The following is a 144,179-nucleotide window of genomic DNA, read 5'->3' as shown; positions in this document are numbered from 1 at the left end:
ATAAGGGAGTGAACAGGAGACACTCCCAAGGCCTTGACACAGCTGAGGGCCAAACTGTTGTTGTTGGAGAAAAGATATTATGTTCCTGCTATATCGGCTGTACGTTCTGTTTGTACAGACATTCGAAACAACTAAACCAAAACAACGAAACAACAATGTGACGCACATACATTCTAAGTTCAAGATTAAATACTAGGAAGGGAAAGGTTATTATTAAATCATTTGTGTGAATTTATCTGGCCCAAACTGTTCATGTCCCAACCTATCTTTATTTGTTAAGAGTTCAGTCAGACATATAGAGAAACTTACATTTGAAATCCTGACATTATTTAGATGATAAAGCTGAACCAAAAAGAACACATGCATGTGACTGGGGTGTAATGTTTCTAAGTGTCTTCTTAATTGGTTGGGTCTCATATAGGGCTGCTTGATTATGGAAAAAATCATAATCACAATTATTTTGAACAATATCGAAATGACAATTATTCAAACGATTATTAATATGTGCCCTTACTCTGAAGTCTATGCTTTATTCTTTAAATGACTAACCGGAAGTACCAGTCACTTCCGGTTCCGTTCAACACCAATGACGGCTGCGTGTCTTATTCCTCTGTGAAACCAGGATATCGGTGCCCAGTTATTCAAACCCTTAATGATGGCAACCCTAACACTCTCCAAAAAAACACTTTGTAACTGAGAACTTTGAAATTTCCTCTGATTTTGAAATGTCACCATCTGCCCGCTTCCCCACTACAAGCACACAAGCAGACAGACAGAGAGAGTGTTGTGCAATAATGGTTAGGAATGATACCATAAGCTGGTGTGCCTTTAGGCGTTCAATAAATTTGGTTATCAAAATAAAAAATAAAACATTAATATTTAAAATATTAATATTAAATCATAACTTTAGTTTGACTAAGTTCTCGCGGGGCACCGCGAGAGACGCGAGGGTCTCTCTGGTAGTTAAACAAAGAGTCACACCTTCCTGTGATCTTTTAAGATGGTCTCCAAGATAGCAGGCCCCCTTCTTCTGCAGAAGTGGTTTTACGACATGCAGTTGGGGTCTGAGCTAATGAGGTGAGGAGATATGCGTCTCTGTGTGGATGTTAAACAGATATCTGAAAGGCTCAGAGAAATCCTGTTAGGAGCTTATCTACAATTAAACTTTCATTTTACTTGTAACCACAATAACACCACATATATCAAACTTATAAACACCACACAAAATCAAATAAACAGTCTTGCTTCTAGTCTAGTCTCATTATTAAGCCCAGTGTTACCCGTCCTCAGAAAGGAAGAAAGTTGCTGTGCAGTTCGCCTTTCGCCATGGCTTTGTGTGAAGTCTCTGGTTCGTGTGGTCTCTGCTTCCGCGGTTCTGTTGAGCTGTGCAGTTCAGTTGCTTATTGAATCTTTAGTTCTTACCTGCAGGATATCGAATCGCTGCAAGGAGGATGGTAGAGCTTGAAGGGCGAGGAGATTTCCTTGAAAAGATGAGTTGGCAGCTCGACCTTTGACCTCCGGTTGTTGGAAAGAGAAGATTTGAGCTGGAGGAATCCGGTTTCTCCACTCGCCGATGCAGGAGGAAAGGCCGGCAGCCTGCTGTCCTCAGTGGTGATCAGTGGAGGAAGAGAGTGAAACAGCCTGGACCCCCTTCCTTTGGAGTTGCAGGAGAGGCGGCTGGCCGCCTGCTGTCTTCGGTGGGGATGAGGAAAGAGAGCTGTTGGAGCAGCCTTCGGCCCTCCGAGGGATTGGAGAAAGAGAAAGACTCTGGAGGAGGCCTGCTCTTAAATAGGCCCAGTGGCCTCCAGGTCATGTGGCCAGATTGACCAATTGGCAGCTGATCCTGGTAGAAGTTCGCACCTATGTGTGAAGATGCTGAAACGAAGGGGACATGTAGCCTCCTGGGAGTTTGAGTTATTTGACCTTCTCAGGACAAAGAGAACACGTTGCACTCTGGGAGATTGAGTTTGCTCCAGTCCATGCGGCGTGTGGCTTTTTCAAGACACAGACCATGTGCTTTCAGATTTTTGACTACACATATAGGCTTGAAAGAGAGGCCTGCTTTTTGCACAAAAACCATGTCCCAACAAGAGAGAGTTTTTTGTCCCTGACCGGCTGCTTCACGTGAACAAGCTCTGATCTCATGTGTGTGTCTCTGAGCGAGTGAGTGAGGAGGGGGGGGGAGCCCCTGGGTCTGAGTGTGTGCGCTGTCCATTCGCGAAAAATATGCGCGACATGCACAACACTACAGGGAGCCACTGCAGAGGGGCTGAAGCCACGGTCTGGCGAGCCCTGGCTACGGCGAAAGAGTGATTTGTTTACTGCTCCACTGTTAAAGAGATGCAGACGTCAAAACATTAGTTTGGCTATAATATTAGTTCCGCCACACCTTTCCTCCTCCCGGGCACGCGCCCCCCCCCCCGTTATGCCTCCGCACCACACAGTTTTTTAGAACTACGGTCCTAGTGGAACCGCTCAAAGGCTATCATCACATCAGCTCGAGCAACGGAGTTAGTACGCCTCTTCCTGTCTCTTTCTGCTGCACCCGGCTGCTACACCTCTAACCTGAATAAGGAGGAAGATTTGATGCTGTTGTGAACAAGTCTGTGCAGAAAACCTGCTGCTGTGCTGCTCAAGTCTGAAACAGAAAGTCTGGATTAATTTCTCTGAGTTTTACCCACAAGTCTTGTCTGAAAGCAGCTTAACCAACTAAGCTGCTCACCCTGTTCTTCTATGTTAGTAACCTAATTGGTTTATTTGGCCTCAAAATTATTGGTTGGTGTTAAGAGCTGCGTAAACGACCTCAACATCTCTACCTCCTAAATGTGATCGTTCAAAAATCACAACAGTCGACATTAAACGACACAACACATGTTTTTCAAAACACCTCAGGAAACTCTGAAATGATAAACGTGTGTATTTGTGTTTCAGTGTGTCCTGCAGACATCCAGCAACTGATGGTGAATAAAGAAGAGGTTCCCCCTGAGGAGCAGCAGTGGAGCCCCCTTGTGGACCAGGATGACCCAGAGCCCCCCCACATTAAAGAGGAACAGGAGGAACCATGGACCAATCAGGATGGACAGCAGCTTCAAGGACTGGAGGATCCTGATATCAAGTTCACATTGACTCCTGTCGCTGTGAAGAGTGAAGAAGAGGAAGAGAAACTTAAATTGTCAAAGCTTCATCCGAGTGAAACGAAGGAGGACAGAGCGGAATGTGGAGGACCAGAACCAGCCAGGAACTCAGGACCTGATGGACGTTTACAACCGGGTCCCGAGGACAAGACTGAAGACTCTTCTGAGACTGAAGATTCTTCTGAGACTGAAGATTCTTCTGAGACTGAAGATTCTTCTGAGACTGAAGTATCTTCTGAGACCGAAGACAGTGAGGAGGATTGGATGGAGACCATGGAACCTCAGACTGGTTTCAATACAAGAAATAACAAACAGCCTCTAAGTGATATGGGATGTAAGACAGAAAAAAAATCGTTTAGTTGCTCTGAGTGTGGTACAAGATTTAACCAAAAGAGCGATCTAAATAAACATATGAGGATTCACACAGGAGAGAAACCGTTTAGTTGCTCTGAGTGTAATAAAAGATTTAACCGTAGGGACAGTCTAAATATACATATGAGGATTCATACAGGAGAGAAACCGTTTAGTTGCTCTGAGTGTAATAAAAGATTTAATGAAAGGGGCGATCTAAATACACATATGATGAGTCATACAGGAGAGAAACCGTTTGTTTGCTCTGAGTGTGGTAAAAGATTTAACCAAAGGGGAAATCTAAATAAACATATGAGGAGTCACACAGGGGAGAAACCGATGAGTTGATCTGTGTGTGGTAAAAGATTAAAGATTCAGTCCTATTGTACGAGACGTTAAGATTCATGAAGGAGAGAAGTGATTCAGTTGCAACGTTTGCAACAAAAGATTTATTAGGATTTATCAGCAGATATTCCTATTATACATATTCAAAGTTCACTGTTTTAAATAGACTATTAAAAGTTTTTATATCCCTAGAAAATATAACTCGTTGAATAACAATAATAGATTTGTGTTTATATATCTTGTTTCTACTCATTTCTACATAATTTATCTAATTTCATAATGTCCTTCATGTCATTTTAAGGTAAAAGTGTGTTCCTTGCACAGTATGAATGTGTGTTTATAACTAGTGCATATGATTAAATATGTTTGTTTTAACCCTTGTGTTGTCCTTGCTTCCCCCGGCATATTAGGACGCACACGTAGGGCAATAGACACGTGAGCAGCCTTTGCAGATGTATTACTCGCCCTGAGCAGGGCTGCTGCTAGGGCCGTGGAAGAGGCCTGACGCTTGGGTTGAGCGTCTAATATGTGGACTATAGCTCTCTGTGCGGCTGCTGCTTTTACGGCGTTCACAAACAAATCAAAAATATATTTTATTTTATTTTATATGCAAAGTTGCGTGAATGTGTGTGTGAATAAACTTCACTCACAAGCATTATAGTCTTGTTTTGGAGTAATTTGATTCTTGTGTGTTTCTGCCTGTGTGCTCACTGTGTGAAACGCTTTTCGCTTGCCGTACATCTCTGCTGTGGGCACAACGGGCAAGGGTCAGACCTGTGCCATGGGAGCACCAATCAGCGTGAACCACACAGACCTCAGTAAACATTGGGCCCAACCGGGAGAGTTGGGATTTTTCAGATGGGCCCTACGAGTCTCCGAAGCTACTCGACTCCAGCGTCCAGGTTCACTCACATCGGATGAATAATACGTTTTGAAGTTCTGTTTGTTCTCCTGACAGAGAGGCTAAAGACGTGTGAGCTGCCGTTTCTGAGGTTATTCAAGTTTAGTATTGTATTTATCTGTAAGTAGTGATTCAAAGGGACGTGTACCTGGTGGTTAGCTTAGCCCGGCGGCTAGCCCGCAGTCATGCTACATGATCCGGTCCACCCAGCAGAGAGAAGCGTTAGTTTATGAGGATGAGTGTGTTTGGAGAATAAGCTTTGCAATACTAATAATGTGGAAGAACTCCACACAGAACTTGCATCCTTCTTTTGGCTCTCTTCAAAGGCGGTCGCATTTTTCTCTCCCTCTCCTCCCCCTGACCTTCCCTGCTTGGCTCCTTCGTCTTGTCTTGTCTTTTCCTATAATTGAGAGACTCTCCGCATCGCTCTACGAACTAAAAATTATGGATTTGATCAGTTGGTCTCTTAACGCAATTGACACCATCTTCTCGACGAGAAACTCGGGTTCGGGGGAACCTCTCTGTCCTGCCGGGACGTTCGCAGCTGGTTACTCGAGGGACGCGTGTGAGAAGTGGCGTGTCGTGTGCCTAGCTGCCCTTTCCGTGGAGGACGTTGAAGAGATCTACCTATTCGGAACCATGATTACAGGCTTTCTGCTGATTGGATTAGGCGCTGCCATGGTTTATTGAAAAATAAATGAAACGGTGACAGCTGTCAAAAGCCCCCTAAAGCTGCCCATGATGATTGATGCGCTGGGCAGAGCTGTTGTCACTCAGACTGCGGCTTTTAACCGCCAGATGGATAACAACATGGAGAAGCTCACGGCTCTGCAAAGGAAATTGGATCGATTCGGAGACCTGTTGGAAAAATTGGAGAAAGTGGAGAAAGAGTAGACTCGCAAATTGGAATGCGGCTACTTGCAAGTCCAAACACTCCCAATCTTATCTGCTTTCGGCCCCCCCAGCCAGCACGGGCCTGGCCAAGGCTGTTGCTGGAACAAACAACTCCCCTGAAGAGCGCTGCAGTAAGACTCTCTTACATTCCCTTCCCCCTTCCCACAGACACCTGTGGATTGTTGTCCCTGTCTAGGACCTTATCAAGGCTGTCTCCATGGCAACGACAATCTTGCGAACTGAGAATCTGTCTGATGTGGCCTAGGGGAAGGCGACAACCCAGGCCTACTTATACACAAACTTTACATACATAAACATGTACATACTACACACAGATATGCATCCCCCACCACCCCCATCCCACGCCTTCGTCTGCTTCGTACCCCCAGTGTGACAGGGGGGTCAGTGACCAGCGCCTGTGGCTGCAGGACCGGATGGCTGCTTGTCTGGCTGGCTTAACTCCATCCCCCAACTGGCTGGGTTCAGAACACCCAGTCACTGGCTTACCTCCATCCCCCTCCCCCCTCCCCGTTGCAAGTCATGTTTAAAATGTATGTGCTGTGCTGTATGTGCTCATGTGCTGAGGTGTTTTTTTCCTGTTTCCACACTGTACTCCTCTAGGAGCATAGTCTGGGGTTGTTGTTTTTTTCTCTCCTCTCTCCCCTCATACTTACTTTGACTTTGGCATTGTCTTGGTAGTGCACAGTTTAATCCAAAACCATATTCAAAATCAGTAGTTGAATACCCACAGAAAATAAAGATACAAACTTTGTGTAACACTTCCTCTACAATAATGCCATATTTTATGTTTCCTATCATTTTATTAGGTACGGACGAGCCTGAAGGACACAGCTGTGCTGACCGTGTTCTGTCTCTTATGGCAAAGAAGAAAAATAAAACACTGGGTTTCTTATCTAAAGTGTATCAAATCAGGAAGCAAAAGATAAACATTGTTCTAATAAGTGTTCATTTGAATATATAATATATAATGAATATAGAAATTAACTCTTTTATCCATGACCCTTAGCAATGACTTCCAACTGTAAACAGTTGCAGGCCTTCTTTAGTTAGGGAGGAAAACACAAAGTGTTGTGCAGACGAAGCTGGTGCATGTCGCCTCATGTTGATAATAATAAATTATGCAAGTTATTTGAGCTATGTGTCTGTCTAATCTTTACTTTAATGCTCGATTATAGGCAACATCTTTGTGTCGAACTGAGCGCTAACGCTTGTGAAATGTATTTGAAATAGGATTTCTGCTCCCTGCTGGCACTCAAAATGCAGCCCATGGTATATCTCACTGGTCTATATAGGCCTACTGCTTATAATAATCAGGTACCTCTATTTTTGTGACGGTGACATGACGTCATACAAAATTGCCCCACCAGAAATTTCAGGCTAAAATTGCCACTGGATAAAAGTATACATGAAAAGTAACTTTTTTTGTATTACAAGTTTCTTTTGAAATGAATTTGAATATGTACATGAGCTCCACACGTATTGAATATGTTCTAATTTGCATAGGCAGAAACACCATTCATATGTCTGACAAATAAATCGAAAATACAATTTTTTACGTTTCATAGTTACTTTACACTTTCATTGTGTAAAGTTTCATTTTGATAGGAGTTAAGGAAAAAATAGCCCCTTTGGGGTGTATTGTTGCCTGGCCTTATTGGCACACATTGATGAGAATTAAACATATTTCCTCAACTAGGATTTCTTAGGACTTTTAGTATGTTGTTCTGGACCCCTTATAGAAATAATCTATGATGAAAATTTTTTGTTTACAATTACTTCTATTTTTGGCTTCAAAATGGGCTACTTTGCCTGGACTAAGGGGCCAGCGCGCGATCATCCTCCTGCAGCTGTATGTTCCGATCCGAGAAGTGATTGGCACTACAGCTCTGCTTCCTGGTCCCAACTCTGGTTATTAAGGAGCTGTGGGGTTACCAAGGTAACGGGTGCACTGGGGGTGGTTAAAAGCGGATGTTTTGGTGGCGCCCGGAAGTCTCTGTGGTTGATTTGTTTGTAAAAATAAACGCAAGTTGGATCCTTTGGGCAGAAAAGGTACCACTTGAATTTGCTTGTATTTGCTCACATATGAACACTCCTCAAAACATGATTAGGCATTGTGTGGATACTTGATATTTAAATTTCATACTTCAAGTTTGACATAAAATTATACAGATAATGACCTGTTTCTTATGGCTGATACAGATAATGTCACATTTCTTTGCCTCCATGCTAGTTACATACTTGATTCTTTATACACTGTGTATACAGAACGTTATACACCATTGTATATATTATTGCAGACAGTCAGTAGAAGAAGTCTTTTGTGTTTATTATTCTGACCTTTCACTGACATTGGCCTCTGTCCTGTGAAACACTTTAGTTGTGGCGCATAGCGTCTATAAAAATGAATCACATGAGACCATATTGAGAGGAAAATCCCTTCTTGATTGCTGCAAACTATCATCTACATATGACGCAAGGTCAAAAGAGATAGAGCAACAAAATTAATGGTGACATATTACGAAAATTCCACTTTTGTAGTGCTTCTACACATTAATTTGTTAATCTGGCATGTCTACCGTCCCAAAAACTCTGGAAAAAAACAACTCCCGCGATTTTGTTGTGCTTCCTCTATGTCAGAAACGATACTCTAGATTGCGTCGAATGGGATTACGAGCCGTAAATACGTCATAGTCACAATATACCCATGTACGGAGTCTCGCTACATGGCCTTGGACCACCATCGCCATCATCACCACCATCGTCAGCGTTAGCTCGAGAGCTAACGCTGGCACCGGGAACTCCCCGGTGAGATGCTGGTGATCATGGCGAGCTCCGTCATCGCCGGTCAGCTACCTACAGAAGGTATAATTTGTGCTTTAGACTGTAAAAAACATGGCAGCCTCAATAGAGAGGACCCGCTCACAATGTAAATATAGAGTATCCAAAAATAAAAAATCACCAATTCGTTTAATTAAGATGATTAAACACTGGGATTATTTTATATTCAGTATCGGCCTATAGATCCTATCACCAAAATCTTACACACTTGACCTTTTAAGAGGTCAAAAGCAACAAAGCTTGAACAATTGAAACGTATCTTCATAATAAACTTAAGAGATTTAAACAGACTACAAATCTGTTAAGGTTTGTAAAGGTTTTCAGTTGGTATTATAGACAGAGGTGCAGATAAAGAGACAGCAGTTATCCACTAGAGGGCAGCCTCACCATGTCCTGGTGCTGCACCTTGATCATGGCAGACATTTTTTTAGAGATGACATCTAAGCCAGATGAAACATGTCTAACTTTCAGAGTTAAGTGCCTTATAACACAGTGAAGCGATCCCTGGCCTGCACTGCTCCGCCCCCATCATCGCTCACTTTGCAGCCGACCTGTCAGATTATCATCCTGCCCCCTCTGCTGCATGCGGGAGGTGCCGGCCTCCTCCTGCCGCCCCATCTGCACCCCAATGCTCTCTAACCAGACAATCAGCTATCCCCGCACCAGCAGGCCTGCCCCCGACCGGTCACATGGCCCCTGCCCCACACAAACAAACCATACCAACATCTGATTCAATTAGAGCGTGACCATGGCACAGGAGAAGAGGGAGAGCGCAGCAGAGAGTGTGTCACAACATGACTTTTACAGATCAAAAAAGTATCTTTCAAGAGCAGCTGTTATACACTACTGTCAACATTATTTTACATAAGTTACACATTCATAGTGCAGAGACCAGTATCGACTTTTTCGAAAAGATAAAAGTTTCCTCCGAGCTTGTGTCGCTGTAACATGAGGAGGAAATTATGCATAGCTGATTGCAACATGATCCCTGTCTGTGTTCAAAAAGACCTGAGCGTCTGGCCTCTTCAGTTTCAGCAGGAAAGTGCAGTTTTTATTCATATTCAATGTTCCCGACCTCAACACTTTCACAAGAAGTCCCCATGAGCTTTGACCTTGAATGACCTTTGACCTCCTACAGCTCGCGGTTGCTACTCTCAGCTCTCCCGGAACAATCTTTGCAGTGCAAAGTCATGTGTGTCTCTTCTGTTTGCTCTGTACATTGTTGACCGAACCGATATCGACAGCAGGATGTGACAGCTGTGTCCAAACTTTTGAAATTTGAGGCACAAAGAAATAGCACTGACTTCTCTCTGCTGTCACTCTATGGACATAAATAACTGTTGCATCGTGCTATGCTGCTCGTATTGATTCAGGCTATGACGCTCAGCTTTTTCCATCCGTTGAAATGTTGATTAATCCCTTTAGCTGTCGGTCAGCTGAGGTCCTGCTGGGCTGCATTAGGGAGCGAACATGTGGACACAAGGATGCAGGAATGATCTGAAGGTTTTTATTTACCGGAGAGAATTCGAAAATTCAAAGCAAATGTGAATATTAACTAAACTGGACTTTTTAAACCGTTTAAAAAAAGAGTTTATCAACACAAAATACTAGAAAACTAAGCAACATTCTCAAATAAATAAAGAATAAAAATAATAAACAAGTACGCAGTCTTATAACAGCAGATAAAAAACTGCACTGACAGTTTGCTAAGAGCAATGAGATTAACTCTTAACCACACCTGTGAAATGAGTGGCAGGGCAGTGGTACAGTCCAGGGTCACGCTGTAGCTTCATATGAAATCTTGGAATTTTGAACTTTAAACTCTTACCTGCTGGTGGCGCTAGAGGAAAAGTCAGGGCGTCACCAGAATAAGGGGAATTCAGGTCAACTCCTATAATTGCTAAAAATTACAGACTTATCATGATTCATGACTTTAAAACTAAAAGTATGCTCTAGTCTAAATAAATAATGTCCTTCTCAAATGCTTTTCAAAGGTTTGTGAAGGTCTGTTCAATTATAGGGCAGGAAATGAAAGTATGATTGGACATTATATTATTAATATTCTCAGTCTGCCGGCTGCAGCCATCCGGTCTGGACAACCTTTAACAACGGTACCGAGTCATCATGGCTCAAACAATTTTACAAAATGTTTGATTAAAGTTCTTAGAGATTGTATTAGAATCATATAATAATTATATATATTTACATTGTTTTTTATTAAAATGCTTAAAGTGAGTTTACAAAAAAACACAATCATCTTAGAGAGTCAAAATGAAGCTGTTATTAATATTTATTAATCATTTATCAATTGTTATAACTAAATATGTTCATGGACTGAATAGATTTGGTGCTTTACAGATAAATACATCTTAATCTACTGCCGTTTTAAATTCAAGTGTGAGGTATATTCTCTATTAAACCCAGAAGAATTAATATAAGAAGGAAGTGCTTCACTTTGGACTTGACCATGAAGAATGTAAATCCTCTCTTGACTCCAAAGAATCCTGATCCTGCCGCAGAGTGAAAAGAAGCTTGACCCTGCCTCCTCCATCTGTTGTGCAGCGTCCTGTCACTGTGTGATTCATGGTTCTGGAGGGTAAAAGCTGCGGTGTAGTGCGGGTTTCCATCTGGACAGTAGGGCTGCGTGGGGGGTGTTTGTAGACTGAAGGGGAAAGCAGGTCCTTGATGAGGTAGATCTGACAAAACACTGGGCAACATTCAACCGCAGCAATACCACACAGTGTGTTACAATACAGTAACAATATAAAGTGTCTTGACAGAGAATAGTGCAGAAAACATGTTGTTTATAACTTCTGGCACATTTGTTTATCTGAAATAAAAACCTTTCAAATGTCTCTGATGCGTGTAGTAGATGGATGATGAGACAACCTACAGCATGACATATTTAGAAGAGCTGCTCCATCAGCAGAGCAGCTTCCTCTGGGTCCCACTGCTTCATTGTGTCCAGGAGCTGAAGGGTTAAAGTGGGAGGAGAGCTCAGAGAGATGGAGACACACAACAGCACCGGAAATAGTACAACGTTCACATTAAAAGTACACAACATGTTGTACTACTACTACTCATCTGTACTGCAACCATTACTAATAATAATAGTAATTAGATAGATTGATATATATTTAATTTATGTTATTAAAAACCCCGTGGTGCTGACACAAGAGAGGGACTGTTAATAATATCAGTAACAGGAAGTATAAAAACAAAGTGGAAAGAATAATGAAGTAACCTGTCCCCATAATCCTAAATTAATCCTAATAATTATTTTGTTTTAAATTCAGGATACATTTAAAATATGCCAGACCTGTATGCTACATGTAACTATATTTCACCTGTTGCTTATCGATAACATATCGTATATAAATGTAACCTTGGTGAGATAACTGTGGCAAATGTTGATCCAATTCTACCCTTAACTTTCTGTGGATAGTGGGTCAACTCTTATTTTGAAGCTCCCCCCGCAGTAGCACTTCCTGTGACGGTGTCCAGCTTGACAGTGGCTCAGCCAGTCTCAGTATCGGGCTTCAGCAGAATTTCACCGCGGCCGCTGCAGCAGATCCTCCGGGGAGCGGACGGTACGACCCGGCGGAGCTACGGTCCTCCCGCCGCCACACGAAGCTCACCTCCGGGTGTGTGGTTCTGTCTGGACGGAAGCTCCGGGTGCAGGAGGGATCAGTGACCGTGGAGGAGGAGACACGCTCGGTCCCAGCCTGGCGCAGTCGGTGCGCTGACCGCTGTCAGAGGAGCAGAATGCCGCAGTCACATTCCTGATCCCGACGCTCCAGCGGCTCCACATCTGTGTCTGGGTGAGATCCAGCCCGGGGGACCACGGCAGTGAAAGCCCGCTCGTCGAGCCGGAGCGCCGGGAGAATGCAGCAGAGCGGCTGCCTGGCTGCAGGTGGATGGTCCCAGCTGCTGCTGCAGGTCCGGCTCCAGCTCTGAGCTCCGGCTGAAACCCACCGCACCGGCGGAACCACACGAGTAAAGCCGAGCCATGCTGCCCGGGGTCGGCGTGTTCGGCACCAGCCTGACCGCCAGAGTGATCATCCCGCTGCTGAAGAACGAGGGCTTCGCCGTCAAGGCGCTGTGGGGCCGGACGCAGGAGGAGGCGGAGGAGCTGGCCAAGGAGATGAACGTGCCCTTCTACACCAACCGGATCGACGACGTGCTGCTGCACCAGGACGTGGACCTGGTGTGCATCAACCTGCCGCCGCCGCTGACCCGACAGATCGCGGTGAAAACCCTGGGTGAGTTGCTCCTCTGCTGCTGCTGCAGGAGGAGGGATGCTGCGGCCCTGTGGAGTGGGGGAGGATGCTCGCAGGAGGCAGCACACTGACACCGCCACAGGTCAACCCTGTGGGGTTATCGTCCTGTAGGGCAGCAGCGATGATGGCTTACTTATGTAATGGCATCGTCTAGCTTTCCCTTCAGCATCCTAGTTTAAGTGATGCAGCTTCCATCTTGTTCTTTATGTGAGTCGGTTTCTGGCCCCAAGGTGAAGTCAGGTCCTCTTGTGCATTAGGAACTTACAGGTGTAGGGTTGTGTCTGAGTGGTGAAGAAGGTGAATAGTTCAATTTGTTAGGACAGAATTCAAAGTTCGACCTTTTGACCTTCATTGATAGGATGCATACGTCATGTGCGGTTAACTCATAATATATAAACTCATATGAAGTCGTGTTTCAGCTCAGTTTGAATCCCTGCAAATGTCCGACCTGTACGATGGTGGAAGTGATGCACCGTCATACTGGGTTGAACGAGCAGTTGTGGGGACTCCCCTCAGACAAAGTGTGACCTTAACCTGTGTGAGTGCGAGTGGCCGACACAGAGGAGACACACACAAAGAGAGATGGTTCCAGTTTAAATCTGGAGCAACGCAGCTTGGAGAACACACTTGGGAGAAAGAACAGTGGCAAGAGCCGCTGAGCTCCACTCCACACTGGCTTCATTCACACCACAGGGCTTGGCTGGAAGTGAGCTCTAACAGGTCGAACCAAACGTCCTGGGAGGAAAGAGGTGTTATCATGGGATTGTGCATTTCATCTCTGCCACAAAGTATTTGGCTGCGTTAGTAACGTGGAAGAAATAAGTGACCATGCAGTGTTGGAAAACAGCTCCAATTTCAAAGTTACATCTTCAGAGTGTTTGTGTTGTTTCTTAGGCCAAAACCTGAAGGTATTCAATTTTTCAATGATCTGAAAAATAAAAGAAGCGACAAAACCTCAAATGTGAGAAGCTGTGACAATAATCAGCATTTATTGTAATATATTATATTCTATTAATAAAATTTAACAGAATGGGCTAATCATTTCAGCACAGGAATACAGAACCATTTCTACTGCTCTATACTACTATAGAACTATTAGATTTGCATGGCACCTGCTGCCTCTGCAGGACCTATAGTGAAGCTTCCATAGTTGATCCTTTTACTGAGATTAATCTTCAAATTGTAAAAAACACAAGAATTCCAAATATATACTGAATTCTAAAAATCTCTCAACAGTGTCCATAACGAGTAGCATTCATGTATTACACTTTATTTTCAATTGTAGGGAGTGTAGAGAACAGAAACGAGAGAATAACATGAAATGTTCCTGTGTGGACTTGAACCTGAGATGCTGCAATGCATCATGGTCAGTGACGTAACCGACGTGGCCACAAGGGCAATCGAATAAATCTCTTAAAGTGTTTAAGCTACGGTTGTAATCCTGGGAAAGCTCGCAAGAGAAGGCTAGACTTTGGAAATGTGCAACCGAGACATCCCAGCCCCTCCCATCAGCCCTCTGGTCATAGCTTCACCCCCAAATCACATGATCGCACCATGTCCGACATCTAGAAGTCAACTTATCTGCGACTCCCTCGGTAACCTCTGTCTATCGTCTCTGCTCCAGCGGTGCACGTGTCTCCAGCTGTGGACTCTGGTCATGAGCAGTGAGAGCACGCCGACCAATTATCTCATTCAGACCCGGATGAAATGATTTGTCGTGTTCAGGGCCACAGACATCTGACTTTTTCCATCTTTGTCAGACGACTGTATTCATTGATGTCAGGATTTGAACAAATAAAATAAAAAGGAAAACAAATCCAACCTTTAGATGTCTGGGGGACTCTCCAGCTGTCTGTCAGACTGACAGGAGACAGGAAGAGAGGTGACCTGTCTTCATAACCTCCAGCACATCCAGCTGCTTCCATAGAGCTATAATAACATGACCAGGCATAAAATACTAAAACATTAACCTCTAGAATAGTTGAATGATCTGTCTGACATCTAATTTAAGTAGATCTATTATCGCTTTTGGGTTCAGCAACACCCGTGGTATATAGAAGAACCTACACGACCTGATAACAGCCACAAGCTGAAAGGTACTGGTGTGAGGAAAGTGAGTGACTGTCACCAGGAATTCTTCAAATGTGCACCTGGGGTTTTGACCCTCCTCTAGTCCGTGCATTTTGGAAAGTGGGTCAGGTTGTCCTGGAAACCCCTTCTCTGCTTCTTATCGCCTTAAGTAAAACCATTTCTTGATGTTAAACCCTGATTTGGTAGATGTTCCCAAGCTCTGGACCATGGAGCTTGAGATGATTGATTCCTCATTGGCTGTTATCGCCAGAGAGTGCGACCTGAACGAGTGAAAGGATAAATGACTGTGTGGCTTGAATGACAGTGTTTGTTTATAGAAGAGCTGTGTGAGGGTGAAGTGAAGAGGGATGGACATTATATGGACAACATGAATTTCAGGTTGACTATCTCTGGACATGTGACTGTTTGATACGGAGCATGTGATGCTTTTGAAAGGTCTTGGATCCACAAAATCAGCACGTTAAGTTTGAATTGAAATGGTCACAAGCGTCCGCTGCTGACTATAACCTGGCTGAAAATGGGTGTGTTGGTTTTGAAGCGTGCGTAAAGCAAAGAGAGATGAAGCCACTGTGGCTCGATTCATTCTCCCGGTGCTGAGGTGTTTGCTTTCTGGAGGTGGAGTGAAGTACAGTCGACTTTGTTTATAATGTCAATAAAAAGGCTTAATCACATGCTACCATGTGCACATGCAAACAAACACGGAATCCCTTAACTGGTGGTTAGGATGTAAACTCCTCATCCTGTCCACGTCGATGCATATAACAATGTGTGGTGCTGAGTTTCAGTGACTTTGGTTCTGCACAACGGTCGCTGCAGACTTCTCTTCCTTTCTTTTCCTCTCGGGCTCATTTCCTCAACGCCTCATTGTGTGAGTGCCGCCCGTTCCTTCCCACCCACTCTCTTCCTCCGCCAGGTCCGCGTCCAGTCCTCTTTGCATTCTGTTGGGTGACGGACAGAAAATACTGTTTGCAAATACAGTTGAGCTTGGGCTGATACATTAGCTGTCAATCATTTAGACGTATTGTTGTTGGTGCTTATGTCAATATTATAATGATGTACAACTTTAAAATGTCAGAAAAATGTGATATAATGTCTGTCACAAATTTTCCAGAGCCCAAGATGATGTCTTTAAAAAGATTTCCTTATCTGAACAACAGCCAAAAACTCAAAGAGCCAAGAGAGAAAACAGAGAGCCTTGAACAGCAGGGAATATTTGTCTTTTCATTGGATAATTAAAGAATGAAATGAAAAATCAACTAACTCAACTTTATAGGGATTCACTTGTTGACATGAAACTGTAGAGCAGCCTGAGGCAAAAAAATGAAAAGTGTAGCTCGAGTAGGTCAATTAAAAAAAAAAAGAATATATCCACATATGAGAGTGGATGCACTAAATAAATGCAGAAAATTGGTGCCATTCTGAGTTTTGGTGCACGCACTGTCAAAGTATCTAAGTAAGGTAAATACCTCCAGAAAGACCCTACAGTCCCATTTTATTCAATAAAGCCACATCAAATTACACACTTATAGAAATCAGTCCTATGTTTTTTCAATCTTGACCTTTGACCTATCAGTTAAGTCATTTGAAATTACACTCCTTATTTATGCTCCCACCAATTCTTCTAGTAACAGTGAAATAGAGCCCAAACTCAAATTCATAGTAGACACATAACTGTTTTGCTATGACATAAAAATACATCTGCAAAAAACCATTGAAATGCTCCCCATTACTCGTCAACCATATTTCAGCTTCTTGCATCAGTGTAATGGACGGAGAGTGTTACACACTCTGTAACTAGTCACTGACAGGAGCAGCCAGCCAGTGTGAGGCTGTGAAGCTTTAACTTCCTCTTGTGTCAGGGTGTGGGATCTGATAGCAATGTGGCCGACTCACTGCTTAACTCCTGAACCCAGCTGATAAGTGTGGTCAAACCTCCTCAGTGTAACTGCAGCGATGTGAACTTTCCGGAGACGTTGTTGCTTCTGTCTTCTGACTTCATTTGTCTTTTCGCCCATATTCATTCCACATATAGCTCCCGACAGGGCAAGACTTTATATATTGATTGAATTAGAGTTGCAAGAAAACAACTCAGCTAATGGATGAGATGCTAAGATTTATAATGTTTGGGTGGAGAAATCGAATGAATCAATCCAGTAGTTCTCTAGTTTCTTTGTGACTGTAATATCAATATGTTCCTACCAACATCTCCGACTTCAAGCACAGTCCTCGACACAGGTTGAACGTCCTCATCATTCAAACATTATATCGTCAGAGTCAATGACTTCAGGGTCAACTCAGGTTCTGGAGAGACCAGTAAGGTTTCCAAATCTTATTCTTCCTCTATAGTAATGCAGTCTCAACTTCCTGCAATAGTTCTAGTCCGAACTAATCCAAAAAGTGTTTTCACTCTGCAAACGATGAAAACCATGGTTCAGTTTGATCCAGACCAAGACCACCTCTTTTAGTCGGACTAAACTTTGGGCCATTGATGCACCTTTTACACCTGTTATTTTGGTTCCAACTAAGTGTTTCCGTTTAATGGTTTTTGCTTTGGCTTCAGAGCCTTTTGCATGTTTTCGCCTGGGGGACTATCTCATAATCTCTCCATGACTGTATTTGAAGTTACAGAAAGCCGTTTATTTAAAGGCTATTACAAATCTATTAAACAAATGAGAGTCTGCACAGTTTCCAAAATGTAGGATAGGGGTAGTATTGCTAAGATTTATTTTACAAATAAGCCTCCATACTAGGTCCAATAAACCTAAACCTGCCCCTGGTGGGATGACTGTAGATCAAGAACTACGAGGAAAACGGAAAACCACTGGTACAAGTCAGCAAAACTCTGCACGTGTTGTTCAGGTTTTACTCGAGTAACCTTGTTCCCTCAGTCCATCCCACTTGGTCCCATTACAAGCAAACCAGTCGGTCTTGTTGAGCAGCCTCTCTCCTTCCAGAAGGATGTCATTCACTCTTATTTCCTCCTTTCTCTTCCTTACTACCGTGACATTCCTCGGGCGTCTGATGTCACTCAGGCTTTCTCAGGGTGTAATAAGGCTGTGGCAGCCGAGGCCACTTCCCACAGAAAAACAACACAACTCACACCGTTCTGCTGTCAGAGAGCAACCAGCGTGAGCCTGAGCCGTTTCTTGGCCGTCAGCCTGTGAAAGTGTGGTTTATAAACTCCAGCAGGCTGTAGCTTCTTTTTGTCTTTTTATCTGATGCATTTAAATACATTTGCATTTTCCAATACAGTGCAGCCTGAGGAATCCAGACTGGTTGCTGTGTGTGTCCCATAGTTGAGTTTGGCATAAGATACAGTACATTACAGTTTATTAGATGTCAGTTTATTCTTAGTAAGTAAAGGCCTGTGAAAATATTCACCAAAAAAAGGCTGAATCTGAACAATAAGAAGGCAGGTGACCTAGTTTGTTTTATCCTATAGGTTTACTGTATTGTTCCAGTTTTGGGGAGTCATTCAAACGACTGTGGATAGGTGTCTCATGTGTCAGCAGATAAAGACGAAGAAGAAACTGTATTCAGGTTCAGCGAGTCTTTGGACTTAAAGTAAAGGGGGGATGTTTATTTGTGACTCTGAACAGTAGCTTTATAAATTAAATTAAATGAAAATAAATTAAGAAAAGAAAATACCAGTATTTCTCCAGAGCTTTAAATCAAACCTGGTCTTCCTCAGTAGATAGTTTGCTGTGTTGTCAAGGTGGTAGGAATTGTTTTTCGGGTATTGGTCTTAATTGTCATGGAGATAGTTAATCTGTTTCAATTTCATATGCTGAGGAAGAACAAGAGATGTGTCTCAATGTCCTGAAAAAGATGTTCGAAAATTAGGATGGATGTCAACCCCTTACAGTTCTAAGTTATGTAGTTATGTAGTAATGCAGTAAATCTTCACACTTTTTAAGATTGCGCTCTGACTTTGGTGAGTCCTCTTGTTACTGGGGCAGCAGGTTGTGTGTATGTGTGTAACACGAGAGATTCAGGTGCACGTTGTGTTCCTTTTGTGCAGTTGTGTGTGTGTGAGACAGTGTGAGGAGGAGGTGGTGGGAGAGGAGCCTTGTGTGACCTGCCGAGCTCTGGCGTGAGCAACAAGCGTGGAAGTGGAATCTTTTTTTACAGAACTTGAAAAGACTCAGTGACGTTTGTGTAAAATCCCCGTCGACACTTTGTTTCATAACTCATGAAACTAAGAAATTACACAAATTCACAGGGGAGTTGAAAAGGTCGAGCAGCGCAACACGGTGACTGATGGTGACTGATCCCAAATGACCACTGAAGAGGAAACTGATACATTTAATGTGTTTCCTGCATCAACATTGATACTCGTGATGAGCTAATGTGATAACTAAACACAGAGAAATCAACAGAGTGTCCTCAAACCTTTTCAAAGTAAATCTGACAGGAATCTGATATGTCTCTGCTGTCAGTGATAGAGGATCAGCTCTCACAGCCTGACTCTGCCTCTGACTCTGCCTCTGCCTGTCTAATAATAGCTACTCATGCTTAGTTTGGGTAATTACCCATCTTCCATTGCTCCACAAGTTTACAACAACAAAAATGATACAAACAGATAATGCATACGTGTATATTTATGTTTTAATTTGGTCAGTGTCCATTTTTGCACTCCACCAAGGAGGTTGTGTGATTGTTTGCCAGATTACTCAAAAACCACCAATCTGATTTCAATGAAAGTTTGTGCCGGGTTGGAGCAGCACCCAAGAAAGAACCCAATAAGTTATTAGTGGATCTAGATAAACAGGCAGATCCAGGATTTATTTTCATTTTCTTTAACATTGCGAGATATGGCGTCAGCCTTCGCAGAGGGATACTCTCCGACTGCCCTTCTAGTTTGTTCTCTTTGATTCTCACCAGCTTCTTTGGAGTTAGTTTCTCTTCAAGTCGTACTGAATAGAGTGTTCTTTCATTTTGACCGCATTATTTCTCCATTTCACTTTCAGGCTTTGTAATGTTTTTTCTTCAAACCTGCTCCTGCTCAAAACTGTTTGTCTGCACTCAATTGACTTTTCTTTTCTTTTTTGAAGTACGTAAAATATTCCCTAAGATCAGTAAACCCATTCCTCCTTAATTTAAGATAGTTACAGTCTCATAAGTTTTATTCTTTGGCTTTTTGTCATTTCAAATTAATCTAGATATCATCTTATCCCTAACAATGTATTTGATTTATTGAACATTATATCGAAATATATGTAGCAGCGTAGGATATTCGTTCGTAGCCCCTGTATAAAGGGAGGTTTGACCAACTTTCTACATTTTTACAAGTTGAAGTTTTTAATATTGATAGTGGATCATGACTGTATAATGTACAACATGCTCCTTTGCTCCTTGCAGAGAAGAACCCACAGAAAATGGTGTCTCAACTCTACAGTGCGCTTAGCATTTTAGCATCTTTCCGCGCATTGTTTTGGTCTCCAGCTATGTTTCCAGCCACTTTCAGACAGGAGGCTCTGATAAACCATCTGGACAATCTGTCTGGCAGCAAAGAGACAGTTTGTCAAAGATAGTAGCTGGTGAGAATAGCGGAGCTATAAAAGCTTAGTATCTGCAGAATATGTAAATAAGCAAATATTTGCCGACACTGTCACTTTAACCACTTTAAGAGATGTTCTGATAGCGATGCCATTATTGGAGATGCCACAAGTGATGCCGGAAATGCCAGCTCTGGGATTGGCAAGAACGAAAATCTCCTTACCGAAAACTTTCTGGGAAAAAATTTTTCCCCAGAAATCACTTCTTCGCTGCTAATGACTAAAAAAGAAACCAGGTTTAAAGCTACACTACCTGATTTTGTTACAGTGGCTTAAAATCTGTTGTTCTGCTTATTATTGGAGTTTAAACTGTTCTTATTCACTTTGCCTGCTGACTGTAGCCGATCTCCCATGCACCTCTCCTTGTTATTAACTTATTCTTTTCACGCCAAAGACAACGGAGCATGAAATGAAAAATAGTGGCAGAATTAATTAGACAAGGCAGAGGAAATGGATTAAGATGTCAAAACGCTGTGGGGTTGATTAATGGCTGGCTTCCTGTTTGAGTTTATCATCACAGCTCAGCCATCATGGAAACGTTAAATTAGGTCATGAGAGCCTGTCAGTTCCTCCACCCTAATGAAAACCTCCCATGATGAACTGTCACATGTTCTCGTGGGGTGGAGCATCTCTGGGCAAACAGATCAGACACTGAGCAACTGCTGAGTAGTTAAGCAAATTCTGCTCCAGTTTAGGTTTATTTAGATTAATTTACATGTTCAAACTGCCCTTACTGTAAAAAGTAATGTTTGTATATGCATGGAGGAAGGACACACCAAGCCGACTGTTATACTAGGCAGCAGCATGATTTAGTAACTCCGGAGATAGGGGTGTATATCAAGTATAAGTCATTTATTAAGGGTTCTCCTCCTCCACCTAGCGCTTATCACAGGGAGAGTAAACAGCACATGACGTCAGATTTTATTATTATTGACATATTTGATTCTGGCAGTGGTTTGCAAGCACTCGGATCAGACACCTGCTCTGGAGGGCCGGCCCAAAGGCAAAGGGCTATTTATAACCTGCCTGCAAAGGGCAAGCAGGCTTCATCATAGATACATGCTCCCACCACTGATGGTGTTATGCAACAATAGTTCTACCCAGTACACAAGGTTCAAACCTGAAGCGCTGCCCCGGGAGGAAGCAAGCTGGTTTCCTTTTCTTCCTCATTGCCTTTTTCTGCGATGTGGTTGTATTTCCCCCAGCATGGACACCTTTCATTTAGAAGAAGACAGCATCTTGTCACTGTGCCTCCGGGGAAAGTATGAAAGGGAGAGGCGTCCTTTTGACATGTGCAATGACAAGTCCGTCAAGTATAACCACAGCCTTTTGCCCCTGGGGGGTTATTTCCTCGTTAGCAACAGATGGCCACAAACCTAAAGATGAGATGTTTTTTCTTTCCGGTTTTGCGATGAACAGATAAGTGTACATTACTCAGTGATTTGAATCACATGGGGGAGGAACAGGAGGTGCAGATTAGTTTAGGGGGTTCTCAAATCATCAGCCCCTGAGCTGTTTAACTTCCGGTGCGACCATTTGAATTTAAATAATAATTCAAACCTTTTGTAGTGCCTGCCCACACGGAAATGGCAACAAGGACTGAACCAAATGTGATTGATGAGATTCTTGGGGAAACTCCATCCATCCATCCATTATCTATCCTTTGAGGGTCAAGTTGGGTGGGGTGGGGTCTGCAGTAAATTCCAGCCGACACTGGGGGGGAGGTGGGGTACACCCTGGACAGAAAAATCTTTATATTTTTTTAACTATTTAAACTTTTTAGTCCACTTCAACTTCATAAAATCTTTAAAGTTTCTAAAATCAAGTGGACTCTTTCCTCAGTTATATTTTCTGAATGCCTTAAATATCATTAAAATGCATATTATTAACACAACTTAATATAACCAGGCTTGAATAACTTTGGAAGAATGGTCACATCAACATTGTTTGTGTACCTCTGTCTGATGGATTAGAGCCTTTGGGTCCAGCTGTGTGTCAGAGTGGGTTTGAAAACAGATCAGCATCCTTCAGATGGAGTCGGCCAGGAGAGTGCCCTTAGAGGTGTGCTGCCATTCCCAGGCCTTCCCTCTCACAGTGCCTGCTTGTTTTCTCACCGGTTCACGTTCATGTTCTCCTGGACGTCCATTAATATGCTAATGAGCGTGTGTGTGAATGAGCGTGCGGGAGACTGGAACCGACGGAGAGATGGCGAAGAGTGTTGAGGAAGAATAGCAGGGAGAAAGCTTGTCTTCCTGTGAAATTGCCTTTGTGTGTGATGAATGGCGGGACGGGCCCGGCTCTCTCAGCCCGCCGCCGTGCTGCGCTGACAAGTGAGCATTCCTTCGGAAAAGGAGTAAGAAGTCCTCCTCGTCTCCGCCCCCATTAAAGTCCTCTTTCTTCTGCAGGGAGCCATGGGGAACTGCTGTATGGGGGAGAAGGCTTTGGATGAGGAATCACATTGTGGTGTTAAATCCAGGGGCAGGAGCGAAGGCCAGCTTTTGATATGGAATTATTTCCAATCAATTTGAAGGATGGGATTGGAGGCAGGATTTCAATAATGAATAATTCTACATTTTTAGGCTAGAGCAATTTTTAACCCATGAATACACTGTGTTTTTGTGTGTGTGTATAAACACATGAACATATGATTGAAATAGTCAACACCTCTAATTCAACAAAGTAATACATTTGATAAAAATAAATTTGGAAAATCATGAAATATATCATCTCAAAGAGAGCGAGGTTGAGACCTGACAATATTATTAGGAGAGAAACCCAATCGTCCCCACTTTGAGCAAACACTTAATAGGAAGAAACCTGGCGGTGTGTGTCCATAATAACAACAACAGCAAAGACTGCAGCACCTAATATTATTTGGATTATTATTAGCGTTAATAATGGCAATAATAATAGTGGAGAGACAATCACATAAAACTAGCATGTCAGATTTCTTCAGCTTGTTTTGCATGTTAATTCTACAACATATTCTGTGATGTTTTTCTTTTTAGCCTTAGGGTCAGAGGTACCAAATTAATTAAGGGAATTTTATCTTTTTATACTAATGTATTCAGGTTTCCCCTTTAATTTCTCAGCCCTGCTCTGGTTATAAATCACATGAAAAAATCTCACAGGAAATATTCAAATGAGATTAATCTTTTTGTATGTGTGAAGCAGACATGTATAATCAAATGAGTTGTATAACGAGAGCACATGATCAAACAAAAAACTATGTAGTGTTTTATGAGCGACTTATTTATAATGATTTCAAACAAACATTTCAGGTTAATGTTTTGTTGCAGTCGTAGTCTTCACTTTGTTCAGACTCAGCCCAGCTGCTGTTTCTCATCACTTTAGTTTATATAACATGTAATGACACGTTATCATATGAAGTTATTATTGCTATTCCACCTTAAAATACCTGACTGATGACACTTTTAAAATTTGTGTGTGTGTGTGTGTGTAGCTGACTGTTGTAACTGAGGCAAGCCATAACAAAGTTACCTGTGTAATCAGTATTGGGAAATCACTTGTGAAATGTTTTCATCTTGCACAAACACATTAAGTCGAGCCCACAGACACGTGCTGTGTTTTCCTCTGGATCTATGATGTGTTGCTGCCTGTCGCACTGTGACATGAACTTTATCTCTTTACTTTGTGTTCCCAGTTCATTCTGTATATTCCCCAGGTGAAGCAGTTCCATTATAGCTTCGCTCAGATTTCCTTTCTGTGTCAGTGTCAGGAATAGGCCCGTCTGTGTTTCTTAATTGGTCATCAGGGACTGAGGACAAGAGGCTGCTGCAGATATTTAGCCCTGAGGCGGTGCTACCGTCGGTCGGGGCCTCTGATGGAGTGATCCTGCTCCTCTGGGACCGACACTCTTACTACAGCGGGTTTTTCAGACTTGACTTTAAGATGTTAGTGCTTTTTCAGGTTAGATCCTAAAAATGGAGCGTTCGCTGCAAATGCTCAAACTGCAGAGTAAAGCTGCAACAGGAAGTGATATTTTGGTGTACCGCAGTGAAGCGTCTCTCGTTTCCTGTTCGTGGGGTGAGTAGACACAGTGTGTGACATTGACGACTCGTGTCACGTATAATCTGTCACCATCACCTTCCCTCTGAGCTTCTCTAGAAACTCTATACCATGTCCCATCAAGTATGGAAATATGATGAATGCTGAGCAAGTTTTGTTTCCAGAGAAATAGAAACCCACAGAATAGAAAATACAGCATGTCAGTTGGTAATCTTTAGTAGTGCTTTTAGGTGGACTTTTCAAAAGTAGATTCAGCTGTTTCTCGCCTTAATGCTGAGCAGGGCTACATCCTCACTACTACGTTTTAGTCTGAAAGCACTTTCTTGACACAGGAACGTTTTAGCTCCATCACTTTGAATCCTAACACACCTGAAAACGCAAGTAACGGCTCACATACACTGGGCATGTGCGTGCCTTTGTAAACAGGAAGCATTTGGTTGTTACTTGCAGAATTGTCGCAGGTTGCTCGAATGATAGCTTGTCTTTGGAGCAGTTGTATTATCATAGCCTGGTAGACGACATCATCATTTCCAAACATCTCTGTTTCTGCCAGTGTAGAGTCTCGCAGCCCCTGAGTTTTCAAATTAGCAGCGTTTCCCAACTCCGGAGCAATGTGGACACCAGGCGTATCCCTAGAAGATTTGATGCATTTTCAAATGAAGACAGGAAACCGGTGTCAGTCTTCTCCTCACACTCGCAGGACTGATGGGGGATATTTTTTAACAATTTTGCATAAACAGTGAACAGCCTGCCATCACATTTCTGATTGATGCATACAGTAGAAGACGGCGTTTACTGTCTCTGCTCAGTTGTCAGTATCCACACAGGCCATGGTGGATGTTTTCTTCATGCTTCATTTCATAATGAAGCAGGTCAGACTCTCCCTTGCGGTCTCATATGTATCATTATTTCTACCAACTGTATAATGTGACAGTTCTCTGCTGGGGAAACACAGACAGTGACATTACTGTCGACCCAGAGCTCAGGTTGCTTTTTCGGCTGCATGTGGTTGTTTCCTGGTTGCAGCCATTGCAGAAGTACTCTGCATTTTACACCTTGTATATCTAACACCTCAGAAGAGCCTCCTATAAATGAATCATTGTGTCGGTGCCCTGTCTGCTGGTGCCAAGACCAAGCAGCAAGGAAGCAGCTGTGTCAGAAACAAACAGTACAAAGGAAAGTTGTATGGAAGGCCGTATTTCAACCTGTCTCAAAGTACAGGAATGTGTCAGTGGTTGGTGGAGGTCGTCTCAGTTTATTTATGCCACATCATTGTTGATCTTGGTCACATGTTAGTGATGGAGATCATCAGACTGCTGGCCCCTCAGTCTGTCATGTGTCATATCTCAGCAGTCACAGGGTAAGTGAGCGGCGTTTTCCCAAGATTGTTTATAGAGGCAGGAAACACCATTTCCTTTTAGCTAAAATATCTGCGACCCCAAAGAACAAATCTGACATTTTATGTGATATTCACGTCGGAATGATATGTGTTTACTCCAGTCAGTAAACAATGTCAGAAGTGTAAAATGGGTTGCACCACAAAAATCTATTAGGTATAGATTAGCTGTTAATAAATATTTAACTGTTACATATTTAACTAAACCAACGTTGTGCTAATATATGACTAATGAATATATGAAACATTCTCAAAATATTTGACCTGACGTTTTATCCAAATTTGTAATAGTGATGAAAAGTTTTAACTGCAATTCATAGACAAAAAATCCCTCCTATATATAAACAGTATCGCATTATAATGCTATGCTAACAAATGACAAGCAAAGTAGCATCATCTGATTTGTATAACTGGATATTCCCAGCTCCCTCCATGCTATAAATACTATGGATTTTTGAATACAGTAAATTGTGTGTGTATGAAGATATAAAACAAAGCAACCTAGTAACCCTGCAATAAAAAACATATTTGCAAAACAAAAGTCTTTATTAAGAAGACAGTTCTTACGTAGAAATGAATGGATCGTCCGAACTGCATTGTGGTTCCATTGTTCCGCTTTGCTTGCATTGTGCGGTAGAAGTTATCACAGTGAGAAGGAGGCTGCAGGAGAAAGAGGCAGCTGGTGAATCCTGGTGTGAGTTCCTCTGGTTGTGGAGTTCATTTCCTGTGAACATTAAGGGAAATCATCCTGTGAAGAACAGTCTCGTGTTTGACTCCTGGCTCTGTTAACTGCTGCGTTTTGAAATATGTTAAATAAAAAATACAGCTAAGAAAGGACTCAGGTACGCAAGCCTGATGGGCATGATCTCGTGCATTGGTTCAGGGGTAGTAAATTCATCTGTTGCCGTCTCTACCCAGTGGGGCCCTGACAATGAGGCGGATGTAATCTCAAAGCGTCACTGGCACACAGCTGTTCAGGAGGAGCATCCCCACCCTGTGGCGAATTCGATTCAGTGTAAAATGTCTCCATCTATTAGCCTGTGCCTGAAGTCACTCGGCTGCCCGTGAGCCTCAGGACATTAATGGTTATTAATGAGCGTGTCTGCTTGTGGTACAAGTGTCTTCTCTCCCCCTGTCACTGTTGGTTCTTGTGGATCTTCTCAACATTAATTAATATAAACCAATTTCATGGTTTAATGCTGTTACACTTCCTATTAAAACTAATAAATTAGATTCAGCAATAGGACTCAGTTGTTATTTTTCTCAACGCGCTCTGTGCCAGCACATAGTATGGAAGTAATAAGCTTAGGAGTCCAGTGAATTATGATCACACGCTGTGAGTCATGTGCTCCTTACAATAGCAGTGTGTGGATGTGTATTTGTGCACATGGCTGTATAGATGGAAAAAGTGTTTTTGGTCTCAGTGACCAGTAACTGTTGACTCTATGTTGCCCATTAACATTCGGAGCCTCCTCCATTCACTCCTCAGTAGCCTCGTCCAACACAAAGATGCCCTTCATGGCACCGACAGAAGCAGTCAGAAGATCCACCTCGCGTTTGTCCAATCCAGACTTTCCCCAAAAGAGATTAAACACAAACAGTTGTCCATTTTTGCTTCTCATCCAGAGGAGAATTTGGACACAATGGAATATAAATGTGCAAGTGGAATGCAGTCTCTGTGGACTTTCTCAGCCGGACCTCCTAGTACAATATTCATAGAAATGCGTTGAGAGTTTGTGGTGATAAGAGCCGACACCAGTGTCTCTGCACTGTCAAGAAAAATCGTGTGGCGTTAATATGTCACTTCCTGTCTCTGTCTGCTGCACCCGGCTGCTCCTCCTCTTGTGTCAGTGCAGAGAACCTCCCACTGCGTTGTGCATGTGTGAAAAGTAAACTCTGGGTAAACTCTGTAGCCGATTCTCCGGATTTTACCCGCAGGTCATGTCTGAAAACAGCAATAAAGTTGCCAGGCTTAGCGTTTCCACCTTGCTGGGTGCCACTGCTCTCTCCATAGGAAAACAATGGCAGAATCAGCTCAGAGCAGTTTTACCGGTGACCATACGGGCGGCCTTAGTCCTAACCTCATACATTTCAGATGGGCACATAAAGAGAACATACCCTAGGTTTCCTAGTCCAGCTTAATTTTGTTAAGACTCCAACTTCTATTGCTTTCTTTCTCTTGTGTATTCCTTGTTGTGAAAACATCTGTCAGGTCAGTTTTGGGGCTTTAAACACGCAAAACTTCCCACAATGCAGCTGAAAACTTTCCTTTAAATTTACTGACACAAAAACTGATGCTCTGCGCTCATATAATATTCTATCTCTGTATTATTCACCAGCCTCTGCCACTGCTACTTTTAATACAGCATACTCTCTCTAAACTCTGTCACCACAACATAAGGAGCAGTCACGTCAACCATTCCATTCAGGCGTATATAATTGATGACAACTGACAGGAGGTGTTGTTCACGGCGGGTCTTCTCAGACAGGAGCAGTCTTGTGGTGAATTGCTCAGTCCCAGCATGTCTCTATTAATATTCTCCCTCTCTAAAGCAGCTTATAATGGTCTGACATTCATCCTCGTGCTACTCTCGTTAATGAACTGAGACACACACACAGGAGGGAGCCTGGGTAATTTTAGTTTTTGCAAAGCAATATGGGCCCGCCCCAACCGTCTATTAGTATGTAAACGAGCTGAGCTGCTGTTTCAATCACTTTAATTTGGTAATTACAGGAACAAAAAAACGCGAAATGGTCTGGACAGTTTATTCTGCTTGACCTATACGTGACAAAGGCAAACGGAGGCTCTTCTGGCTGTAAAATGCAAATTGCACAGAGAGAGGACTGAGATGATCCTTTGTGAGAACACGGACAGCTCTGTCCCTGGCAGCCATGTTTCATTTGTCTCTGTTGTGTTTGTTATCGTACGGGCTGTGAGGGGAAGTGGGCTGATTAGGATGCTGCGTGTGTGTGTGTGTGTGAGTGATTAGAGAGTAGGGGTAGTGACTCAACCCAGCAGTAAATTAGACCCTGGAAGACCACGGGGGGTGCAGGTGGAGGCCTCATCACACACACAGGCGTACATGCATGTGCACATTTGCCTTTATGAGGTGTAGAAGCACATCCAATTTTGCATTCAAAAGGAAAACCGTTGTACTAGTTTCCCATTTCCAGATGTTGTGTGTTAAATGCTAATAAATGATCATCAGTACAGTCACTGGTAATCCCCCTGCATGCGTAAATAGTCAGTTCATCCAACATTTTACAAACACACTTTATTACCGCCATTTCTGACCATACAGATTTAATGTCTTAAAAGACTAAGAGATTACATTTGGCAGTTTTGAGAAGTATTGACCTTTTTGTTCTGTGAAAGCCATGTTCACACTACACCTACACTACTTGCAGTCATTGGATCAGGAGTCTTGCAGTCGTGAGTTCATTATACACGACTGACTGGTGCCTAAGGGGGGGCAGGCACATAGTACACAATCTTTCATCAGGAGAAACCCCAGAGTAGTATGAAACCACGTTTGATCATGAAAACACACGGTAGAAGAGACATGGGGCATCAAACCCGAGCTCGACCCAAACCTGACAGGCATTCTGCTTTTTCTGTCTGAACCCAACCTGAGTCTAATGCAGTTCATATGAGCTGCACTGATTATTTTACCCTCTCCATTATATGCATATGCATGGTTATTGGTAGTGGCATCACCTTCACTTTTTCCTGTGCTCTGATTGGCTAGAGCTGGTGCAGACACTGACCAGATTTCCAACAGGTTGTAAATGTGAGAAGAGTCTAAGAGCCTCTTTCATCGAGTCTTGGAAGAGTAAACACATAACGACTGGCAAATGCAGATCAAGGGCTTTTGTCAGCAACTTGCAAAATTGTCTGCAATTGAGAAATTGGGCTGAAAAATCATGTTGTGGGATCGAGTCCATTTCTCTGTGCTGTATGCAGCTGACTGTAATTTGCGTAGCAGCCTGGTAAGTGCATGGCCACCATTAACATGTGCTTTTAGCGCATGCATTAGGAACCTCGTGGCCAGAAGCCACTCCTTTGGTTACTGTTACATCGATAGTGGCTAGCGAGCCATTCTGTTTCAGGGGTTAATGGCAGCACTTAAACACATTTAGGAATGCTAAATTCCTTGCAACTCGAGGGCATTAGCTGAAGGGCAAAGCCGGCTGAGAGAGACTAATGCTCGTCATCATTCATACTTCTGCTGTGTACTAATGGAGCAGCTCCAAGCTCTGATACAGATAATACACACACCCCAAAAAGCACCCTGCTGCTGATTTATCAGTCTTATCAATGTGTTAGATGTAGTCCAGCTGGTCGATTTGTGTTGCCAGACACTGAAGACTGATTTGGATCATTAATGCTGTTTCTGAACAGGAGGAAACACAATTAGCAAAAGCCTCCTTTTGTCTCTATGTCGCTCTTAGGTAGATTATTTCTTTAAAATGTGTGGTTTGCATTAAATTTCATTAGTTCAAAGCATAAACACAAATTTATGAGTTCACAGAGTTGCTGCTGAAGAAAAACTGTAGAAATTATGTTATGATGTATTTGTGTACCTGTACCTTTATTTTGGTAACAGCTATAATTTTTCACATATAGACTGTCACCTCACGGCAATAAGGTTCTCACTTCCATCTGGCATTTCTTCCACTGGTGACTCGAAATTCGTAAGTGTGAATGTGTGTGTGAACGGTTATGATATGATAGGCCTGTGACAGACTGGATGGCGACCTGTCCAGGAGACATAAAGATAAAGTGTGTGTGTATGCTGATATGTTGACGTGATTTATATATAAAGATGGACAATGGACATTCTGGACACTATCCAGTCTCCCTGATCCAAACTCTGGCTTCTTGCTCCGAGGACAAAATGGAATTTGCAGCCAGTGTCGGCGCAGTGGGTCCTCTTGAGACATGTGCTTGACTAACCGTGAGTCGGTCTCTATTAATGATAGTGTTCTCATAGAATTTACATGAATTAGGCTAATTACAGCTGAGTCATTTCTTATTGACAGTCGATAGCTTACCTTACCTTGCCTGAGATACAGTTGATTATGATTTAAAACAATCAGTATCTCTACCAATACTTGTATTTGACTAAATATTTCATTTTAAGGTGTCAGTACCGATTTATGTCACAGGCAGTTGGTCTAAAAAAAGATGTGAGTAAATTATTGATACCCTGCTCACGGCCTCTGGACTGTCACCAGCTTGTCTTTCGGTCAGTGTCTGACAAAACTCACTGCCTTCATAACTCCACTCTTACACAATGACCGTGTGTGTTCCTGCGTAACAGAAGGGGGCTGTGCCGCTGCTTTTGCATCAGCTGCCCGGGAAAAGCAAACATTACTGCGCCCATACATCACTGTTATCAAGGTGCCTATTTACATGCTAATTTCAGAGTGGGGAGCACGCTCCTGTCACACAATGAGTCAGCAGGAAGCTTGTTTTCTCTGATTTACACACGGCAAGAGAGCTGTGCACCGTTTGTGTGTGGTTGTCCCTGTCTCCTCTCCACACTGCTTTGTAATTGCTTTAAGCCAAATTTAATTTGGGATACTCAGCAGAAAGACGAGACTGGCCAGTCTCTGAGGGTCTACTCTCTTCAGCCAGTGCACACATAGCTTCATTTTAGCTTGTTGAAACCCATGTTATCTACTGTAATTAATATGTACACTACATCGTCAATTTGATTCGGAAAAATAATCACTTGAGGCTCTACTAGAGACTACACAAAGGAGTCCCATCCTGTCAGTAGGGGTCTCTCTTTGGCCCCCTGTCCGGTTCTGCCTTTGACTGGCAGTGATGAGAGCATGACAACCAGGTGAGAGTGCAAATTTGGCAAGACAGCGAGAGAGCGCGTTGGTTTTCGTGACGTCGAACAGTCCTCTATTGGCAACGGGAAAGGAGTCAATCATCTTTTTGCAGCAGGTTTACCCACGGTTAAAAAAACTGCATATACTCGCTTTTTGGTGTAAAAGAGGTAGTTGTTTATTGTTGATGACACATTACCGTGTGTGTGTGTGTGTGTGTGTTACAAGCTTTTCCAAAGACTCCATAGGCTTCACAGACAAAGCTAATTACTTTAGTGCTTCAGTGATGGATCTTTATCATCTTTCAGATCCACTCACTTGGCTTTGTCTTGTCACAACACTGCCACACACCGATATGATACACTGTAATCAGGTCAAACGGTTTAGCACTTAATTTGCATAAAGTGGGATGTCCCGAACACTGTGAGGCTGTATGATACTTCATGCACAGATGTGGTACAGTTTTACATTTGTCTACAGTGGTTCAGTGACCTGATGAAACACAAGCAAATCAGGTAAATCAGGAAAAGTTAGAATTATCACTTTGTGGCTATATGCCTCTGCTATCCAGTTAAATAACACAAAATATGGCCGCGATCTCCTCCTCTGTTCATTTTTTTGCATCTTGTTGTGACATTGCAGTGAAATTGACCTTTGACCTTGAATATGGATAATGTCGTCCCTAATCGATACAGCGAATCATAAATGATGTGTCTCTCGTCATAATGGCAACATGATTCTAAAGGTGCAATTATTCATTTTCATCAGTGTGTAGGAATCTTAAAGCTTCTCGGCCTTGTCTCCTCCTCCTGACCTCCGCCCTGCAGGAGCTCGTGCACGGTGCAGCGTGGCAGATGGCTATCACGCTGCCTGGTTTCCCACTCTTTTCTATTTCTGGCATCCTCAAGCAGAGGGCCTATTGTCTTGGCTGTCACCACGAATTATCAGCATCCTTCTTAATCCACCTGGTTTTCCTCCGTGGGGACTTCCAGCTGTTGCCACAGGGCCGCATTAATGACGGATTTCACATCAACAGAAACATATGGATGTGTGCAGCTGTGAATATTTCAGAACGAGTGGGGGAGATGTGTCCCTGAATTTCTATTCTCATAAATTTAGATAATGATTATTTTAGGCCAGGGCTGTGTTATTTCCTCTGTCTATGGATAAAGTCAAGTGAAATGTATCACAGTTGCCATGGCACGTTGCCATCCCACCATACATAATGCACAACAGTAAACAAAGAGTAATTACACAATAGCTGACTTAGCTTTGCTGTCACATACAATTCTACCAGCCCCGCCCTCACTAAGACACAACCTGAACAACCGGCACAGTCACCACGCGCTGCTTTCCTTCCTCACAATCACCGCTGGAGGTGTGAATGCATAAAACCTCACGCGCTGATTGTTTCCCCTCTGCCGCACACAATCACACATCAAGCCTTATCCTGTTCCTCCCAATGCCCTGTGTTTGTGTGTGTTGCTGTGGATATTAGGATCTTATCCAGAAGGATACACTGGCACCATGCAGAGAGGCGCAGATGATGAGCGTGGCAGCGAGCCGAGAGCAGCACTGGGCTGGGGAGAGCTGGCCCTCGCTTGTAATGATTCAGCTGCTTTGTCTCTCTGTCTCTGTGTGGGTCTCACTGTCTCTGTTCTTAGTAAATGAGTTTCTCCAGACAGAAGTTTAACCTGTTCTTCCTGCTGCCGTCTTAGCAAGATAGTAAAACTACATTTGAATCTGTTTTAGACCTGAAGTCACAAAAACACAAGCATTAGAACGGTATACGTGTGTGTGTGCGTGTGTGTGCGTGTGTGTGCGTGTGTGTGTGTGTGTGTGTGTGTGTGTGTGTGTGTGTGTGTGTGTGTGTGTGCATGCGTGAGTGTGTGGACTGGATGTCATACTGAATGACACGTGAAGGCAAGCAGGCTTCTACAATTCACTGCTGCTGAGTGAAGGAGTTCTTTACTTTGAAGCACAATATTCAAAATCCAATTCAAATTGGCAGTTTTTGAATGCCATAATAGCAATAGGCAATTTCATGGTGCTATCCCCATTATTTCCCCATTGTAACCTGCATTATCGTGTTTATGCTGTTGCAGTATGCTGCAGGATCTCTCTCTCTCTGCTGCTCTGTCTCTGGAGGCTCTTGGTTAGATATGTCCTCGACATGAATTATTAATGTTGAGGGACTGACCTGCAGTGCTGGAGTTTTTTTCTGCTCCATTACTGCTCTCCCACTGGGCCCACAGCTTTACCTGTGAGTTGAGCTCCACTTCACCCTGACTATCACTGTAGCTATTTCCCTCTCCCTGGGTCCCTGGTGTTTGGCTCTTACAGTAAAACTACATCTGTTAACAGTGGTCTAAATATTATGGGCTATGCTATAATTGGAGATTTTGTATGCAAATGTATGCTGTTCAGAGTATTGTCATTATTGTGTTAAAATCAGTATCTTGTGTCCAAGTAAACGTGTCTTTTGTCTCTCTTTGGGGACTTATCTCAAAACATTTTCCACCGGAGATGTTAAATTGACAGACTCTAGCTCACTGTCACATTCTCTACATCTCATTCTCTACATCTCCTCTCTGTTGTATTCTACACTTTGGTGCAAGGCCATTTTCTCCCTCGTCTTACTGCAGGAGCTGTTGTGATTTTAACTTGTGCTCAGGTACCTCCATAATCTACCAGACACATGGACACACACAATACATCCTGTCACCCTCTGAGCTTGGCTGTGGCTGAGTAGCTCATGATGACTCAGCACTATGACCCATGTAAGCCAGACTCGACCCCTCAGAGCTTTGTGCACAAGGAGCGAAAGGTCATCGCTGACCTGAGGAAGAGCTGTTTTTGTCTGAAAAGGTCGTGCTAAGCTTGAGTTGACACATCAGTGCAGGCATGAGCAGAAATGACACTGCGTATAGAGTCATGAGTTCAGATATATCTGCCTTTAGTGTGGTGCATTTCTAGGAAATTACCAAAGAGACTTGTATGGTTTTTGGCAAGAAGAGAAAAGCTGCGGGAGAGTGAAATCTGCCTTCGGGGATTTTGGCCAAGCTATTGTTCAGACACTGAGCTCAACACGAATGCCCAAAAAGTCACTCAAGAGCATTTAGCGTTTACCCACAAAGCTGTTTACCCAGGGCAATGCATCTTCCCAGTTTCTGTTTGTGTGTGTTGCTGCCAAAAAGAAAGGGGTTCAGGGGTGCACTCTTGTATCTTGGCTTTGTGTGTCTGCAGTGGCCGGGTTGTGGGTGGGGGCTCACGAGGCACTCCTCAGAACTGGGTCAGAGGGATTAATCTCCTGGCCTGGCCGGTGGCGCTAATGGCAGATTAGCATGGTAAGTTTCACCTCCAAAACAGCCCCTCCACCAACAAGACTGGAGGAGAGGCCGCATGCTGCTTTTCACACTCTGGGGGCTCCAGGAATGTGTTTGTAGAGGGATGCCCCTATAATGCATGTGCACATGTAATTTCTGACAGACCCCTCGCTGCTGACCCACAGCGGCAGAAGATACCACAAGAACATCTACATGTCACAATGGCCAAAATAGACTCTTTTTATGCAGATTATTGTCAATTTTCTTCAGATTTAAGCACTTATCTCAAATCAATGATATTTCAATCAGGACTGACTTAGAGATAATGCTAAGACCCCAGCAGGAAGTAGAACACCATGGAAGAAGTCCTATGAATTAGGAGATTTTGATATAAATGCGACTTCCCCCTGGGGCCTAAAGACACAGCGGCGACAATGAGGAGGTGATGAAGCACGGAGTTGGGGCATCTATGATGATTTCTGGATGAGTTAGAAGTAGTTGATTTGGTAGAGTTAAGGTGGTGCAGTGGGGGACATTGGTTGCTTAGTAGTCGCAGTGCTCATCTAAAAGCTGAGCGATTGGCTCTAGGCGATTGTGTCAGGTTGTGATTTGATTAAAAGATAGTGAGCTGTTGGAGCCTCGAGATTTCGTAAAAAACAGTGCACGTGACTCAGGAGGCATGTGCAAGAAGACTGACCTTTGGAGAAAATGTGTTGTCATTTTATGGATGGGATTGGATTTTCCCTGCATGCATCACAAGCCCACATGTTGGGAAAGTACCGGTGGGTGCTGGTGTCCAGTCATGTCCCTTATTTCCTGCAGTGTATTTGCACAACAAAGGAATCGCTTCATGGCCAGTATGGAAAGGATGATTATTGACAGTAACTCTTTACATGTGCACTATTGAGACAAAGTTGAAAAAAACCCGGAATCTCTCTCTTGAAGTCATCTGACCAACTTGTGAGATCTCTAGTTGTCTCTGTGTGGACTAATGGCATTTTTGGGGGTTATGAATACTGCTGACTGTGGTCTTTGACAAAGAGTGACACAGGCTTTTAGTGCCTGTGTTGATCTCATGACAAAGAAGGCTCACTCTCTCCCATGTAGGGTTAGTGGTGTAACCTCTGGTTCTGTAACAGCAACAATACTGACATGACAGTCTTAAAAAAATAATGTATGAAAAAGGTTCCAGCAATATCAAGGCCCTTCTAGCACCACCTCCAGTTTTTAAGATAACACAGGATTACACAGGCGGTCAGACATCTTTACTACATAAGCACATGAGCTAGATGCTGCTGCACAAAGAGCTGCTCACCTGTTTATTCAAAGTTTGATAAAGCTGGACTCAGTATGCAGAATAGCAAACTTGAGAATCACTTGTCGTTGCTGTTGTCGTCAACATCACAGACGTCGATGAGTCCCAGTTGCCGCTGCTGTAGAGTCCTGGTCACCTGTTTATTCCAAGTTTATTAATAGTGAACGTATCACATGTCCAAATCGCACCAAATTCAACACTGCACCCTTAACAATACACGTGTCAAGTGTGAAGCCGATAAGATAAATAGTTCTCGAGATATGCCATGTAGATAGATACTTCTTTCCATTTTGTTGAATCCAACCCAAACATTTCAAACCTTTGTTTATCAGCTTCTATACTGCAAGGATTTGCTGCTTTTCTTCTGTTTCATGTCATTGTGAACTGAATTTAAAGTGAGATGAAGAGGTCACCTTGGCCTCTGGAAGACATGCAATGGATACGTTGCTGTGTATTCTCACAATCTAGAGCCGGAATGACTTTTCATCAGCAGATTTAACAGTAATGAAAACAATCACTCATTGAAAAGAACAAACGATGTAACAGTAAAAGGTCAAGTTTAAATTGAGTTAATGATCTGTTTTGCATGTTGTTCGCTGACTCTTGTCTGTCTCGAATGGTGAGACATGTCTCTTCAGTCCAGCCTCTTCTCTCTGTTGTGTTTGGGTGCTGCCGACATCAGTGGCCCATTTGATGTGCGAGAAGTGAATTTAATTAGGTTTCGTACAGCGTCTGCAGGCTTTTCCTCTCCTTCCCTTCACCATCTCTGCTTTGCCTTCTTTTTATCAGCCTTTCATCAGGCCTGTGGTAATACCAGTGCAGCCTGTCTTAAGCTCTCTGAGCTGTGCAGTCTTACACCATACACACCGCACAGTTATGACTGCAACAGCTTGCATGCCTGCCATTGTTAAAGCTGCACTCAGGGATTCAGGTTTTCTCAAGATCTTGTATTGTGGTTATTGTTTTATGTGCCTGTATTTTTAATGTGGAGATGAGTGTTATATTAGGATGTAACTTCAGCGGAGAAGCAGCAACATCAATATGTTTTTGTTTTTTTTCATCCTTCCTGGTCTTTCTGTTTTAGAGCAGTACTTATTGATTTCCCTTTCAAATTTTGTGATGCTTTCCCTCAGAACCCTGTGCTGGCCCTCAAAAAGCTGCTGCTTGTGCTCAAACTGTGCACTTGCACTCAGACTCCATCGCTCCAGCTTCAGCTCTTTTGCACGGGCTTCCCGTTGAAAGTAAAGCTGACGCAACCTTTGTCAACCCTACACCTTGCTCTCTATTTGTTGGGGAATGACAGAACAAAAAATGTATCCAAGTACAGAAGAAAGAAATGTGAAGAAGACATTTAGTTAAGCAGCGTGAAGCTGAAGCGCAGGAAATCTTAACAAATTATGAGCCAAGCACATAGTTTGAGAACAAGCAAAGTAAATCTAAGCACAACCATAGCTATTTCAGTCCTAGGACAGTGTGTTGAGTGAAAGAACACAAAATCCGAATGTAACATCAGTCAGTTCTGCTCTTAAGACTGAACATCCATACTCTTTAATGAAGATTAAAGATACAAAAATACATCAATAAAGAGTTCTTCTGACATTTCATTACTCTTAAAGGTTAGGTGTGTAATGTGATTTGAAGATAAAATAGTCCTAGTGATGTTTTCACTCGTGTGTGATCATCTAAATTGTACAAATAGTTGTCTTTACCCTAGAATGGGCCCTTGACATTAAAGGTCCTCTCCGCCATGTTTTTTATAGTCATCGTAGCTGGACAAACTAAATACCGTTTGAGTTTTTACTACATTCAAAGGTTACCACAGGTTATATTTCATGCTTGGAAGGGGAGAGTGAGGTGAGGGGCATTCAACTGCAATGTGACACTTTACCACTAAATTCTACAACTGAACATTTGCAGTTTTAGAAGGACATCTTCCCTCTTAGCCTTACTGTGGACAATGCTTTGTATACAGTGAACATATGTTGTTAATCCTTTTGTCATTAAGCGTCCATGACTCGTTGGCAAGAGTTCGGAAAGTTTAGGGATTCTTGACTCAGCTATTATGGGAGTTGCCACATTTTGAAGTGCTGCATTGTTTCTTCAGGGGATGTTTTCAAGCTCCAGAGGATATTATGTCTGTGTGTGTGTAATGTGAGCACATTACTTCTCCTTCTCCCTCTTCCTCTCATGCACGTTGGCCCTTCATCTTAACATCGCCAGCATGAAGGGAAGCTACTGTTAAAACAATGAAATTCTTTAGCAAATGAGCCAAAAAACGTGGCTCATTCCCAATTTTCTCTCCCCTCTTTTCCCAGGTATTGGAAAGAACGTCATCTGCGACAGGACCGCCACGCCTCTGGATGCCTTCAGAATGATGTCAGCTGCCCAGTACTACCCCAAGTTATTGAGCATTATGGGAAATGTTCTGCGTTTCTTGCCAGCCTTCGTCCGTATGAAGGAACTCTTGGAAGAAGGATACATTGGGGAGCTTCTGGTCTGTGAGGCCCAGGTGAGACAAACATGATCAATTCTCGTTTTTAGACTGGGGATTTTTCAGTTGATATCTTGCAATTTATAATGACAACAACAATATTATGTTACGTTATTTAGAGGTTAGGTTGAGTTAGAGCAGGACCTACAGTAATGACAAGGAGTCTGCATCTTGATTAAAGGCACTTAACGACCACGGGCACTTTCTGACACCACCCAAACTGTTGTGCTTTTGTCGTCTTAAAAAAAAGACCTTCTAAAGTAGCAAAATGTCTTTTCTTCGTCTAAAAGGTCCACAGTGGTAGTCTCCTGGGGAAGAAATACAACTGGAGCTGCGATGATCTGATGGGAGGTGGCGGCCTGCACTCTGTGGGCAGCTACATCATCGACCTGCTTACATTTCTGACGGGCCAGCGCGCGGCCAAAGTCCACGGCTTCCTAAAGACCTTCGTAAAACAGACGGACCACATCCAGGGCATCCGTCAGATCACCAGCGATGACTTCTGCACATTCCAGATGGTTCTGGAGGGAGGCGCCTGCTGTACGGTCACGCTCAACTTTAACGTGCCCGGAGAGTTCCGTCAGGAGGTAATCGTCGTGGGTACAGTCGGGCGCTTAACGGTCACAGGGACCGACCTGTATGGACAGAAGAACAGCGTGGGCGAAGGGAGCGGTGGTGGCCCCGAGCTGCTGCTCAAAGACACCACACCTCTTGAGAATTCTTCTTTGCCGGAGAAGGCCTTCAGTGACATTCCCTCACCGTATCTCACTGGGACGATCCGCATGATCCAGGCCGTGCGGCAGGCCTTTCACGACCAGGATGACCGGCGGACGTGGGACGGGAGGCCTCTGACAATGGCTGCCACCTTTGAGGACTGCCTGTACGCCCTTTGTGTGGTGGACACCATCAAGAAATCCAACCAGTGTGGAGAGTGGCAGAACATTGAGGTGATGACGGAAGAACCAGAGGTCAGCCCGGCATATTTAATCAGCGAAGCAATGCGGCGGAGTAGGATGTCTCTCTACTGTTAGCATCTAGCTGATGTGCTAATGTAGTAAAGATGTCTGACCGCCTGTGTTATACTGTGTTATCTTAAAAACTGGAGGTGGTGCTAGAGGGGGCTTGATATTGTTGGAACCTTTTCATACAGCTCGCGGAGTATTTTTTTTTTTTTTTTTTTTTTTTTTTTAAACTGTCATGTCTGTATTGTTGCTGTGACAGACCCAGAGGTTACACAGAGAGTTATGGCCTCCTGTCACCCTGCCTCTGCAGGAGAGGGAAAGCAATGTGATTATTAATTAAACCTTTATTTATGAGGAAGTCTTTCCTGTTTCTTTTGACGGACGACTTGTGCCCTTTAAGAGGGGGATGCACCTGTAAATCAAACTGATCCATGCAACAGAAAGACGAGATACAGTCCCACAGCGGAGGCAGATGTGGGAGTGGAACTAACGCTTCTGTGTTCCGCTTGACCGTGAGGGTATTGCACCTCTCGTCTCTGCTCCTCCTCTGTGTGTATGTGTCTGGAAGTCAACACCTTTCACTGTGGGTCCGAATGAGGACAGCCGAGAAAGAACGACATTCCGCTCTGTTGAAACTTTACTGCTTTATTGTTGCTATAAATCTGAAAAACTTGCTAGTTTTACCAAGTGAATGTTTAACAAAACAAAACAACAACTGTGTGCTTGATAGCTTCGGTCTCTGTCTGCCCTGTGTGCTTCCACAGTATGTGTGAAACAAGAGAGGAAAAAAATCAATGGTTTGGCTGGTGGGATGTCAGAGGGGTTGACCTTCTGGTTCACGTATGCAATATGTTCAGGCTGAAGTCGGCAGCAGACATACTTTTATCTTCCCGCCTGGAGTCAGGGGTTAGGATGCACTAAACGCTTTATGCAGTTACAGTAGCCTGTGCATCAGTTTGCGAGTCCTGTATGGGTGGCCAAAGGTTTATACCATGCTTTCTCTGTCGTCTTGAAACATAGCCATAAAATACACAAACATCTGTGAGACCTGTTAGATCATAATAGTCTGTACCGAGCCTTAAGTGTGGGTAATGATAAGGTCTTGCACTAAGTTGCGAGTTAATACTTAGCTATTGAGGGTTTTTATCTGCATATTGCAATACAGTGGGCCACTGCTGCTGGAAGCTAATGTAATCATATGACAGGCTCATTAAGCCTCTTCAACATGAACAGTCACACGCAGACTTGTCAGTGAGCAGTGGAAACTGTGTCCGCAGGGTTAGAACATGGAGAGTTTAAATGTTAACACAATGTCAGGAGATCCCATGAAAAAGAAAGTTAATCAGTTTCTCAGTACTTTCTGACTTCACTATATAAGCCTGTTGGTTTTTAGAGGATTCGTAGAGCTGCTCTAATCAGTATTTTTAAAATAACAATGGGTCAAATGACTAATGTTATGTGAAAGGTGTTGCTAGAGAAACCAACTGGCAGTTATCACTTGACTATGCAGTTACCACCATCAGCTTAGAGTAGCATTTTAAAATTATTTGAGAAATTGTATTATAATCTTTAACTTAAGAGCCTCATTTCCAGTATTTAGTTTCTAATACACACACTTGCAGTTTAAGGTCGGTGTACAGTTCAGAAAACCCACTGACACCCACACACATCTGGGTTTTGTCTGCAGTGGGAATGCAATCAGCGTTGAGTCATAGGTCACATGACTCTGCAGTTGACACAGGTTTTTATCAGCTCTGTGTGAAAGTGATGGAAACTTAACACCCAGGTGAACGTGACAATTTGTGACGACAGTTATGGTGCTTGACGTTGCACATGAAAAAAAAACAGAAAGGCAAACTCCTTAACTGGATTCAATTGTCTTTTTGTAGCGGGTTTACCCACATTTAGATAAACAAAACACGTATTCCCGCTAATTATGGTGTTAAAGAGGTATCACATAGGATTGACTCAAATATTGTAGCTCTATAGGACAGATGAAACAGATCAGGTTTTGCCTACATCAAGAGTAAAGGATAAATTTGTTGTTGTTTTTTGTCTTTTCATGGGATTTTTTGACAATAAGTAAACATACAAGGACCAGCACCACATTTATCCTTCTACCACTAAGAGGATAAGCAAGGTTTAGAACAAAACAGGTATCAGGATATTGTGTGAAATGAATGATGGGATCATTCATCAGTTGCTGAAAATCCAACATCTCATTGTGTTAACTGTCAGAAAGTATTTGTAAATTTAATTTGGCTTGAGGTTTGGACTCACTCCATACAGGCGAACGAACAACACTGACCTACAAAAGCCAAAAGATTGATTTTTTGTTTATGCATCCTTGTCCCTATGTGCGGCTTCAAGCTCTTTAAGCTGTGCTGAAATACTATCTATGTAACGACTACTGAAAATGAACATGTGAAAATATTATGAAACGATATGTGTTTGTCTTAAGAAATAAAACAAGTACTGTATGTATTTTATTTTGTAAAAACCAAGGAACTGGACGATGTTTTCGATGAGTGTTAAAGTATTTATTCTTTTTTTTTTACTGTTGTGTATTTAGCAGACTGAAGCTTCTTAGTTTCCCCCATTTATGAATTATTTACCAAAATCCTCTTCAACACACAAGAAGCTTTATGTTTAAATTTCAGACCAGTGACGTGTCCATAATCATCCAAGTCGTAATCCAGCCTCACCACACTGTCCTCCAGTGCCCTCTCTGTGATAAGAAAAGTCCGTGGCTGTAGCTGTTCGCAGGTCAGAGGATCCAACAGCAGCGTTTGACCCATTTTATTCTTTGTGGTTTGATCCGATGTGTCACATGAGGTCAGGGCACATTACAGTTCACGCTGTGGTGGGGTTGGCCACACACAACACTCGTGTAGGCCGATGATTCAGGGAGAAAAGAAGACAACAGCCTTGATAACCGGTCTGCCGGAAAAAGCTCTGAGTCCAAAACTGATAAGCTATCTCTCTTTATGATTGCTCAAGTTATTTTATTGACCCTTGTGCACCGAGCACCTTATCCAATCTGCATATAGACTTTCCCCCTTTGTCCGATAACGAGGCTCAAAAAATATATATGCCTGATTTAGACTTAATAAAAACAAATATCTAGTGGAATTTCAGGGTTTACTTCATCATGTTTATTATTATTATTATTATTTTCATGACTATTCTGTCTTAATCAGGCTGGAGACTTAGGAGTGAGGAGGTAAACATTTATGTCCTGATTTAACTTGAAGCCTCGGTCAGGCGAGCCTAAGCAGACACTGGATAGTCAGGCACTATGTAGGAAATCTACAGAATAAATGATTTAACACTATGGCTCTAATATTCAGGCATCATATGTTTTCTCTGCCCCATGAAACCTGTGAACACTTTATTACTTTCTGCTTTATGGTTCTGTGCTTCTTGGATGTTTGGCCTGTGGAGTCTGATTTGGAGGTGAATGATTTCCTTTAACGGGAGACAATAAAATATTCAATCAGACATTAGACATACAAAATCTCTTTCAGAAGCTGGTTTTACTATTTATGTTGAGATTAAAGTTTGCTTTATGTTTTTGCTAAAACCCAATGGATATCAGTGGTGATAGTCAAGATGACTTGAAATCCCAGAAAGAAAGAAACAGTGTGTGTCCCCCTTAAAACTCTTTCAATGTGTTGCTCCAATAGTCTTCATACACAGGGGAAGGGTCATACCATTGTTAGTTATAGGGTTGCACTCAACAAATTGAAGGTTAACCCTCTATTGCGTGGATTTGTACTTAACCAAGTACATTTTTGTTTGGTCTTTTATTCCCTGAAGGTGCTTAAGTAATGGAAATAGATTAATTCAAATGTGTTGCTGTTCTGCAACAATGTGCATGATGGAAATAACCATAATACCAAGTACCAGATGTATTTTTTTCTTTTTGAACTTGATAAATCCATGTTTAGTCAAATGCAGTACTCAATATAATAAATGTAATATGACACATGTTACATGATTTTCTTGAGCAAAAACAAATTAATTTCTTTATCGACATTGATTACATATTGCTGCTTTTCAGTAAAATTGAAATAAAATATTTTTTTGCCAACACTATGCAATAGAGGGTTAATTAAAGTTTGTTTTAAGTACCTGCTACCATTTTTTTCCAGCTTCCAGCACATGTGTGTGAGATTCCATGCACAAAGAAGCATTATTTTGCAGCTCGGCTCTCGTGCTGACATTAAATTAACTTAAGTCCCAGGGTTAAGAAGAAGTAAAAAACTTGCAGTCTCTCATATCACCAACGAAATCAACTTGGATTTACTCTCAGTTTGTGGTAACTGGAGGTTTATCCACAATGCCATCCTCCTCCATTGAGACTCAGTTTAACAGCTCAGCAGACTTGTCCTCCACCAGCTGCCTTCTGTGGTCACTGTTTCATTAACACCAAGCTTTTCACTTCAGTCAGTGCAGGTGGACAGCAAAAATATGGAACCCGAAGAATATTATAAAACCAGGAGTGCAATAATCGAATGGATCCTGGAGTCATTGCGATGCTGATGATAATTGAGATGCAGGAGATAATTATTCCCACACCACACATTGTGTACATTTTCAACCATTTGCTGCTTATGAATGAACCATCTATAGATTCACACTTATGGACGTGCAAAGGGCAGCGCTCTAATAACCGATGAGGGCAAATCTGAAGCACTGAATATTTCATGAGAGGAATATTATTAAGCTGTTACTGTACAGTTTATGAGGATCTGATGCATTTTAAATGAACGGCAACATCAAATATTTGTTTTTGATCAATATTTTCTCATGTTTTTCTTTATAAATGTTGAATCGCTGGATATTCTTTTTAACGCTTAATGATGTTTCAAGTGATGTTGGATTGATGTCCTGATGTGTAACCACTAAAGTACAGGCCGGGAAAGAGGAATTGATTCTTTCGGTTTAGATTAATGTTGCCAACAACTGTTTAGTTTCCATTTCAGCTCACTGCTTGTGCCCTGTTGAGCATGTGTGTCGGAAAAAGTTCCATCTTTGCTGCAGTCCCAGTTACAAATCTCTGTGTCTTGCCAGCGTTCACAAACACTCAGGCCTTTGCTTGCTGAGGGAGAGGAGGAAGAGGGTGGAGGTGGGCTAGGAGGGGGGGGATTGTTCATTTTCGGAGACGAGCGACCTCAAAGAGTCGCTTCCTCTGCCCTCGCAGACCGTTACTTAGCAACCGCAAGCCATGCTGCCAAAGCTATAGGACCTGTTGTGGTTTCGTTTTTTTCTCCCTCACACAGTAACACATTAGCCCCCGCCACATTTCCTTTCACACCCTCCCTCCATCTCTCTCCCCCTCTGTCTCTGACTGACTGCTCAAAGTGAGTGGGTGTTGGGGGGGGGGGGACTTGCAATTTGTTGTGTTTCCTTGATTTGTCATTTCCAGTTTTTCACATTGTGACTCTTGATTTCAGGCCTTCAGGCTCTTTCCCTCATTCTTTCTCTCTCTTGGGAGTCAGGTAGAAGCCTGGAGGCAAATCTCATTCTGCAGACCCCCACCACAATGCATCTTTGCATCTCTCCTCTCCTCCCCTGTTTTCTCTGCTCTCGTCTTTATTTAATAAAAACTAATAACAGACAGATTGTGAATTCATTTCGTGAGCTGGTTGGTGAATGCTGACTCTTGCCCTGTCTTCCTGAAGCCTCTGCTTGTTCAAAGAAAAAATTGATGCTGTAATGTGACTATATCCAATATTTATTGTTCTGTGTGTGTATTGTGGATGCATGGACCTCTGTACATACTGTAAGTTGAGCTCTCAAATGCATATTTATGGGTCTTAATCTAGAGAATGTACTTAACTGTAGGAATAATACATATTTTCTATCCGTTCAGGATGATTTGCCATTTTTAAGGAGGGGGGGGGTGTTAAATAGAAGCCCACCCCCCAGCCCTAAAGTTTCCGGCATGCTGAACAGTGTGAGGGTGCACATTCGTTCCATGAACCCTCCATTCCAACTCCTTTTTCTGATTGACTGTGTGACTCCTGTCCCAGAGGTTCTCATCTCCCAGTGACTGACTGTGTGTGGATGATGGTCTGTGTGTGTGTGTGTGTGTGTATGTGTGTGTGCGAGTGTGCAACAACATGGTTTACTGCTTCAGAACTTGTCTAATGCTGCAGTTTCTTAAGAATAAAAATACATACATATCCATAACAACTCTCATTTCTTTGTTTATGTTGCATCTTTTTGCATTTACATCTCAACTAAAGGATTTGAGTTTCTCAGTCTCTGTGTGCTTGTGATTTAATCTATAATTATAAAGATAATTTAGTAATAATATGAGAAACATACACCTGCTATTGCTCAGACTTTTTATTTCCCGTTATAAAAGTGTTATTGTAAAATTATGCAAAGTCCTTCATGTCCACCAAAGTTGTAGAGCATACTGAGGACATTTGCTGCCCCCTGCTGGTAGCTGTAAATGCTGAAAAGTACAGTTTAACTCTCCATTGCATACATACATTTTCAATTAATCAATCAATCAATCAGACATTATTTCTGCAGCACAAAATGTAGCACATAGTACCTCACATCTCTGAGTACTCTCTCTCACACACACACACACACACACACACACACACACACACACAGGTTTACAGAGCACTAAATTAAAAAAACTGAAAAGAGAAACTGAGGAAACCCATTCTCAACAATCGTCAGGACTTGTACAGGTGTCCATAGGCAACTGGACCGGCCCACCTCCCATTCAACAGCCCTCCCTGGCTCCAACTGACCAGCAGGGGGTTCCACATATATGTTCCAACCTCCAACACACCAGAGAGGCCAAACGTCCCCAAGCAACACAAGCAAGCCCATCACCCATGATGCAATTGTATCAATAAAGCAGTTCGCTACCAGTTTTGGACCACAGCAATTTGACTTGAATCACTTCATTACCCAAACGTTTACAGCTTTCAGCATCTGTAGAGAATAATCCTATTAACTGGAGGTTTGGTGTGGAGCGTTACATTTTTGAAAATATAATATAATATATAAGAGAAAATTAAACATACACACACACAGATAAAGGCTGAGTTACCTCGATCTCCACAGGGAAGTGTCAAGTTTTCGAGATTTGTTAAGTGATTTCTATATGTTTCACAGCCCAGTAACCCAGTGTATCCATTAAACATGTTGTTTCAGGGGCAGTTTTTGATTCAGTATCTTCCCCAAGAACCTTTTGCATATTAGGAGCCGGGGATCGAACCACTGACTTTTTGGAACTACGGCCGCCTACTGTTCAAACAGACATGAAAAGAAAACTTATATCATGAAAATGAAGTAATTTCCTCTATTTAAGGACAGTTATATTTGGTCTATTTTTTGTTGTGGTGGTGTTGTAAACAGGTGGTCACATGTTTTGGTCCTTTTCATATTAAATGATCTTCCTTCTGGACTTGACGTCTAAAACCCTAAAAATACTAATTAGAATTTGACATCCTTTTACAGTGGTCAGAAAAGGAATGTGAACCCTGTGGACACAGATAAGTCCACGGGGTTCAATCCAGAGGTGGATTATTAGTTACAGCTTTTAAATTAATGTATATAGTCTTAGCAGTGTCCTCCTGCACCTCCCCATTTCTCCTGAGCTTCAACTGGTGGACAGGGATCCTGAAATCATGTTAGATAGTAATTCTGAGCTGCCAAGACCCAGAGGCAGCAAAACAGCCTCAAGACATGATGCCCCCCCATCTTTACCTACCTTACTTCAGGGATGATGTTTCAACTGTAGTTTCATCAGGTCCCAAAACATATTCCCAACAGTAATGTGTAGTGTCCAGGTGCTCTTTGACAAACTTCAGGCCCTGACTATGCACCATGAACTGCATAGAGTCACAAACAGAGGTGTGATAACTATTCATGATATTTATGATAATGTCTTTATTTATATAGCATCTTTAAAAACAGGGCAGACACAGGATTCTCACGGGCATTGCATTCACACTGATCCAATAATTCAAAAAGAGGACATCACATAAAGGCAAGTCTGCAAAAATGGGGTTTTAAAAAGAGATTTAAAGAAGTGACTGAAGCTGCAGGTCTCATCTCTTCAGGCCGGTCGTTCCAACTGCTACGTTCTGAACAAGTTGGAGGAGAGAGAGTGAGTTTTGAGAGAAATGTGTTACAGTGGATGAGTCTTGAGAATATGAAAAGCAGCTCTGATTCCTTTTAAAAGCCTGACTCTCTCTCTCTTGGGTTGATGTTATCTTCACTGATCATTCTGTGTTGATTCTGAGAGCCCTCCTCCAGAGAGAGCGGCCACAGAACTAAATCATTTCTATTTATAGCTGTGTTTGTCTGACTGTAACTGATGTATATCGAAATGCTTTAAGATGACTATGTGACAATTTCCCACTTTGTGCCAATCGATGATTCTTCTTCAGAAGTCTTGTGACACCTCAGCTGACACTTTCAAAAAGTTACAGAAGCTTCAACCCATATCTCCAGTCTGGTTTCATTGAACCGTCTTCTCAAGTTTATTAACTCCTGCATGACTCCGATAAGCTTCGGTGGATCTCATTAGCCTTCAGGGTTCCATACTTTTTCCAGCATCAACTGTGAGTTTTTGATGTATGGAATTATTGAACAGGGTGTGTTCAATAACTGGAGGAATAATGCAATGGTTTGTGTGTTATTATTTACAATCGGTTGTGTTGGTTCAGAAAAATCCAAAGGATCCAGCAGCCGTGTCCAGTCCACAGGCTGTGAGGTTCAGTCAGTGTGTGTGTGTGTGTGTGTGTGTGTGTGTGTGCGTGTGTGTGTGTGTGTGTGTGAGGGGCGCGGCCTCCCGGTGGCTGCTGCAGCCGGAGCACGCAGCGCTGCATCCATCCACACTCAGCGGCGGAGATGGCGGACCCTGCGCAGTGTTCGCTTCAGGTGGTGTGTCGCTTCAGGCCGCTCAACAGCTCGGAGGTGGCCCGGGGAGACAAGTACATCCCCAAGTTTGTTGGGGATGACTGCGTGCATATCTTGGTGAGTTTGGGGAACCTTCACTCGCAGAGGATGAACCGGACGCAGCGGCCTGTACTTGTTCCACTTTTCTGATGTAACTCACTCTCACCGATTATTGTCAATACTTTTCTAACTAGCATTCAACATATGTGACTTTAACAACAATAACCAAGATGAATAAGATTGAACGAGTTTTCTTACCAGCAGGAATCACTTGGTGCCATCACTCACCACAAAAGTGCCGAGTGATGGCACAATCAGTTCTTCTCCTGGGTTCGTTTAATTTGCTATAATATGAATCCACAAAATTGTAGACAAACTTCTGCTTCTTCATGGAGACGTAGCTCATGCTCATGACATTTTCCAAGGGCTTGTGTAAGCCGTGCGTAAAGATGCTCGCCTGGGTTTCTTTTGCGCTTTTACGCACAAACTTCTGGTTGTTAGCAGCAGCAGCGTGCTCATAAAAGCACATCAGTTTTATAATGTCAGACCTGTTTCTGTCTCTGAAGCTGTTATTCTTTATATTGTCATGATGTTACCATATTGCAATCTTGGTAAAATTGTTAAAATTGTAAAGGAGACTGAAAAGTTGAGCCTGCGCCTCCCTTACAATTGAATCAACTCCTAAACTTGTGCATCTATACTGTTGCATTAGAAAGTTTGAATAATATCAGCATATTTCAGCTCATTTCGAATCAATATACTTTTTCCTGCAACATAGAAGTAGATTAACAAAACACCCATGATACATCACCCACTATACATAAAGTTGCAGCACCGGAATTAAATCTAAAAATATACTCTTAAACATTTGACTGGTGCTAATACAGAGATGTGAAAAACACTGGTGAAGACGAATCAGCCAAGTTTATCCAGGCTTTTCAAGGCCCCCCACTAGTTGCAACAAAATCTTCAGCGGCCTTCAATGAGGACGACACCGCAGCTTCTCCAGCAAACTGGTAAGTGTTTCACAGCAGGACACACAACCTTTTTCAGAATTACTTATATCTAGAATAGGATACTTCCCAAATGAAAATCTTCCACACACAACTTCTCAACATTGACTAGTAGAGAGTAGGTGAATTTTCAAAAAACTGCATGTCATTAACATCCTAAAAACAGCCCTATGAGACGAATTGTGATTTGTGAATATGTGCTATACAAATAAAATTGGATTGATTGATCGATATAAGATTTATTTAGCTGTTTTACATTATAATGATTTGTCAGGTTTGTTCTTAGTAGTTTAGATTTCTGCTGCTGTCGTGTGCTTATTGTGTGTCAGATACACACAGTAAGGGAAGTGGACTTTTTGTTTAGCTGTGTTTCTGTAACACTAGGTAGGTAGATGGATATGTGTGGAGTTGCTTTTCGTTGCTCTAATATTCTAGCTGGAAAATTACTAATTACTCCTGTGGCCATTAAGTGAAGTGCAGTTAGAACCATTTTAATGGATGAAGTAACTAGGGTTACTAGGGGTTATGTGCGGAGATCTATGCCTATCCATGCCAGGCTATAATTTGACGTGGGTTGTTTGTTTGCAAAAACATAAGATTTGTAAAACATAATGTTATTATTGGGTTTCTAGCATTTCTCATTGCATGATATGATATGCATTTGTGTGATATGGTGGTGTTAGCTATATCTAGCCTGCTTTATCTTATCAGTGTTTATCTTGGTTTCACTGAGAGGCTCAGCAATATCAGCATATGCACTGTATATATACACTCATGTAGTAGTATTTTTAACTATGTATCATGTAACAAAAACAGATTAACTATGTGAATGTGTATAAAAGGTGTGTATATTCCAAAGTTTGGACGAGACTGTGTTTCAACCTAATGCATGTAAATGTATGTATTTTAGTCATCTTGACAAGCGGCTGCTGAACAAGATCTAAACCAGCTGGAGTCCTGCACACCCTGAGAAAAACTAAACAAGGAAATGAAAATGTCATGAAGGAGCAGCAGCAAAGAGCAGAGTTCGGGAGAGGAGGAAGAAACTGAAGAAGGCCCTCAGCAAGCAGAAAAATACAAGAAGAGGAGCAAGAGGTTGGCTACTTTTCAAGGAACTCCCTGCTCCCTGTAAAGTGAGACAGAGAAATTCAAACCTAAAGTTCAATCAGGAATCTGGTGAGAGGACAGAGGAGGACTACTGCAGTGGAGAAGGGCCTCTGATGGCTTTAGAGAGCCGGTGGAAACAGGACGATGGCTCCTGTGCTGACCTGATCCCCACAATGTGACTGTAAAGAAGGTATCTGCTTGAGAGTTGCCAAACTGAGGGAGAAGGAGAGATCATCCAGAGCAAGTCAGAGGAGGAAATCTCAAAGCCCTGCAAGATGAGTCGAGGTGTGAGCAGTCAGGAAAGAAGCCTCGAGAGAATGCAGGAGCCTCAAAGGAGGAGTGGATTAATAAAATGAACCAAATATAACACTGACACTTATCCCTTTAAATATGGAATAATGACTTGTTGGATTAACAGTTTGTTTTGTTTCAGATTTAGCCTTTAATTGTGTATAGCTCTGGTCTCCCTGTCTCATGCATTAAAGGACAAGGAGGAGGTGAGATGAAAAAGACGGGAAAAGAAGACAAAGAAATAGGCAGAAAAGAGGACAAGGAGGAGAAGGAGGAGAAAGACAGTGAGGCAAGATGAGAGGAAGGAGTGTGAGAAAAAGAGAAATGAAGAAGAAGAGGTAAAAGGAGGAGAGAGAGGGGAGGAAAGGAGGCGATGAGAGGAGAAACACCCTCTCATCGCATGAGAGGAGAAACACCCTCTCATCGCACTTAAACCCAACGCAAGTTTTCAATAATAAGATTTGTGCTTCAAGAATGAGTTATTTCAGTCCCTATGGTTTGACGAGGATGGAAATGATCAGATTTTGGACTTTTAATTTTCAACCATTTTTCCTCTCAGATGTTTTTGTGGGTCCAGGTCCAGGTTTATTTAGAGAGCATAATGGAAATTGTTCAAAAGCCTTTTTTTCCTGGTAATTATTATGGCTGTAGCTCCAGATTAGATGAAAAATATCACTCCTGGCAAATTCTAACCCCTGATGTTTGTGACCGTCGATAATGGAACGGATGAATAGTTGCTTTGTTTGCAGCGACTGACTCCAAGTCATAGGCCTACTGATAATCAGTCGCTTCACGTGGAGTAATGTGGATGTAGCGGCGCACTGTTCTGTCAGTACAGATCCTATCTGAGACACCATTTGATCAGCTGTCCTGTATATGTTTCTACCTTCAAGAAAAGCAATAATGGGAACATTGAGAGTGTCTGTATCTGTGCAGAAAATATCATATTGGCAGCTTTCACTTTTCATGTTCAATTTTTTCCCTTAAACAGCAAGAAAATGGGTGATATCAAAAAGAGTTCATAAGTAACACAATACACATATGACAATTACATTCTCACAATTACTTAGTCATTTAGTCTAAAATAATTACATTAAAATAATAAAAGGGTTACACAATGGATCATTTCACATCAGATTGTGAAATGAACCATGAATATGTACTATAGCGATACAAGTTTGAGTAGTCAGAGTATTTATGAAACTTTCAAATTTGCACCACTTTCCTTAGTCAGCAGAGACAACAAGTTAGTTCTGAGGTTCTCTGCTTTTTGCAGTGGCAGGCTAATCCTCATTCCTGTGCTTGTGTTCAGTGTCATTGAGGAACAGGAGAGGGAAATATCATCTATTATGAAAGAGTTGAACCTGTTGATCTGTTGTGTGTCGGGTTTGGAGAGCAGGCAGGTGACTCTTTGGTCCAACTGTGATTGGTTGACTCAGTCTTAGTCTTAGTCATTATTATGGCCACGACTTGATCATAAGTGCAGTTTCTTATAACTATCGGGTCACATAGAGATAAGACATCCAAATCAGATGGATTGTCTCCTCTACCAAGTGGTTATATAAATCTATTCTCAGATCTGAGCTACTCAGGACCCTTGTTACACTGGGTTGGAAACAACGTCACCAAGTCTGTGTCAAGATGAAAAGTGTTCTCACGTTGTATTAACAGTGAACACATTGACTTGTTTGTTCCAGCAGCAGACAAACCATTTGCTGTGTATGTTATCATGTCAGCTGACTTTATCTGTGTTGCTTTGATTTGCATGATTTTTCTTGTGTTTTGTGAGTTTCATATGTAGATTGGAAGCTCGCTGATTTTAATCTTGTGTGTTTCCCCTTAGATTGTCATGTGTTTGCTCTGTTTGAAAGTCCGTCACTAACAGGTGCAAACTCTGCTGACGTGTGTCCTGAACAGTGTTGTTTCAGTATCAGGCGGCTGAGATCCTGCTCAAGCATGTGATCGGGGTCCAAGGAGAAGTTTAAATGGCTGAAACGTGTGTTTGATTCAAACGGTTTATTATTTAGTTTTGCAGTTATCAATACAATTCATTTTCACCGAATGAGGCCCATGTTTCTTTTACAACTGCTATTGAGTCGTATTTCATCCTGGTAAATTAATTGTTTGAACTAGCACAGTAAATGCCTGCTTTCACACCAAATCTATTACATAACGCTGTCTAATCTAACATCTTTTATTATGAAACTCAGAGGGTCGGTTCCCAAATCTTTACTCTGGCTCTCTGTCTGTCCAATAATCGACTTCAAAATCCTGCTGTCAATTTATAAAGCACTGAAAGGTTCAGGGCCAAAATATATTTCTGATCTCCCATTACGTTTTGAACCATACAGACCCCTGAGGTCGTCTGGAGCACGTCTGCTTTCTGTTCCCAGACTCAAATCCAAACCTGGAGAAGCATTAGTTTCTCTGAGGAACAAGCTCCCACCTGTAAGACTGCTGCAAATCTTAATGCTTTTAAATCAATGCTGAGAACTTTCCTGTTTGCCAGTCCCTTTTCTTTAAAGATTGAATTACTCCTTTCTTACACTGAACAGTTGTTTTTGCACTGTTTCATTTCTCATTTCCTTTATTTATTCTGTACTTAGCTCATTTAACTTCTTTGTAAATGCTTTTTTTGTATTGTCTTTTTGAAATGCCTTATTGTTGAAATGTGCGTTACAAATAAACCTGCCTAGCCATGGAAGAAGTTTCATTGTTTCCATCATTGCATACTCACATTATGCAGTCAGAATATTTTTCCTTGCAGTTTATTAATCTGTGTAACTGAACTGTCAGGTGCTGACAACTGTCAAGTAAACAAAAACAGAGTATCCCACCTACATATTGAATTGATGACAATCAGTGGAACATGTGCCTTTTGTTGCATTGCGATAGGGAAATGTTGGTGTTGTAAACTGCTGCTTGATGATGCCCCCTCTTCTCCACAGGGTAAACCGTTCTACTTTGATCGTGTCTTCCAGTCCAACACATCTCAGGAACAGTTCTACAATGCTTGGGCTCAGAAGATTGTCAAAGGTAAGGATACACGGTAGACCAAAGGGCCGTGTTGGGTCCAGACCTTCGGACTTTTCAGTTTAGTACAAACCAAAATAACAGGTGTGAAAGGTGCAGACAAACTGAGGGGGTCTCAGTCCGAATCTCACTGAAGCCTGGTTCAATTCATTTGAGGGGTGAAAACCCTGTTTAGGATAGTTTGGACTTTTTGACCAATTGCCGTAAGTACAATAGAAGAAGAACCGCGGCTCACAGGATTGCTTGAAGTCTTTGACTCTGATGATATGTGAACGACAAGGACGTTCATTCGGCGCATTTGAACTGGTGAGAAGCGGTGGGCTAGTTTTGTGATGCTGAAAGTCATACCATAATATGACAGTGACAGCAAAGTGAAATGGTTCATTGATTGTTTCCCTTTAAAGGGAAATAGACACTTAAACACACTGACGTCAGACACCATCTACGAACTAATCAGTATCAAGTATAGGTAGACGCAGCCCTTGGAGGTGATGACAACGGGATAAACAAAAATCATACAATGGTTTTTAGGCTGCTCCCTAAATTGCAACGTGAAACCAAAACTATCGGATATGATTTCAAAACAATGACATGAACCTTGAACCTTTCCCTCCGAACGACCACACTGTTTAAATAAGCACTTGCACCTAGACCAGTGGTTCTTAACCTTATTGGAGGTACTGAACCCAGCAAGCTTCATCAGTGCATTCACCGAACCCTTCGTAATTGGACAAATAAAGTATTATTTCTTCAAAACATAGGTATATATTTTGTTAGTGCACAAAATTAACCATGCATCAGGTGCACACAAAATCACTGTGTTCAAAGAACAAAACCAACAAACAGGAATTTCACACAAAAACATAACTAATATAATAAATAATATTTATTTCAAATCAATGCGACTTTTGCTGTTGCCTTACAGATACAGCGTCAGAAATGCGCGGCTTCACTTTGGCAAGTGCGACTCTTATATCATTTTCACAACAAAGTCTGTTCCTTTTCTTAATTTTCATGTCTACCATCCCCGAAAAGCATCGCTCGCAAAAATAAGTTGTAACAAAAGGTGTGAGTATCTCAAGGGTCACCAAAACGCTGAGAGCGTTGTTGTTCTGAAGAGTTGCTGTTGAAGCTGGCTCTGCTGAATGACGTACAATCACAACAGCCACAAGTCGACTACTGAGTGCACCAAGTTCCCTGCAGCACAGATATCAAAGCTAAGCAATGTGGCGTGATCAGCTGCAGCCAATGACAGCCAAGGGGAGGGGGACTTCACGAATAATACGAGTGGGCTGAATTTCTTTTGTGTAACTAATTTTTACTAAGCAACAAAATATTTGTTATCTGACACAGCGAAGAAAAATTGTGTGTTGCCAAATTGTCTGCAGCCAATTTTTTGACGGCCGACAAAAACGGCCAGATATTGCAAGTGTGAACCGGGCTATACTGTGTGTGTCTTGACCCCTGCCGAACCCCCGAGAGTGACTCACCGAACCCCTGGGGTTCGATCGAACCCAGGTTAAGAACCATTGACCTAGACAGTGGCACTCTGATTTGTTTTTTGCATGTTGCCCCCGAATGTGCACATGAATAATTTAGAAAGTAAATACACAATTTTCGGACCACACGCCTGCAACTGGAGCTAAAACTTGTTTCCCGCCGTTCAACTAGCAACAACGGATTTGAACATGATTTAAATGCACACACGACTTGGTTCATACACTTTGATCTTTAAAGTAGAGCCTGTAGCCTCTTACAAACTAACCGTGGAAATACGTTATCCTCAGAGCTAAATGAGATATTTCTTTGTCTTGGTGTGCACAGATGTTCTGGATGGATACAACGGGACAATATTTGCCTATGGGCAGACCTCCTCTGGGAAAACACACACCATGGAGGTAATTTAACAAAGTCAAATTTCCCAATGTTAGAACATACTGTGTGTGAGATTCTTTACTGTTTTATTTATACTCTCTTTTTTTTTTACAAATTGTCTCCTAAAGGGAAGACTCCATGACACAGATATGATGGGAGTCATTCCCAGAATTGTTCATGACATTTTCAACTACATTTATTCCATGGATCAGAACCTGGAGTTTCACATCAAAGTAGGTTTTACTTGAGATGCTTTTAAGTGACAGCGAGCACATGTCATAAAGTGGTCACGTCTCATTAGGGACCTTTGCTTTACAGGTTTCCTATTTTGAAGTTTATCTTGATAAAATCAAGGACCTGTTGGACCGTATGTAATCTTCCCTTCTGGTCTTTCATCATTGGAATCCTGAAATAAACATGATTCATTCCGATATATTCTTCACTTTCCTTTTCCTCCACAGCATCAAAGACCAACCTTTCTGTGCACGAGGATAAAAACAGGGTGCCCTATGTCAAGGTGAGACGTGTGGAGATTTCATTTTAAGCAGTATTATTGTAATTAAGTGCAAAATATTGTCTGTTCCATAATGCCACAGTCACAAGTTAGTCCCAGCCGGTTTGTAATGCATTAGTTATGAATGACATAAGGCAGCTCAGATGAGAACACTGGCACGACTGTGATCTGCAGGATGAGATGAAGGTGCACTTTACTTAACTGAGTCTTCTCACCACAAATGATTGTTTAACGGAATGTAACATTGTTTAATTCAACGATAGGTTTGTTCATGGTTAGATGGAGGAATGGAGAGATGTAAAAAAACTAAATTCCAGCTGATAGACTGCGTAACACGGTCTCTCTGTAAGGCCGTGCTGCTGCTGGGCAGATTAACACAGCGTTTCCTTGTGATGTGTGTGTGTCCCCAGGGGTGTACTGAGCGTTTTGTGTGCAGTCCCGAAGAGGTCATGGACGCCATAGATGAAGGCAAAAACAGCAGACACGTGGCTGTCACAAGTGAGTTCATACACTAAGCGCCCTCAGTGCTGCAGCCTCTCATGGGTTCAATCCCGCGGAGTCTCCTGACTGCAGCCAGACTCCCATCAGCCAAAGAAATATCTGTAGTCCACACACAACCAAAGACCAAAAGAAAAACCTTTGAGGCATATTTTATAATACACACTACGTCATGTCTTATACTCAAGATAACCTGAGCCTAATTATTCTCAACTAATTGTTTGTTTGTGTGTGTGTGTGTGTGTGTGTGTGTGTGTGTGTGTGTGTGTGTGTGTGTCTCAGACATGAATGAGCACAGTTCCCGAAGTCACAGCATCTTCCTCATCAACATCAAGCAGGAAAACTCTCAGACTGAACAGAAAATGACTGGAAAACTGTACCTCGTTGATTTGGCTGGGAGTGAAAAAGTATGAGCGCCTCTCTTTCTCTCTCACACACACACATTTACTCACCCCTTCATAGTTTACTTTCTTTCATTCATTCCTCCCCATCATCTTCACTATATGACGTGGCTGCTTAGAGAGTCTAGGCTCTTTGTGGTTGCCTGGTTCAAGCATTGTGATGAGAACTCTCCCGTGCGTGTGTGATTTTCAAAGGTGGGTAAAACCGGAGCAGAGGGCACGGTGCTGGACGAAGCCAAGATGATCAACAAGTCTCTGTCTTCACTGGGGATCGTCATCTCAGCTCTGGCAGAGGGCTCGGTGAGACAATCAACACCGACTGGGCGGGGGGATTTGAGTGATTGGTCCTGTGCTGCCATCATTGGTGTCAATCTTCCCAAAAAATATTTGAAAATTTGAATCCATATCTAGAAATCAGAAATGATTAAGGGCCAAGTGTCTTATGTGTATATACATATATATATTTTTTTGTTTCAATTAAGTATAATCATAAAACTATGGCTTTTGAAATGATGCATGCTGTGGCAAGCCATTGACACTCAAATTAAATTGGATTGTCAATAATTATCTCAGAAACACAATGTGGGCCCTGTGTATTTCTATCTACGTCTTCTGTCAGGCCTATATCCCGTATAGAGACAGTAAGATGACCAGAATCCTGCAGGACTCTTTAGGAGGGAACTGTCGGACGACCATGGTCATCTGCTGCTCGCCCTCCTCCTACAACGATGCAGAGACCAAGTCTACACTGCAGTTTGGACAAAGGTACACGTTTAAGGAGACTCAAAACATGAACCGTAAAACCCTAAACCCTTGAACAGCCCTTTAAAATGGGGTCGGAAAGTGAGGACCGGCCAAAATGTCTTCACTTTGCCCAAATGTTTCCACTCTGTAGGTTGAAAGCTCAAAACCAACCTCACAAAGATATATGTACAAGTACACCCACATAAATACCCACGCACACTCACTGTATGTCAAACCATGGAAATCATTGGAGTCAGTATGCAAAGCACCAGGCCTGAAATAATAAATTATAAATAATAATGCACTCGGACATGTTAATGCATAAGAAGCCAGTGAGGGCTCATGTTTGTGTTGCTGCACCAGTGAGTCCTGGGGATAGGTCACACAGTCTCTACACAGGCAGATGGGCCGTTACGATTTTATAAAGGCTAGCCATCCCCAGCTTCTCCTCTTTTTATGCTAAGCTAGCCGTCTGCTCGCTGTAGCTTCATATTTAGTGCATAGATATGGGACCCTCTCATTTAACTCCAGAAAGAAGGCCAAAGCATATATTTCCTGAAGTGGCAGAGTGTTCAGTACTAGTCAGAGTGCCTCTAAATAAGAAAATGACTTACAACTTTGGCAGTATTATAATATTCCATGATAAAGTTGTGAGGACAAACAAATACTGTGAAACCTCAGCTTGTCACCTGGCCCTGCAGTGGAACCAACACTGAATGTGGCCTGGTGGTTGATAGCTGTGTTTTTTCTCATCCCCTCCTTCACCAGGGCAAAGACCATAAAGAACAACGTGACTCTGAACGTGGAGCTGACCGCAGAGCAGTGGAAGAGCAAGTGGGAGAAAGAGAAGGAGAAGAACAAGACGCTGAAAAACACGGCCAACTGGTTGGAGAACGAGCTCAACCGCTGGAGGAATGGTGAGGAGGTGCACTCTGCAACACACACGTGCAGGAACCTAATCTCTGTTATCAGTGTGACACACATTTTTAGCCATAGCATATTATGTCCTCATCCTTTTATACAACCACTGAGATTTTGGATGTATATTTTAAGAATAATTGAGGATAATGTGGCCAATTTATTCATACAGCAGCACATATTTTGTCCTTGGTCAAGCTTTTCCCCTGCAGTGCAACGTTCCATTCAAAGGCAGAAACATGTGTCCTGGGATACAGATTTTTAAATTGAATATAGTGTAGGAGCCTAAAGTGAGTCAGACAGATGATCATTACTTTGGTTTATAATGGTTTGGATTAGATCAGATGTTTTCACAGTTGGAGGCAGGCCTCCCCTATAGGGCTTTTAACTGTTTTAGGGGCGGCTCAGTGAACTGGAGTGAAAAAATATTCTAACTTAGTTAATACTTATTAAAAGAAGATAATGTAGAAAAGCCTCAATATTTGTGATTTGGTGAACGTCCATCCCAGTGGAAATTAGGTTTGTGATTATATGATAAAAAGACAGAGTGAAATAAGCATTCAAGCATTTGTATTAAGTAGTATAGCAGTAGTTACACCTAAACATCGAAGTAAACAAATTCCAGTCTGGGAAAAACTGCCAGGACTTGTGATGACACAAACCTAAAAAAAACAATCCTGTCAACTTGTGGCCGGAGCTCATTAGATGAAAAAGTTTCCCCATTTGCAGTTGAGCTGTGAGGTTGTGCGGATACAGTGACAAATGAGCAAGGAATGTGTGGAGGTACATTTAGCCATTTTAAGGCCGTGAGGGGACAACCCTTTCAGATATGTCATTTTGAAGAACAAAGGCGAGTGTTGGACAAAAAGAGATGTTTATTTTTACACTTTCCCAGAGTCAGAAAGGAATAAATACCTCAGCCCAGACCTTCTTTGTGTGTTCGGTGTGGTCTAAAGTTTTGTCAAACAGCAATATGAGGCTATCTTTGCCCAATTATTGACAGAAAGAAATAGCAATTACTATTTCAAAGGCCTAGAGAAACTGAGGGAAACTAAATGAAGCTGGGCAAAAGGGCATCTTTTATCAAGTATCGAAGGGGGGATTCCACAGTTTCAAGATTTCTAAAAACCCCTGGATGAGATGAAAAAGCTGAAACAACACAAACTCAGTAAAAAAATCAATCTCTTATTTGTTAGAGCTGAATCCCACATAATTATCTTTACTTAGGACTGAAAAAGACAAGCTTTAGGAAACTTTGTTTGCATATTGGCAGTGTAATAGGAATAGTGTCGTGGTTGACTGACTGACGAAATATGCATTGTCATGCCTGTGCTGATCTATTAAAAGTTTTATTTGTATTTCTATCGACACCTCCAAAGTTGTCACATGAGTTTGAAATAATAACGAGGGGACGAGCAGAGAGGAAGGGGGCTGATGTTCGCCCCTCTGTCTCCCTTTGCAGGAGAGAATGTGCCAGCTGATGAACAGTTTGATAAAGAGAAGGCCAAAGCAGAGGTCTTGGCCATAGACACCACCCTCAACAATGATAAGACAGCCCCCACACCCGCCCTCAGCACCCTGCCCGGGGTCACACTCTCCGGGCCGGAGAAAAAGAAGTGCGAGGCCGAAGTGGCCAAACTCTACAAAGAGCTGGATGACAAGGTGAGGGAAGGATCAACTGATCGGAAAGTGTCTGTATGATATTTGTACGCACATCTTACCACCTAACAGGAAGCCTTCGATGCTCATGCTGGTTTGTGCACGAGAAGCTTGCACTGCAGTGTTCATGGCTGTTGTGTTGCTCGATTGGTCAGAACAGAACATTGTCATTGATCTCAGGTAAGAGTAACGTTCTGACCAACACATCAAGTCCAATATGCTAATACAATCAATACATTGGAATACAAAAACATCCTAGAAATAGTAAATGTGACTGAACAAAAAAAACCCAAATAATAACATTATCACAATAATAAATGATGGTATTAATGTATTTGAATATACATTATAAAATAAATAAATAAAATAAATATTTGTGAATACAATGACAACAATGCATCGATAACCTCAGGTCCGACTTGAGTCATGAATCTCGTTACAGCACCTAAAAACAATTTGAAAGAAATGTAACGTTATCACTGCTGAACCGTTTCTCTATCTGAACTTTGATCTGTTGAGCCTTCAATTGACTCGATTTCTGTCCAAAACCTAAAGATCAAAAATAAAAAATTCCATGAAGAAGGTGAGCAGTGACTCGTGCTTAACTTCCAGATGCAATTTGACTGAGCAGCCAATCACGCTGTGGGAGTGGGAGGTAAAAATGCCATTGACTCACATCTAGATATAAAAAACAACATGCAAAATGTCCAACTCAGCAATTACACAGATGGCTGTAGCTCGGTGAAAGTATTGACACACATCAACATTTCTATTTTAGGTAATTTAAACCTTATTTGAAAGTATTAACTAGCTTATACTTTTTCAAAGACGTACTTTATATGAGTAAATTTACAATTCAGTGAGTCTCTACTGCAACCTAAATGGTAACATATTTTAATGCTACTGTACACACAGAGATTTTAATTAAATTCTTTTATTTTTAAGGAGACAATATGTCTGTTATTTCAGTTCATACCTACGGTACGCGTGTGTCTTTCTAATACTTAAAAGTAACGGCGTGAAATCAGGAAAACTTTTTTTTAAAGATCTCTGCCCCTTGGATATTCTGAAAAGCTCAAAAAAGAAAGTAAATGTGTGCCATATTATAACTATAAATAATTAGTGATTATCTTTTTTATATTGTATTAAAAATTTGAATATGGAACCAATAATTATTCATCAATATAAACAATTATTGGTTTTGATAAATAGATAAACTCCAATAAAATAAAGAATTTGACCAAAAAAAACTGGCTATATTATAAATAATTATAATGTTCAAATGCAGTATTACCTTTGGAATATTGTTTCTTATATCATTAGCTGTATTTGTAAGGATGCCACTCATATTTTCACTCTAAGCTTCAAGTGTGTTGTCCTTCCATAGGGTCTTCTCACTTGTAGTATTTATTTTGACCAGCAGGTGGCATAGATCTCTGCTGTTAAAGATCTGGGTTGCAGTGAAAACAGACGGGTGAATAATAATATTAATGTGTAATAATACATTTTATTTTACAGCACCTTTTTATAGATGAAATTCATCACGAAATGCTTCACATTAAAATCAAAGACATGAAAGGAGATGAATCAATAAGAACATGTTAGCAATGAGACACAGACATAAAACTAGCACAAGGTGGAAAAAGAAATGAAAAATAAAGACCATATGGTGTTCAAACAAAGGATCAAAATAATTAAAAGAAAGATCATAGAAATGGGTCTTGGGTTGTTTCTTAAAACTATCAACAGAAGTAGCTTGTAATGTGGGTAATCCTGAATAAAGTGCATTGCCATTGTCCAGACGAGAAAGCATAAACGTGTGAGTCAAAGTGTTGTGTTTCTCTCTCCCTCTCTTCCCGCAGGACGATGAGATTAACCAGCAGTCTCAGTTGATGGAGGAGCTGAACGAGCAGATGTTGGACCAGGAGGAGGTGACACTACACCCCCTTTCCCCCTTTCCCGCTTCCTGTCCTATCCCCTCCCCTCCCAGCTCTCCCACTGTGCCACGGCTCTGCAGACGTTCCTGTTGCCATGAGCCCAGTCTGAAAGCTCCTAGCAGACCATTAGTCGCCCTGCAGGAGAGGTCACACTGTTACTCCCCTTTAGCGAGCAGAGCAACCTGCAGCACATTGAGCACGAGAGGTTCTTTAGCTGTGCAGAAATGTATTCAGTAGAGTCCGTTATAATGAATTTTAGAATCAAAGACACTAAACCAAACATAACTGAATATCGTCTCCTCTCCTTGTCCGCCCCCGCAGCTCTTAAATTCCTCCCGACGCGACCATGACATCCTGCAGACGGAGCTAAACCGTCTGCTGGCGGAGAACGAAACCTCAAAGGAGGAGGTGAAGGAGGTGCTGCAGGCCCTAGAGGAGCTGGCCCTCAACTATGACCAGAAGAGTCAGGAAGTCGAAGACAAATCACTGGAATTTGAGGCCCTCAGTGAGGAGCTGAACCAGAAATCAGTAATTCTGAACTCATCTGAAACCATGAAAAAACGATAATCACACGAATTGTCACTTTGTAAAGTGCGCCTTTCTGTTATCACCCTCCTCCAGAACTCCCTGACCTCCATCGACTCTGAGCTGCAGAAGCTGAAGGAGATGACCAACCACCAGAAGAAGAGGGTCGCTGAGATGATGTCGTCGTTACTCAAAGACCTGGCTGAGATCGGCCTCGCTGTGGGATGCAAAGACATTAAGGTTTCTGGTCTTTGCCACAACCCACAGTCCTGTTACACTTTTCCAGAGGCTCAGTGGCCTGTTTTAAACCAAAGTTTCACACTAATCTTACTGCTTATTTGCCAGAGTAGTTACATTGTCCGCTGCCTCTTTTAGAGTCCAGTTTATTGTCATTGTCTACACTGTGATCAAGGTAAACATATATCATCCTTTAGTCTGTTTGTTTGTGATCTATATATATATCAGATGTTGTATGAAAATGACATCCAGAACTCTGGTAAATCCAGAACTCTGGTAAATTGTGTGGAGCCTTTTTCTGACAGTTTACCGACTCAATCAATTAAAGTCAAAGAATCCTCAGACTAATTAAAAGCTGTTGCCAAACCTGCCAGTACTCAGCAAAGCAGACGCACATCAGATATTCATTTGACAGAAAATGTTCCTTTTAACTGCAGTGACACTGAACAGAACCACATGTGGAGCTGATACAGGCAGTAGAACTTCTGGGGCTTAACAAGTGTGTTTTCTGACCCCTCAGCATCAAGAGAGCAGTGGCCACATTGATGAAGAGTTCACTATGGTTCGTCTCTACATCAGCAAGATGAAATCCGAGGTGAAGACGATGGTGAAGCGCAGGAAACTGCTGGAGAGCTCCCAGGCCGAGAGCACCCAGAAGAGGGATGAGACGGAGCTGGAGCTGACTTCCTGCCAGCTCCGCATCTCCCAGGTAACTGCTGCCCACTGCTGCCTCTGCCATCATGGATACTGTCACCATGGAGACAAACGTGGCAGCTCACTAAAGTGCCAGACCATTGGTTATCAATGAAACAGCAGCTAAACAAGATGATGGGTCTCTGCAGGTCCAACACTATTCATTCCTGGTGTAAAAAGAGCTGACACTGAGTTTGGGATGATTTTAAACACACATTCTCTCATCTCTCTCTTTCTCCTGCTGGTGTCCAGTGTGAGGCAAAAATCAAGTCCCTGACCGACTGCCTCCTGAATGTGGAGCAGAAGAAAAGACAGCTGGAGGAAACTGTGGACTCTCTCAATGAGGAAATAGTCAGGATCAAAGCTGAAGGTGAGAACAACTCACTTTGGTCTGTAGCCGGCACATTTATAATTACTGTACCTGGGTATTACTTCATTACATGCAGTAAATATTGTATATTTTTCTATATGCTAAACATATGCTATATAAAAATAAATATGAGGAATCAGGCACTTGCACAGATACACCCCAGGTGTTGCTCAAGCAATAACCCTTAAGCTATTTTTTAAATAGCCAATGATGGCATCAATCCTCAGTTAAACTTATGTTGTAACGCCTGACAAATCAGTTTTACTTCTGATTCTGCAAGGCCGCACAAGCTCCTGCCCCTCCCTCTTTGACTCATCACAGCCACCACAGTTTACGCATGTGAATCCAGCTCCCTGCAGAGTGGCATCACCACTATGTTTCCCTGACCTGATCTCTTTGATATAACCAATAAAAGCCTCAACACTGTTTGTCAATGTTGAGAATCGAAAAGCATCAGAGGGGTGATGCATACCCTGCGGCCCTACATCAGATACTATTTATTTTTATCTATATACAGTCTATAGATAGTATAGATATAAGAAATAGTGAATGTAAGATCATTTTCTTTGTGTGAATTAATAATAAAAACATCCTCATGTGTGTCTGGGACTACTGGTAATATTATACTACACCATTACTGTAAAATAATTATAAGAAAGGCACCACTTTTTCACTTGAGCTACTTTCGGCGAGGATTTGGTTTCTTCTTCCACCACTGACATGCTCTTGCTCTGTTACCCATCATTAAGATTATGACCAAGCATTCACATATTTTCTCAAGATTTTTGTCTCCTTCCAGAGAAAGTCAACACTTTGGAGAAGGAGAACGAGGTTCAGTCTGCTAATGAAGTCAAGGTAGGTCTGAGCTGTCCCTGATCCGTCTCTCATCTGTGGTTGTGAGCTCTGGGTAGTTATTTGGTAGTTTGCAGATAGAATTGGCGAAAATGAGTTCCCTCTGTGGGGGGGACTGAGTCCTGCCTTACAGGGTGATACCAGACATCCAGAGCAGAGCCGCTGCTCCTTTCACATCAAAAGGAGGCAGTTGAAGCAGTTTGGTTATCGGATCAGAAAGCCTCTTGGGCACCTTCCTCTGGAGGTTTTCTAGGCACGTCCTACTGGGAGGGGAACATGGGATGGGCCCAAATCTCGCTGGGTAGATTTTTATATCCCATCTGCACTGTGAGCACCTTCGTGTCCCAGACGAGGAGCTAAAAAACATTTCTGAGGCTGTATGGAATACCTGCTTAACCAACAGTCCCTGTGACCAGACCTTAAAGGAAAATGAATGGATAGATCACAAGAAAAAGATGATTATGAAGTATTTTATAAGTATCTATTTGAGATTGAGACAAGCTGTCTGGTTGCTTTTCTCCAGGAAGCTGTGGAGAAGCAGATCCAGTCCCACAGAGAGACCCACCAGAGGCAGATCAGCAGCCTGAGAGATGAGCTGGACACCAAGGAGAGAGTCATCACAGAGCTGCAGGAGTAAGGCACCACATCACAATATGCGTGCTACCTAAATGTGACTAATGGCTCAGTGCTGATAGTGTCCCTGCTCCCTGTGCAGTCTGAACCAGAAGATCATGCTGGAGCAGGAGAGGCTGAGAGTGGAGCATGAGAAGCTCAAAGGTGTCGACCAGGAGAAGAGCCGTCAACTGCTAGAACTCACGTAACAGCTCTGCATTTATTCTCTTTTCTTCACAATTCTGTTTATAGCAAGGTTCCAATTACAATATATACTGTTATGCATTAAATAACATGCATGTTCCATCCTGCAGGGTGTTGCAGGACAGACAGGAGCAGGGCAGACAGGACCTGAAGGGACTAGAGGAGACTGTGGTCAGTAACTGGCAATGCTCATTCAGATCTGTATTTTTATTTAAGATTTAGATTTTATGGCAGAGGCAAGGGAGGTGAACTGAGTGTGGTGACATTTTAAAATTTCAATTGCAACCTCTTGATCCAAAACCAGTGTCTCATGTTTCTTGGATAATCCCTTTTTTGAAGTAAGTAAAATGCAAGAAAAAATGTTGTATTATACCCTTTTCAGTGTGTAATATCTATTTGGGCTTTAAGCAGTTTTCCAGACTACACACCACTTCTAAACTGGTTTGAAATGTGTAAACAGTCGGTACAGAACGTGGAAAGACTTTTTTAGTGTTGTATCGACAGTGTTGCAAAGTCCCAACAGTCCCCTTATGAAATAACATTTACGTCAGCCATATCTGGATTTTCATTTGGGTTGGAAATACAAACAGTCGTACACATCCCTCAGCTAAATGGCCTAATTTTTTCTAAAACCAAGATCCTTATTCCCCTGAGAAATCAGTGTAAATGTTTAAAAATGCTTTATCTTTTAACACAATTCCACATTATTCAGCTGACACACAAAGAAACAGGTGAAAACATAACATTTACTGATATGCTGTATTAACGTGTTAAGAAGAACATTTTGAAACTATTATAAAATTATCGTTAATAAGTTTTAGTCATGGCACTATTAGTGCTGTGAATTAATTGTATCCACCACCATTGTTTTGGGTTGGAGGGAGAAATCTCAGAAGAGAGTACATCGAAAACCTGGATGGACAAAATTCGTTCTTTTCTCTGAGCTGGGTGTCTTTTCTGTCACAGGTCCGGGAGCTGCAGGCACTTCACAACCTGAGGAGGCTTTTTGTCAAAGACTTGTCCACCAGAGTCAAAAAGGTAAAATGTCCTCACAGTTTCCACGGCACATTATCACTGCACTCATCCTCGTGTCATCTGGTCCTGTGTGAGATTTAATCTGGTCTAATGAAATCACAGGAGCTGTGGTTGCCGAGACCACGGCGTCTACCTGGAATGAGACACACAGCCCCACATTCTGCTCATGCACTGACTGCACTCCATTTAATTTGCACCATGATGAAATTTTAATGTATCCGGGGAACACAACAGAACGTGGCTGCGATAAGTAGGCCATCTGATTCTTCAAAGGTAGCAGCTGTAAATTAGGGAACCAGGCCGTCGGTGTGGCGCTCGAATCCCGACCTCAGCCTGGGGCTCGAGGAGATAAAAAAAGGCAAGGCAGACTTCACTGGAAGTTGTGGTGGATTCCTGTTCCTGTTCCATTCTGTGGCACTTGAAACATCCAAAATCTGATACCTGCTATCAGACTAGACATTCAGGGGGTTCTTTGGCTTGGGGCTTTCTGGCCTCATGCTTTTTAGACACCGGATGTTCTTTTGGATGAAAAACATTAAATATTCAGCAATATTTTAACTCCAGAAAATTGCCAGGGGAGGTGAAACCAAAATATGTGCAATAATGAATCAGTGCCATCGTAACAAAATTGGATATGTTCAAGAAAATGGAATCCCATTAGCGAGAGGCTGGTCTCAACCTTGATACACTTCATATTAGGTATGCCAAATATTTGCCAAGATTAACTATAGATTTTGAACAACCTTCCAATCAATGCATTCACCTGAAAAACAAATACATTTCTTTACTGTTTGTTTGTTTTTTACACACACAAGTGTAATTTTGTATCTTTTGCATTTGTTGATTCATTTGGCAAGTTTTTTCTGGAGGGTGATAATGGTAATGTAACCAGCTTTGTATGGCTTTGCATAGCAAAGAAACCAAGTAGGCTATGGTAGGCTTGGTAGGCTATAAATAAATCAAGGGAGGGCAGTGTTGACTTTAGGGTGTTTAATATTAATATCTGACCATTTAGCAGCTGCAAATCACCCAACTCAAATTTATTTATCTTACAAATGTGCACATTTTATTTGATCTGATGTCGAATTCCATGTGAAATTAGTTAGTTTCTGTTCTACTAGTTTAAAAATGCAGATAATTATATTATTTTGTGCTTGGGCAGAATGCTCACAATGACTCCGACGAGGCAGAACTCAGCACTGCCCAGAAACAGAAGATCGCATTCCTGGAGAACAACCTCGAGCAGCTAACCAGAGTTCACAAGCAGGTAAGATAATTCATCCTATAGAAATACTTTCACCAGCTTCTGAGTCTCAAGTTTGTGTGCGTTCATCCACTGGTCTCACTCCTTCTGTCATCTGTTTGTGTCTCTGTAGCTGGTGCGGGACAATGCCGACCTTCGATGTGAGATCCCTAAGATGGAGAAGCGCCTGCGAGCCACCGTCGAGCGGGTGAAACCCCTGGAGACCGCCCTAAAGGAGGCCAAAGAGAATGCAGCCCGCGAACGAAAGAACTACCAGCAGGAAATGGAGCGCATCAAGGACACTGTCAAGCCCAAAAACATGGGCAGGAGAGCCTCCATCGGTTGGTGGACACACATACACACAGAAGACATCACGTCTTTTACATGACTAAAAAAGGCCCAAAATGGGTTCAGCGATCACATGCAAGTCAATAATGATAAACAAAACCCTGACGTTCAAATAAATGTGGTGTTTCGTAAAAGAATGTCTCTAAAATGTAAGGTTTGCCGGCTTTATATAATATATTTAGCTTGGTTATCTGGAATGTTGGGACAGAAGTTTTAAGAGTTAAAGGTGGATTTTACTCTAAGCCCACAGACAAGCTTCAAATCTTACATTACAACCAATTTTTTGTTAAATAGTTTGACATGTTGGCAATTATACTTATATACTGTTTTGTCACAGTCAAGACAGGTTGTGACAGGTCATGACCAGACCCTTCACCACTTAAAGGTCCAGTGTGTTTTTATTAAGTGAAACGATTTATTGGCATAAATAATCTTAGTGATGTTTTCACTAGTGTGTTTCATCTAAATTGTACCAATTGTTGTTTTATTTACCCTTTAATGGGCCCTTTATATTGAAATACTTTCTATTTACATTTGCAGCGGGTCCTCTCTATGGAGGCCGCCATGTTTTTTACAGTAGTACAAACTGCTCAAACTTAACACCTTTTTACCTCATAACAACTGAAGGCTAGCACAGGTTCTGTTTCATGTTTGGAAGGGGAGGGTAAGGTGAGGGGTATTCAGCTGCAACATGCAACTCCAACACTAGATGTCACTAAATTTGTCTTTGAGTCCCTTTGTTTCCAGACTAAACTAGATTAACCTCCTCCTGACTAAATACACAGCTCTGAGAGTGTTATAGTTTTTCATTTAGCTTTTAGGAAGAAGACATATATAAGCATTTTATTTCCCAAAATTCTGATCTTCATCTTTAGACAAACCTGAATATGTGAAAATCGAATAAAGACTGTGAACAGCCTTTGACAAGATGGCCACAGCTCAACCTTAGCTCTGCATGTGACCCACATTTCCTTCTCTGTGTCCAACCCAGCCAAGCCCATCAGACCAGGCCAGCTGAGTTCTCTCCTGAGTCCCGGCGTCAACAGGTCCAACCTCATCCAGAACAACCAGCCCTCCGGCATCAAAGAAGGAAGTGATAACAGGCGAGAGAAGAATGCATCATGATCCATGATTACCCAGTCCCATGTTTAAAACAACTGATATAGACAGATGAGATATCCAACTTTTTGTTCCTTCTGTTTTCCTCTACAGCTGATGAGTTCGCTGATCGACCCCCCCCCCCTCCCCAACAACATGAGGCCAAACACCACAACACTGATCTTCCACCTGGAATCACTACACTATTCTTCCAAAATCAAAGTGTGTGTATATAGTGTACACTGATTTACATATGACCTGTTCTTTATAGTTAACCTTTGACTGTACAAACACTTTACTTACAGAAGACGCTATCATACTGTTCTGTATAGTAGAGAGAGAGAGAGGGGACTGTTCCTATTCTCTTACCTTTCTTTTCTCTTGGATTCTTTTCACTTTAGATTGTGAACTGGGTGATGGGGAAAAAAATAGTTGCAAAGACTTGAAAATAACCATCTCTCTTAGTGGCACTGTTCTGCTTATGAATCGTTGTTTTATGCAGATGATTGAAATGGTCGGTTTCACGCACTGATTAATGTGTTTACCACGTCCTGGTTCCTGTCAGATGAATAGGAGCTGAGGGAGACAGTACACCTGTGAACCTTTTCAGTATTCTCTGCCTTCTCTCTTCTTTATACTGTTTCCTTTGTTTGCAACAGTTTCAAAATGCCACTAACTCATCAGCTTCCCAATTATTATTCATCACTGTGACACCCTCACGTCTTTTGCTCCGAGCAAGAGAGTCACAGGGTTTAGTTATATACAAGTGTTATTTATGCCTGAAGGCTGCAGGCAAAGAGATATATGTTTATTTTGTGTGGTAAAGCATGAATTATGATTTAGTACGTCTAAATAACTAAGTGCAAAGGCTTCCTGTTATTCTATAGGATGTAAAGTCACAGTAAACATTTCACATGACTGAAAATTCTTTAATGTTTTTGTACTTCAAAATAAAGGCAGTTGTAGATGTTTTGGTGAAATCAAGGTAACAACAGCACATGTATGTTCCACACACTCCCAGCAGACCAATGGTAAACTGTGCAATGGGCCTTAGGTTGTAAAAAAAATTATTCCAGAAATAATAAATTTTAACAGCAGATTGTGGTTCATTTATTTCCGATCATGAGTAGAGTTTGTTGGGTGGTTTTGGTTGCTATGTTTGCAGGATTACACAGAAAGAGATTACCATGAAATTTGGTGGGAGGATGTTGTCAGTTTCAAGAAAGAACCCATTCAATTACAAAAGAGTTTGAAATGTGTCAACCACAAAAACTAGCTGTCCCATCGCAGACTGGGACAGCTACCTTGGAGAACTCATGTGACTATGACAGACCTTCTTCACAGCAGACATTACGACTTCTAATGGTAGTAAAAGCCCCAGCTACTGCCCTAACAATGACTTTGCTCTGTCTAAGTGTCCCAGTAAACCATGACAGCACCAGGACAATGAAAATGTCCTCCGTGAAAACAGGCCCATTGTGTCTGGTGAGGACTAGCATGTTCCCAGCTGGCTCACAGATAAAGGAGTTCAGAGACTGGGAGGAGTCTCCATCAATATACAAACAAACACAGTATGTAGATAGCAGGTACTGTATGTAGCAAATACATGTCATCCCCTCTTTCGAGGAAGTTGCGTTTCCCCCCTGTCCATTTGTTTGTTGGATTGAGAGGAAGTTTACACATAAACAACACAATGGATTACCATGAAACTTGGTGGAAGGATGTGGTGTATGGGTGCTGAGATCAGGGGGTGGATCCAGGAATGACTTTCTTTAACATAGTGAGATGTGTTTGTTTATTTCCCAGAGAGTAATGCATGGTTCTGGATTTTAAAAGTCAGACTTAGGGGACTGATTTGTATTTGAATGTGTGCAATCTGGTGCAGATCCAAATAAAAATCTGGATCCAGTGAATTTGAATGTGATTTCATAAGGGGACTGTCAGGCCATGGCAGAGATATGTGCTCTACTGGATGACCTTCTAGTTTAAATGTTGTTAACAGGTGGACATTTGTTAAATGTTGTAGAAAATAAATACAAAAAGCCTCAAACTACCAATTTAATTTAACGCTGCTGTTTGTTAATTAGCGGATCAGCTCCTCCTGATTTCCCATCGTGAACAAATAAGAAGCTGTGTGTGTGTTTTCATCATTTTAATTATCTCTACAACATATGTCAAAACATGCACACGACGTGTCCAGACTTAATGAAGGCCACTCTCCTGTTAGTCACTTCCCTCCTCACACCAGCAGGACGCGCTTTTACGCACACACCCTGTGCCAACGCAGAACGAAGAAGTGATGAGATCAGATTATTGAGTTGTCTTGCTGTTCATGCATTATTCTGAAATAATGTAAACTCACGTACTGACTGCCCGAGGCTTCAGTTCATGTGCTCCTGTGTAGTCTACGGAGTCTGCGTCGCTGTGTTCCTGGATCATCCGAGCACTAAATCATTCATGATGCTGCTGGATGCCGAACCCCCTGTTGTAATTGCCTGAAGAGGAAGGGGGGGGGGGGGGGGGGGACATGTTTACCCTACACATCCCAATTATGTTGTGTGGCTTTAACCAGACGAACACAACAATCCCCCCGAATAATGAGAAATAATGGCTCTCAAATAATCAAGGGGACTTACAAAAAAAAAAGTGGAATAATTTAGGACTGTCCCACGTGATGTCTTTGAAGGGACAGTGAGATCAAAGGACCCTGGGTGTTGGTGGTGCGTGGGGGGGAACGGAGAGCACAGTGAAGACGTGCACGCGGCTCCGGGCGCCGTCGATCAGCGTGACAGACTGGAGGAGCAGAGAGAGACCGTCTGCACTACTGCGACAACCGGACTGCAAACACACGGACTACCACCGGACTTGAGTCGGGCACTCCTTCACAGTAAAAGCCCGAAACAAATTGTTAGGAGACCCATAGAGGCTCACAGGGAAAAATATTATGACTGCATGAATTAGAATTCTTGACAAAGCAGCAAAAGGCCATGATTATGGTTCATTAAGAAGTTGCTCGCAGTGATACAATGTTTGAACTAATTCAATCAAAGTTGTGTATGTCCGTTACTGCAACTTTGCAGACGTGTCTCTTGTTCATAGTTTTCTCATCTCTTGCATTTAGTTGCTTATTTGTTGTTCTATTATATTTAGTATTTTACTGTGTATTCTAGAACTTTATTCTGTATCATTTACTTAGCAAGTATGCACAGTTTTTAATACATTTTATGTTTACTACACTTTATTTTGAGCTATTTAAATTCTTCGTATCGGTTTTATTGTTACTTCTCTCTATGGGCAATGCCCTTGACATGCTCCTGTAAGACAATCATTTCCAAAATTGGGATCAATATAGTACATTGATCTCTCTCTCTCTCTCTCTCTTTTATTTGCCACAGCCCATTTTTTTTAGAATAACTCAATATAAAGATGAATTCCTTCCATAGGCATGGGTCATTCACACATCACACAACAGGCAAACATATAACAGGATTTCAGAAAGGAGATTTTGCATTTGTCAATGAACAATATGGGGAAATCACTGCACACTATTCACACGGCAATAAAGATAATGATAACAATGATAACACTGCTAATAATAATAATGATGATGATGATGATGATGATGATGATGATGATGATGATGATGATGATGATGATGATGATGATAGTAAATAATAATTATAATGAAACATGTAGCCGACAAACAACAAACACACTTTGACCCAAAGACGTCCACACAAGCCATGGGCGCATTACAGAATATAATCAAAGTCGAAAGCATATAAGAAATTGGGATAATGACTTAAAAAAAAGACTCTGCTCAATAACTCAATTTTAAGATCAGCCCAAATAAGAATAGTTTTTTTTTCTTAGATGACTTAGATTACTTATCTATGTAAAGCGGCGTAGTTACACGCTTTACTTTGAAAGTCATGACCGGATGTGTGTGGTGTCGCCACACAGGAACTTGACAGCGCGGAGAAGAGGAGCGGGGTCTGCTGAGGACTGAAGCCCGAGCAGCACGCACCGAAGCGGGCAGTAAAAGTTGGCCCTGTCCGTGTCTCCGGTGGTCCCAGGAACCGGCCGCTCGCCGCTGGACTCTTCTCACAGGTCGGTACGGTCCCGGGTGTTTCCCGCTGGCTCCCCTCTCTCCCCCCCCTCTGCTCGGCGGGAGGCTGCTGGTTTGTGTCGGACTCACTTTGTTGCTATGCACGCTGCCGCAGGTCGGACGCTTCGGCTCCGAGTGAACCTGCTGCTGTTCCTCCTCCTCCGGATCCACCACACCGGGGACAGAGCCAACATTTAAACATCAGTGTGTGTTCTTTATTTCCCGTGTGTGTTTGTTTCGGACGTGTCGGCTGGTTCACCACTCCACGTGATAGCATCAGTGCGTGTGGCTCAGATTCCTGGAGCTTGTTATTCCCCTCGCGGTGTGTCGGGCTGTGTGCCGCCGCCCAGAGGGGGTCTTCCTCCGGCCAGCCCCCTGCCCTCCCCTCGCTCCTCCTGGAGCTCCTCGTCCGGTGAACCCCTTTGTCGCAGATGGGTCGCGGTCCTTTGTGTTGTGTTTCTGCGGCAGTGTGGTGTGTGTGTGTGGGGCTGGAAGGGGACCCTGCCCCCCACCTATGCCCTCCCCTCTCCCCTCTCCTCCTCCGCCGCCGCCATCCGCCCCAGGCATGTGTCCGCAGAGACCCCCACGATCTGAGCACGGTTTGCTTCCAGGGGCTTCCACCGTGCGCAGTGAGGAGAGAGAGAGAAAGAGAGAGGGGGACAGTGTGTTCACGCAGTGTGGTGCACGGATGCAGCAGCAGCGTGTGCGAGGCGCAGATGGATTGAAACGCAGCAGCAGCAGCAGCACATGTTGGAGTGGATGCTGCTCGGCCACATCTGGTTTGAATGAAGCGCAGGGACAAAGGCGGTCCGAATCTCGGGCTGCTCTGCAGATGTACGCACACAAAAGCTCGGGTGGTGATCTCTGTGTTGTTGTTGTGAGCTTTGCTTTTCCCGCGAGCATCACACCAGGGTTGATGCCATCACGCCCGTGTTGCAGATGTATCCATAATATAAGTTATCGGGTCTGATTTCAACATGTTGCAGGTGTTCAGAGGCATCTCACAAATATTGTGAAATAGTTTTACCGGATTTCTGTGGCAGCCATCACATCTGGATTCACTTTTCCTCACTGGTTGGTGTTTTCTGTAGAGACCCACATCTGCCTCCAGATGAAACTGAATCCTATTGGTAAATGGTTTTGTATTTATATAGCGCTTTTCTAGTCTTGATGACCACTCACAGCTCTTAACAGTACAGTTTTTACATTCACCCATTCACGCACACATTCATACAGTGCATCTATTAGCAGCACTTTGTTGTTCTATGAGGCAATTCGGTGTTCAGCATCTTGCCCAAGGACACTTCGGCATGCAGATGGGGAAGACTGGGGATCGAACTGCCGACCTTCAGGATGGAGGACGACCGCTCTACCCCTCAGCCACAGCCGCCCCCTATTACTTTGCAATAGCTCGAAATGATGTTAAATTAGCAACAGAAACATTTATATTCAGAAGATAAGCATTGGCACGAAGCAGTGACATTTAAGTAGTTGGCAGATAACTAAAGGTTAATCATAGGGTGGGAGTTATTATAGAATCTTGGGTATTACGGCATTAACACGTGTTTTGAGTTCATGACATTTCCATTTCATCCAAGTCTTCGGGCTCCACTATGGGAACCACCAATCCATTCCCAAATATCAAAGTATGACATCATAGCTCTAGTCCATATTGACAGACATGCAGGAGCTGTTCACCGCTGAGCTGAGACGACTTGTTTCTACACACGAGCAACAAGTCAGCTGCCGCTCCCCCCCGAGACTTCACTTCGGTTGACGAGGGCTCATTTGCAGTAATATTTACTCTCCGGTCCTCTGTCAGAAGTGTGTCAGGAGCTCCGCAGCAGATGAATTTGGAGAGTGGAGATAATCGGAGTCGCATTGTGTCTGAGGAGTCCGTTTTAATTTGAGAATAACAGCAATTTGTGTCATTGTGAGTCGGTCGTGGGGCCGCTGGCAACGTGACTAATGTTTTTCTTGATTTCCAGCTACTGCCTGGTCACTGAGGTTTCCCAAGGCTGTAATGTACTTCTCAAATGACATTTAAACTAACTCCATAGTTTCTGTTTCAATTTCACATGCTTACTCATTCTGACTTGCCAGTTTTGTAAAAAAAAAAAGTGTGTGACGCTGTCTATGAATTGTCTCTGGCTCTACCGGTGTCTGTCTTGGAGCCTTAATCTTTTAGAGGAGTGTCTCCAACTTCAGACGCTAATGGTATGAAGAGGATTGGGCGAGTCTGGTAATCTCAACAGATTTGCACAGATAAAGAATGTGACTGTCTCACCCCATGTCATTTATCACAGGTTTCACGGTTTATCGGGGGGGGGGAACGACAGACAGAGCTGAAATCACAGAAGCAAAGTCTTTATTTATGTCTGTGTGCAACAGGCGGCGACACTGTGAACTTGTTGTGGGGGGGTCACGACTGCTGCTGTCAGGCGGCATCACTGATAGGGCCGTTATCATGTGCGTGACTCGAAGCCCTGACAGAGTCCTGACTACATCTCTGGCACCTCTGGTGATAGCGATTCCTCGTACACACACACCAACCCAAACAGACAGCGGCTGTTTCTTGACAGACAGTCATTCATAAAAGGCTTGTGTGCGTTTGTTGACATCATGGCTGAAGCTCGTGTACTGGGACAGGCCCAGACGGGACTGCCATCCGCTACACACACTGAACCCTCTGGAGTGATGTAACACTTAGTGTGTGTGTGTTTGTGAGATTCATGGTGTTAAAAACAGATAAAACAGAAACTATTAAAGCCCAAGGAGCCCTCAGCTCTTCTCTCATGGGCTCCCATTCCGTTTTTTTTCCATTTTATCAGTCATTGAGTTTCTATGGTTCCCTGTTACAAAATGGAAAAGCACTTTTAAACAAACATGTCATCAAGCGTAAAATCTGAAATGCTGGAAAATGCCTTTTCCAAGCTAAAAGTTTCTCTACATTGTAGACAGCCCACAGTGGGCGGCTGTGGCTGAGGGGTAGAGTGGTCGTCCTCCAAGTTCGATCCCCAGTCTGAACCATCTGCATGCCGAAGTGTCTTGGGCAAAATGCTGAACCCTGAATTGCCCCCCATAGAATAACAAAGTGCTGAGAATAGATGCAATGTATGAATGTGTGTGTGAATGGGTGAATGTAAAACTGTTCTGTAAAGCGCTTTGAGTGGTCATCAAGACTAGAAAAGAGCTATATAAATACAAAACCATTTGCCATTCTAGCGTAGACGGCTCACGACCAAGGTAAATTTATCCCGGGGTGTGTAGCTGCAAGTCTGGGCTTCAGAGTGTGTGTACGTATTCCTTTACATAAGGATGGACCCTTTTATAGATTCAGTGCCGCGTTCTCACGCTTCACTAAAAGCACCTGCTCTCACCGCCGGCACTTCCAGGACGCTAGTCCACGGCGTCCGCTATTTCAGGGAGGAAGACGGAGAATTTGATCTGAAGGGAGACGCGGCTCAGTGGCAGCCCCTCTGCAGTGGGAGTGCCCTGGTATTTATTTAGGTTAACCGATGAAGGGATACTCTCTGACAGACGGATCAATGACAGGCTTCATCCCAAAACAAACCCTGCAGGAATGGAGAGGGGCCCAGCTGTCCTCTGACTCACACACACAAATATCGAGAAGATCACCCCGATCTTTTTAAAGCCCTCCGACTGTGTCTCCTATCTGCATTAATGAGCAATGGTGTCAAACCACAGAGCTGGACTCTATGAAGCGACACGCGCTTTATTTTTGGTCGCGGCGTCCAAGGGAATGTGAGCTCGAGGGAGTCATTGTGGTGACTGGATCGCACGCAGGATCAGTGTGCAGGGGTCATGTTGTCATCACCCCTGGCTCGGCACAGGGTGATCGGGTTACCAGGCTGGATATCCTTAGCAGTGGTGTAGGTTGCCAGAACAATCGGGTCTGACTGTGTGTTGTGGTTGATCAGAGGGAGGAGTCGCCCTGTGGTGCTCTTCAATTGACTCACCGATAGAGTATGTCTGTCTGGAAGTGGATTCATGTCCATACTGCCGGGGTATTACAGCGGAAGCACTTTGTGGTTGTGGTGATCAGATGAGTAACAAGGTGAGCTGGGAGCATGCTTCTGTGGTTTGGTGGGCGTGTGTTCATGTGTCTGAGCACGTTATAGGTCTAAGAAATATAGCTTGAAACATTCAACTGAGTCAGTAAAAAACACTCTTATCCAGGGGTTGTGTTAACTGAATAATTTCATTAGTCATTAGTAGGATTTTAACCTGCGCCACGCAAGGAGGTTATGTTTTCACCCTGTCCATTTTGTTAGTAGGTTCGTTTTTTTATAGCTCAAACATGAGTGGTTGGATCTTTAACATTGTGAGATGTATTTAACATTTTCACCGATTTCTAGGAAAAATTCCTTGATCTTGATGCAAAAATAAATCTGGCATATTTCCGGCATTAGTGTGTGAAATTTGGTGTAGCTTGGATGATTTTAAAAATACTGTCGGTCCTTGTTGGAGGTATTTGCTCTACTGAGCTCGTGAAGATGGAAACAGTGGAAGGCTTTCCATTCTTTTGATGGATTATAATGCTGAGAGAAATCTAGCAAAACATTACAACTGTCAGTAACCACATGTAGACCTCTCTATTCTGAAGTGGCACTGGTAATACCAGAAGTGTGGCAGCTGTTTCATTCAATAATTTAATTTGCTTTGAGCGGTGTTGATGGTTCCTCTTTGTGTACATTATGGATTATTTGAACAAGTTTATCTAGAAAACAATGCTATTAAAAAGCATGTTTCTCGATAAAATAAATTATAATTATACATTTCAACAGGAATGTTTGACCCCGACTTCAGTTTGACAAACAACGAGAAACTCTAACACCCTCTGTTCTTACCTTTCTTCTCTCCTGCAGGCTAGCAGTTCCCCCAGTCAGACATGAGGAGCCCCCCAGGCCTGGGCCGCTGAGCAGTTGAGGTCAGAGATCAAGCGCTTGTTCCGGCAGTCATGGCTGACAGAGAGGGGCTGCCTATTCCCCCAGGCCAGGTCTACATCGAGGTGGAGTATGACTACGAGTACAAGGCCAAAGACAAGATGGTGGCTATCCATCAGGGGGAGTGCTACGTGCTGGTGAAGAAGACCAATGAGGACTGGTGGCAGGTGAGGAAAGAGGAAGCCTCAAAGACCTTTTATGTGCCAGCGCAGTACGTCAGGGAGGTGCGTCGGGCGCTCATGCCCCCCCCGAAGCCCAGCGTGAGGGCCAAGCCCACCGTTTTGGACATTTGCCGGGCGTCCAATGAAAATCTCAACAGACCCCAACCGGAAATGTCCAGCTTTGGACGTCCGCCACCTTCATCTACCCCGTCGCCATCTTCTGACCGGGTCACGCCACCAGGTCTACCCAAGGATGCTAACCAGAACCTGGGGAGTCCCCTTCATTGCAAGGTGGTGGCTGAACTAGTACTTCTTCACAACAACAATAACCATCACCACGGCAACAATGCCACGTTGCCACGGACACGGGCTGACTCGCCTCCACTCAAAGTGGGGAACAACCACAACAGAAGTCCAGACATTGTGAAGACCTCTCCGCCCAGCGACCTGCCGGGGGAGGGGCTGAGCAAGTTCCGCAACGACTCCGAGTCTGGGGACGAGCTGAGCAGCAGCTCAACAGAACACATGCAGGTAAGTCTTTTTTTTTTTGATGGCTTCCTTCCGGATCTGCTTCATTTGACGTATTTGTGATTATTTTTTTTGCGTTCTTGGGTAGTTTGAGGAAATAATCTATGCAGAAATCAGTCCGTGTCTAAGTTTGTAAGGGCAAACACAATGCAAGCAGCTCCTGTTCTTTCTTTAGATTGCTTACACCCGAGAGCACCACTAGTTTAGTCTGTCTTTGTGTTCTCAGTCGTGCCCTTGGTTCCTTTCCCTTTCTTCCAATCGCCCTGCTTTATTTCCCACCCTCCGCTTATTTCACCCAGGGCCAGCTGCAGATATCTGCCCTTGTCCCAATCACATTCGGCCATGTGGGCTGTTCAGAATTCACATTTTTCTTCACTCACAGTTTCTCTGCAGACCTACACCCACCCATCCATCAGCTCCCACACAAGTCTGCCTAAAACCATTAAGTGCCTCATTTACCACATTTGACGAAAACCGCAACAGTTGCAGGTGCTTATTAAAATCTTCTATTGTTGCCCTTGAAGCACAATTTGTCTGGCTTGTGCAGATGTGCATTTTGGGGGGAACGGCTGTTGCAGTCGGGTCATTAAAGACTAAATGGTGCGTTAACAGCTCCACTGTTAAATGAATGGCTCTGTAAAAGGGGGTCTTTAGGTACATTTAATACAAGGAATTGCTTAACACAGCTACCAGGTTGTGTGGGTCTGTAGCTGTCATTTAACTTTTTTAAACTTGCTGATGTTGTTCAGGAATGTGTGAAAATGTATTGTTATAAAGCCAAAAATCACGCTTTGAGACAGATTATATTTTTGCTATTTGTATAAAGTGACAATGCTTGATGTGGGGCCCCTTCCCGATTCAGACATCCAAACTTCCTGATTCTTCCCCCGTCGCTCAGTCCCTCCATCCCCCAGACTGACAACCCAAACCCCCTCCCACTTCCATGATATGTCCCATCACCTTGGAAGCGAGAGAGAATGGGTGAAAACCGCAGGAACTGGGTCTTATACTTCCTCGTCTGCAGCGGAGGTAGATCAGAGGAGAAAAAGGAGATTTCCAGACAGTGGGAGTCCGAGCTGGATTGTGCTCCTGAGCAATATTTGGGAGGATACACTGTATCTAGGCAGGGTGAACTTGTTTGAAGGACTCCAATTGCTGCTTGTGTTCTTTGTTCCACAGGCTGCAACAGCCTCCTCCACCATGGAGCGAACAAAGAGACACAGGCCTGAATAGAAACTAGGTCATATCTGCTGAGGATCAGTCTGAAGCCCCCCAGTTGCCCCGCAAAGCGCCATGTGAAGGAAAGAAGGGTGAAAAATGGAAGCTAACTTCAGAGGGCCCCACATGTGTGACCTCTGAATGGTTTGTGGGGGTCAGAACTGACACACCCCTAAAGGCCCGGTCTCAGGGCAAGAGAAGGGGTTGTTTTCTGTGTTGCCGCTTGCCTTCAGCAACCTTTCTGAAATAATTTCATGCTTGTCAAATCACATAAGCCAAAATAAACACACATTTCACTCCCAGCCATTTGCATTTGTATGGGAAGCTCTGTGGAGTGTTTTTCTGTCAGCCTACAGTAGTGCTGGCAGGGCGGATAAGACTCAGACAGCAGACAGGATTCAGCCAGAACTCCCTGTGAAGCTCTGCGCTGGCTGCAGTCGCTGCGGCAGGTGGAACCCTCTCCCTCACTCCTTTTGGCTCCTTTGTGGTGCTCTGTTGATTTGTCCTGTTTGGCTTGTTGCCAGGCAAGTGAATGACCCCCGCAGAAAACCCAATTCTTTCAACTCCCCTACTTCCACTGCTTCCTGTCATTGCTTGTGTGCAGGCAAGCTGGGCCTTAGAGAGAAAGAGGGAGGATCATTTTGTGACAAGGCGGTATTGTTATGAGTTAGTCCGACTGATGCACAGTTTTTGAGCCTGTTTCAGAGAGTTTGAAATATTTATGACAACATAACAGCTGAGATTAATTTGATCAGCTTGGTTATGAAAGAATTGTGACCCAGATATGTTCTAACGAAGACATTTTACATTCAGTAAAATTTGCACCACTAAAAATGAGAAAATGAAACGGTACAAATTTAGACAGCAGACTTCACTGGACATTTAATATTGATTATGGTTATATTCAGCACCACAGGATAAAATCACAGCAAGCTAGACTGTTCAAATACAAATCTAGTTTCTTATCAAAATGAACCAAAAGCAATATTTCACGCTGCAAAGTTTAACAAGTAAATAGGCAACGTGAACTGAACGAATTTGCAGGGGCAGCTCTAGTTTTGCCTCTTGCAACACAAGCAATCTCAAAGCTCTGAAGATCCAGCAAACATGGAGTTAACCTTAGCCCAGCCATACAACAATAACAGCAATTATCACATTCCATACAGGGTTAGTATTATACAACACTTAAAATACATTATATACGTTTTTATTTTGAATGCACTGGTATCGGATGGCTACTTTGTATATATGCGATACACAAAGTCCTTTCGGAATCAGTATCGGAAAGGTGAAAAATGGTTTATAGAACATCTTTACACTTAACCCTGAAATCCATTGACAGCTGTTCCTCAGATTGTGAATGATGTGTGATCGGAAAGTGAAAAGGGCTCGATGAATGTGTGTGAGTTTGACTTGTAGTGTAAAGTGCTTTTAGTAGATGTTAAAGCTCAACATGAATACCACCTACCATTTACCAAAACATTTATATTTTTTGTAATGACTATAATGATGAAACTTGAAATTTGAAACTTGAATCGATATTTCATCTGGATCTTAATTTGCACATAAAAGTTTCAGTTGTGATTCCTGCACTAATCAGCTGGGTTGGATCAGTTGCATCCCAAGCTGATGCTGGTATTTAAATTGAACTACTACAGTAAGTCAGCTGAGAGACCGGACCTAGGCACCACTTCTTCTTCCTCTGTATGTTGTGGTTGTTACTTCATTCAGACAGTAAATCCATTCCTCAGTGTGAAGATAGTATTGTTAAACTATGAATAGGACGCACACTTTTCTCTTCAGTCTTTTTATATTTTCGGAGGTTTATGTGTGTGTCCCTGGACGGTAGACTAGATGTACTGTATAGCTGCTTTGACACATGTGTGAACACAAATGTCAGAGGGAGACTGTAAACATGATCATGTGATCTCCTTAGCGGGGTTAATACTTTGCTTCCTGTCTCTGTCTGCCGAACCCGGCTGCTCCACATCTCGCATCTGGATAATTAGATTGATTTGATGCTGTTGTGAGCGCTTATGTGCAGAACACCTCCTGCTGTGCTGTTCACCGTGTGAAAGGCAAACTCTGGCTTAACTGTTGCCGATTATGTGGATTTTACCCTAAGTGATGTCTGAAATTGCTTTAAGTAGTTGGACAGATACATTAATAGTATTTTCTAGCAAATATTGATAAAAAATTGTTAAAAAACATCTTTAGAAAACGTCTAAATTGGAAAAAATACATCATAGATAACCACAGGCGTGAACTAAAGATTTCACATATTATTCATCCCTCAATAGAGTTCAGCTCCAGTCTCGGGGCCCTCCTCAGGCTCATACATTGTCTTAGACAAGGAGAGGAGGAACTGCTGTATGAATGGACAGATAGTTAGATGTGTAAATTTGTCGCTGAGGTGACTGGACTCAAGTGCCAGCTGGCCACCTCTAATTAATTTCTAATTTGCTTATCTGTGGGGCTCTGACAGCAGCAGAAACTGAGGGTCCACGCCTCCTCAGCACCATGAGGGGTTGCTGGGGTTTGCAGGCACACAGCCGTCCTCCTGTCCTGGACCCTGTGTACTCACCACTTGCGCTCCCCCATCCCTGGTCTTTTAAAAGCACGGCTCCTATGCTCTCAAGGGATTGGAAACATAAACCTGTTTTCCTCAAGAAGCGGGCAACAGGATGAAGTGTTTGTTTTTGTTAAAGAAAAATTGGCTCACCACATTATTTAAAGTCTGTTTTTCACATAAACATATTGGGTTTCTCCAAGGCTGTGTTGCCTGTTTAAAAACTCAACAGAAAAACATGACCACACAGTCTCTATCACCGCATAGGTTATTTTGAGTTGTTTTTTTCTACAATGCTTTTACCCATATCTTCTTCAGAATTGGTTTAAAAGCTTGTTCTTTTGATGGGCTCCTTCCCCCCCCCCCCCCAAAAAGCCCAGAGAGTGGATGAATGCTGCCCTGTGGGATTGGTTGAGAGGCCAGATTGTTGTTTTTCTTCCCTGTGAGTTGTGTCACCGTCACCGAGGGGAAGATGTGACGGCCCTGTAAGTGCTTGTGTCTGTGGCTTCGCACCTTTGAGCCAGCGGGATGCCCAACTCTCACTCACTGTCTGATTAGAAAGACACTTAGAGGCCCCTCCCACGCTCCAACCTTTATAATATCTCACACAATCACACTACAAAAACAAGGTATTATCAACCACTGCTGGGCCCACTCCTTTCTTTCACAGCTCTGAAACATTCAGTTATTGAGTAACTCTTGGTAGTCTGTATCATTTACTGCTATGTCAATAATAAAACCACTGGTTCCCTGAAATTTCAAGGTGGATCAGCAATCTGCTGAAATAAGCCGTCTTCCAGAGTCCTGTTTCACAGAAATCAACTTTAACTTCCACTTCAAGGATTCATATAGCCACAATGACATAACTGCCTTGTGAATCTATCTGGACATATTCTTAGAAAGTTTAAAAGGAAGCATCTGAGTCTGTCTGCCTTCAGCCTGCTGTGTGGTCTTAAGCTGTCAGTGCCTGGAAGAGGAGGAGGGGGTTGTACATGTAGGGGACAAAGTGCGAGGGTCCTTGGCCCCGACAGAGTGGCTGTAGCCCCCCGTGTGACGGCAAAGACCCACGGACAGGAGGCCAGACAGATATGTTTTCATGTTTGGGTGAATCTGGAGATTAGTCTTAGCCCGTGAGCCGTAAACCTCCCAATGGCTGCCACAATAAGATGAGTGACTTGAAAGAGGAACATTACAAGGTCACCATTAAAGATGGAGGAGTGCATTAAAATTGGATGCCATGAATGTGTGAACATCTGTAGAGATGTAGATTGTTCATTGTGTTTTTTTTTCTCCCCATTGTGAATTACATGCGCAGCCTTTGGCTCGGTTTTGCTGGTCTGTTTGCCGACTTGTGCAACAGAGCAAAGGCTGAGAATGTGTATCAGTGGCTTAGCAGAGTATTTAAATAGGCAGCTCTGTGGGGGTGGTTGGTTCTCCCAAGTGCCCTTTCAATATGTATTCAAAACCAGAAATGTTTGACCAATTTAGACCTTTAGTATCTGCTATTTTGGGCCTGTGCATCGGATCATTTTTGTCCAGTGAATTTGTCCCACATGAAACAATTTGTGTGTGTTGTGCATAGGACAGTGTGGGGACAATTGTTAAAGCCGTCTGTCAAACTTGAGGGTCCTGGGAAGCTTCTTCAGTTAACTGTACAGAAACGACCTGTTTCTAAACATCCCCCCAGCCACAGTAACCTGCTAATTACATGTTGCGCTAAATGGATTCTTTGCTGCCGAGTATTCTCTGCAGCCATTTTCCAAATAAACTCAAGTCCACTTAGTTGAGAACAAGAAAGGACATGGTCCTATTACATAATGACATCGTAAATACCCCCGAATAAGAGTGCGAGCAGTGGTGTAAAGTTTAGCCATCTCCCGCCTGTGCCGGCCCGTAATATGGAGCTGTGCCGAGAGACTTACTCCCGGACCAGCTGAAAAGGAGGCCCCTGGTTGTTTTCCAGTGCATACTTGACATTCCTGCCTCAGTGCCTACACACTCTCATACAAGCAAGCTAAGTCAGTGAAGGTCTGCCTGACCCTCAAAAGTGAAGCATTGGACATTTCGGTAATCTAATATTAAGCTTGAACAAATAGTGCATCCGCTGTGTTCATGTGAGAGGCTGCCTCTTTGTTTGACTGCCTGCCTGCGTTCTTTTTATTACTCTCCTTCCTCTGTCTGGGCCTTTTAGTTTCTCTTCTACTTTTTTGCCCTCACTCTGTCTCGGTTGCTTCCTTTTCTGCTGTCAGCCTCGCATTCCCCTCCTGAACACCTTGCTTTCTCTTCAGCATTTATTGACTCAGGCTGTCAGATGTGGTCCCGGTGAAGGGCAGGACAGGAGCGGGGGAAACCAAGAGCTCCTGGACTGCACTTCAGCCCGTGACCACCATTTCTTTTCTCCCCCTCATCCAGCATGATCCTTGCCTCTGTGATACAACAAGAGGATTAAGCCCACAAGCCCTCAGGGGCTGAGGCTTCAAGAAGACCACAAGAGCTTAGGCTCAGAGTTGAGGGGAATCGTGTCTGTTGTGTAAGGTGCAGGATTTCACCTTTTCTAAATCTTTCCATGAAGTACAGGCTAAGGGTGAGACAGATTGACTGTTTTTCTAATCCCAGTAATTTTTGGATGGAAGCAGCCAGTTACAGTCAAGTTTGCATGATTGAGCACTTGCAAACCATCTCGGCAGTGCTGACCTTTGAGAGAATGGAGAGATTACAAGAGGCAAAAAAAACAAGATTCATTCTGGTTCATTATCCAGTTTGATGCAACTCTGCTCTGTTGGTCCTCCCTCATTCAATTCATTTTACAATAAACAAAATATCCACAAGCAATACTACGCTAAACCATGGCTCCAGAGTATTGAATCACTCCCCACATCTCCTATTTGTTCAGTGATGTATATAGGTCTGTATGTATGTATGTTTCCCAACAAATCAGCGTTTTGCATGTGGTAGCATCAATCATTCTGTGCAAATAGTTACACCCATGAATAAAACGGGAAATGTGAAAAATGGGAACAAGTATGGATGTGATCAGTGCAGATATGCAGGTTGGTGAGTAATCTTTATACACAGAATATGCAGAATCTGTAGACATGGGACAAGGGTTTGGGGCAGGAAGCCAGCTGGTTTCCGGTTCCAGTTTGACCAATGACATTTGGGCAGGTGAAGCGCAAAAGCGGCACAACACATTCACAGCAATTCATAGGCAATTGCTTTTTTATGCAGATGGCTGTTGATAGACTAGCCAAGATGTTGTCTGGAACTCAAACAACGACAAAAACTATTACTTATATTTTGTATGGAGAAATGTTTCGCCCGTATCATTAAAGAAGCTAGTCGTAGTTGGACCCTAAACGGTGTACTGGGAATTGAAGATGCAGATTTTTCCCGTAGATCCACTGTCTTAACTGGAAGCCACAAAATATTGGCTGTTGCCCTCGTAGGCTTAATCGTCATCAGATGATAGCCGGTGGGCTCTGAGATTGGTTTTGTGAATGTCCTGGTGAGTGCCCTTGGCCTTCAAGTAGTCATTAAATCACTGTGTCCCACTATCGCCCATTATGCAACTATTAAAACTTTTAACTGGTCTGCAGTAGTCTTAAATGCAGCATCATTCATAAAAGTTTAGAAGAGACTTTGTAATTCAAGGCTTCCTCTCTCTTCTTACCCTGTTGGTTGTAGTTGTCTCCGCTCCAGCCTCCGCGAAGCCGCTCTGCCTGTCAGCCTGTGTAACAGCGTTTATTATCAGAGTGGATGACAGGGCTACATCACCTATTTAATTCGGTCTCTCCCTCTCCCTTCGCTGCTCACTGAGGTTTATTCAGTTCATCCCTTGTCGCTCACGGTCCCTCTCTCTGGGCCGGGCTCTCTACTGTGGCTCTGTGCACTGAGACAGCATGTACCCAGAGAAGGTAAGAACGCCTAGCTGCTTTTGATAGTGCAGTGATTTATTTTATTGCGCTTCCTCTCCCCGCTTTCCTCTCCAGCTCTGACTCTTTCCCTGCCTTGGCTGCTTGGAAATTTTTTTGGTTCCAGTGTTGTTTCTCTAACTACCAGAGAGGCCCCTGCTTTCTGTGACATTTAGCCTTGAAACACTCCGACTGACGGCACCAACTGTTGTGTGCACTATTATGTATTTAATATGGTGTTGGGCACGTGTGGGTGTCCTTGTGTGGGATTTATTTAGCAAGTAACTTGACCGCCCCCCGCTGTGTTATCCACAGAGGTCAGTGTTTGCATACAAGTGATGATGCTCAGGGCACTGGGCTCAATGCACGATTACATAACTGATGCTGGCTGTGTCTGGAGCCTTTGAAACAGCTGCTAGTCATTTTCCTTACAGCGGCCTCTGGCTTTGGGGAAGTGCACAGGTCAAGCAACTATGCGTTACACTCAACCCTCAGAGGAACACAAATATGCTCTGGGGAACCATTTTTCTTAGTCTCACTTACAAAGCTGTCTATGTAAGATGTACAGTATGGGGCTATTGGTAGAGTGACGCTGTATAAAAGCATTTTTGGCCCAGCTGCACCATTCAGTGTTTTCTGCATAGTTGACCCTGTTACCGATTTCTCCTATTACCTCTGAATCCACTTTGGCATGTCGGAGTGTGTTTTCCCCCCTCTGATTTTAGCCCACTCTGGTGTTTTGCCTGCACAACAACTTTAAAGTTGCAGCAACTGATTTCAAAGATCAGGATTTCTCTCAAAATACTTCCCATGTTGTGTGTCCAAGAGCCTTTTGTTTATATACATATTTCTCTATCCAAAATGTAGAACTGAACATAAGTGATTTGATAAAAGATGTTGTATTTAAAATCAGAGAAACCAGTCTACCTTGTGAAGAGATCAAATGTAAATGAGTTCATCATTGGGACTGATCGGATCTGGTTGACAAGAAAAGGGTATCTAGTTTAGTTTTGTCGCCCTCTTGCCCTCATCCATCTGTTTTTTGCTGCTCTTTGACTTGTTGCGCTTTTAGTACAACAGCTTTTATGTCTCCGTGATCGAGTGTACCAATCCAGCACATTATTGCAGATCAAATGCAACATTTTTGAGTCAGCCAGTGTGTATCTGCCGCTGCTCACCGCTTTCCTCAGGAGAGGCACAGCTGCTGCTGGTTGCCAGTGTGTGGGTTGACTGGTGGAAGCATCAGAGCTTAGGTGTCTTCAGACGTCAGGGAGCACGTATTGTCTCCGTCACATGCCATTACTATCGTTAATTACATGGTGTGGCTGCCAAAGAGACCGAGGATGAGCTGCGCATCAGTCAGTGCTGAGAGGGCTCTGCTTGTGGCTGTCTACACCCGAGGTGATTTAGTGTGAAAGGGAGATTGGAATTGGTCGGCCACCATCATGCTGGTTCCTGCTAAAGGTGAACAGAGTTTCTGGGATGTGGTCTGATGTGTGTTTCATTTGCAGCCCACCGGTCACATTGTGCTACTCGGTTTATTATGAGTGTAGTAACGGACATTTGTTTAATCAATTTATGTTTCATTGTGTTGACATATCATTTGTGGGTTGTAGATTATTGCTGCCTCTTTAAACCTCCCCATGATCTTTTTTCATAATGTTTTTTCACTTGACGTTCCAGAAACTGTGTCTTTGTCCTCCGAACTTTCCACCAACAGCTGTCACTGAACAGAGATGCTACAGACAGACAAAGGGGATACAAAGAGAGTACACACTATACCACTCTGGATCCTTCTGCAAGCGTTACGGCTCTGGACCCAAACAGTCATTTCAAACAACAAATCCAATGTTAACACAGTATCAACCGACACCCTGTAATTTCAATCAGATAGGCTACTTGTCTTTTGATGATGCAATACCTGCTTCTTCACATATCCTTATAGCGGGCCAGAAATAGCTCACCAATATAACAGAGACACCAGGAGGCTGATCAGTGTTCTCTGAAGAGTCGTCCAAGGTCAGCCGCCTTTCAGTGCCCTTGCATGTGATTGGCAGTGAGGCACTCCCACTGTCTTTTAATGAAATGGATATGCCAGCAGTAACAAATGCCTCAGTGTCCATGCTCTGGTGGCCCAGCAACACCATTGGCTGGTTTGATCACCTCTTTGTATAGGTAATTGACAAGGAGGGATTACATAGTTTCAATAATGTACACAGGCTAAAGCAGAGGAGCAAGGAGGGTCATCAGGGAGCAGTAAAATCCTGGAGTATTACAAAAAAAGTGGGGCTACAAAGGGAGGCATTCTTCAGGAGACTACTTGGTTTTAAATCTCTCTACCATCGCCTTTTGCACGTATTGATTCCTGATATTCAAAAAGACTGATTTGACCATAGTCCGACAAACCATATGCCCAGACCTTGTAAATGCCTCTTTATTTATATATTTAATACCTTATATTCCTGTTACAAGTGCACAGATCCTGCTCTCAGTCAGTGTAGTGTGTCTATCCTGAGTGGCCATTGACCTCATTCCCACTGTGAACATGTATATTCATTCACTATGTGAGAGTCAGGTGTAAACATAACTTCTGTCTGACGTATCCAAACGGTGTTATTTTTGCTTTGATTTTCAGCCATTTCCAATCGTTTTAGGTTGTAACCAGTGACAAAGGTCAGTTGTGTTGTGGTGAGATCGTAATTCCTACTGTTGTTTCTCTTTTTTTGTATGAGAGGCTATTGTTTGGTTGCATCAGCAAATAAGCCAGGGTCCAATACGTATGGCGTATCTTGTTTTTTCTGGTGAGATGACTGGAACAGCGTGCGGATTTACTACAGAGACAGACGAGGTCAGAGTGCCATAATCATTTAAAAAGTGTTAGGGGCTCCACTGGATAAGCTTCATGCACAGGCAACTGTGGGACAGAGGGGCTTACAGGTCAGCCCAAGCCTGGACAGGCAGCCCCTGCATCCACACACTACTAGAATGCAATCTCCTTACATATCTGGATTAAGGGGGTTGTGTACAGCACATTCCTGGGTTAAATCTCCTCCACCCCCACCCCCACCCCCTAACTGCGCACAAACACATACACCAGAAATCGTGCGTGTCCAACATCATCATGTCCCAAAATATCTTTTCATCGTGAACAATGTTCTTATTATTACTTCGATACGGGTCTTGACCCTGTTTATTGTTGGGGGGGATTAAATCTGCTCTTTCCTTCACCAAGTGCGCTATGCTCTTGATTTCCTAACACAATTAAAGGGGATCAAGAGGTTATTTCTTGTTTAGATCCATGTCTTCATTGTTACCTAATTCACAAAATCCCTCTTCTTTCTTGTGTTTCTCACTCAAAGCCCACAGTGGTAATTGAAAGGGGAGTAATCAGTCTTTCTTAGAGTTGGGGGTGGTGTGGCTGCTGTGTGGCCTTGGGCAGGACCCCCTCCCGGTGGCCAGCAGACAGATTTGTTATTGATCTGTCAGCCTGTCCCCAGCCTCTTGAACCACTTTTGCTCCGAAATGGCGACATATTCAAATCAGGCTGCAACCACTCCAGTGCCTTGTGGGTTGTGTTGTTTCTGATGTGTTTAAGCAGCCTGTGTTTGAAGAAAGCCACTAAGCACAAAGATACGTAAGTTAAAGATTTTATTCAGAATTTTATTACTGATCAATAATTATTAGACTCTGGTTTTATCGAGGGGACCAACTTATTATTTTCATTCACAGTGCATGTAACCGAATTCAAAGCTTTTAAACTAAAAACTGAGCATTTCGATTTAGACAGGCTTGTGGATCTAATGATAAAATCATCTCACTTCAGTTGTCAGTCATTCATAAACTTTATTAAGTATGGGAGTGTGACACATTTGCAGTTTTTTACCATCACACAGACATTTTAAAATCATGTGCACATTAATTGGCTGCACTTCTAGATTCCTATCCCGAACATGAGATGGTTTCTCATCCTAGCTCCTCTCAACCATCTCTGTGCCCACCTGGGCCGTGATCCAATGTCCCTTTGTTACCCCAAATCAAACTCACTGACCCTGTTTGCTACTCCCACCCAACCAATTGGCACCGTTGCTCCCGATCCCTGTCAGCTCCACTTAGCAGGAGAGGACCACCTCGTGGCTCAAGGTTACCAAGGGCCGTTGTCACTGCCCTACCCGGTATACATTCTGCGAATGGACCACGGACGATTTGGCGGACAGAGTTGCCTTTACGTGCCATTGCTGGCTTGACAAAACAATTGAGCCATTCTCACTAATGTGGCAAGACATGCCCAGTGGAAATTGAATTGCTTTCTACAGAAGCAGCTCTGTGACGATCAATTACCCAACCAAATCTTTTATGGGTTATCCAGAGGACAGAAGAGAACAAGGCTATCCATTTGGTGATTTTACAGGCTGGGAAAGAGTGGCTGAGTGTGACAGTTGCTTTTGTGAGGCAACTTACCTGGGTCCTAAGGGGGGGGGGGAAATCAATGCATACAATGTTTTTACCTTTTATTTTTCAAGCCAACAAGTTCCTTTTTCTGAATCCAAATATTGGGAGTCGGATTCTGTCAAACCTGAAATGAATAGGTGCTTCTACAAACGAGTGTTGCGCATGACAGCAGGTGGTTGTCAGACTGCCAGGAATATTTTGACATGTAATTCAGGAGGTGGCTGGCAGTCCAGGGTTCAGTATGTGGTCATGTTTTGAGCTTGACATGCAGACCAGTGGCCAGCTGATGATGCAGTTCATTTTTCTAAAGACCCCAAGCATGTGACTACTGGGCAGTATAGATGACAAGGCAGCCCTCTCTCTGACAGGGACTGTACACGACAATGGCTTTACAGTGGCTGGTCTGCTGCTGGAACTTTTCTCTGCAGTGATAAAGAGAGGGATGGGGGCACAGGGAAGGGTGGGCTGGCTTGGCAGTCTCTGGGTAGTGGGCTGAGTGACCCATGACCCGTACGAACAAGACACAATGTATTTGTCTGTGACCATATCTCCACCCCCGACACGCACACACCCAGTCAAACACCCTGAGTCATGGTATGTGGGCTAATGGCTACATTGGCTGGAGATTTAAATATGCCCTTTTGATTGTATGTAGCCTAGTAGCCCACTTTCCCATGATGTAGTTCCATGCCATAGACTGAAGTAATCATTACTCATTGATCTACAATGGCAAATGTCTATATGCTATATAAATAAAGTTTAGTGTATTATTTTCCATTACATACGATATTTTTCTAGTTGAAGCATTGCTATTCTCTGTGAAATCAACTGTTGATTAATGGAGCAGTGTGAAATCAGGAATTTGTTCAGATCCCTCTGAGAAACAAACTGATGAGGAGTTGGTGGACTAGAATAGATACCCTTTCCTTACCCAGAAGACCCACTTGTGAAAACGTAGCCACAAATGTTTGGCGCTAGTGTTGAAAAATACTTTACAGGGTAACTTTAAGTTAAGTACAAACTTTTAATACAAGGTGAAATGTATTGACACTATGGAAATCCTAGTTTTCATAGCATTACAATTTGCTGCTTTTCTTTTGTCCTCTTTTCGGACAAAATTATTATAGAGGATATAATTGATAATAAGTAGGTGTAACCATTATTATTATTATTATTACTAAGATGAGTTGATTAAAATGTCAGAAGATGCTGAAATATGCTGATCACAATGTCCCAGAGCGCAGGAAGACCTTTTCAAATGACATGCTTTCGAAACTCATCCAGATAAGGCTTTGCTTCGATACCTTTATCAGAGTTTTATCATTATCTTAAACATAAAGTCCTGTCTTGCCATGACTTGCTTTATTTTGCTTTAATTGTGAGCATGTCTATCATTAAAAATATGACACCTTCCCCTGAACTCAAGGTGAGGGGTGATTATCTCTGATTTCAGCATGTACATACTTGTTCACATATGATGCCAAAACTGCCTCTATGCTTCTACCGGTGTCTAAAAGGCTGTTTTGGCCGTTGTTTTTAACTTGTATGATTGTAGACAGACAAACTGATCCTTAAAACAGCCAATGTAGTCATTATTGAATTATTCCCTGTTCCAACACTAACTGCATCCTATCTACATAATTTGGTCTGTCAAAGGCTTCAATTAGCAATGATTTCTGAAACCTTCACATGCGTATTTGTTGATTTTCTTTTTAAAATCGGGACAGGAAAATATAAATCTGTTTGTTGTTGTCGATATCCTCATGGAAGTCTCCTCCTGTGCTGTGCCCGAGGCAGAGGAACAGAGTGAGTTGTCTTACCACCTGCTGTGCACTGGGTTTTCTCTCACTCAGATAATTCCATTTCCTCATTGTAGATGAGCTGTGAATGCAGTCATCCCCTGCTGTGTGGTGTTCCCACTGTCACTGTGGGACAGTGTTCCCACTGTCCCCCCCCCCCCCAGGCACTGCTTCCAATCATCTTGTATGTGTCATAATCGAAGATGATTTTAAAATACATTTATCACTCCTCTCTGAAAGTATTGCGATCAGTTAAACCTACAAATCTTGTTTTTTAAAACAAAAGTGCTTTACTTGTAATCGTCTTGAGGCATTTCAATAACAATTGAATTAGAGCCTACCTGTCGATGCTCCAATTCATCAGATCACCCAATTTCCTAGAAACCCGTCTCTCACCCTAAGCTGAATAACATCAAACACTTCCTCTCTCGCTCTCTCTGTTTGTGTTTGTGTTTGTGTGTGTGTGTTTATTCACCACAGCCGGCTGGTTTGAGGGTTTCATCTGAGAGGAAGTTCCCATTTCCGTTGTGGGTGGCTGTCGTCTGTTCAAGTGCCACACACCACCCCTCCGCTCTCAACTCAACCACACATTCAGTCAGCATTCCGGAGAGTGTGATACCGACCGGTGGCCTGAATAATTCAGCCAGTGATCACAAGCTAGTGCACACACACACACACACACACACAGACACACACACACACACACACACACACACACACACACACACACACACACACACACACACACACACACTCTCTTCCTCACACCTCTTGCAGAGACACCCTGTAGCACTCCACAGACGGGTAAAGGTGATGTTGTGGCAGAGGAGGAGATGTGTGGAATTATGCTGCTTGAACCTGCGAGGCGTCAGGGTTGCACTTATCTGGGTCACATCCCAGAGAGAGATCATTAAATTTAGAGCATTAGAAATCATCTTCATGATTTTAAATACTAATGCATATGCAGCACAGTGCAGACGTTACACCCACAGCGACACAAAAAGCAGGCTACACACTGACTCACACCCCCGCTTCCCATCCTTCTTCTGCTGCCGCACCTAAATCTGAAACGGCATTGTGAGATAAAAGCACTCCTCGCTGAGTGTTTGATTTTCAATTAACCTGATTCACGGGGGTTAATACCCTGATGTGCCGAAACCAGCACGCTCAGTGGCTCCAAGGTGCTCCCACTCTATTCTTATCACTTATAAGCCATCATCTGTTTAAACACATACAGACACACTTTGTCTTTGTCTTTGTCTCAGCCAACGGCCGTCTGCAGAAATAAAGTGGAAGTGTATGTACAGTTGAGAAGATGGTATAAACTCTTCTCAACCTGAAGTAGATGTTTCTTTTCCCGGTTTGTTCTGGGTCTAAATGAAAACCAGTTTATCTCTTTGTCCAGGTCAGATGATGGTTACAGGTATGTCCTGTGTATGACAGCTAAACAGTAGAAACTTCATCTCTGGAGATTTGAAGTTTACAGGGTGAGTCATCTGTAACTGTCACACTGTATCACTTGAGTAATCACCAGCTCTTGTAAACAGCCTGGAGGTGTAATCAGGGTTTCATTATTGATTTGAACAAGAGGTGCACTGATGGATCATCACACTTCTGTAAGCCTTTGTTCTGTCTGTTTGGCATATAATAGGCAAGATGCAGTGATCATGTGTCAATCAGTCTGTCAGTGTCTTTGTGTGTCTGTAATCATTTCTTCTCCGGAGCAGAATTTGAAAACCATAAGGAGTTCTTTTTAAACTTCTCTAATAAATCTGGAAGGGAAGTTGTGCCTTTTGATATTTTGTGTTTGCCAGGGAGATGTTTCCATCTCCTGATGTTCTGTCAGCATTGGGCCCATCGTTGATAAAGCTATTTTGTGATGTTTTCCTCTCTCTGAGTATCTAATGTTTTGTTTTTTAAAGTTAAGTTGCATCTTAATTTTTGATTTCCATTCCATTCCCTAAAAAATGCCCACAATTACAATGAGATATTTCTAAATAGAAATCACAAAACTAAGACAAATCAAAATGGTCAAATGTTGGCCAATATTGACCTTTTGCAGATACAGTACCGTGTGCAGATATTTGAGGCTCTGTAGATGTGAAGGTTCTTATCCATCAAGTGTTAATTAATGTATACTGCTGCATGACACAGACACTAAACATAGAGTCCGAGTCATAAAGAACTGTCTTTAGCAAAGTGTCCAGCAACAGATGGTGTGGCCCCCTCAGAGCCCTGATCTCAACATCACAGAGTCAGTCTGGGATTACATGAAGAGAATAACTCCACAGAACTGTGGCAAGTTCTCCGAGATACTGGCAACAAGTCAGATGTAGAGTTGGTGCTTCAGGGCAAAGGATGTTCACACCAAATATTGATCTGATGCAGGATCTGTCTGTACTGTCGACTTATTTTGAGTTGATTAACAAAAATATTCATGGTAGTTTTTTTCAGACCATCACGACCAGACTTTCAGTGCCTAAAAGATTTGCTCAGTACTGAATATTACATTGAGCATGGATCCTATTTTTGTACGATTTTTACACTTTTACAATTCCTCCTTTTTTTTCTTGTGGCTTGTTTACTTCTTCCCTTTAGAACTGAGCCCTTTGTTTAAACCATATTTTGAACATTAACTGGATAAAGTTAGTGCATCTGCCATGTTTGAGCAGTGTCAAGTGAGTGGTTAAAAAGTAACTTGCCTATATCACAGGAGTGCACTAGACTACACAGCAGCTGCAGTTATTTGAATTGTGCCTACCCCCCTGCAGGGCTACAACTAATTATTTGATCTCAAATAATAGTAATTGGTTCATTTTTTATGGCATTAAAAATGGAACAGCTTTGAGTTTTTGACTGTGCTGGTCAAAACAATTTGACCAGCAACAATCTGGATTATTGAAACCCATGATTGGCATGCTGGCAATTTCTTGTCATAAAATCCAAAATAGTAGATGCTATATTAGTTGAAAATAATAATGGGTATGGCCTAATTCTTTTCAATTTCAGTATTCATTGCTAGATCTATCAGCTGGCACCTGAACAAACATGTTTTCTCCCAAACCTTTTTCGCAAAGGCCAGAATTAGTAGTTTCTCTCCACTGCAGCAGTGTTTAATTCATTCATTAAAGTAACACAATTGCCTAAAACATGTATAATACAAAAACATTTAATACAAAACTATGATGGTGCATAAGGATATTGACGTACAACCGAAAGCCCTCGTATCAGCACAGGGATTATTGTGTGTGTGCATTTGTTGAATCAGTGTCTGTGTCAGCTTCACACCATTTTATGATTCTAACAACATTAAACACTCTCACTGAGCTCTTCTCTCACCTGGCTTGTCACAACAAAACAGCAATTTTCACTTGACGGGAAAAACTCCTCCCACCAATCTGCCACCTGACTAACGAGGTAGATAATGGCTCTAATCTGTCATCATCCTCATCTGGTTTGGCTGACCTTTCTATTGACTGACTGGTGGAGCATTGACCGGGGACACCAGAATCATCTGTGATCACCGGGTTTTCGCACACAGCTGGGACCCAGATTTGCCCCCAACTCCAAAATCTAATCTCGATAATCTTCCTTCAACGCTGGACAAAGCAGAGCAAACACAGTGGTTTTTTGACCAGTTTGATGATTGCATGTTGTTGGCTGTTATCTGCTGTGTAAAGTAGGGTTTCAAATGGCTTTTGTTGAGCTGTGTCCCAGTTGCTCAGATGCTGCTGAGATCTGGCCATCGTTGTTTTTTTGCTTTTTTCCCGGCGTCATTCACAACAGTTTAAGTGCGGGTTTCACAGCAGCGTCTGTCTATGTAACTAGAGCGTGTGAACCAGAGACTTAATGACCCCGGGATCACAAACTCTGACCTTTTATGGGTGACCTTTGAGCATGGCCACCCGTCAAGCAATCCACTCGGTCTCTTCTCCTTTGCATGCCTTCTTCTTCCTTGATCTGCATCTGTATTTTATGTCACGCTTCCTCAATTCATCTTTCTCTTTCGCTCTCTCTCGCTCTCTCTCTCTCTCTCTCAATCATTCCCTGTGTTTCTGAGTGGCTCAGGTCATACAGCTAATGAGTGCTCCTATTTAAGGAGAGCACCAGAGCTCTAAATAGATCTCTTAAGATCCTTTAATCTGAGGCCGCGGAGGCCTCTTCTTGTTCTGTGTGACGCCAGTCTGGACCCAGTGAGGCTGTTACCGTAGCTCCCACTGTTGCCACATCCGCAAAACTCCTCGGGACCCCCCCACCCCCCTCAGCCCCGACTGGAATCATCTCTTGATTTTTGGACCATGTTTTCATACCTGAAGAGCCCACATTACATTGTGAGTAGCTGGGGACTTGAAGTGGATGTGTTGGGGCTTAGGCTTCTTGGCTGAGGGAAAAGTAGAGAAGGTGTGAGTGGGTCTTAGTCCTTGTCATGGTAGTGACCGCAGTGCTGCACGACACGACCGTGTGTTTTCCATGCGATTATTATTTGGTTGTTATCAGTGCAGGAAGTTAGCTCCTTTCAAGTTACTGTACTTGTGCTTTACTTTAGCTTCTGATTGGTGTTTATTGCTCCAGTGAGCGCAGGTCGTCGGGAGTGAGTAAGGAGGACGTGGCAGGGTAATGCAGCACGGAACGTAGCGGAAACCAGACACTTTGTGAATGCATGCATTGGGAAAAGTATTAACCAACATGAGTCAAATTAGTTCGGTGAGAGGTTATAAATGTCGGTTTTCGATATATTTTCAGATAATAGTCCAGCCCTTTCAAATATAAAGAAAAAGAAAACACAAATGAAACAAAATATATAGAATTCAACTTTTAATCGCATGGCAGATTTAAATGCTAATAGGTTTGTATGTGAAAAGCTAATTTCTGCAGTTTGTCGATACATTTATACACTTAAACACAAATTCACAAATACACAAATTTATATTGTGTTTTTGAACTATCCATAGTGAATCCTGCAGCAGCATTAGTATATAAAAGTGCAATGCTGAATGGTTAGGGTACTCCAAAGTAAAGGATTCAGTGCTACCCGTGTTCAGGTGCTTAAATGATGCTTTAACACTAGTGCCCTCAATTTGTAGAAACTCTTTGATAAGATCCACTGGAATATATGTCACTCAACTTTGGTGTAAGAGTAGATTTCCCTCAGGACTAATGACAAACCCTTGCTCTCTGTTGTGAAGGTTTTGGGTTACATAAGAGCGAAGAGGTTGATGGTTGTTTTAGTCTCCTCTTTCAACATCAAAAGGAGTCTATAACTGCTTCAGAGAGAGAATATAAAGGGGATCTGACCTTCACTTAACTGCAGGGCAGATTCAGTTCAACCTGAATGGCCCACTGACGAGAATAGGTTCTGTCTGTGAACAGACAGATGGGGCAGTGTATTCATGTTGCACAATGCACGTGTGCGCTCATGTCTGTCCACTAGTCAAGTTTTTCTTCAACATTGAATAGGTTAAAGCTCTTTTCTCCTCCTGTCTCCAACACCTTCCCCTCTCTAAGGACACTAGAGAGAGAGAAGAGCCTGAGATTTGACAATGTACAGCCATTTCCCTTAATCTCAAATAGGAACTGCCATGTTGGCTTAACTCCCCTCTACCCCGAAGTCGCCACGGTAACCACAGCTGTCAGTCTACCTACTGTGGTTTCATTATTTTCTATTGTCCTGCATGCCATGGTCCCTTCGGTCTTTCTTTCTGTGTCGCATTGTTTCTACCCACTCTCTTATAAATGAGTCAACCCTGTGACACTTCACACCTCTCGTAGCCTCCCTCCATCCCCAGCCCTCACTTTCTTTCTCCTCCACGTCTCTTGTCCAAGTCAGCTGCTCAGCTGTAGTGACTGAAGACTCACTGACCATTGTTTTCCTCTGTACCAAGAGCTCTAGTGTCCCGCGCTGTCTCACCACTTCATAGGGCGCAGCATCAATAGACCTCAACCCTACTGCCACCAGGCTCCCTGGTCTGCCTCGTCATGCCCATTAACCTCCCTCGATCTGTAGGGTCATCACACTAAAATTGACCAAGGCCCAGAATCACTTTACCCAAAATACTATTAAATTAAATTACAACATATTTTCCCCTGGACTGCTCTGGTATGAAATTGTATGCTACCTTTTGCTTATGGTATTCAACTACATGTGGTGTATCTTCGTAAGAGCTGTGCATTTTGGACAGAGTAGACAAACTTTTGTTATGCAAGTGTTGTCATATATTGTTCAGTCAATATGGCAGTGTTATATGAGTCATACTAGGGCTCTGAGATGTGACCAAAATCTCATATCCCGATTGAGATCATTTCACATCCAGATAATGAAATATATTGCTACTTTCACCACAAACTCTCTCGACATCTTTGTCAGAGTTCCTTTTTTTTCTGAATTACACTTGTGTCTTCATAACCGTTTTCAGACATGACCAGCAAGTAAAATATGGAGAATTGGCTCAGTTAACCTGCAGTTTGCCTTTCACACATGCACAACACAGCAGGAGGTTCTCTCCACTCAACAGGAACGTTTACAACAGGAACAAATCCTCTGCTTTATTCAGGTGAGAGGTGGAGCAGCCGGGTGCAGCAGACAGACATCAAGTGATGTATTTAAGATATGGTCCTTCATTTCACTATATGTATCATTATACTGCACAGCTCTAATATAGACGAATGATCATAGTCTGCAGAGGCGAATTACGTATCATTGCTTGCTGAATGTGGGCAGTCCAGGATGTAACGCTAATAACAGGCAAGTAGGATCGACCGCACAAACTTTATTGTTTGAGGTGGTGACGTTGCTGATTTACGGTAATTAAATTTCAACTCCATGTGAAGCCACACTGCTGATTTGGTTCGCCACAGGGAGCCAATGTTTTATTTGACCCCTCACATGCATAGAATGGAAGTGAAAGGGGAGCTGTTAATGGGCACTGCTACATTTGAGTGTGTGTGACCTTGACCCAACTCTATAAAACCAGTTTGCTAAGACTTCAGACATGGTTGTATATATCATCGCTATGAGCTGTAGAGTTGGCCAGTGGTTATTTTTTGCATCTATAACATGATACCTCGCATTGTGGGGTTGACATTGCAAATGCTTTATTGGAAATATGGAAGTTAGTATCTTATTGTTGCCTTTGAGCATAGTGTCTCTTTGTCAAGATTTAAAGCCCAGGAATTATTGTTAGGATGATGCTACTGCAGTGAATCATTATTTATTTACTTATATTAAGACATACATCGTAAACCATTCTAATAGGTTATGTATATTACAGCAGTACTCTCATAGCATTCCTTTAGTGTCTCTCAGTTCTTTGACTGAGTCTGTGTTGTCCTGTTCGACATATAATCAGTGTAGTATCAGTAGAGGTGAAGGCTTTAGTGATCTGTGAAATACTTTTGATATGTTGGGGGGGGTTATCCCTGTTATCTAACATGTTTATATCTCAGCTCAGCTGCAGTCGGCTCTATTTTGGCATTTGCACTGTGAACACAGTAACTTGATCTGTTTTTGTCACAGTCACAGCTTGATGTGCTGATGTGTGTGGGCAGTGGAAGGTTTCTGAGTCCTGTGATAAGGAAGTAAGAAGAGAGTAGATGTTTTATCTTGGAATCAATTCAGTACAAAACTTAGTTCCTTCTTAAATTGCTAAACTTTTTCTACAAAGCAAAGTGCATTAATTAATTTAGTCCCTCCTTACTCTGCTCGCTCTCTTTCCCTCTCTCACGCCGACAAGTAGACACACACACACACACATTGTCATCAGACACATCTGTAACTCAAACTGGCTAAAAAACACATAATTTGGTCATTACAAACAGAAATGATGGTCGGGATTATTTCTATATAAAGTGGGGAAGTAGGAACTGATCAGAAGAGGTCACTGAATACTTTTTCAGGAAACATTTTTAAACCAGGTGTGAACAGATCTCGCTGGATGGATGTTAATACCAAGTCTGAACAGTGCCGATGTAATCATGTTGGCACATCCTGTTTGTTTCTTCTCAACTGATCAGGTTACGTAGGCAGGAACTTGATGAATTTGATGTTATGCCAAAAGTATAGCATGGGATTAAATGATAATGCAGAATGTTTACAGCAGCCATTAATTCATCAAGCCAACACAGAAACTCTATGTATGTCTGTAATCTGCTTCTTCTGAAACCTAATCCACCTAAACAGGACGTCCTGAGGGACTTTGTCCACTGTGTACAGTCAGTGATTTTGTTACTTTACATGAGGCTTATGTACTTATGATGATTTCTTTAAACATGTGAAGAATGTGTTACTGAGTGTGTTACACATATGTGGCAAGCAGGGCTGTGTGGATGCTCATAATCTCTCCCCGTGTCTCACAACCACAAAGGCTCATGGGAAATTTGGTTGATGTTTCAGGACAAAAAAGACTGGGCTCACAGGGCAGCCTGAAGAGAAAGTGTGCAGAAGTGTGCTGCACAGTGGAATTGCCTGAAATGTTCCGGTCAACTTAGTCAGAAATCTTGTTGACATCAATGGAGACATGTAAAGTTAGACAAGCAGTGTCAATGCTACTGCAATTAAAACATGTACGCTGACTTGTTTAATCAAATTCACTGGTTATATGTTAATACACTGAGCTCTGGGCTCAGCCTGGGGAGTACAGAGGACCTCATGTTGATGATGATGGGGGAGCACTACACTGAATACTGTAAAAAATAGTTGTATAAGGCTGTTGGTGTCTCCTAAGGGAGATGTTTGACGTCTGATTATCACTTGAATCAGTTCACCTTCCATGTTCAAATGTATCTTTACTTGAAAATGAAAAAAATCCAGTTTAATTTCACCTATTTTGAATGGTTTGCTCTCTTAATTATTTGAGATGTTATCACCCTATTTAAAATGAGTTAAGGAGTATCTGTTGGAGCTGAGGGAAATCAGGGCTCCCCTCTCCTCCGCCTCCTCCTCCTTCCCGCTGCAGCCCTCAGAAACCCTCTGTATCTCTGTGTGTTTCCACATAAACAGAGCAGATTAGCAGGAAGATTTGAGGGAATATTAATAACCTGCTATAAACCACAGCCGGCTCCCTTCCAAACCATGCAACAGACAGAGCACACCACTGGGGTTTAGGCTTAAATTAGCTGCTTCAAAATTGTTTTTATGATGAAGTTTGTGTTGGCTGGTACTGAGTGTGCATCGTGCAAGCTGTATTGTATCCAGTGTGGTAACGTTACACCAAAAACATAGTTGTGTTGAGACCAATAAAGAATTTAAAGTGACAGTTGGCAGGACTGGGACTAGTTTTCTCCTCTGTTGTTCTTCCAGTGTTGCTTCTCATAAGCAGAGAGAACCAACGGTTTTCTGCCTTTGTTTCTGCATTCGTCATATCAGGCATCTTGCCATTTATTACACTAAACACCAAGTGGAAACATACTTGCTTTTGATTACTTTATCTCAAATGTTAATATAATTCTCACCCTATGTCTGATATTCTGCACCTTCCTGGACACCTGCACAAGAGAAGGATGATGACGACAACTAACAGCAATTTGTTCAAATGCTGCACACATAGCCAATTTGTAAATAATTGCAGTGCCTGTTTCTAAACCTGCCTGTTTGGAATGGGCTGTTTGCCTGGCCTGTTGTAATGCTGGATGAAGCTGTAAATTACCTCCAGTAATTGAGCTGCAGCAAGTAAAGACCTGCTGTGGACCTCAGCTCAGTATACAGAACCCCATTGAGAATAAGTAGGTGTTGCCGTCGTGTGTGTCATGTTTTTTTAAAGTTGCTTCAAATTTCCACAGACAGAGATTTCTGGAATCACTAGATGGATATGTGAGGACCTAAAAAATGTTATCCTGATTTAAGGTGCCTGTGCTGTGTTGCCTGAATTCACAAAGAAATTACAACTTTGTTCCCTCTGCAATGTGGAGGTACTGGCTCTCCGAGCGCCCTTCGAGTTACCAAAGTTGTGATTTAAGAAGAATGCCAAGAGACGTTTCTCTAGCAAGATGTTTTTTCTAATCTGTGTTGAAATGCAGTCAGATCAGTAAAAGTCTGTATTTTCTGGAATATTGATTTCTATTTTTAATCACAAGTTCCCAAATTCTGAAGTATTCAGTTAAAAAACAATAGTGTAATAGTTTTCTCTTCACAATAGTCCTTTAACTGACTTATCATTCCAGCCCTCCCATCATGACCTCCTCTCTACAGGTTCACACTGCCTTCATCTGAGCCCCGCCCCGTCCGACCAGCCATTCAGCAGCCAGGGAAGGGAGCTTGTGTAATTAGCTCGAACCAATCACGCTGAAGATATTAGGGCAGGATTAGACATTAACTGGGGGTTTAGCCGTCAGCTGTCAGCCACAGAAGAATGCTGCTAAATCTGTGTTTCAGCTCTGTGCACTCTGCCACCAAGTAGTGTAGAGAGAAATACAAACTCTGGAAGCAAAGTAGACCGTCAAATACAGTGGCATGGGCTTCTGCTCTGTTCTTTCAATGGGTAGAGTCTTGGGGGGATGTATCTGACCCCTAAATGTCACAAAGAGTACATAGTGGAGGTGTTCCTCTTTAGAGATATTATTGGAATTGGAGTTTGTGAGCATGCCTGAATAATCTGACCCGAAAACAGTCTCTATTGGCACCAAGTTTTAATTGTCCCAAGCATCAGAATGTAACGTGTAATGTTTAACGGTGTTAAACACAGACCCTGTGTTTGTTTTGGCCGTGCACTTGGAGAAAACCCGATGGCAGCGAGTTTGAACATAAAGACTCTTTGTACAGCCACTAGAAATAAGTAATAAGAGAGTAATCTGGCACTGCTGGTTCCATGAAAGAAATTGAATTTTCTTATGACGTGTCATCAATATTCTTTCCCCCCAAAACCTGTCTGCGACTAAACAGAACAAATTGATGCTGTCAGGAAGCTGGCAGGTCATTTGACTTTTGCAGCCAGAATTCATTTATTGGGCCCCTTCCCGTTCTGTCTCCTCTCTTCGGAGCGCACGCAGAATCCATCACATCCTGTTCTTCCTTTTTTTATTGGATGGTTGTGTGGGTAACAGATTGCACTGCAGCTCTGACATGCTGTCCCACAAGTCTGACTGTTAGTCTCGCACTTTGATCGTAGAACACAGACGCTGGCTGTAGCACAGCCTTTAGAGAAAGTAGTGTATCCGAGTCCAATTATGGCCCAGGATGAAAAGAAGTAGGAGGAGTGGAGAGAGAACAGCACCCAGGCTGGAAAGACTGCCGGGGGTCTGGGAGTCCCTCCTGCTGTGTGGATCTGGAGCCTTTGACCCAGAAGAGAGAGATATAGGAGCCACTGCACTGTACATATGTGCCTATGCATTCTCTTTGTCTTTCACCCACATTTTCCTTTTCTCTCTCTCCCAGACTACTCTGACTACAGCATCCTTTAAAATGGTGACATTTTGTGACACCTTCAGTTTATTCCAATTTTATAATTGTGATCAGTGGTTTTGCTTGGATGACCAAAGTACACGTGGATAAGTTAGATATGTCGATTCATGTGATTGACCAATAGCCAGCAGTCTTTACAGATTCAATACTATTGCAACTCTAAGGAACTGATTTGATACATATTGCAATTAATGAATATTGAGGTTATCATGTATTATACATTGATTATTTATGATTATTTTAGGTTCCGCTGTTACAATACAGGTCTTACTGGGGAACTAAATAAATATATTTAAATTTTTGTATTTCTTATTCGACATTAGTCCTTGGGAAAAAGGTGACTTCTAGTAAAGTCAGTTTGTCCTATTTCCAAAAAGAATGTCCATAACATTTCAGTCTGTTTATTGGCCCCCGGTTTGGTCATCTTTTTCTAGGAAAATCTGTCATTAGGATTAACATTTAAGAGGTCAGAAGGTTATAGGCCCAGTCTTCTGCCTTGTTAAAATACAGTGACTGTAATAATATAATGAATCAAAGCAGAACCACTGGCACAACGAATCAAATTGCATCCTTGCATACTAATTAGGTTGACATGTTCTCACCCGAGAATATTGCAACCAAAGCTCGAGCAACAGGTGGAAGTAAACAGGACTTAGAGAGAAATGAAAGTGATTCTTCACTGGAGCACTTTCCAGGCTGGCTACCAAATTAGCAATAAGCTCACCAGCCACAGTAGTTCAGCAGCTATCCCTGTGTGCGTTGTCAACAGGCTTCTACAGCCAGGTATGTTGCAGATGATAAGTATTAATTTCGCTGCACCACTTTGTGGTGTGACCAGGCTGAACAGATCTGATGGGAAAAATGAAAAAGCAATGGAGCATGCACCAGAGACAAAGCAGGCCCAGGTGCTGCAGGGACGCAGGTGGTGCGTCCCTGCCTCGAGCAGCTTGATGTACAAATCATACCATGCATGTTGACACTAGTAAACAGCATGTGCAGAAACACTATCTTCAATTCTGTCCAATGCAAGTGTGTATCCTCACCTACACACACTCCAGCAGCTGCATGCTCCTGTGCTTCACTAACCTGGTGATATTTGAGACACACACACACACACACGCCCACACACTCCAGGAATGTGTCCATAGGCTTTGGAGAGTCAAACAGGACGAAAAAGGAGATGTCTAGCTGGTTTTGGCCCGTCAGTGTTTGCTTTCACGCTCCAACTCCAGTTTAGCCCCAAATAGAGGCCAAACCCTGTGATCTATCGGGAGCCTATAAAATAACCATGGGTGCGTTGTCCCAGATATGAATTGTTTGATTCCCTCGCTCTAGTTATGCTCGCTTACTAAAACACTTGTACTGCAGGATGAGCGGTCCGGTGCTGCAGACTGGTGCTTGGCCAACGACAGCGTCTCTCCCCATATGCACACGACACTGAACATGGCTGCGGGCTTCCTCCGTCCTCAAAATCCGCCTTCTCGCTCATTAACATTTCAAGAGGAAAATCTGATTGGGGAGGCGGTGTGCGGCGCAGCAATTCTTTTCTATGACTCACACAGTCGATATGAAAACGGAGGTAATGAATGAGCAGTCCTCTGAGCTTGTTAAAGCATTAGATGATGTTCATTGACACAAGGACTCAATCATCTGTCGATTGCAGCTTGTTTTCTACACAATTACACAATAGTGGGCTCTAATCTGGTAAAACACCCTTTTCTTTGTCGGCAGCAATTTCTATACGACACCAGTTATTCTCCACCAAGCCTACTAGAGCTTTATCAGAAAAGGGCTGTATTTCCGCAGACACGAGCTGACATTTTAGCCGAGCACTATCAGATCAGGACCGAAAGGTTAATTGCTCGCGTCTCGTTCAGGTTGTGAGCCTCGCCGAGTCCTCTGATCCATGAAATGAAAGTAGCTGTCGTCATCCCGACGAGCGGAAAGATGCTGACTCACTTTCATCCCAAGGTTTTTCAGATTTATTCGTTCCCTCACAAACCCCCTGGCCGTGTTCTGCTGACTTGTGGATGTGTGCAGCCGCATCGGTGGCTGAAGTCAATATTTGAATTCCATTAACATTCTTTTTTTCACCCACTCTTGCTGTTCAGTCTTTTCATTTTCCAAGCAGCATATCTGGTCTTTTATAACACAATGCCTTTCTGATCTGCAGTGCAAGGCTGCAGCTGGAAGTGGTTGCTAAGAGAAGTGAGGTGCAGTGGTTGTGTGTTTCTAAGCATCTTTTCTTGTTTGGTGTGTATGTGCCATGTTTTCTGCTTTATGAAAGTGTCTGCTCGGGAACAGGGGCTTTGGTTTGTGAAATGCCACAAATGTGATGATGGGGGAGTGGGAGAATCTGGTCTGACTGGCGCCCAGTGAGGTGGAAATGTAGGTTAATCTGGTCATATGGACACAACCATCATCATCATCAGCATCATACCTCCAGGAGGATCGGGGGAGTTGGTGATGGAAGGGGCAGTGGGGCGTTGGCTACGCCCATAGGGGCAGAGAGACAGAGGAGGTTTGGTGCATGGTTATCAGATGCAGCGGAGGAAAAGGGCAGGGAGTGTGTGTGTGTGTGTCAGTCATATTGTGGAATCAGAAATGAGAGATGAAGAAGGGGGGGGGGGTGAGATGAGGGGACTGAGGACAAAAGAACAGAGGGAACAGTTAATTGATGCATTGGCATGAATTAACTCACCCTCATACCCCATCAACCCTTACCCCTCTCACCCCGGCACCTATCCACAAACTCTCCTCTGCGTGTCCGCCTGATTGGCTGGTTGTCACCATGGTCACAGATGCGGCTCCCTCTGTCACTATGCCACCACCCAGCCTCCGCCCCACCTTCCTTCCTTTTCTAATTCAATTACACAATCACATTATGTAATGTGGTTGTCGGGGAAATGTACACACGCTCGGAGGTGTGACATTGATGAAGACGCCGTGTAAAGTGGCGGATAGAAAAACCTTTTAAACGAAACACGGAATAATTACTTCAGCAATCAAGCTGTTTTGAGGTTCGAGGAAATCATCCATTTCTCCTTGTTTGCTTATTATGTCTGTAACGTTAACATGAAATGTGCTCCTCTTTAAATTAGGTACATAGATAAAATCAGGTGTTCCGATTGTAGTGTATTTCACACGCAACGGGGAATTAATAACAGGGTAGTTGTATAAAATATATATATATATTTATGTATATATATTTATGTATATATAAAGAGACACTGTAATTGTTAGATTATGTTTGGTGGATAACCACTTGTCCGTATAATGCATTGCATTTCAGCAGCAACATAATGCACATGTATAGTAAACCGTTTTAACAAAAACACCACTGTTTTCTTCGATGGTTTTCCCTGTATGTTGTCCCTGTGATGGACTGGTGAACTGACCTGTACCATTCAATGTCATCTTGGATTGGCTCAACCCCCCCTATAGCATAATGATTGATGGATGGAGGGATGGAGGGATGGATAAATGGTTGTTTCACATCATGGTCGTAGTTTTTGCAACATTTACGTCATTGAGCGCCGATACAGAAAAAAATCAACCTTTGATGCTAAATGGCGTTATACTTTTTACTGGATCATTGCTGCATCAACGAGTCGATGGTTTGCATTGTCCGAACAGGACCTAAGGGCTTCTGAGACCCCTTTCCATCCGAGCCTTGCTGTGCAGCACGTGTCCAGTGTGTGCAGGTGTGATAGGGTGTGAGCTTCCCTCTCGTGCCCTGTCACTTTTCATCTGTGCACCACGTATGAATTCCTTCAAGAAGAGATTCTCCAGTGTGTGCACCTATGTTCCGTCGTTTGCACACGTTACAGAACACGACACATCTATGACCTAGTGTTTCAAAGATACTGAACCTTTCAGAGGTGTGGCAGTTTCGTATTGTATAAGCAGATCAGCAGTAAATCTTTGCTCTAATGCTTTTTCGGGATATATATACTAATAGTCATTTTATGTATCCAGTGATGCACCGGCTGCCAGCGTGAGGTCTGGAGACCTGATGTAATGTTCTTCACTTTCTTTGTCTACTTTCTCTCTTCACCTGGCACCAGCAGCAGCAGCAGTATTGAGACACTGCAGTTACTGAAGCTGCTGCAGCAAGGTGACTGAATCACAGCTCTGACCAACATTAAAAAGAAATGATAATAAAGCATTTGACCTGCCTCTGTGCAGGGTGTGTGCAGCGTGGCTTAGTAAATTCTGCTGCCTAGATACTGATGGTACTTTAAAATGCAGCATGGAGATGCTGCAGAGTGGGTTGCCATGTGTGCACCAAGTGAAACCCCTCCCCCTCACGCTACTTTCCTCATGGCCAAATACATTTGATGGAGACTCCCACCCACTCACCAGCTCCCCCCGTTGCTCCCTCCCAACCCAAGGGAGACACCTAGTGGAAGCAGGGCCAAATGACAGCCCCAAATCCTGGCTGCCCTCACCCTGACCTGCACTTCTTTACACGTGGAATAATTTATGGTTTAATTTACAGCGCGCAGTGAGGCACATGTACAACCACAGTGGGACAGGAGGGTGGATAGACTGAACAAGAGGAGGGGGTGTATGAAACATTGTGGGATTCCCAACATGGTGATAAATATACAGGCCACAATAAGATGTGTTCCATGTAGCTGAGCTTAATCTGCCTGGGCCCCATTAGCAAACCAACTCTCATTGGTTCTTTTCTGTTTACTGTGTGTGTCTGTTCCCCTCTGCCGTCACATTCTCCATCAGGCCACTGACTTGAATTAATCTCACATTTCCATGCAGGGCGAGCCCACACTCTCCAGAATGCATAATGCAGTTAGTGGGGCTTCTGTGCTGTAGTGGCCTGCAGTCTGAAACTCATTTATCATGGCTGTGCATAGAGATGACAACTGTTGCTGTTGTGACTGTTCTTTATTCAACAACACATCTCGCCTCACTCTTTCCCTCCCTCTCCCTCTCACTCTCTCCATCCATCCCTCATTTACACCTCCCTCCCCCCAGACTCTGCGAGCGATCCCTCCCGCACCCTCAAGTTCTTTCTATTTTTAATTACCTTTCAGAGACCCAGGGTCCCAATCCCCTGCCTCCCAGCTCTCTGTCACATCTCATTGACTTCTAACTAGCCAACAATCCGCCCACAGAGATACAGTGAGGAGAGATTTACAACCGGGCACTCGTTGAGATTACAAGTGCATTGTGGGAAGAATCACTTTCGTTGACCACAGACGTAAATGTTGAATTTGTCATTGGAGATTTTTGATGATACCACTTGTTATTTGAGTGCATGGGCTAGGAATATTGATTATTGACCAAATGTAGATTGTTATATACACCTATACTGCTATTAGTTGAAATTTCCAATAAATGGAATAACGCATAAATGTTCTGTCCTATGACTTCATAACGCAAACACAGTACAAGTAGTAGGATATATCTCAATTCAGAATTAGGTGCTGACCATCACACACCACTTAGATTCATGTTTATTACGGTTCAGTATAGTTCTGATCTTTTTCTTTCAAGCTGCATTAACTTATTGTTTTTGGCCACTGGGGGGCAGCATTTCAAGACGAAAAACAAAACACTTGACACACAATATCATTATGAAAAAAGTCAGCTAATGATAGGAACAATACCATGTTGTGCTCACAAGTTGAGTCATAAATATACATTCTCAGAAAATGGGAAATAACCCCAAAAACCAGACGGACACAGGTCTCTTGTGGATGAGTGGCAATTAATTTGCATTTAAAAATATTTTTTATGTGACTGCACAGTGAGGCAAGGATGCTCTCCAGGATGTAGGCGGACAAGTTTCCTTTTCAGAGGATTCACCACAAGATGCAAACCAATGGTAAATCTAAAAAACAGAAGGAGAGGCTGCAGTTCATAACAACAGAAACGGGAGCAGTTCTGGAAAAAAGTAATTTGAACTTATGATAGAAAAATCCACATCATGTCAAAGTCATTGAAAAGAGAAAGTGTTGTGAAAAAAGGAAAAAGCTCATGACACAAAGCCGTTATCTGTCAAACATGGTGGAGGTTCTGTTATGACTCAGAGATGAATAATGTCTATGTGACCAGCACACTGGCATTTATTGATGATTTGACTGTTGACAGAAGCAGCAGGATGAAAGCAGAGAGATGCAGGAGTCTGTGCACGGATTCAGCAAAATGCATCAGATTCATTATAAAGAATCTAGTCAATCTACAGGACAACAAGCCTAAATGTTAAAGCAGCCAAAGAAGCTTGGGGGGGAAGAGGTGGAACATCATTGACTGTCAGTCACCTGATCATAAACTCGCTGAAGACCAGAGTTACGTTAGAGAGACCCCACAACAGAGAGGGAAGACCAGAGAAGAAACATACATCTGGTGATGTCTGATTCTCTTGAGCATAAGTCATGTGCTTTACTTTGATTAAAAAACAAAAGATGATAAAAAATTTGCCTGGAAAAAAGCAACAATTTTTACAGGTGAAAATACCAGTTATTTTTTAATTCGAAAAATAAAATCGAAAAAGACTAAATTATCGCTTCTGTTAAGGGTCTTGGGGCCTACAACAATTTCATTAAAAAAACTTTAGAATATGGATAATGATATATTTCAGCCTCAAAGAATTAGGAATCAGCCACCAGTGCGGTGGAGACAACATAAGCTATTTTGCAAAATGATGTCTGTGTCACGCTTAGGTTTTAATATAGTGATAAACCACATAACCAAAAAATTCATAAAAAACTGTCTAAACCAAGTATGTGGAAAGATCGTGACTGCATTACAACACCTATTACAAAATGCCTGGGTAAAAACTGAAGTAGACAGTCTAAAATATGCAACCGACAGTAAGTAACTTTCTACTTTTTTATTGTTCCTTATTTCCTACTACACCCCTTCCTTGTCTCCTCGCCTTTTCTTCATGTCGCTCTGTCTCAATGTCTTTTCTTGCCCTTGAAAATTAGCAACTTTGCTAACACCCTGTTGGTCGTCTCCTCATTTGTTCAGAGGAAAGAGGAGTGCAGGTCGAGGCCGTCTCACAGCCCTGAGCAGGGATATTATCTTTCCCCGACACACACACACACACAAACAGTCAGATTGTCACAGTCAGGTTAAATATAGAGCCTGGCCTGTGGTGACAAGGCGTGAACTGCCAGTTTGTCCGTCTGTCAGTGCCCAGTTTGACTCAAACAAGCTCCGATACAGGAAGCTGTGACTTTTTCTCTACCGTTTCCTGTTGTGTCAGATGTGTTTGTGGGGCAGAAAGATCCTGTTCCTTTTCTCCTCAGTATTAAATTACCTCCTGCCTTCAACCGGACGGTTACACACACATAGAAGAGCAGAGAGGAAGGGAGCGTGAGTGTGTGCGCGTATGTGTGTGTGAGTGTGTGGATGTTTTGGAGGTAAAGCCTGCATGTGTCCCATCACAATTGATGGCCGTGGTGCGTCGCCATGCATCGTAGATTAAGTATATTCCGAGGTAACCAGAGAGCCAGAGAGGATGACGACGAGGTGTTTGTGTGCAGCCCCGGAAACCAGGTGACACGACAGATAGTGGAGCTGAAATGAGATGGCAAATAACTGGATTTTACTTTGTGTTATTTTTACCATGTCACCACGGTGTCCACGCTTAGATTGTTATAGAACAGGGTGTCTGCTTTGCCAACACAGATGGATTTCATGTGCTGTAACTGTTGTTTTCCTCAAACTGACAACTTTCCATCCAATTTTGTTCTTTTTAAAAACTGTTAAATTGGATTCCAGTTAGCATTGGAGAGGTCCTCACTAAAGTTTGGCTTGTGTGAAAGCTGCAGGTGCAATGTGGCTGCAGTGTGCCAGTAAAACACTTGATGTAGGGTTCAGTGAAACATTTAGAAAAGTGGCTCTGCTATTCCAGGCATGTGGTAAGACTGCACACATTGTACTAGGCTTTTCATTCTGATGCAGAGCAGATCATTTTTGCATCACTTCTGTTTCGAGATTATTTGCTTGGGTTTAAGGAGCAGTTAGTCCCTTCATTCTGTATCTTTCTTTATATTTTAAAGGTACTGCACAGGGGAAAAGCCCAACTCATATCTGCCAAGGATGCTTTGCTCTCACTCCTGTCCATTTGTATTAGTTTGTGTTTAATCTTGCTTATAAAAAAACCTACAGGACAGATTTTCACGAAACTTGGTAGAGCCATGCAGCTTGGGTCAATGGGTCGGGGAACAACCCATTAGATTCGGGTGCTGAACCAGAATTTGTACATTTTTATAACAGTGTTAGTTTTTCACCATTAGTTTTTTCTCAGAGGGGAATTTGTGGATCTTGTTGAAAAAATTACATGTTTATGGGACCGATATTAATGAGTGGGTTTGGTTCCAGGTAAAGATCTTGATCTAGTGGATTTAAATGAGGAACGTTGGGCCTTGGCGGAGGTAGTCACGCTACAGATTGCTATTCTAATTTGTTGCAATATACTTGGCCGGTCACTGATATATCAGGATTGGAATATTTGTCAGTTGATTATGTGTGTGTTCATTTAGAAACAGTGTCTTTCTGACATTGCGTTCTACTCAGAAAACACTAGCAAGTCTATTTTTTTCTGCTTTTAATGCACAGTAAGGACAAGTATGAAGTTTAAAGGATCCTTTTCCAAAAATGTTGCAAATGTAATGCACTTGGAATACCAGTGTTGAAACGTCTGCATAATGTATCCTTTGCTTCGTGAGGCATACAAAGTCTAAAGGACAAACTAACACTCTGGTGCATCATGGGAGGTGTCCTACCCGGGGCTCTTGGAGCATTAACCAAAAAATGAAGGATGTATCAACCTCTGCTGCTTCAGTTTTGACTTATCTTTTATCTTTCACCCGTCTCGTGCAGTCCCCTGTGCAGCAACATCAAGGTACAAATAGATTTATAAACATGTTCCCTACACAGGCAGCACTAACAACATGTCGTGAAATGACTGTGACATGGACCTGTTCTTGTGCACAGTAACAGTCTGTGAACACACTCTTAAATAAGTGTTAAATGACTGAAGGAAAGTGGAGACAGCAGGAGAATGTTTTGGATCAGTCTCTGTCAGAGAGCACGTTAAAGCTTGTTAATTATCGCGCCACTGGATGCAGTTTGGTTTTGAATCTAAATGAATTTGACCCCAGCCTCACTCTCAGACCACTCTCAGTCATCTTCATCACGACCGCGTTATTTCCTAAAAACCCAATTAAAACTGCAGCATGCTGGCTCCAACCTGGTTGCTACTGATAAATCTGAACCCGAGTTCAGCCGAACCATCATCTCTCCGTGGTTTGCCTCCATGCTCGAGCATTATATGTGTTGGACTGAAACAGGGAAGCAGCGGGTACATCTAACTGAAAACAGCAGGACGCCTCTGAAACCTTTTCTCTGTGCGCAGGATATTAAATAATAATTTCTCTGAAAAATACTCTTGTAATTCCAAGAGCGGCAGGAAGTCCCATCTGTGTCCTGAACACAGTCCAAACCCTCTGACTGAAGCACGCCTCCCCCCCACATTCCTCACCTGTAACAAACAGAGGGAGGGTCTGGTCCTGGCACGGCCTCTGATGTCTAATTCTTTTCTGTTTGAACCTTTATCCGCTCTGTTTTTTACAGAGCCTTTGCTGCTGGATCTTTTCTAGAGAGACACAAAGCTGGCATCAGGCTCAGAGACGCAGCACTGTTCCAAAAACCAAAATATTTTACAGAAGCATTCAGGGCTGCTTTAAATGTTCAGAGCTGTAGCCATGGAAACATAGCCTTCTGGCTTTTGTGCAGTGACCTTCAGATGCTGCCAAGTTTTCAAAGACTTAAAAAGACCGATTGAACCGTGTGTGCGTCAGCTCCGTGGGATCACATTTGTCGTTAGGATGATTAATAATAATTTCATTTTTTTTATGTGACACTTGTCAAAACATAGTTACAAAGCGCTTTGTAATTGGTAAAAAAAACAAATTGTTAAATGAACAGTTTAATAATTCAAAAAATAAATCATCTGACAGCTCACAGAAAACCAGGACTGGCTTTCTGGTAGAAACATGTTTTTAAGATGACTAACAGCTTAATTTAAGTTGTAATGATTTTCTTCTATGGTCTGATGTCCTCTTCTAATATCTTTTAACTTCTCTTTGCTTTTTCTGCATTCATATATAATTTAACCAATCACAAAATGTTTATGTTTACATGGTCGCTAAGGGGTTTGCTCGTACTCAGAAAAGTGAAACTTCAGGCATTGTGTCCTTTCAAAAATGTTCTTGAGCAAATATTGAATCTGTTTATTCACTGTTTGCTTGTCTGTTAGAGAACATAAGGTCACATTTTAGAAGCATTATCGGAAAAAATTGTCAAATCAGCTGCAATATTAGTTTGACTTTTTTTAATCATTATTAGTGGAGCCACGAAGCAAAATACGTTTTAAATCATATTCGGTATATAGAGTAATACAAATGTTTTATATGATGTCTTTGCATTTCTTCTAGTTGAGCTCTTGCTAAATTAAGTTTTCACGTCTTATATAAATATAGCTTGCATGCTAACACCCTTCCTGTCCATAGCAGCTGCTTCTGGACTTTTAGGCGACCGATAAATAATGTAAAAACGTATTCATTGAACATAACTATGTTCCATCTGCTTTAAGCACCTCATTGAAATTGAACTGATGCAGTTTAGAGGTGTCTGCAAACCACATGGTCATCGATTGGATCAGAAGCTGCATTCTGTCCATGCAAACTGTCTGAGATGCTCTTCTACTTCACCTTCATACCCAGTAGATGTTAGGATAATGTCAATCAGATCTGAGCCCCTATCTCTCTTCCTTCTCCAGACAACATCACCTACAGGTCCGGGCCGGTCCGACTCTCCTGTCTACACCAACCTCCAGGAGCTGAAGATCTCGCAGTCCAGCCTGCCGCCCATCCCCTCCGGCTCACCCCTTCACATCCTGGGCGACTGGGAGACCCACAAGGACCTGAGCGGCAGGCATTTCTACTACAACCGAGCCAGCGGGGAGAGGACCTGGAAGCCCCCCCGCACCAGGGACACCAGCGGCAGCAGCAGCAGTATGCGAGGGGACAGCCAGGGCACGGTGGAGAGTGAGGTGAGCGAGGTTTAAGTCAAGTTCTCTTTGTGGTCTATTAAGTTATGAACCTCATAAAAAGTCCAAATAATTGCGAGACCATGTGACTTGTGTTTACAAGTCCTGGTTGACTCCTAAACTGCTGCTAAATAACAAAACAGGCACGGTAACACAACTTTCCAGTTGTGTTTGACCCACAGGAAACAGTAGGTGTGATCACGTGCTGGAACACTGGATTCAGGTATTTAGTTTGTGAGGAGTAGCTGAAGTTGAATCCTAAGTTCAAAAGGACAGAGACAGTCAGTAAATGGACTGTGTGGCAGTGTGGGTTCAATAAACAGGCTGTGGTGAACATGTGCTGGATCTCTGAGGACTTTTAAAATGGTGTTGTTGCCACTGAAGGAAGGAAAACAAGAGTAGCTTTTCATAGGAAGTCATGGTTTCCTGTCAGCTCCTGTCTTACTATCTAACAGTGCCCCCGTGTGGTGTTTTGGTGTGTTGCAGTATCATGTGTGAGCGATTAAGGGCGTCTAATTCTATCTCTCTAGTATTATTGGATTGTAATCACTGCTGTAATTCACTGCTGTATTTATGAGTCAAAGAAAATGAATCGTATCAATGTGATTATAATTCAAATTTAATTTGTAATCAAATGGAACAAGATGGACACATCACAGTTATGCAATCATTTAATCAGTCTGCTAATATTGCACCACATAACAACACTGGAAAATAATTGAGTGCGTGCGTGCACTCATTGTGTTACATCTTTGGGACCAGTAGACCTCACGGACTAAGGCCTGGTCCTAATGAGGCAACATGTTGTTTCTGAGGTCCTAGTTAAGGTCAATGCGTAGCCCAAATGTAGATTGCATGTCTGTGTGCATACAGGTGTCTTGTGAGGACATCTTGGCTGAACCCATGTCAACAGGCTATTTTAATTTTGGTTTTGTTACAGTCACCCTGGCAAAGAATAGAAATATGTACCGATCAAGACAATGACAATAAATAGAAACAGAAAATATTAAAGGTTAGACTATGAAAGTTTTATTTATAAAAAAAAACTAAATTAAAGGTGCATTATAACACCATGCATAAAAGTTGAATAAAATTAGGAAAAGTACGGGCCGTTCTAGTGAATCAGTGTCTGATGGGAGAAATAGTTTATTGCTCTTGTGCTTAACATGTCATGGAGTTGGTGGGGAACATTGTCCAAGATGGTCTGTATTGTTTCATTTAAATCTTTAACCACTAAGCTCCGTATCTGTTCCGTCCTCCCTGTCCGTCCTTCACAGCTGCTGTCCTCAGAGGAAAACTGTCACAGCACCCACTCCAGTCAATCCGACAGCCAGTACGGGTCGCCCCCTAGAGGCTGGTCTGAGGAGCTGGACGAACATGGACACACACTCTACGTGTCTGAATTCACACAGGAGAAGGTGCGGCATGTTTCTGATTGTACTTCAGAGAGTTACCATCTGCTTCTCCATGTTGTTCCTCAGACGTCAAGTGAAATATGGTTTATTTTTTGCTTTTGTTTGCTGACTGCTGTTTATGTTGACAGTGGATAAAGCATGTGGATGAACAAGGCCGACCTTACTACTACAGTGCTGACGGATCCAGGTCAGAGTGGGAGCTGCCCAAGGTAAGAGATCATATGAATATAACCTGTCAACACTTCTAGTATCATTTAATAGCCTTCACTATCCCCTGTAAAATGATCTCCTTCTCATAATATATCACCCAGCACAGCCAATACCTAATAACAGACTTTAATGTGACTTCCCCTCCCTGTGGTGTGTAGTCCTGTTAATTTAAATGGATGAGAGTCTGAGAAGTTCACACAGGAGCCAAGTATGTGCTGAACTCTGGCTAGGGTTAGAAACTATTACCGGCTCTTTCTCTCGGTAATCTGGAGGCTTTAGAGCTGATCAGAATAGATCGCTCCATTCTGAGTGAACAGGCAGTGGTATGAACATGGGTGTGTTCGTCATCTGGTGACTTTAGAGGACTATGCAGGGTTTGTGAGAGGAGTTTGAGTCCAATGGTGCTGTGGATCGTGAAAGGAGAGGTATGGGGAGAGGGAGGACACTTTGGAGTCTGTTAGAATGACTGTGTAACAGCTCAGCTTCAGCTCTCCTCTCTGTCTCTGCAGTACAACGTCTCCCCTCAGTCCGGCGAGGTTCCCAAGAGTCGCAGTCTGGAGAGGAAGCAGCAGGAGCCCATCGTCCTCACCAAGTGGAGACACAGCACCTATGTGTTAGACCTCAACGACAAGGTAGGACATTGTAAAGACCCCGACTGTCAAATATTCAGACTCTGAGAAGTGATGTGGTCACAGCGACTTTTTGGTGTGATCGGTCTGACAAGCTATCAGTCTGTTACCTGGCCTATTTGCAGTGAGTCTAATCCCTGTGTTCTAATTACATTTTAAGGTCAACAAAGGAAAAACTTTAAATGGCTAAATCTGTCTGTATTTGGGTTTCTTGACAAAAGCTGCTGAATTATTCTATGGAAAATCTGGTTGTTTGTGTGTTGATTAAGATGGTGAAACACATTTTAAACAAAAATGCAATTTGAGGATGTAATTTAAGTTTTCTCTACATCCTGCCAGTTCATCGTAAGGTAAACCCTTTACAATATACACAGAGTTTTAAAAGGGCACTCAGCCCTTATGTTGATTATCTTATCAGGCAGACAGGGTCACAAAAATATATTATTGAGTAAAAGAACAGATAGCTTCAAAGCAAATCTGAGTGTCAAGTCAAAAACACTTTCCATTATGCAAATCGTCTTTCTGCTTCACAGAATAAACAACTATTTTACAGATGTTGTGCCCTTGAAATCCACTAATAAATAATTGTGCAATTGTTTTGATTGTTTTTTTAAGTAATGCAATTACAGTTCAATATTAAAGAAACGCTATGTTCTCTTAGACATCCCTCAAACCTTTAATTTGTTAATTCAGTTGGCCTAAGGTTGGTGTTTACATACCAGTGAGTTATTGATTTAAGACAATAATTACAAGAGTACAAGCAAGTAGGAATAAGCATAATATAAATTACTTAAACAAGATTGGAAGATTCTTTATTTACAGATACATTTTGCATCATGTGACTGTCATGACAAAATGTATTAAAACACGAATGGGTGGTTTTATTATAATACAATGTTATTTTACCCCATTCAGTCATGTTTTCCCATTTTTATATTTACATTTAAACAAAATGAAATAAAGAATTCAAGAAAGAAAAAATTCAAGAACGAAAGAAAGAAAGATGGTCTGGCGAAAGTTAGAACTCCCAATGACAAAGGTTTTGGAGGTTGACTCTGTGGTGGTTTTGTTGCAGCTCTCATTCAAATTCCGGCATTTCTCTTCTGAGAGGAGGAGATTCCGTCTCTCTCTTTACAGAGATAAAGTTGGTATCCAAGTCTCATCTGCCCTCTCTCCTCCAATCAGCAGATGATCCGTTTTGATTCGTTGTCTCAGTAAAACGCTGCGTTAAATACGCCTTGTAAGCGAAATCACCAGGAAATGATCGAATCCATGTATTGATTGTACTTGAAGCTGCAGATAAACGGCGAGAAATCAGCATCTTGGAATGAATCTCCTTCTCTGAATCGACACATTTCCCTCAGAAGCTCTAAAGCATGTTTTTCACGACTGAAATCTTAACCTGCCTTTACCTCAATCTTTATATCTCACTTACCTGAACTAACATCGAGCTCAACCCTGTGATTCCACTGTAGATTCTTGATCCTCTCTCCTCACCACCATCCCACTGACCGTCTCCATGTTAGTTGTAGTCAGCTGATGGTTAATAGGATCTCATCATGTTGTGCCTCTTATCGGTAGGAGTGTGCTCCGGTGCCCAAGCAGAGTTCTCCAGATTCTGACTCCTGCCCCTCATCTCCTAAACACCCCTCAACCGTTAGTATCCCAGCTTGCACTGCACTGCACCCATCTTCATCACCCGGCTTCCACCTGCATCCAAATACAACAGCTCTCATCCCTCATCTTCTTAACATTTTCATTTGGTTTCTGTCATTGACTGCATGCTACATTCCACAGCTAACCGCATCACATCTAAGACAACAGCAGAATCTACACTTATAAGTCTCGCAAGGTGATATTTCTTTATCTTGAGATAAGATAACTTGTTCCCACATGATAAATATCTTGTGATATGAAGATTAAAGTTGAAGATACATTTGTTAGTTCAAGTGTGGGTTCAAGTTACTGTATGAAAGAGCAGCAAGAATTTCTTTATATTACATTTCAAGGTGAAAATAAAATGCGATTAGCTGAGTTATAAATACGAATATAAATTTTTTGTAAATTGTATGCTAAGGGAATTTATCTGTATGTTGTTGATAAAAAAAAAGGTATCATCTGTCAGCGGACATTAGGTGCTATCTAATATTTCAACCAGCTCACACGCAGCAGTCAGCACTTCGCTCCAGTTGTACAGTGCCCTCTGCTGGTGATATTAGGACATAACATCAAGCACTTCCAACCTCCAGCTCTGCCCACTTGCTTCTCAAGCTTCAGCGTGTGTGTTGTGTGTTTAAGTGCATGTGTTCCAGCAGGTTCTGATCCACATGTGTCTTCCTCCTCAGCCCTCAGAGAAGTGTGGCGTCCTCAATGTCACCAAAATCACAGAAAATGGAAAGAAAGTCAGGTAGAAATTCTATGTTTTCAAAAGGTCAGATGAAGTTTAGAGGATTTCCTAAAAATCTAAGACTCACATTGACAGTTTTTTTTATTGTGACCAACAGGAAGAACTGGACGTCGTCATGGACGGTGCTGCAGGGTCACTCTCTGCTCTTTGCCAAGGGTCAGGGGGGCAGTACGAGCTGGGTAGGTACCCCATCAGCCCCGAGAGAAAGTCTCATCGCTGTTTCTCTCTTCCTTATTTCTACATGGTCACCTGTCATCATTGCCCACTGTGCTGTATGTCATCCTCTGATTTGTTTCTCTCATATCTCCTCCTTCTCCACTCCTGATTCCTCTCCTCTCTTCTCCTTCTCCTTCTTTCTCCTCTCCTCTCCTCTCTCCTCTTTTCATACTGTCCTCTCATCCTCTCCCTTCTCCTCCACCTCTTCCACCTTCTCCTTCTCCTCCCTTCTCCTCCTCTCTGAAGTCGTACTACCGCAGTGGCTCCATCCCAGAGCTGCTCCTCACTCTCCTTAGCAACTGGAAGCGCTCAGTCAAGCCCCGTCCTGCTGTCTCCTATGTGAACTGTAGGCCTGTGCAGGCTGCCGCTGTATGTCCTCTCTGTCTCTCTGCATGTGTTGTTGCTCCCGCCTGTGTCTCATTCGTTCACCCAAGCCTGCTCTGACTGACTGGAACACTGATGTGTGTGTGAAGCCTAATTTAGCCGCACTAATCAATACTTAAAATTACTGTGAATAAATTTGATTGATAATATAAGAAAGGTTCCGATTTATCTCCGGACCCTCAGCTCTATCCCTCCACCCCAGTGTCTTACAGCTCAATGTTTCCACAGCAGGCAGCTCTTTGCAGTTTCAAAACAGTTGTGATAAACCCACTGTACGCTTCCTCCCCATCACCAAATAGCAAAGAGACACAATTGTACCCCAGCTGGTGAACACAGTTACACTTTTAGCAGCTAAAAGGACAGATATTAACCTCTGGATTTGGTAGAAACCATAACTCAGGACATTGATTCATCAGGTGGATTCAGACCGTCTACAGGATATAAACAGCCAACCAGCATGCAAGCAGGTTCACCATATCAAATTTAAAAGATGATGTTGGAATGTTTCACAGACGAGGAGAGGGCAGGAGTTCTGTTTGTTAATCAACCGGTTTATTATAGTATGTGGTATACTTAAGACTCAAACGGAAGCTAGAAAATCGTACAGTTCTACAGACAAGTTCACTCACTACTCACAGACAGAACTCATAACAGTCCAGCCCCCAGAGGCTTGTGAAGGAGAATTTCATCAGGATTTATCTATTGGATTTGACAAGAGAACCTAAATATGAGGTCTCTGTGTTGAATGCCTTTATAGAGAGTTTGTATTGGAAGGACATCATGGTGAGAAAGATGGGAAATGACATTTACAAATGTCCAAACTCAAACTGTGGACAGTGTGGTCCATGGTCAGTATTTGTATCACCCAGGCCAACGGCACACTTCCCTCTGCGTTGTGTGTTGCAAACATGTCATTTTCGATTTTCCTAAAATTCAGTTTTATGGCTGATCTGAAGTCAGCATTCCCTCCTGCAGTCAGTTGCACTTTTGATGACATTAAACAACTAGCAGGGTACCCAGACAGTGAATATCTCCACCTAGGCTAATTAAAGAAAAGAAAAAAAGAAAATTCCTAGATCCTTCCACTGATCCCCACCAAAATGTTTTGGTAATCTGCCCTGTAGTTTTTGTGAAATCTACCCTAAGTATCAAACAAATGCTTATAAAACATAACCAACAATTATCAGACATCATTTTACCATTCATATTTTTATTTCTTCATTTCATCACATGATATTATTCTGGCAAAAATCACAGAATTTGAGTCATTGAATGGCTTCAGTTTTATGTCCAAAAGTCTGAAAATAATCTTACCTGTGTATTAATATTTGTGTGACAATAACAACTTCTAACTTTTTTCTTATTAGATAAGTAACATGTAAGTTTGTTGCAGTACATTCAGTTTTTGCTTTTAAAGTTTGATAACAAGGGATTGAAACATTTTGAAATTAAACTGATTGGTTTTTGACGTTAACATGTTGTCTTGATTCCTGAAAGTCTGCCTGAAAACTTGCCTTTTTAAAATAATATCTGTGTTGCACAATGGACTCTCATGCTGTTTTGCCTTGATTCCAGAAGTTTGGCAGCAACCAATCCAAGCCCGAGTTTACCGTCGATCTGCGAGGAGGCTCTGTGGACTGGGCGTCCAAGGACAAGTCCAGCAAGAAGCACGTCATTGAGGTACTTGCTGTTAGGTTTAGATCAACCTTTACTGTTTAAAGTGACCATTTTGATGAAAGAGAGGGAGTAATGCTGCCCTGTCCTCTCCCAGCTGAAGACCCGTCATGGGACAGAGCTGCTGATCCAGTCCGAGATCGACAGCGTGATCAATGACTGGTTCCGGGCCCTGACAGAGACCATCAACACACATGTGAGGGGACCCTTATGTTTATTTTCATTTGCATGTGGACTTAACCAAAATATTGAGATGCCATAGAGTAGATCTGTGTTTTATCTGCAATAATTCAGTTACATTTCTTTGGCTCAATCAAGAATAAAAAAATGACTTGATTGGAGAAACACCTAAAAAGACTAAGCTACAGTCTATGATGTTCCCATTATTTAATACAGATATTGTTTTCCTACCTGGTGCTTCCTGAGTTCAAATCAGACTAACTGAGTGCAGTCTCTGAATCAAAACATTTGTGTGTCTCATCCTGTCCAGGCCTGGGAGTCAGATGAGGCCATTGAGGAGGACATGCCTGAGTCTCCTGGAACTGAGAAACAGGACAAGGAGAAAGACCACCGGGACTCGAAGAAGAACAGAGGTGCGAGTCCTTGACACTGCTCCAACACAAGACCACATCCGCGCTACGTTTCACTTCTAAACGCATCACTGGAGCTACGTTTATGCAGCTGTTCGATGTTTTCCTGCCCCTAAAATAGATACTTGCACTACAGGCTACATTTTTGTTTGAAAACTCTAGTGATTAATTTTTAAACTCCAGGCTTGCATTTTAATTTTGGATGTGCAAGGACGAAGATGTTTTGAAATGATCGTGCTATCACCCGCATCCTTTTCCTGATTGGTACTTATCAGTCACGACTCCACTACCAGTGGTGAAGTAAAGCAATCCGAACGATGTCTGTCACAGTTTCACCTCGTCGTCAGTTCAAGAAAACCCTGCTCTTACTTTTCACAATTGTTGTTACATGTAGCTACTTCATGTTTTCTGTAAGTAGGTGACCAATGGCAAAGAAGACAATCTGCATACAAATGAACGTAAATAATCATGTGACATCTGTTTTCAGATGTGTTAATATGGACGGGATTATTACTATGAAGCTAAAATGCTGTGTGGCCTGAGATCATTTAGGTTTAAAATGAAAATTGTAGTAATATGGATGTGTCACTCCAACATAACTCTGTTAAACCATCAGTGTCTGAAAGAATTCCCCCCATATCCTCTGTGTGTTCCCTCAGTGATGAAGACCTCTGTGAGCATGGACTCATCAGACCAGAAGAAAACCAGGTTGAAGCTCAAGAAGTTCCTCACACGTCGACCCACGTATCAGGCCGTCAGAGACAAAGGATACATCAAAGGTATCCAGACAGGATTCAGACTCTGCAGCTTCATGTTTAACGCATGTGAATATGTGTCACTGTTTGAAAATTGTAATTTTAGATCAACAAAGTGTTTTTGCCAATTCACAGATCAGGTGTTTGGCTGCAGTCTGTCCAGCCTGTGCCAGCGGGAGAACACATCAGTGCCCAACTTTGTTAGAATGTGCATCGACCATGTGGAGAACACAGGTATGAGCAGCAGCTGTCTGACTACATCCATTTCATTTTCTATCTGACTGTCATTCAAAAACTGTGTTCATAACAATAGAGGAAAATACATGGGCACAGTTTTTCTAAATGAATATACAGCTGCAGATTTGTTTGTTTAAAAGAGCTGAATTTGAAGATTAATTTAGTACAATATATATGATATATATTTTTTGCTGCTTTATTAACTGTCTGCTATTATATAGGATTTCAAATTTGGCCCCAAGCATTCATCACTTTTTAAATACATTCATTTAATTTGATCATCATTTAACTCATCTAAATAAATGACGCCTCATAATGCAGAGACATTACAGCAGTGATTCAGACTAAACTCTGTAATTAAGCTTCAGTCGTAACTTTATTCTGTAGATGTTCATTTTAGGACAAATCTAAAACAGTTAGGACTGCTGTAAGGTTAAGGTCTCATAATCTGTGGTTCAAACTACATTTATAAAACCTTTCAGCCCGGTCGCATAATTTTCAGCTGAATGTGAACCAGAATGTAAACCTGAAACATCCATGATGATCTTAACTTTCGACAGTGTCTCACGGTCTACCTCTGTAGATAGTTATGCTTATTGATCTGTGGTTGACCTTTGCCTGTATTTTTTCCATTGGTTCAGACATGTGGGCTCATGTCAGCTCTTATCAGTGGCGGTTTAAGGGTGATTCTGCAAAATAACCGAAAGCAGACACAGTCGGTAACATGACTGACTGCTGACTGTGTCTCCTTATGCCTTTGTTCCATGTATTTAGTTTGTACTGTTTTGTTTGCAATTTATCTTAGACACACAGTGTTTGATCAGTCAACTGTTTGTTTCATCATTTCCTCATTAAAACTCTCTGTTTCATCTTTCCATCACTCTCGTCCTGCAGGTCTCGATGTTGACGGCTTGTACCGAGTCAGTGGGAACCTGGCAGTGATACAGAAGCTTCGCTTTGCTGTGAATCACGGTAGAGTTCAACTTTCAATCCTACCACCAGCACCACCTCCATGTGTCCCCTGTCAGGAGGCTTGTTGTACTGAAACCTTGTCGTCTCTGCTTGTCTCCCCCCCCCGTCCATCAGATGAGACGGTGGAGCTGGACGACAGCAAGTGGGAAGACATCCACGTCACCACCGGAGCTCTCAAGATGTTCTTCAGGGAGCTTCCTGAGCCGCTCTTCACATACGGATCCTTCGAGGACTTTGTTGAGGCCATCAGTGAGTAGCGTGATTCATGGAACACTGTGACGAGGCATTAAAGGATTAAGATACACATTAAAATAAAGCTCACAGCTCCATGATTTGAGTTCCTAATTTGGCCACTAGATGGGGCTCTGTCCACGTGCTTTCACTGACCTGCTGTGTTTCTCTGCCTCAGAATGTTCCGACTACAAACAGAGGGTGAATTCAATCAAAGAATTGATCAAGAACTTGCCAAAACCAAACCACGACACAATGCAAAACCTCTTTGAGCACCTGCGCAGGTAAGAGCACACACACATTCATTCCTTCAGTCATAGATATTATTAATTTATTATTAACTAATAATAAAATATTGTATTCTGGTTACATCATTTGTTTAGAGGAGTTGAGTTATGAGAGGAGGTTCAACTCAATATTTTAGATCACAGACTCAGAAGTGTGTGTATCATCGAATTAAAACAACATTTAAAGTTGGAACTGAACACTTCTCTATTCTTGTCCTGATGCAAGTCTTCTATTTGTCTAATATTTTTTTCTTGTGTCCTGTGTCTATTTAAATACATAGTTGGGTCCACACGTGTAAAACCACTGTCAAATATGGGTCAAATCTTTAAACTTTGCAATGATATGATCTCATAATAATGTCTGATCAGTCAACGCATTCCTTCCTAATCACTTAAGAAGAACAGATAACAAAACTATTAATAAGCGAAGTAAAATCAATATCAAAGAAAATGTAAAATATAGAGTAAAATATCTAGGGCAAAACACAAAAACCTTATTCATAAGGGCTGAACGAGAGGAAACAAAAGTCTGAGTTTGTTGCTGCGGACAATCGCCCGAGTCTTTACTCGGCAGGAATGTTGGAATGAGCCCATGTGACGATCCAGCAGGAGATTATCCAGAGTCTGTTGATGACGTGTCGAACACATGACAGACAAACCAAAAAGAATCCAAATATCTCAGCGTGAAATAGAATCGTCCTACATGTTAAAAAATAGGCTGGAGAAGATGTCAACGTGACGCTGCTCTAACTACAAACACATGAATTCTACAGCAGCGTTTGATCAGCTCACGTTTCGATTCTCAGACACTAAACTGCTCCTCTTACCCCACCTGTGTCTGCTGCTCCTCCTCATCACGCCTGACTGCTGACATCAACTCCTTCCCTACACCGACTTAAATGAGTTTCACGTGCACAGATCATAAATGGCCGTGCGGACGACTGTATTCCTTCCGACTCCTGTTTGACTCCCGTGCCGGTTTCTGCTCTGCGTGTTTACCTTCCCTCGCACTGATCCGCCTGTGGGCAAACACCGACCCCAGCCAGGTTTAACGTGCATAGAGCCCACTGGAGCCGGCGGCAGTATCATATGTTCACAATGACATTTGCCTGGGTTTTCCAATTTGCATTTATATGGCGCCGTGTTTGCTGTAATTCAGCACCTATGAAGTGGTGTTTCTTGAGGAAATTTATAGCACGACGCTCAGTCTATGGAAGTGTAGATATATCAGCGGGCGGATTTAATCTGCTTTTTCTCCCTCCCCTCTATGAATATGTTATTGTTTTGTGCATCTGCATGCAAGGATGTAGATTCTATTTAAAATGCTATTATGCTCTTGCCTGGAGCGTTGGGTGCAGTTACAGCTTGTGTCGTGAGGCCTCAGCGCTCCACGGAAATCCCCACAGATGTGTAGAAACACTCAAATGTTGCTTTTACTTTTTATTATTATTTAAAAATGAAACCCTGAAGCTGCTCTCGCCTAAATCCAATCACGACATGCTCCATCTCTAAATCTCATCTTATGTTCTTACCCCCCCCCAGGGTGATTGACCACGGAGAGGCCAACCGCATGACCACCCCCAGCGTGGCCATCGTGTTCGGCCCCACGCTGCTGCGGCCCGAGACAGAGACGGGCAACATCGCGGTCCACATGGTCTACCAGAACCAGATCGTGGAGCTCATCCTGCTGGAGTACGAGAGCATCTTTGGGAGGTAGAGGCGCCCCCCCCCGCTCAGGAGAGGAGGCCGGGCTGCCTCTTCAAACAGTGACTTCTTTTCCTTTATTCCCTCTTTTCTGTGGCTGAACTGAACAACGATGTGGACCAAGCAAGTCGGGAGAAAATGATCAAATTTACACTCACTGACGGGACAATTTACAAAGGTGTTGCACTTACAGGAGTTCTGGACATGAATATAAAGAAAAAAAATAACGGGGAACAGATCTCACCCGATCCTTGCAGCCGCTGCGAGCAGCGACGTGCCGACGTGTGGAACGTCCGTGTGATTTGGTGGATTTGAGTATTCAGGTGTTTTTTGGCGTACACTGGATCCCTGAGGCCAGTAATTCAGAACTTCAAACCGGGGCCGGTGGGGCTCCTTCAACCGGACTGAAGCGGGTCACTGCGGCGGCGACCTGCTGACCTCCTCACGCCCGAGGAGATGGATCTGAGCCGGACGCCTCTCGTGTGTCGTGGAGCTTTTTGTCTGTGACGTGTGAAACCCACCCTGATTTCGGATCAGGTGGGGAATAAATAAATCAGTGTTATGTAAACGGACTGTGTTTTGGCACTTGGATGAACTGGAGTTACACATCGTGTCCCCCACAACCTTTAGTGACACCATCGACCCCTCCTCCCTCACCTCTACTTCCCCTTTCCAACCAGTGTTAACCATTGACCCTGTGACACGAGCGTCCCATGACTTGAATGACGGAGAACAGAGCCTCCATGTTTTTGTCTGTGTATGTGTGTGTGTGAGTGAATTAACCTAAATGGAATAAAACCTGAGCAGAAGCATCCTCGTCTTTGCCACTTTGTACAAACTGTGTGTGTCGTGTAGTCTTAACGTGCTTTTGGTCAAGTTTCCGTTGAACTGCCCGGGGGTCGTCGTGTGTGCTCTGTTAATGAAACCTCAGTGTTGGCGTCCTGTGGTGTGTTGGGAAACAACTGAAACCATTGTGTTACTGGGAAACGACGACGACCGCGTTCACCATTTCACATGAACTGTGTCCGTACTCGTAGCGACCCCTCTCCTCACCGTTGCTAATATTAAAGAGTATTCAGAGAAGGGAACGAGAATATGTCAGCAGGTCGACGTACGTGAGTGTGTGGGTGTTAGGATGAGAAGAGCCTTTAAGAAGCTTTCCGAGCTTATGTACAGTGACAGAAAATAGTTGTTAATATGTGTTCTAGTGACTGAAGTGTGTATGCCTTGATGGTGAACCAGTGAACGATGATTTTCTTTAGATTTTTGGAATGAAGACATGAGAAAACGAAGCTCGTGGAGAAAACAAACACACGATGATGGACTGTGACTTTTGTTTGGAGGTGTATCTGGAGTGTTTGCGCATGGTCAGCTGCACATTTTGAATGTAATTATCAGGCTAACTGCTGTTTGTGAAATTGCTATGTCTAATAAAAAAGACAAACTAAATGTGGGACTCGTGTGTGTGTGTGTGTGTGTGTGTGTGTGTGTGTGTGTGTGTGTGTGTGTGTGTGTGTGTGTGTGTGTGTGTGTGTGTGTGTGTGTGTGTGTGTGTGTGTGTGTGTGTGTGTGTGTGTGTGTGTGTGTGTGTGTGTGTGTGTGTGTGTGTGTGTGTGTGTGTGTGTGTGTGAGAATGTTGGACCGAGACGACAGAAGGAACAGCCAGTCTGCGGTTTAACCTTCAATCTACTCTAAAGCTTCACCTCTCCCTCGGCTTTAATTACATAATTGAATTAATCTACTCAACACTGATATCCTGCTTATTGAATTGAGTGATTAAGCTTTCACATCTCAATCAATTATATCTCTACCTGTTAATTAGGAAATGAATTGCAGTATATTTCTGGAGGTTTTTTCTCGAATGCAGCAGCACCTCTGACGCTCGGGCCTCCTTTAATGGGATTCCTCCGTTTCTTCGAAGGCGTTCGTGCCGTCGCTCCGCGGGTCAGACGCGGCCGCCGACCTGAAGGGTGTGGATTAATTGATGTCTAATTAGGTAATTGCCACAGTGCCAGTTTTGATTAAGAAGCACGAGGTGGAGCGAGTGCTGAGCAAGGCTGCTCGCTGCGGGCCACGCTGAGAGATTACATTCAGCTTCCTCTTGATGTTCCTGCAGCGCGTGTGTGTGCACATGTGTGTGTGTGTGTGTGTGTTCTGAGGTGTCTCATGTGTCCTCTGCTTTAAGTTTCCACTGAATCTGGCATATGTATGAAAGACTAGAAGAGGGACAGATATTCAAAATAACAGATGTAAAAATATGTGTATATATCTTTTTATGTATATAACAGTCAGTGTGTCAGTTCCCAAAATACTAAGATTTATAACGTATTAAATAGTGAGTTGTTGAAATATAAGTGTATTTTTAAAATCTTCTGTGATGAATATCATGATCTTAACAGTTCTGGTTTTGTTTTGCTTTTTGTCATACTTTTGATTTGGCCCTGGTTTCTCAGAATTCTGCCTCATTTTATCATTTTTCCTTTAAAGTTTTAGGTCATGTATGATTTTTATCTGTTGAAGATCACTTGAATCGAACAAAACTAAAATCCAATCAGTCATCTATAAAAACTGATCAACAGTTTGTGTGGGATTCGTTTCCCAACAGTTACTAACCTGTCAACCAGACTTTAATAACCTCTGGTGAAAATCACTTTTATTTAAAATGAGTATTTTACTTTTCATGGTCAATCCAATTTTTTTATGAAGACCTAATATTGTGTAAATTAAAACAAATAAAACAAAGAGATTATGTGACATATGATTTTGTTGTAGGTGTCTCACGGCCACAGAAGACAACGCTCACCTGCACCTCCTCAGAAAGATTAATGACAGTTCTGTGATTTGAGAATCTGCAGTTTAATCTGCTCTCAACATGGATGGATGGAGTCTTTCTGACTGGAGAAATAGTCTGCTCATCCAACCTGGTCCAGTGTATTGAGCATTTTAACGTAGAAGGTATTTCAGTGAACACGTGAAACCCTGCACACGACGAGCTCTGTTTTCTTTGCATGATGAAATGACTGATCCTGATTCCGACTCACTGTCAAATTTTAACCTTGGGCAGTTAAAGGGATGGTTTACCCCAAAATTAAAATTCCCTCATCTACTCACCATTACGCCGATGGGGGGGGGGGGTCCACGAAACCTTTCTGGAGTTTCAGGGGTAAACAGCGTTGCAGCCAAATCCAACACAATTGAAGTAAATGGTGACCAATTCTTCAAATGTAAAAATAAGAATTACATAACCCACCCCTCCATCGGCATAGTAGTGAGTAGATGAGTGACTTTCATCTTTAGGTGATCTACCCTTTTAAGACTTTATTTTTGCCTGACTGAAGTCTGCAGATGTGATGTCTTGTCACAAAGTAGAGACGTCCTGAATGAGCATTGTCCCTGAAAGGTCCACGTTGGTTTGAAAGACTGGGTTGTGATATGAGCAATAAATGTGGATTTATACAAATATAAATGTGGTAATAAATGTGATTTTAAAACCAGCGCTAACATATTTCATCAGTGAACAGTCGTTAAATTTAGTTTACAGCTCAAAAATACATTTAAATGTGCAGTAACTCTTTAATAAAGTGGTTACGTGATTTACAAAGTTTGCAGGATATCTTCTTCTCAACAATTCAGACTTTTCCACCCTAATCGCCCATCAACAACATGTTAATTGGAAAACATGTTGTCGATGGGTGTGTAGAGTCAGAATAACACAATAAAGTTTAATTGATTGTGTTATAGTTACACTCAAAAAGTCCAAACTTTGACTTAGTAACTCTCAGTTTTGACAATATCATGATATACATTCCCTTTCTTTCCTTGTTCTGGCAGTATCTCACAGTAGTCAGAGTGTAATGGAGAGTATTTAACACCACACGTGACCTTCCTCCGATCACAGCCTCTGCTCTCTGAAGTCCAGTTGAACCCCCCCCCCCCCCCCTCTCTCGCCTGGGTATTATTTCATTGCAACAGGTTTGACTTACACCTCTGCCGTGCCTCTGTTTTCATTGGACGGACCACCGTGGATTCAACAAATGTGCTGGAGGTGGGCCGCAGTGAATCATGTGGCCCGCTGGAAACCGCAGGCCGTAAAAAGTGAGACGCCGAGGGGTGGGCCCCCAGAATTTCCAAATGAGAAAACAATTAGATCATTTCTATAATTCATAGGTGCGACCGCAGCTCAGGGCCGGGGAGGCTCTGAGTGTTTGAAGTGCTCCATATGCTCGCCGTGGTTTCTCAGGCCTGATCTGCTCGGCGCTGGCCCGGCCTGCTCCGTGGAGGCTGAGGTGTGGGCAGGTAATGTGAACAAGCCATTATGGAGCATGAAAGATTAATGGATCTTCAGTGCTTCAGCCCTCCACCCCAACCCCGCTCGCTTCATTTGCAGGTGGGCTGTCGGCAAAGTGGCTGGATGGGGAACAAAATGGTCGGGAGGTTTTTTGCCACTCTGTTGTAAAGACTTCTGTACTTTACCCGCTGCTTTTTACTCCTAGCCCAGCGAGCAAATGGCTGCTGAACCCAAGACGCGGCTATTAGTTTGAGATTATAAAACCGTGATGGTAAAAGTGATAGAACATAATTGACACTTTGCACATCCAGCGGTTCCACAGCAACATGAGCATCTTCTTTGGCTGTTAAATGCTTCGCTATATGTTCACTGGCGAGTTGCTGTAACGTTGCTGCTCTGCTGTTTGGAGCTCAGCAGGCAGCACAGTGTTTCTCACTGAAAACAGCTGCTCTCTGCTGCTGGGATTGAAGATGATGATGGTGAGTCGGAGTGAAATATTAAAATTTGTGGGCTGTAAAATTAAAAAACACAGAGCGTAAAGATGCTGAAAAAGCTCCACTACGCTGGGAAACTGCATTGTGGACATTTGATTGTCAATATAAAGATGGTTGATAGAGACATTTTTTTATGATTATTTAGTTTGAAATAGTGCAGTGACCGTTTGGAAAGTCCTGTTCTCTTGTCCTGTGTTTTGTTTTTTTTCTTCATTGTTTTTATTGCAGTTTTTTGTTTCCGTTCAACAAACAAACAGTGTCTACAAAACTAGACACAAAACAAATCAAACACAAAACATACATGACAGCTCTTACATGAGGGATGAACATATGGCATGATACAAGAGGTGGTGAATCTCACAGTACACGAATGCCGTTCAAGTCCACAGCAGTCCTTTTAATAGGGTGGAGGAAAGGTCTGGACCGATATAGTCCAAAAATGGGCGCCACACTCTGTAGAACTGATCTACACTGTGATGTATGACGTTGGTGAGATATTCTAAAGGGATCAGTTCAAAAATTATTTTGCGCCAACCACAGACGGAAGGGACCTTGTCACTGATCCACTGCAAAAGAATACTTTTCCTAGCTGCAAACGTTAAAATATTATACAATCTTTTGTTGACTGCTGTTTTCAAACAGTCACTTGGGAGACCTAGAATCAGGGATATGGGGTCCATTCCTATATTAATATGAAAAATTCTCTCTATTTCACTTATAACTTCAACCCAATATCTTTGAAGTTTATGACAAGACCAGAAACAATGAGTTAAAGTTCCCACATCAGTTTTACACTTGAGACACAGAGGGGAGAGAGAGCGGTTGAAGAAATGCCTGCGGTGAGGGGAAATATGTAATCTGTGTAAAATCTTAAGTTGTATTGCTCTTGTCCGACTGCAAATTGAAATCTTTTTTGCAAGAGACCAAATGGTATCTCTTGTCCTGTGTTGATGCTCCAGAGCTCATTAGTGGGTCTGCTCTTTGTTTGTGTGCTGCACGTTGTGTGAAGATAGAAAACTTTGTGTTCATCCTACCTGGTTTATCTGCGGTGAAGATTCTATTGTCGATGTTTTTCAGAAAATTTAATTGTTCACTTGTGCGCTTTATATATAGGTTTGGATGGTTCACTTAAACCCTGTTATTTTTTCATACATTGCATGTCGGCCATTTCATAGGTCTTCAATTGACACAATTTTCAGACCCAAATAACATATTTTCAAAATAAAAGCTCTGTGAATCAGCTCAATTAAGGGAAATGCTGTACTTTTAATTTGAAGACAAATTGTCCAACAGGAAGTGATTCTATGATTTCATCGACCACGACACCTGTGAATGTCTGTCTCAGTCCGATATTGCAGAACGAATCAGATTTGGCAGCGATGGTTTGAGACAGTTGTCGACCACTACTTTAGTTTTTTCATGGACTTGGAAGAAGACTCCAGTCCACAGGATCCACAGCCTGAAGGGACACATGCCCCCCCCCCCCCCCCCCCCTCTGACTGCTACACAGCGCTGGTCTGTTCAATCACTTTATATTAATATTGAAGGTGTCACATGTCCAAAAAGCACCAGCAACAGACAATGTAATTCCTCAGGAGAGTATTAATACACATGCCAAGTATGACGTGGATAGGATGAACCATGAGATGTGTGCTCCACCTACAGAGAGACATTTGTGGAATCAGTAGATATGAATAAGAAGCTCTCCAACCTAAATTCTCTGGCGCCTGAGAGATGTTATTAAATCATTTGTATCAGGGAGAGGCCATGTGTGACATTTAATTTGACACATTAACCACTTTTACAGTGTAATATACAGCAGCAGCAGCAGCAGCCCCCCCCGCCTACAACCTCCACCCACCCAGCGTCCAATGTGAACAGCTGGACTGACACGAGGAGCCATGTTCCCCTGGGTCCTGTTGAACATCAGTCTCATACCAGAGTGATGTCGGAGCGCTAAAGGCCTTTAGACAACAGGTTTAACACAGGAGCACAAATACAACCTAAAGACATTGCCTCTATCGTAGGGAACCGGCGTCTCTAATACATGTTGTATGAACAGGGTCTGAGAGAATGTCTTCATAACCATTGTTAATGATCTGCTGCAGCAATTATTCCTGATTTTAAACCAGTTTTAGAACAGGCAGCACATGTGGCTTTAGTGAAATGAAATGTTGAAACGTATTTAACCCAGCATCAGAAAATCCTTTCAGTACTCGTCTGTCTGTTTCATGTTCCACATTTGTGCATAAGAAAGGCTACAAAGAAAATACCTGTGAAATTAAATTAAATATTAGAAATAATGTTAAATTGAAGACATACTAGGCCTACTTCTATGTTGGAGAGGCGGTGGACTAGTGGCAGAAACTTGGACTATGGGCAGAAAAGGTCTCTGGTTCGTCTCTGGTTCGACTCAAACAACATGAAGACGAACCTGGATTGATCTGTCCAAAAATCCAAGAGGATTCTCCCTACCCTGTCTAGTGCCCCTGAGCAAGGCACCTTACTCCCCCAACATCTGCTCCCTGGGCGCCGTACACCACTGCTCTGTGTGTCCTGCACCAGATGGGTTAAAAGCAGAGGTTGAATTTCCCTCCTTGCATGAGTGTGCTTGTGCATGTCTGTGCATGTGTTTGGGACAAATAAATGTATATAAATGTTACTCTAAGAAAGTTTAATTGATTTGTTTCATCAGCTTCCTTGCCTTGCAGGTACATCATTTTGCAAGTAGGGGTATTGCAGCCCTCCTCAGTCTCCAGTGTCCTTTAGGACAAAAACAACCATAACTATCTGCAACTTTTCATACCAGATAGCTATTTTTGTCATTTTAAATCTGATGGTAACAATATGTAACCAGCATGTTACTGTAAATATTGGTATCCAGGGCAAACACATGGAGTTCAAAGACAACTGAGCACTTACAAGCCGCCATGTGCACGAAGAAGAAGAAGAAGAAGAATTAGCTCCTGTTGCAGAAATAACTTATTTGCCCGTGCACTCTAATTCAAAGCAATCCCCCCCCCCCCCCCCCGCCGCCAATGTGCTGTCATAGCTGAGGCACGCGGCTGTGTTCTCACCCGCGTGCCGATGCTACGTTAGCGTGTCAGTATTCCAAATGTCAGCGCGGCTCCTCGTTGTTATTAACGAGCTGCAGGCAGCAGGAGTGGATCATTTTCCATGGAAATTCAATGCATTTTAAATAGCGGTGGATCAACATTCCAGGCCCAGGATTTACATAAGGTAATTGCAGGATGCTGAAAGCACCTTCGAGCTGGCGATGGATTCCTCTCCCTCCCCCCCCCCCTTCTTACCTTCAGTAATACAATCAAGTCCATTAAGTAGGCAATAAATACACAGCACGAGTGTATCAGCGCTCGGTGACAGGTGGAGGCTCCTCTACATTTCACACACAGACACACACACACCTCCACAGTCGGCTTCACCTGCTACAAACAGACGTGACGGCCTCGTGCACCTATGAGCGTTTCCCTCCAGCTGTGATGGATGGTTGAAGCGAGCCGGCCGGGGGGGGGAGGGAGCATGGAGATGAGGCCCTGCGTTACACCTCTCCCAGGTCTACCTGCAGACGCTGATACGGGGGTCTGGGGAAATTAAGCGCAGATAGAGAGAGAGGGAGGAACGGGCAAGACAATAGTGGCACGTTGTACGGATGCAGCGGAGGGGGGGGGGGCTTCAATCAACGGAAAAACTCCTTCTGCTGCTGGAGGGAGAAACACAAAACACATGGCCGACAAAAACACCTTCTTTGGGCGTATGGTTAACTGGTGGTTTTAACATCATCATCGCCCCCTGGCTGTCTGCTTCCTCCAGGGTGTTGGTGGGGGGGGGGGGGGGGGGGCTGTAACCCAACGTGGGCTGGAGGTGCTACAGCAGTTAGCCTCTGTAGCTCTCTGACACGGCCTGTTCAGCAGCTCATTAGAGAGATGGGCCGAGCTGGCAGACGAGCTGCTCCTTCCACCTTCTTCCTCGTAGGATGTAAAAATGCGTTTTTACATCCTAGTGGTTTGTGCAGGGGGGGGGGGGGGGGTTGGGGCCATTAAGTGGTGATTACACGCGGACACGCGGAAAAAGAAGAGACGATTTTGTAAAATAACAGCAGCAGCGAAGTGATTCCCTCCATCCTGGATGAAGATGTGAGGATGAGGTCGACCATGATGAAGAGCTGACGGTGAGACAGGAAGAACTGGGTGCTCTGATTAATTTGAAAAAGGGGGGGGTGCAGGGGGGGGGGATGTCTGTCTTTTCCTCTCTCTCTCTCTCTCTCTCTCTCTCTCTCTCTCTCTCTCTCTCTCTCTCTCTCTCTCTCTCTCTCTCTCTCTCTCATTAACACTGTTGGCTCCCGAATCTGTTCGCTGACAGCGGAGTGTATTCCCCTGGTGGAGCCCTTCTCTCCGTCGAGGCTGTAATTAGGACATTTCATCCGCAGCCTTTTCACCGCTGTCTGATTGGAGGAGAGGCCCCTGCGTAATTACCTGAAGCCCCTGCCCCCCCACCCCCCCATCCCTCGAGCTGCCATGGCGGGGAGGGACCACTAAACAAATCACAAAACAAGAATTTAATTAAAGGATCAACAGGCCTCACAGCATCGACGTCGGCCACGTTGGATCGGAGGCCTCTCGGTCGGGGGGGGGGGGGGTTCTTCCTCCGACGGAGAGAGAGAGAGGAAAGTTGCAGGGAGAGATCCGGGGGAAGTTTTCTTTCTGTCAGCGCAGGTAAACCTTTCAGAGGGAGGGACGCTCGCCCCTGCCAGCTCTCTCATAAGCTCATTTGATTTGCTCCGGTGCCAACGTCTTACTTAATTAGCCTGCACATTTTTACGGGCATAAATCGCTTTTACATCACTGCCAGCGGAGCGCACCGCAAAGTGGGTCGATCATATATTATGTTGATCCTCCTTGGCGCAGTTAAAGCCATACATTACATTTGAATTTGTCGAAGAGCCCAGGGCCCCCTGGCATAATTCTTCTTTGTTGTGCTGTCAGCGCTAATCTCTCCCCGGGGGTCTCGGCATCAGCGCTCACTTTCTCTCTTGTCGCTGCCCCCGGATCGGATGAGTAAAGGGACGCAGGGAGAGAGTGGCGCCAGGAGGGCACCCACACACCTCTCCATCACGCCGCCGCCCCTCCCGACACGTGAAAAACCTGCCTCCCACCTTCCTCTCCTACATCAGCCGGCTCAGGGGCCTCCACTCAGAGCGTTCGGAGACGAGAAAATTGGTCAAATTTGCCAGCGCACTCGGTATCGCATCTATTTCTTGTTGCTTGTGTGACCTTTGACCTCCCAGACTCACCGTCCTCCTCTTCACTCGCTTGTGTACAAGCAGGAGAGAAAATTTAACAAGTTTTAAAGCTGCATTCTTCGATATTCCCCCTCAGGTCTGTGGCTCCTTTCTTATTTTCTCTTTTACGCTCTGCAAATATATTCAGCAAAAACCCTTCTGATAAAGCATTTGTTCTCTACCTGCTGAACAGAAAAAAGGGACAAGGTGATAATAAAATACAACGGTCAGCAGCCAAAGAGACCGATATTCTGCTCAGTAGGTGGTGGAGACCAAAAGGAGAGGGAGTATTAGACTAATATTCACAATGTGGCCGTAAGTCCTGACTCCAAATGACCACTTTTGTTGCTCTTGATGGATTAAATGTTAAACAGGCAACAGTTTGTTAAAGGGGACATATTATGAAAATTCCACTTTTGTAGTTCTTCTACACGTTAATTTGGGTATCTGGCATGTCTACCGTTCCAAAAACTCTGGAAAAAAACAACTCCCGGGGATTTGTTGTGGTTCCTCTATGTCAGAAACGATACTCTAGAGTGCGTCCAATGGGATTACGACCCGAGCCGACGTCATAGGCTCGCTAGACGGCCTGGCTCCACCGGCCCGGTTAGCTCGCGGCCGGCCCGGCGGTTAGCTCTCGACCCAGGAGCCGGGCTAGCGTTAGCTCGCGAGCTATCCGGGCGGATGGAGCCGGGCCATCTCTCCCTGGAGCCAGGCTTCGGCCCACCTGACTCTGGTTCAAAACGATATGGTTGCAAGATTGTATCTTCGTCTCCAGTATCCATATTTCTACAGAGGTAATGGATAGCTAAAAATCCGGGCGCTTGTATCTCGTGAAGGAGGGAGGACGGAGGAGGGAGGATGGCTGTTTTAGACAGGGTAAGAATGGTGCTGTTTTAAATGTCCCTTGTGGTATTTTGACCAAAAAATGTTACAGACATTTCATTAAGACCCCAAGGAACCATATCAACTTGTGGTAAAATGGGCATAATATGTCTCCTTTAATATGTTCACCAAACACAGGTTGCTTGTGTAAAACAAATGAATGCAGGTTATCAACCACTTCCCAATCTTTTAAGGTCTCCTCCTTCAGTGTGAAGATTCAGTTGTTGGAAATTCCACAGTATAAACTCACTATTATGTTCTTTTCTTGGATTTTTTCCGCAGCCTCGGAAAAAGCAACTGCAGATAAACTTTGGAAGTAGTTTCTTACAAAATGTTAATTTCCATGGAGCTGAGTCATCACTTCGTACAATTCAAATTTCTTGGTGCATTGCATTAGAATACTAATCAAGTTTATTCAACATGAAAATGACTAAATAAACCTGAGGTCTGCCTGTAGGTTTACATAACTCTACATGTGTCGCCACTTGTAAATGAAATCTTATTAACGGGCCTGTTTCCTCAAGTGCTTTACCCACAAGAAATATCTTCTTGTATTCTTCTAGTTGGAATGTTATGACAATAATATAATAATGTTGTCATCATTTACATTGATTATAATAGTAATAATAATTAAGTATTTTAGAGTAATCACAAAGTCAATGTCCACTTGTAGACTCTCTCAAGTCTTTTAAGAGCACCTCACATTAACCACAGGGGTGACCTCTAGCCTCTGTTTGCATTTATATAAATCTTTGATTTTTTAATAGATTTTTGTTTCTGTGGCTCTGTTTGTGAAATGCACCTTAAAGCAGAGTGCCCCCCCCCCCCTCCGCCCTCTCTCTCCATCCTTCCCCCTGCAGTGCCCCTCCTCTCCCACTAGGGTGTAGTGAAGAACATGGATTCACCCTTTTCCTGAAGTGTGCGGGCGACCCAGATGCATATACCTGCTCCAGGGCTGCGCTGTTTATTCTCTTTGGATTAGATCCCCCTCCCCAAACGTCCCCCCTCCCTCCTCTTCCCCCTCCCCCCTCTCCCACCTCCACAAGGGGAAGGGAAAAACAACTTGAGACACTTGGCTCCTCAGCACATGGCAAATCTGCTCTGACTGAGCTTGTAAACACACACACGCACACACACACACACACACACACACACACACACACACACACACACACACACACACAATCAAAGCAAAATCATGCTTGTGCCACTGCTCCTCTCCGGTCCCCTCTGCATTAGCATGGAAGTCATCCATATTGATGCTAGGTGATTCATGTGCTGCCAGCCCCTTTGTTTTATCTGTTTTTCCTCTTGCCCTCCTTTACCCGGGCTAAGCTTTCTGGGGATCATGGGGGTGATTAAGGCGAGGGGAGACGGAGGAGTGGTCCACCGATGGGAGGACCCCAGGGTGGTGGGGGGGTGGAGGCGTCCGGGTCTGTAGCCCCAGTTCCCCTGGTGATGAGGTGGAGCCTAATTGATTTGTCAATGTGGAGCCATCTGGCACGGAGAGACGGGCCCTCCAACCTGTTCTCCTTCTTCAGGAGGGAGGAGGAGGAGGAGGGCATCAGGAGAGACAGGTTGGATTACAGACTCATCACACACACACACACACACACACACACACACACACACACACACACACACACACACACACTCAGACACAGGGATTTTATATCTTTATTTCCTCACTCACCCACTCAGGCACACACACACACACTCACTGCCAAACGGTTCCCTGGGGCCCACACTGCCCCCGTCACCCCCCAGCACTCACCCCATGAATGATGACGGGGACAGAAGGCTGGACGGAGCATGGGAGGGTGGGTCGGTGAAGGGGGGGGGGGACTTCCACCACACACACACACACACACACACACTCACACACACATCTCGTGGTCCTAAAGGTCAGAGGTGGTGACGGACGCCGGCACAGAAAAGCGAGGCCTCCGGTGTCTTAATGAAAGGAGCTGGAGGAAATGGCAACAGACAGAGACAGAAGGAGGCAATGGATGCTGCCCGCACTGATTAGGACCCCTCCTCATCATCGCATTTCATTCACCCCCCCACCCCTCCTCATCTTCTCCTCATTTCCCTCTATCGCCCTTCCTCCGACTGCGCGCCTCATTTTTCTAGGGTCATTTTAAAGGTTACGATAAGCAGAGCAAATGAAAGTGTGTCCGTGTGATTAATAATGTCAGGAATTAGCGCTGCTTCTGTTTTTTGAAACACAACAGTCACTGTCGCAATCTGCTCGTTTACACACTAACAGAAGGTATCTGCACCGACGTGTGAAAACCTCATCACCGGCCCATTTGACTTCAGCTTAAAGGAAAACGGTGAGATGAGCCACCCTGGCATCCCTGCAGCAGAGCGATGATGGCTCCGAGTCAGATGTGAACGTGTATTTCAGGATGTTGTGCATCACTGGAAATCTTCAGATCGTTTCTAAAATTATGACTTTAAAAATACAAGTGATTCATGGAGCCTAAGAAGGAAAGGAGGGGGGTGTAGCCAAAGCACCTAGAACAGGCCCGGAAAACTTGGAGATTAAAATTGAGGTTCAGAGGCACTTTGATCTATATTTCATAGCACACTGGGTCAAATGATATTTAATGTGCATGGATCACAAGCCTTTTTAGACATGACTTGTGGATACATTCTGGGTCCGGACTGTATCCACAGTTTAATGTGTAGTTTGCCATTCACACATGCACAACTCACACTGTTCACAGAACTACAGAAGTTACTCAAATATGTGTGTATTTATTGTTTATATCCATCCCTGGTTTGTTCATTATTTGTATTAATGTGTGTGTGTGTGTGTGTGTGTGTGTGTGTGTGTGCGCCAAATCTGTTTGAAGATTGTTTTGCATGTTTTTATGTACATTGGATGCACCACTCAGGGAGACAGGCTAAATTGTGTTTTTCAGCCGTGTAATGACAATAAAAGCATTCTATTCAATTCTATCTGTGTCTTCTATGCCTATGACACCGTTTTTTCATGTGGACATGTATTTGTTTTCTCTTAAAATGTTAAATTTTTTGCTCGTGGGGGATCCGTGGCTGTGTTCTCACAAATGAATCTCCTGAATTTCTATGGACTTTATACGTGGAGGTCAGGCAGAGCAAGTCTGTAGATAATCTGGAGACTCTCACTCCGACGTTTGCGTTCACGCATGCGCCTCATTCGCAGAAACTGCATCTTCAGTGCATGTCTGAAATCAGCTCTCGTGTTGAAGCCAAACCCCTTTTAGAGAATTTTTGCATCTTTACCTTGTTGTTTGTTCGACACAAAAAATGTTCAACTCTCATTCTCTCTGCTGCTGGAAAAACTGCAAAACCTGCCCCCCACCCAAATGGAAGAAAGACAGAGTAAGCAGTCAGTTGGGGAACCAAGCTCATGTTTTTCTTAAATAAGTCATAAGTTAAGACTAAAAACAGTTTTGCCTCCACAGGAGTCTGCATGTGACGATGGGAGACAGCATCAGTCTCACATCCTTTTAAAAAATCTTGCTTTTAAAATGTTTGAAATTGCTTCGTCTAGAGTTCAAATAGTTTCTGTAAATGTTACTTTCCTCTAATTTGGTGCAGGTTCAACAAGACGTGGCTCAGGAACATTAAGCTCTGTTGAACCCGTTGAACATGATGAATTTGAATCCTGCTGCAGGAAGTCTGGGTTTAAAGTCATTGGAGTAAATGTGTGTTCATCTGTTGTCCAAACAATCACGGAAATTATTTGCTGGCTGAGAAAATGCATGTGAACTCCACTTCAAGTTGGAACAACAATTTGGAAAGTTAGCCAAAGTTTTGGTGCAAGCGTTGCCAAGTTGTTGATTTTATAATCAGTTGTAATTAGTAGCTTTTAATGTGAACTTGTCTCACAAACAACTAACAGCCCTTTTTAGCCAATGCAGATGATTTTATGATTAACATGTGTGTGTCTTAGAACCACATTTGGATAATGTAAGGAGACTGTGTGTCTTGGGTGAGTAACACACTGCTGCCCAGTGAGTGAAGACATGATCAACTGCTCTGACCACACACACACACACACACACACACACACACACACACACACACACACACACACACACGAACACATACACAGAGACGTACACAAGCCCACACACACGTAGCATTAAAGCTGCACACAGGCCTGCAACATCTGTTTATCTAGGTTTATTACCAGCTTTTGTTTTTAATTTCTTAAGTAGGTACTTGAGTAATTTCCTTTTCACTTGCCTTAACTGAGAAAAGGTCTAGCGCAAATTTTTTGATTGAACTAATGTGTTATTTTGAGCAATTCAATTAAAGGATTGAATTTACAAATTTCCATTAAAATCACCAAACTTGTTCGAGGGTTGTTGTTTTTTGGAAGTGGTTTAAATCCCATTAATAATGCTCTTAAAAAGTCTAACTTAGTGAAACCTGCATAAAGTATTCAAGTATAAGTACTTTCTGGATGTAGCCTATTCCTTTATCTAAGAGTCTACTACATCATATATGGCCTCTGTTGTGTTTCTTCATCAGTGATGCTGCTGCTGCAGGAGGCAGGGTCTAATAAAACCGGCCCATTCTGATTGGCCTACTGTAACAATTCCCCGCTTAATATTGATTACCTTAAAAACAATGTTACTCACTGCACTGTGCGAATGTAGTGTAGAAAAAAGTATAAATATTTGCTGATAATGTGTATAAAGTGGAGTAAAAAGTCAAAAGTACCTTAAAATAAATCTATTTAACCACAGATACATTAAATATGTACTTAAATACCAAGTAACTAAGTAAATGTACTTTGTTACATTCCACAACTGATTATTTTGCCTACTTTTTGGCTGCGATGTGAAAATCTCTGGAGCCTCTGGAGCTCAGGTCTCAGACACAACAGCAGCTCAGCAGGACCTGAGTCTCCGCTGCTCGCAGACTAAACCTGTTGATAATCTGTTGAATTTAAAACAACAGGTGCTGCCCGAGCCGCTCAGCCCAATTAACTGGAGGAGAAACAGAGACAGCACATGTGAGGGTGACATGAGCGTGAGGAGGAGGAGGAGGAGGAGGACGACGAGGAGGAGGAGGAGGAGGAGGAGGAGGAGGAGGAGGAGGAGGAGGAGGAGGAGGAGGAGGAGGAGGAGGAGGAGGAGGAGAGCAGTGAATGAAGAAAGGCCATGAGGTGTGTGAGTGATCCCAGCGTGTGACACATATAAACAGGGGATAAAGACGCTCAGGTACCGGTGGGAAGGAGGTGTGATGATGGAGGTTGTTAAGCACAGAACAAGTATTTTAACCCCTTTGCACATCCTCCAGGAAACATGCACATACACACACATGCCGACTCCCAGCGGAGGCAGACAAAGGCCAAGGTTAAAGGTCATCTCTGGCGAGGCATGTACA

At 43.0% G+C, this 144,179-nt stretch overlaps 3 protein-coding genes across 7 annotated transcripts; all 3 read left to right on the top strand.

Moving 5' to 3' along the window:
• Nucleotides 1-12,032: 12,032 nt before the first annotated feature.
• Nucleotides 12,033-43,871, top strand: gfod1 (glucose-fructose oxidoreductase domain containing 1). Its single transcript, XM_061093670.1, has 3 exons — nucleotides 12,033-12,746; nucleotides 38,636-38,829; nucleotides 39,102-43,871. The coding sequence occupies exons 1-3, from the start codon at nucleotides 12,494-12,496 to the stop codon at nucleotides 39,840-39,842; spliced, it is 1,188 nt and encodes a 395-aa protein (XP_060949653.1). The 5' UTR covers nucleotides 12,033-12,493; the 3' UTR covers nucleotides 39,843-43,871.
• Nucleotides 43,872-48,665: 4,794 nt separating this feature from the next.
• On the top strand, nucleotides 48,666-69,947 carry LOC133026683 (kinesin-1 heavy chain-like). Its single transcript, XM_061093603.1, has 25 exons — nucleotides 48,666-48,791; nucleotides 54,073-54,160; nucleotides 55,982-56,055; nucleotides 56,161-56,265; nucleotides 56,351-56,399; nucleotides 56,494-56,549; nucleotides 56,957-57,044; nucleotides 57,327-57,451; nucleotides 57,641-57,745; nucleotides 58,065-58,210; nucleotides 58,958-59,106; nucleotides 60,570-60,769; nucleotides 62,629-62,697; nucleotides 63,025-63,231; nucleotides 63,325-63,468; nucleotides 63,986-64,174; nucleotides 64,411-64,528; nucleotides 65,328-65,383; nucleotides 65,904-66,013; nucleotides 66,096-66,197; nucleotides 66,307-66,367; nucleotides 67,163-67,234; nucleotides 68,394-68,498; nucleotides 68,608-68,815; nucleotides 69,814-69,947. The coding sequence occupies exons 1-25, from the start codon at nucleotides 48,666-48,668 to the stop codon at nucleotides 69,945-69,947; spliced, it is 2,886 nt and encodes a 961-aa protein (XP_060949586.1).
• A 3,976-nt stretch (nucleotides 69,948-73,923) lies between these two features.
• arhgap12b (Rho GTPase activating protein 12b) lies at nucleotides 73,924-129,271 on the top strand. Of its 5 annotated transcripts, XM_061093802.1 has the most exons (19): nucleotides 73,924-74,030; nucleotides 78,918-79,687; nucleotides 115,842-116,114; nucleotides 117,389-117,529; nucleotides 117,655-117,735; nucleotides 118,246-118,368; nucleotides 119,441-119,509; nucleotides 119,947-120,021; nucleotides 120,711-120,772; nucleotides 120,870-120,951; nucleotides 122,948-123,052; nucleotides 123,144-123,242; nucleotides 123,537-123,639; nucleotides 124,296-124,415; nucleotides 124,527-124,625; nucleotides 125,523-125,600; nucleotides 125,715-125,849; nucleotides 126,010-126,115; nucleotides 127,661-129,271. In XM_061093802.1, the coding sequence occupies exons 2-19, from the start codon at nucleotides 79,010-79,012 to the stop codon at nucleotides 127,833-127,835; spliced, it is 2,604 nt and encodes an 867-aa protein (XP_060949785.1). In that variant the 5' UTR covers nucleotides 73,924-74,030; nucleotides 78,918-79,009; the 3' UTR covers nucleotides 127,836-129,271. The 5 variants fall into 5 exon arrangements, with proteins under 5 accessions (XP_060949785.1, XP_060949787.1, XP_060949786.1 ...); XM_061093804.1 differs by lacking the exon at nucleotides 119,441-119,509 and having other exon boundaries at nucleotides 122,951-123,052; XM_061093803.1 differs by lacking the exon at nucleotides 119,441-119,509.
• The last annotated feature ends 14,908 nt before the right edge of the window (nucleotides 129,272-144,179 follow it).

Source organism: Limanda limanda, chromosome 20, assembly GCF_963576545.1.
Source record: "Limanda limanda chromosome 20, fLimLim1.1, whole genome shotgun sequence".
Lineage (NCBI taxonomy): Eukaryota > Metazoa > Chordata > Actinopteri > Pleuronectiformes > Pleuronectidae > Limanda > Limanda limanda.
The sequence above is the reverse complement of the archived record's forward strand: the minus strand, read 5'-3'. Positions and strand labels throughout refer to the sequence as shown.

Excerpts from the sequence above, each read along its gene's own strand:
- arhgap12b (XM_061093802.1), top strand. The coding sequence starts at position 79,010 with ATGGCTGACAGAGAGGGGCTGCCTATTCCCCCAGGCCAGGTCTACATC. Across the intron at positions 123,640-124,295 it reads GGACTCGAAGAAGAACAGAG|TGATGAAGACCTCTGTGAGC; the intron begins GTGCGAGTCCTT and ends GTGTTCCCTCAG. Across the intron at positions 124,626-125,522 it reads CGACCATGTGGAGAACACAG|GTCTCGATGTTGACGGCTTG; the intron begins GTATGAGCAGCA and ends CTCGTCCTGCAG.
- LOC133026683 (XM_061093603.1), top strand. The coding sequence starts at position 48,666 with ATGGCGGACCCTGCGCAGTGTTCGCTTCAGGTGGTGTGTCGCTTCAGG. Across the intron at positions 48,792-54,072 it reads ATGACTGCGTGCATATCTTG|GGTAAACCGTTCTACTTTGA; the intron begins GTGAGTTTGGGG and ends TCTTCTCCACAG. Across the intron at positions 66,368-67,162 it reads AGGGACTAGAGGAGACTGTG|GTCCGGGAGCTGCAGGCACT; the intron begins GTCAGTAACTGG and ends TTTCTGTCACAG.
- gfod1 (XM_061093670.1), top strand. The coding sequence starts at position 12,494 with ATGCTGCCCGGGGTCGGCGTGTTCGGCACCAGCCTGACCGCCAGAGTG. Across the intron at positions 12,747-38,635 it reads GATCGCGGTGAAAACCCTGG|GTATTGGAAAGAACGTCATC; the intron begins GTGAGTTGCTCC and ends CTCTTTTCCCAG. Across the intron at positions 38,830-39,101 it reads TTCTGGTCTGTGAGGCCCAG|GTCCACAGTGGTAGTCTCCT; the intron begins GTGAGACAAACA and ends TTCGTCTAAAAG.